Below are 144179 nucleotides of genomic sequence, written 5' to 3'. Positions count from 1 at the left end.
CGATAATTTCGACATTTTTTTTACCGTGCTACTGGCAGATAAGCTACCAAATAGGAGTCGTTACTTTCGTAGAAAAACATGTCCTTATTCTGTCTCCACTCCTCACTCGGATCTATTCTGATCTCTGAAACCCATCTCTGCATCGACTTACTAATATCATATCCTTTTTGGAAATGCATTTCCTCTTTCTTTCAATTTCTAATTTATGTTGGTCATACTTTCCCATGCAGTATCTTTCATAATCTTGCTTTTCGGAAGAGCAACCAAGCACGTCCATACAATTGTTGTTCAACATCTCTAATTCATTCATTGTTTCCCCCCTCTCTCTCTCTTTGCTTGTCTCTTGTCCTACATCGTCTTCATTGTCTTAATTACGTAATAATAACCATGATGATTTGATGGATATTGCAGATTACCAATCGTACAAGGCGGAACGTTCACATTTCTCCTCCCGACTTTTGCTATATTGGGCATCAGGGGCGATTGTCCAACCAAAGCTGGTAGGAAAGTCATCCAATAATAATCAATCAATCAATAATGTTCTCCAATACTATGAATACCGATTTTATTTTGAGAGAGAATCGTTTTCGTTGCTTGGCTAAGAGCTCATTAGAAGTCCGTTTGGAAAACATTGATTTGATAATATCATTATATTGCTTTTGATTTTTTAAAATCATAATTCTTCAACAAAACCGCTGCCAAATGATTCGAAATATTTCAATATAATAGATGATTATTAATAATTGCTTATTAATGAAATACACTTTCATATGCATTTAAACACCCAAGTACTTAAACTGTAGATAACAAAAATAGATATATGTACTCTAATTCAAGATATAAAAGATGAATTCAAACAAAAGACCACACCTATCATATTCATGTCCTCGCATTCTGTGGTTAGCTCGAATTGAATTTTACTTTCAGTGGTTGTTTTGATTGATTTTTAAACATTATTCATGAATATTTTTGTCAGTATACTGCGAAACTTATCTTATCTAGATATTCGATTGTCATACCCGCTCATTTATTCCCTTGCATTTTAGCAGCTTTGTTTATATATAGTTTGGTCTATTTCGTTCTAGTATTTATGAAACCCTTATGCCTATAATGTGTAAAATCCTCTTGGATAATGGCCTAGCATTTCCCATCTGGAAGATCAGTTCTGTCATTGGGCGGACCTATAGTTGTAAAAAAATAGGGACACAGTTGTCAAACGTCATAAGTTATTTTGTTAATCATAATTTAACGCATTGGTTCAGTGGCGTAGAGATGGAGGGGCTCCCAAAAAATAAACGACCAGGAAAAAAAGAAAATAAAAGAGAGAAGGATGAAATATGATGTTATTTTTTGTATATTATGTAAAAATATACTAACAATCGGAAAAGGGGAATTTGCTTGGCTGGCTTCTGAAGCAAAACTTTTATGCGTATAATATAAATGAATAGTAGAGTATAAGAACTTGTTTTTGATTAACTTATTTGTTTTTCTTTCTACCAGCTAATGCAACTGATGAGGAAATACATGCGGAATTCCGTAGCAGGATGCAAGAGGTAAGGGTCACCTATCCAAATCTGTTTTCAGATTCCTCTTTTACATTGACATATAGTTTAAAAACTATTTGATTTACCGTCAAATTGTTAGAAAATTGTATGCTTGGAAGAAAGATATTGAATACGAGGAGGATACTGGTTAGTTCCTATCGATCCCTGTTTATTTATCTTTTACATCCTTCCGGTAATATTAATTCAGATGACTCAATGAATCTTGGTCTGATAACCCTAATCTCTTCAGAGATTTTCCATATACACTGCAGTGGAAAATTAAGTTGAAGAGGTTAATAGAAGAGTCATTCCCATTGAAAAGGAAAAGTCAATGTAAAAAAATCTGGAACGGGTTTCGATAAGATGTTTACGCTTTTTAAGATTAGTTATTGATCTCGATTAAGAGGGGGTCATGCAAGAAACCCTCGAAATAACGTGACACTTCCAGTGTATAAAGGTGCCGTTTAACAACGTTTACACTAAAGTTGTAGTGGTTTGGAATAGTTTGGAATAGTCTTTCAATTGAAATTCGGTCTTGTAAAACACTTAACGTATTCAAAAGGAAACTTAAGAAATACTTGCTGACATCTTAAATATTTTAGATATGCTGCTTTGTATAGGGTTGTGTGGTATTTGTCCTATTCTTCTATTCTTAATTTAATTTCAATATAGTTTTCTATCTAAGCACTTTGGGCCTAATGGGATAAGTGCAGTACGAATAATAAGTAATAATAATATCTGGTTTTATTTTAATATTGACAATAATTTATTCCCCCTACTAGGGTAGCCTGCTCGTCAAGCCATCTGGCTTTTTGTGGCTTTCCCCTAATTTCTGTTATAAGTACAATATGTTGACATTATTTGTATATACCATGTATACCAAATTATTTTTTAATCTTTGCTTTCCTATTGTGTATAGATATATGTAATTTTCTTTTTATGTTATTTTTATATGGAATTTGAAATAAATGAACTGAATAATGAAATTCAACCCCTCTCCCCTAGATTCAAGGTGCCGTGATGGTTGCATCGGTTGTCCAGGTAGTGATAGGATTTACTGGAATAATGGGATTTCTACTGCAGTTCATTGGTCCGTTAGCTATCGCTCCTACCATCGGTCTTATTGGACTGTCTCTCTTCAAGGAAGCTGCTAGACAGGCTTCAGTCCACTGGGGTATCGCATGGATGTAAGTCAGTAGGAGATGGAATAATGGTCATAGGATACAAAATTATGAAAAGTATTGTGGAAAATGCCTCCACTGATATAGGTTTATATTTAAACTTACTAGTACCCAAAATTATCTGAGAAACTAGAAAGGCTATATACCCGGGGGCCAGTCAAATGTATTGCTGTACACATGCGTGGCCAAATTATTTCGAATCACTCCCTAAACGACCATTTTCTCTGTGTGCAAAATAGCCCCTAAACAAGTTTTTCGGGCTTCTTTTACACATTTGGCCCCTAAACAAGTTGTTGCCAGAATATGACCCTTAACAGGTTTTGTCTACTTGCTAACTATAAGCTTACGATCATTCTACCAACACTGAGTTTTATCCAAATAATCTCAAAATATGTTGGTCCGTTGTAGTAAATGGATTTATCTTTATAGATAATGATGATTTAATGGGATATGATTGTTTGAAATTTCTTATTTAGGGTGATTATCATCATAATTGTATTCTCACAATATTTGGAGCGTTTCCCGATTCCGTGCCTAGCTTTCAACAAAACCAAAAAGTGTCATGTCACCAAGTTTCCAATCTTCAAGTTATTTCCAGTAAGTACTCACTAGGCCTATAATCAATCATTAAAAATTAAATGATGATGAGACCGGGCCGGGGGGGCTACACATTCGTAATTATAAGTGTATGACATTAATAAGTTAAATCAGATATATTTTGAATTTTTGTCACCATGTCACATGCCTAATTTTCCTGTTTATATTTGTTTCTTTAATATTATCTTTAACATACTTTTTGTGTCAATCTTTTAAAAGGTTTGTCAAATATGGGTCTACATTATGAATATGTTTTGGATAATTTGATAACAAATACATGTCTAATCCCCTACTCGAATTTTTTTCTTGGTTATATGAACTTTGCGCATTCTCAGGGTCTAAGTCGTTCATAAAGTGGCGTTAGATTTTAGAAAAAAAAGTTGTAAAACTTAAAAAAAAAGAATGACTGCTTCATGGAATAATATAGCTTGACTTTGAAGTGTTATGATTTATTTTGATAGTCGGATGAATACCCCATTACTTTTGGTTCTTGTCTTTTTTGTAGATCATTTTAGCCATTTTGATTGGTTGGTTGTTCAGTTACATCTTCACGGTAACGAATGTATTTCCCACTGACCCCGAAGCTTATGGTTATGGGGCTCGTACTGATCTAACTCAGGGGGTCTTAGCTGAGTCACCGTGGTTTGATTTCCCATATCCAGGTAAGTCATCAAAATTAATGAACATTATGATCTTTGCAAACAATAAGAGGTATTTCATAATAATCAATAATATAGATCTAATGATAATAATGACTGGCTGAGGGGGACATTGAACCCCCCCCCAAAAAAAAAGAGTCACTCAGAAAAGAAGGGAAAAAAAGATGGGTAGGAAAGGAAAAAGTCAAATTAAATCATTTTCTGAATATTAGTCAATATCCATCACATAATTAGATTTTTCATCATTAAAAGGTCAAAGATTTTTGCTCACTCGTGACTTTTTAGAAAATTTGCCCCATGTGCTGTGTTGTGCCACCGGAAATCTTTTGACTAATTAGACCACTGGTAATTCTGAAGTAAACGTTTTCATTTGGAATAGTGAGATCCTTATCATTCACTGCTTAGAAGTCTCAATCTTTAAAAAAGAAGAAACGTTTTGATTAATTGATGAAGCAATTCTGTAATCATGAATAGACACCACAAACACACAAAATTTACTTTTATGATAAACTGAATTATTATTTCTATATATTAAATGTAACAAGACCGGGTGTGTGTTTCATAAAGCTTAAGAACGACTGGTGATCCCTTCTTGCGGTAAGTGGTATATTGAATTGGCGATGGTTTAGCGCGTAAGAAAGGATCACCAGTCGTTCTTAAAGTCGCTCTTAACTTATGAACGGCTTTATAACACGGCCCCCTGGTCTTTTCTTGGAAACTTGTGTAATTGGAAACCATGTATCCCTAAAGACGCGCATGGTATTGTGTTGGTCCCCTTCAGATGTTCTATCTTGATCTTTCACTTTTTAAAATCAGGTCAGTGGGGTGTTCCAAGCGTGACTACCGCTGGAACTCTGGGTATGCTGGCTGGTGTACTTGCCTCTATGGTGGAATCTGTGGGTGACTATTACGCCTGCGCCAGACTGTCGGGTGCCCCTCCCCCACCTGCTCATGCAATCAATCGTGGTATCGGAATGGAGGGTATCGGGTGCATTTTGGCGGGAGCCTGGGGCACAGCGAACGGCACTACGTCATACAGTGAAAATATCGGTGCTATAGGTATTACCAAGGTATGATCGAGTCAAGTCAATATTTTCACATCTACCTCTGATTGCAATATTTTCATATACACATACACTGCATTGGCCGCAGATCCAGGGGGGGGATGGTGGGATTTCAGCTTCCCCCACTTATTTCATAAAAGCATATAAATATGTGAAAATGACCTTCTGATTTGGATTTATTGTTTGGTCGGCCGTCTTGGTTTGGCTTAGTCGCCCTCTACACTTTCAATACAAAATAGTCTTCAATAATAAGGGTTAGACTTCAGACCTCTTTAGTAGTTCCTAACAAAGTTTCTTTGGATTTGTTATGACTGTATAATGAATACTTAGTTCAAACATTATGAGTAGGTGTGAACTTCACCCTTACTCAACACATTTTCTATTTGAATGGAATTTTTTTTTTCATTCAGGTGGGAAGCCGTCTTGTCATTCAAGTCGCTGCATGTATTCTAATGATCGTGGGAATCTTTGGCAAGTTTGGTGCCTTTTTCTCCACTATTCCAGACCCAGTCATTGGTGGTGTTCTTTCTACAACATTCGGTAAATTAATCTTCTCTCTCCTATACTTTTGAATTGATTGTATTGGTTGTTCAAAATGATTAAGGAATTTCTACTCAAATTGATATGGTTACCCATATTAACTATAGAAATCTATTGTTCACATTCAGAAATATCTTATAATTTTTGTATTTTTTCCCCTGTAAATCATATCTCTCTTTACTTTTCTTATCTAATTGCTGAATATTCTAGGTATGGTAATGGCAGTTGGAATCTCTAACCTTCAGTTTGTGGACCTCAACTCACCACGGAACCTCTTCATTGTTGGTTTCTCATTCTATGTTGGTATTGTGATTCCTGATTACATCCTAGAAAATCCAGAGTCTATCAACACAGGTACACATCTAGGGATACTATGAGCAGCATATTCAAGAAATCACACAATTCTCTTCTCTTAAATTGGCAATATTTCCCTTATGTATAAAATGTCCATTGTAAAAAGAGGTTTGCACGGGAGGAAAATAATGCTTGAATTAAATGAATCACTACACTTGAGTGCTTTTTTTGTATTTGATTGAAAGAAAAACATTGCAAATTTGATACTTTATACTAATGTTTCTAAGGGCCCATTGCAAAATTAATTGTATTTCATCACCAACAACAAAATCAAGGGTAATTCTCAAATGTGCACTTCTGATTGGTTAAAAAGAATAAATGTTGTGATTGATCACAATTGTTTCTACAAACGGCCCTAACCATTCTTAAGGTATTAATGTATATCAAACACAAATAAGTACTATGTATCTCATAAGTTGAACATCAAATCTCCTATATATTTCTGGGCCATGTTGCATGAAAGTGATTATTACCTTTATCCTCTGTTATCCAGTGGTCAGTAATGTTTAACAGCCAATCACAAAAAAGGCTTCTATCAAATTACCATTGAAGATACCATAATCATAATAGTATTTTTTGCAATGGAGCCTGATTGGATTGTTATTTATTGTTTATGGACAGGCTATCCATCAAATACCTTCCAGTACAGACTCTTATTTTTTTCGATAAAAATCTCTTTTAGGAAATGCAACATTTGACCAAGTTGTATTGGTTCTGCTAGAGACTAGTATGTTTGTTGGTGGAGCTGTTGGATTCTTCCTAGACAATACAGTACCAGGTAAGTAAGCACTGAAAATATTCAGTAATCTCTATGTACAATGTATGTGTTTTTCATCAATGATATTTGTTCCACACATGTATATAGCATTTTGGAAAAAAAGTGGTCGGTGTTCAGTAGTGATCTTCTGAACAGTGATGGAAAATGATTCATGTCAGCTCATTGGTGTTCAATTTTTTTACATACTTCTTAGAGGCTTCTTTAAATTTTGGAAGCAATTTATAACAACTCAGTAAATATTTCAATATTTTTAAGAAGAAATACATGCTTTTCATTTCCATTTTGTGTTTTTATGTAAGAAACAAATTAACATCACACATGCAGCACTCTGATAGCAATGTTAATATTTTTGGTGCAAAAAACTTTTTTCATGTTTCTTGTTGATAAAAACACATGCCAGGTGTCGACTGTCAACATCCGTATAATGTTGATTTATTAAACATATTTTTCCTGCATGCTACCTTACGCAGGTACTCGTGAGGAGCGAGGCCTCACAAAATGGAGAGACATGTATGGAATGGCTGATGATGAGGAAGATGAAGACTTTGTTGATGCCTCAGAAGAAGTGATGGAACTCACCCTCAGGTCATATGAGATGCCATTTGGGATGGGCTATATCAGGAAATGGAAGTGGGCAAGATATCTTCCCTTCAGCCCCACATTTAAAGGGATAAATCTAAAAAAATACTTTAGGAGATGCAGACCAAGGAAATCAAAGAAAGAACATGGTGAGTATCTTTATTCTGTGAGACCATATTATTTAAATAAACTTTTAAAAATGTTCCTTTTATTAAAACTGTACTGTACCACCCCACTCATAAACAATAACATGGCAAAATGTGTCACAGTAGTGATATTGCTAATGATACAGTAAACAATATTGTCTATTATCATTATATAGAGTGTTTTAGCGATACATTAAAAACGTGTAATTTTTGGTCCGTTTTAATTGTGTGTTCATTACCAGAGCATATCCCTAAAATGACTGAAATGTGACAAATATCCCACAGGCTCCTGCACAAAGCTTACCATTGAAAATGAGATCGTAATCAACAGTATAGTACGCATGCCCAAATGCATGAAATATACAACACATACAATTAAAGCAATGTGATGTGCAGTATAGAGCACAGTGATACTCAATGACGTCGTAATGAACTACATGTAAGACCAAATTTTATCTTACAAAGTTGTGATTTTATGACTTGTCCAATCAAATTTCTCCCTTTTTTGGGGACAGGGGGGTGGGGGTTGGAAAGATGATCATGATATTGGATGGCTTTATTTCATGGAATACAGAAATATTCCCCCTGTTAGGGCAAATATTCCACTCATCTGTGATACATGGTGTTTACTGTAAAAAACTTTCGTCATCTGCGATTCCATGAATATTTTCCCAACTCTTGTAATATTGTCAGATAACAGAGAAAATAATTCAGAGATATTAGAGCCCATGAAAATTTATGAATAAAATGGTTTATTATTTTTCCACACATTCACAAAACTATACTTTGTATTTAACTAGCAAGTCCACCACAACAAAAAGTTGAATTGAACAAGAAGAAAACAATCAACTTAGCACAGCACTAAAAATCCATCAAATCGGATCTAAAATAATATTTCTGGGATATTTCTGGTATTCCATTCTGAGCCATCCAATATCATATATTTATTTCACTAACATGAAAATATTCTTCTGATTGTAAAACTAGTTAAGGTTAATCATTTAGAACACAATAACATTTGAGCTCCACCTTAGTTTAGCAGTTTCTAGTACTAGTATTTTACATACTAGTATACCAAGTTTATCTAAACCTCTATATCACATAATTGTAAGAATAACACTGTTGTCATTTTTTTCTCCAGACATTCCAATGTCTGACAATGAAGGAAATGTTGCATGAGATCTACATCCTTTCTATCCTACTGTCTTCCATACCACCGATGTGACAACTCACGGGTGCATTGCTCAGTCCTTCCTAACTGTATCATTGTCCTAGACAACATCTACTAAGACTCAAGAGGGCATATTTTTATCATTTCATGGTGATTAAGTGACTTATTAAGGTGATGATTATTCAAGGATGCATCAAGAATGAACTCGAATATACAACTTGAGTGCTGCCAGATATTCTCCAAATTAATGACTTGTTCTCTTTCAATGCATTGAACTTTGGGTGAGGCTAAACATGAAGAGAGTGTCATGAACCAAAAATATTGACAGAGCAGGACATGGTTAAATATTTACCTCTTTTAAATGAAAATCTAATTTTGTGATACATTTTGGCTAATGAAATTTTATTCCTTTACTTTTTTTTTTTTTTGGGGGGGGGGGGCAAGTGTCCCTAAGCCCTCCCCTAAACACAAGTGAAAGTCACAAAGAAATTGAAGTTTGTTACATATCATTTGTTTTTTTATGTTTGTTGACTAAGATTATGTAAATAAAAATTGGTATATAAGATAATAGTGTTTATTTGATCAATATAGAACCTTTTAGACATATGCTGATTTGTAGAAGTATTGCACTATTTGTTGAAGAGTGTGAAAAGGTGAAGAGGTAGATCCATTTTGATTTTCAAATTTTAAATTTATTTTAATTTGAATAGAATGATCATTCTTCTGAAGATATGTCTTCAATAATCTGACAGAATTTGGCAAAATGAACAAGACTTAATGTTTTACATTAATTTGTATGGCTGCACAGTATTTTGTAGGATTAGTATTTTTTTTTTAAACAGTTCAATTACACATGTGTTTTCTTTGTTAAGGTAATATGGTGGTATCATATATATATATATATATATATATATATATATATATATATATATATATATATATATATATATATATATATATATATATATACATATCATAGTAGGGATATTTGTATTATACATTTTTTTGTAGAGTATCTTCATCATTAAGCTCCAAGAAAGGTCACTGGTGCTTTTAATTTTACGAGTTATATTATTTATATTTAATATTTACCTGACGGCATTCACTGCCATGTACAATACAATATGTATACATGAATTATAAACATTAATTAAAACATACTTCTCAGTCGTTAATGTAAAATAGAATTAATCATTTTAAATGTTTATTACAAAAAACTGCCAGATTCATGCAATATATCTTAATGCATGTAGTCATCCATATAATGTGTCAAATTATGATCCTGGAAATCCTATAACAGAACACAAAAAGAGAGGCTTATAAAATATTATATATATCATACCGGTATATGAAATTCAATAATGAATAAAAAGCCAAGGAAGAAATTATTGGGTTTCCCCTAAAATTAGGATAGGGGGAAATAGGAAAATTCATGTAATAAGAATATTAGACAAGTGGTTTACAAATGGAAACAAGGTGAACCACAAGTCTTGCCTGATATCGCGATGTATAAAATATGCAGCAAGATCTTTTGACCTTATTATCCTCATCGACATATGTGTGGTATTACCGAATGGTTATTTGTACCAAGTGTAAAAATAAAGAAATTAGAGCAGTTTGAATGAGAACTTGACATTTTGACCTTTGACCCCATCACTCTCATGGACATTACCCAAGGATCATATGAACGAAGTGTCAACATAACTGATGCAGAAAGAAATAAAAGCAAGATGAACAAAAAAATTAACATTATCATTTGACCTTTTGACCCCATCACCCTCATGGACGTGCAGGATCATATGAACGAAGTGTCAACATAACTGATGCAGAAAGAAAGAAATAAAAGCAAGATGAACAAAAAATTTAACATTATCATTTGACCTTTTGACCCCATCACCCTCATGGACGTGCAGGATCATATGAACGAAGTGTCAACATAACTGATGCAGAAAGAAATAAAAGCAAGTTGAACAAAACATTTATCATTTGACCTTTTGACCCCATCATCCTCATGGACGTGCATATGGTAATACCCAAGGATCATATGAACCAAGTGTCAACATAATTGATGCAGAAATAAAGCAGTGAGAGCATTTTGAACAAAAACTTGACCTTTTGACCCCTAGATGACCTTTGCCCCCATCACCCTTATGGAGACACATGTGGTACATGTATTATCCAAGGATCCTATTAGCCAAGCATGAACATAATTGATGCAGAAATAAGAGCAAGTCGAACAAAAGCTTGAACTTTTTACCTTATGTAACCTTTGACCCCATCACCCTCATGGACACATATGTGGTAGTACCCTATGATCATAATGTACCAAGTCTCAACATATTTGATGCAGAAATAAAGAAATGAGAGCAAACTGAAAATAATTTTTAACATTTTTGGAACAGACATGGCCTCATATTATTTGACCTTTTGACCCCTAGATGAATTTTGACCCCATCACCCTCCCGGACACACATGTGATATTTACCAAGGATCATATGTACAAAGTATGAACTAAATTGGTGTAGAAATAAAGTAATGAGAGCAAATTGAACAATAACTATCTCTTTTCCTGTTAGTCTGTTCGAAAATGTTTAACATTTTCGAACAGACTAACAGGAAAGGTGATTACTACTATGTCTCTACCGAACTTCAGTCAGGCGAGACACAAAACTAAGTACTATGTGTGTATCATGTTGGATTATAACTAGTAATTGCTTCATAATTGATATATATACTTCCATCAATATTTGTTTACAGTACTACTTTTGAGATTGTCTGGTCATTTCTTTTACTTCCTAGAGGATATGGGAGAGGGGGAGAAAGAGAAAAGAAAAAAAAAGAGATGGGGGGGGGGGGAGAGAGAGAGATGGAGAAGGAAAGAAACACAAAAAGATGTCTTCTAAGAAAACCATGAATAAACAGATTACACTGTGAAACTCTACAAAATAAAATATGAATTAGCCAGAATCTTCTGTCTTTAATAATTCAATATATATTCATTACAAGGCAAACATCACCTTTTTTCTTGGTCAACAAGCAAAATACCATGTCTATTAATGCACAACTACACTCCAAATGAATAATTCAATTTATATAACTACTATGGCATAGGCACAATATCTACATATGCAGAAGAATACAGATAATTGACTTATTCAGTCATGATTCACATTTGGCTGGTATTAGAACAAAACTTGAAAAAAAACTTCAGACTCATATTCAAAGAAATCAAAAGATTGTGATGAGAAATGAAATAATCTTAATCTTCCCTTTTTATTAGACTATTTGAGTATTATTCAGGAACACTAAAAAAAGTTTAGGCACATAAAAAGTACATTGTAAGACACTTGTACAAGGGATGATACTGATACCAATAGGATTTCTACCTCTACCACAGGTGTGTTCTATACAACATAGGCAGGATATGCCAATAATGAGTGTTCGAACGCTATCTAAAATGTATACATGCCAGAAGGATTACATATTAACACCATTCATAAGAGTGAATCACAGCATACCATACCTTGAGTGGTGCCTGAACGACCAACTGTACAGTTCTTAAGACCAGGGGCTCGTAACACAAAGCTTAGCAATGATTGTAGAACATTTTTCTACACTTGATTGCATTGACTACAATGTACAATCAATCATAAAAATCAAGCCTTTGTGTAATGGACCCAGATAATTAGGTTGAGTAATTCTATCATGCACATATACTTTCAGCCTACACTTTGGTATAAAGTTTTAATCAGTACCTATAGGTAATACATGTACACCTGGAATGTTTGGGGAGTGTATTTCAACTTGTATGTTCATTGTTGCATTAAAACTAAATCAAAAACATTACAAAGATTCTTGGGAGATTAATTACAATTTTGAAGCATTTCCATGAATAAACATATTGTCAAAAGGGGTCATAGCAGCCTGCTGCAATTTATAACATTAAGTAGTACAGTATAGTGGGTAAATAAATTTTCACATCATATCCAAGATTTTGTAACTGATGCAGCATTAAAAAAAAATTGTGTTTGATGGAGCACTCATGGAATTTGCAGTGCTGAAAAGTATCGGAGAAACAACTCATTATTTGCTTCATATCGGTTGGAATTCATCTTGACAATTTTTATATTAAAAAGCAAAATTTACAGTTGTAAGACACTGACAAATTACCTTTATGTACCTAATTCTAGTTTACAATGTACATGTATTTTTAACACTTTTATTTCGTGTTTGACAATGTACATGTATTTTTAACACTTTTATTTCGTGTTGGACAAATTCAATTTGAAAGGAGAAATAGATAAAAATTGTAACATAATCCATTACATTTTATTTCACCGGAAGGAAGGAAATGAAAACACAAAATAACAAATGTCAATTGATTTCTAGTATAAACAGAACACAATGACGATACAGCATTAACAGCATGGTTTAAAGCTCTCAGTAAAGCCTAACTTTTCTAGTATGTTATACTATACATGCCACTGCTTCTCCTCCACTTTCTTGCATTTAGTACTGAGTAAATATTAGAAAATCACAATGGTTTTGAAAATAGAATATAGATAAAAGAAAACGGTTCACTTAACAAGAAAACAAACATGATAGCCAGGATTATTCTAGCACAAACTTTTTGAATACAAACACTTCCTCTGAAAATTTCTTAACCACAAAGTTTTCCATGTTTGGTTAAGGAAGAGATGTATGATAAATGTATTTTAAATCCTGATTATGAAAATGAAATGATAACATCAACAGCTTTTACTTGTTTCATTTTGTAATGAGACCTATAAAATCAATTCAATTCATTTTTAAACTCACAACTTTGTCAAATTTGTACCCACATGGACGGAAAATAAACACACATTTCTCTATCACTATATCCTTCTATTTTTATATCTCATTTCACATATCTACAATTTACAGAATCCATATATAAATAACAGATTAGGAGTAATATATTAAATATAATAATCAAATGAAAATTGGTGGTTTGAATCGTTTACAGGTGCATAATACAATAGGTATTGTATTCTGTTGTCTGTCATATCACTACAATCTGATGATAAATCTTGATATCTATACTTAACTATATAGGTTTTACAGAAAACAAATAACAGTAAAAAGTTTCAAGTTGTTGGTCCACATTTGCAGATTACAGCAAGAAATATTTTACAAAGTAGCATTTCTTTTCTTCTTTATGTGGACATCATCTCACATAAACACAGGTACTCTACCGCACCAAGTCGGTATAACATATCTGTATTTGTTTATGCCACACTCACCTTCTTTTCCAATACTACACACACTGATGAAGATATGAATTCATAAGATCTTTCCTTTTTATCTTGACTTAAAGGTATTTCATCCAAATACAGTCTCTTCACAGAATTTCAACTGCCATATTTTGCCTCCATAGATGTCAAACTTCTGTTTTCCCATTAATTGCATTAACTGGGTCTGAAAAGAAACAATACAAAGAATATTGAAGACACAGAAGACAAAGATTAAGTCAATTTTATTGATGTTAAAAATTAAAAAGAGAAACAGGACTTCTTTCTATGGCATCTTTAAAAAATTGAAACTTGAATACAAGGTGCAGTCAAACTGAACCTTTGGAAACAGCCTTTGAATTATTAGCTGTACTTTTTTTCTAAGCTGCAAAGAGGTTCTAATGTAAGAAGTCTTGGGGTGCTGAATCACAAGAATGATTTAATCAGGCTGGAATAATGAAGATAAATCCTTTATTTCAAGAATCTGTGTAATGCACAAAGCCTGAGGAAAATTTATTGGCTCTACCACTGTTGAGCTACACATACCTATACAAGAGCCATGAGATGCTTTATACTTTACCATATTCCTTCTTCCAATACTCTATCCACAATAATTAAAAAAAAAAACTCTTTAACATACCACCAATGGCTAAACTCACTAAATCAACCCCCCCCCCATAACTGGAAAAAAAAATCAGGGGTCCCTATATATTGACAATATCAAACTTCAAGCAACCAAATTCAACTAAGACTCGATCAAACATGAAATATAAAATAAGCATCCTTTACTTCATCATTTGGTCATCAAAGAATATCCTCCAGAAGAAAGCATAGCTCGATGCAACTCAACAAAAAGGACCCTGAATGTGTCAGTATGACCTTAAATTTATCATTATTGAAGAGCTTCTCTTAGCACGTTAAAATTTCAAGCATGTATCCATGGCAACAATCCAAACCCTCCTGCAGTAGATCACACAAAAACAGTACTTTAACTTATGATGTAAATCAACCAGAGATATATTATGAGAGGCATTTCTTTATCTGCTTATCCTCCACATTGGCCTATTCAGTCATATTCCCATCAAGGAATCATATAGAATAGTGACTCCAATGGCAACTTCCCTACACCTATATACATCTGCCCTCTTGACTCTCTTCAGTCAACAGAAGTACCTAGGTTTGCTGTTCCAAAGAACCAATACATGGGTTCATTTATCGTATCGCTATCCATACTAGTCAAGAACCTCCCTTGCCACTGCTCTTTCTGAGTTGTGACAGTGTTTATTTTTGTTCTTACACGGTAGTCATACAAATATGGCAGAAAGCTTTCATATGAGGTACAGTTAAAATAACTCGGTATGGAAAATTACCAAACCTTGTGAGCAAACTATCCAGATAAATCAGATAACATCATATCAAACCTGATACTGCAAACAGATTCAACAGAAGTAACAATTGTATAAACCTCGAAGATAAAGCCTAATAGAAAAAAATTAGACTAGAGATGAGGTTTTGAAGAAAGCAACAAAATCTAAATGTATTTGAAAGAAGACAGTAAACTGTGAAGTAAATCATTAAATGCCATCATCCAACTGAATGATTCACACTCCTCATATAATATCTTTAGGTCCTACAACGAATAAACACAGCAAAAATGAGTACCCACAAGAAATTACCACACAAACAAAAATTCTCCACTTTTCAATACTGGGATCACAAAAACAGAAATCCTGTGATAGACTATGATAGTGGCAAAGAAGAATCCCAAATGAAAAGAGGCGAAATAAGAATAAAAATCTGGTAATGGTGTCAGTCAGTAGGGTGCTAACCAGGCATAAGTTCTATTGAGAGAAGAGAGAGAGCAATCCCTGACAGTAAAAATATTTAAAACCCTCAAATACTCTCAAATAGTATGATAAAACTAACCTCTCGATACTCTTTATCCATCTGATTAAGAATATAAATCACAACGGAGAGTACACAAATTTAATCAATTTTTTTCTCTTTTGTACACATTTACCAGTTATTCTTTTGTATTCTCTAATCTATATTTTACACCTAATAGACCAATTTATGTTCATATCTAAAGTATATGAAGTGACTTGAAAGCAATGAACTCATTCTTGATCTCATTAAATGTTTATTCTCTTTCAATATTGAGAATACCCAATTACATATAGTTACTGCAACATTTGATGAATGTAATGGTCGTCCAAAGTAGAAACAACTGATGCAGACAATTGATGTTCTATTGTAATAAATACACTATATCCTAAAGATAAATACCAGTTGTGGTAACGATATCAAAACAAGTGGAATTCCTCTGGCCGTCTCACCTGCATCACGCGATTCAACATAGCAGCAGTGCTGACTTTGAAAACTACTACTAGTATAACTCACACAAGATGTTCAGTGATACTTGGTTACTCTTATTTCCACATTTTATGAACTAGACCAATACACTTTACTGAGATTAATTGACCCTAAATGACCTTTGACCTTGGTCATGTGACATGAAACTCATGCAGGATGTTTGGTGATATTTGATTAACCTTATGTCCAAGTTTCATGAACTAGGTCCATATATTTTCTAAGTTATGATGAAATTTCAAAAATTGAACCTCAGGTTAAGATTTTGATGTTGATTCCCCAACATGGTCTAAGTTCATTGACCCTAAATGACCTTTGACCTTGGTCATGTGACATGAAACTCTGGCAGGATGTTTAGTAATACTTGATTAATCTTATGGCCAAGTTTCATTAACTAGGTCCATATAATTTCTAAGTTATGCTGTCATTTCAAAAACTTAACCTTAGGTTAAGATTTGGTGTTGATGCCGCCGCCGTCGTCGCAAAAGTGGCGCCTATAGTCTCACTCTGCTATGCAGGTGAGACAATGAGTTTGCACAGAATCCAATAAATTTGCCACCCAAGTGCTTGTATAAATAAAAAATCTGCTAAATAGGTCTGGAAGAAAAATATGTAATTGCTGAGAAATGAGCAAATTAAGTATGGAATTCCATCAAAAGTCTGGTATTTTTCAAAGCAATATTAACACACTGTCCAACATATGCTTTTCTGCGGTAGTGATCATCAGAATTATCGATATCATGCTTAGATTTCATGATTTTAGTAAAGTTTACATTAATGTACCAGATTTAGATGTATGATAATATTTTGACAATCAACCTTGATTTAAAACTTCTCATGAAATAATAATCTGCTGCTACTACTGCTTTTTACCTTTAACAAGGCTAGTGCTCTTGAATGAGCAATGAATACATTTTGAAAACAGCATATTGCATTTTTTTAAAAGCTGTTAGTAAGCAAAAAGGCATGAAAATGATTGGACAAAAGGACGGTATTTTCCATAATTATCTAATTATATTCCTTTCTGATTGCTTTCATAATATGAGAAATATATACTTTAATTCTTTTCAGATTTAAAACATGATGGGCAGGGTTCACATTCATAAAACTGCTATCTGTAAACTATATTAAATTAGGCATACTACACAGCTAAGTGATTAAACAGTCTTATTAAGCTGTAATGAATATCAGAGTTACTTGGAATAAATTGCTAAATTTGAAAAAATGAATGGTTTTAGCATCATTCGATTTCATGATTTAACAACATCAAAACTTCAGAAGAATCTTGATATTTAACCTACCTCTGTATCTTCATCATCATCTTTCTCTAAGATCTCATAGGCCTGTGTTAATAGCTCAATACCAATGCCTTGCATGATGTCTTTCCTTAGCATAGCAATACGGTCCATCAGACGACCAGATGTTGTCATTGTTGCATTACCTGAACGAAAGCAATGACATTAAAAAATTTTCATATCAAATTCAGACTATTTTGTTCCTTTCTTTTTTAAATCAAATCCAAGTGAAGGCTTTTGAAATGACTTCAGACTGCTTGAAAAGGAGGATAGACAGAAAATGATACACAAAAAAAATGAATGAAATGAAGTGATGAATTGAAAATTAAAATCTGTTTAATTTCATAAGACATCTAATGTGAGATAAAAACTATGACTATGATTCAACATTTTCTTAAATGATAATACTTAGCAGCAACTACTGTACAATGTAGAGTGGATATGAACAATGAATAAATTGCATTATCATTGTTATAATTAAAAAAATTATGTGGAAACAAACTTCAAAGACAAGTAAATATTTAATACTAGTTCCATCACTCAAACATTTTAAGGTAAGTTGTAAAAAAATACCCTAAACCAGTAACTCAAATGAAAAGGGTAAAAAGTATAGAAATCAAGAAACATATATAACTTTATTGTAATACAATAACACATTATTGAAATAATAACCTAGTCCTTTTGGTGCTCTAGGAGCTGCTGCTTCTATGGCTATATCCTGAGTTCCATTAAGATTAGAACCAGATCCTGGTCTAGCTGAGGGTGGTGGACTAGGTTCCTCTGGAGTGTCTGGGGAGTCTCGACCAAAGTCTCCACCTTCACCTACAACTTTCTTCTTCTTTTCAATCCTTAGAGTTGTTGCAAGAAGATTGGAGAACTCTTCCATTTCATCACCATCACTGATTACAAAAGGAAGACAAAAAACTTTGAAATGCTAAGCTATGCAAAAATATGCATTTCATTAAATACAGAAAAAAGTTAGATGAAAAGGCTACAAGTTGAAAATCATGATTGTGCTAGTACAGAATGTTTTTTCATTGCATGTCCAAGAAGCAATCCTTTTTTGAAAAAAATATATAAATGACTTTATTTTATTTACTGTGCCATGCCCCCTGCAATGGATTAGTTGAGTCAAAAGGGAATAATCATACTAGATATCTTCATAAATCATCATCTGACATCATCAAAAATTACCACCCTTCTTTGCTGAAGAACATCAACTCAAACCTTGTTGCCTGAATTTTTGCTTTTTTGAGAGCCAGAAGTCAATATTCATACACTTCAGATCTATAAATCCCATATCTATCATTTGAACATCAACTCACCCCTTCTTCTTTCCTGAACTCTTGTTGTCATCCTCTTCCTCCTCCTCATCTGATATCGTTGAGTCTGTATCTCTACTTTCTGAGCGGGTATGTCGGTTTGTTCTTTCATCCCTAGAGTGTGATGTTGAGGATGATGCTGGTGACTCCTACATATAGATATAGGAAGAAAGGAATACAAAGTCACTTGTTAACAGTATTTATCCTACCCAGAGGGCATGCTTGATACTGATGGTCATTTTTTCACAGCATTTTTTTGGAAAGCATTTTGAACTTTCATCGAATCAAAGTTAGCATTACATTTATTTCGTCAAATCTACTAGAATTGTTCTTGGGCATAAAATTTAGGAAACAAGAAAACAAACTTGATTAACAATTAATATTGTATGGACAATACACACATAAACGGTCGGTAATAGGGCACCAGTACCTAATCTGACTTCACCACCAAACTGAGTCTATGTGTATTGAAAATGAAAACTGATGATCAATAAGTTTTGAGTTATACAATGTATGACTAACAAACCTTTGAGCCAGGATCTGACTTGGTATGACTGACTGGTCTCCTTGAATGATTACTATCTGTTTCATCATGGCTTCGATGAACAGCATCAGAACTTCTTCTTACTACAACAACATAGAAGAAATAAAATGCCAGATAAATTGTTTACAGATGTACTCATGTATCATCATGTGAAAAAACACACAAGATGACAGGGTAGCAAGCTGCAGGTTTCACTCATTCTTATAGATCATCCATTGTCATCATCTCAACAGTTTGGTTCTTGTCAAATTAAAGAAAATGAAAACTTTAATTTTTCAAAAATATTTAGAAATTTTCTCATTAGGGTACTGAACTCAATTTTAGCTCCATTCTCTTTGTATGATAATCCACAAGGAAACATTACTATTTTCTAATATTGAAAAATGGAATAACCCATTTCATCAAACCAATGATCCAATGGAAAGGAAAGTTGGCATCAACGGTCACTCCTTACATCTACACCTGATAATATTAAGAATAAAAAAGGAAAGTTTTTATGGTTTAATGTCATCTAATTACCTTGTGATAATGGTGACTGATGTTCCTGTGATTCTCTCAACTTCTCTCTCCTTCGAGCTCTTGCAGAAGAACCTCTCTGTAATGAAAAAAATACAAATAAACTGATGTCTGTCATGCTGCTTTGCTTTAATAGAATCACACACTCTTCTTTTATCTTACATTCAATCAAAGCTTATCTAGCTTCTTTTAAAGATCATGTTTGTTTCTTCTGTACATTAAAATATTATTGCCCCACATCCTATCAAAGTTTGTATGGAGTGTTCCATCGCAAAGAAGATGCAATAGTCCCGAAACATACTAGAATGCAGAAAAGGCTAATAATGAAAAACATTGCTTGACCTACATCTGTTCTTGGTGTACTTGCATCATCTCTAGAGTTGCTCACTGAACTTGTAGATGAAGTTCTTGAAGAACTTGCTGAGTTTGTTGACCTCTTGGCACCTTTACTTGTTTCTGGAGTCCCACCTTTTGGAGGAACTGGTAGAGGCCTTGATTTTTTGGGTGGAAGCTTGGGCTGAAATAAAGATAGTTAACAAATCTTCTAAAAAAGGTTTAAAAACTGATGAAGTAGTTTGAACTACAAGATTTTTGCCTGATTTTTTACATATAATATATTGTTACCATGGCAACATGATTTCTGACACATGCAAAAATATGTCCTGAATATTTTTATCTCAGGACGAACGTGTGAGCCAAAGTTCATGAGAATAGGTTGAAAACTGATCAAGAAGTTTGAACCAGAAGATTTTTCCCCAACTTGGGGCTTATATTATGTTGTTACCATGGCAACATGATTTCCAACACACACAAAATATATGCTGTGCACATCTTCACCTCAAAACCAACTTGTGGTCCAAATTTCAAGAGAATTTGTTAAAAATTGAGAAAGCAGTTTGAAGCGCAAGATCTGGACCTTATTTTGGCATTTTATGCTGTTTTCATGGCAATGCAATTTTCAACATGTACAAAAAATGTGTTTTCCACATCTATACCCCAAGATTAATGTTTGGTCCAAATTTCAACAGAATTGGTTAAAAATTGAAAAAGTAGTTAGATGCACAAGATTTGCACCTAATTTTTTGCATTTTATGCCGTTACCATGGTAGTACAATTTTAAACACCTATGAAAAATGTGTTTTGCACATCATTACCCCAAGACCAATGTGTGGTCCAAATTTCAAGATAATTGGTTAAAAATTGAGGAAGAAGTTCAACGTGCAAGATTTGCAATGGACCGACAGACCATACACTGATTCCTATAAACCCCCTCCAAACTTCAGTTGGCAGGGGTATGAAAAACTACTTCATATTTTTTTTTTCAATGCTTGCAGCAGACAAGATGAATTTTCCTGTCACATATAGATTATACATAAAAATGATCAGATTTGTTATAAGAGGTTGACAAATGAATCTCAAGATCTTACCTCTGAAGGTGTTTTGACATTACTTCTTGACTTTCCTTCTTTGCTTGCCGATGGTTGTGATTTCCTAACACCTTGTGCACTCTTTCTTTCCTTCCCGGCTGAAATGGGTCTTGGAGTGGAAGATTTACTCTGGTTATCTTTTACCTGCTTTGTAAAAGAATGATATACATATGTTCATTGAATGATCTCCCAGCAAGTCAAGCATTCAAAGCTACTGTCTTATGATTAATGTTCTGATTCAAGAAAAAGTGCAATTCTGGTTGTGAAATTTAAATGTGAAGAAACTGTCTCAAAACAACTGGAAAAAAAATCATTACAACATACCTGGTATTGATTGTAAGCTGTAAGCTTTTTTAATCACTAAAATGATAATAAAAATAATCATACTGAGAGAGCACTGTGCACAGAAATGCATGTATTGAATTAAATGCAAATCTAATTAGCTGGGTGTAAACCAAAACATCAATTATAATTTGGTCATTGCTGCTCTAAATTCTATGTTTTTGTCTGTAAAGAAGAATCGTTCTTTTAGGTCATGTATTTGAATTTATTAAAAACTTTTGTAATGTAGGTAAAACTTTTGATCTCAAACATGCTGAAAAATAATTATTTTCACCTCATCATGTTTTACACTTTATATTTGTTTAAGCCCAAATGATTTCTAGATCATGATAAAGCTGAAGATCTGCGCTCTAAAATGATATAGGATTTAATAGATGTGATTTATTCGGTTCAAGACCACACTTTTCATAGGCCAAGTACATGTACATTTAGCAGCTTGAAAACAAGAATACGGCACTATGATTGGTCAGAGGCCAAACACCCATCCAAATTCCAACGGTTTCCATGCTAGGGCTTCCCTAAGGTCAAACTCAACATGTGCTTGTGATAATCTCTTCAAATTATCCACACCAGCCAATAAGAACTCTGGATTTCTTGTTACTCAGAAATATCAGAAATCTTGTCTTGTATCTTGGTGGAAAAAGTGTAATCTTGACACGATTAAAAGGTGCCATATATCAGGAATGACATTGTGAGAAAGTACAGACTTTCAGCTTTATGTTAATATGGATATCATTGAGGCTCAAAATAAAAAGTTTGGTACAATTTACAAGAGAAAATAGAGGAAGAAATTTCAGTTTTGAGGCACCTTTTCAAGCATGAAATTCACTTACTTACCAAATTAGTTTATACAAAATAAATAGCCAATATAAAAGAGTAACATTTACTCTTTCCAACAATGCAATAATATTTTATTTGACTTGAGGAAAGAGGTTAAATTTGTAGAGAAAGGAAATCTCACAATTCACAAGATTTTGCAGGGAGGATTCTGCCATGAGAAGATTTGGATGAATCTGGCCTAGTTGAGGTCTGAATGTATAATTTTAGCTATATTTTCAACATATATACATCAACAAGTTTTACCTTTTTGGAAGGAACCTCAGAGATAGCAGGAAGATCTTTTCCACCTGTCTCGCTGTCTGGTGTGGACTGTTCTTCAATTTCCTGGATGTCAGCTTTAGACCCTCTCCTACTACTTTCAGAAGATGTGCTTGGTCTCCTGTAAGAAAGATAAATGAATCCATGGTATAGTTTCTGGAATGGTATCTACTCCTTTCTTGAGATATATAAATTTTTTTTAATTCTGTAAGATTAAAAAAATTAAAATCAGAGAAAAAAACAGCATTATAACACGGCATGCTTTCAGCAATTATTTCATTCTGTATAATCTCAATCATCATTAATTTCATGCTAAAAATAATAATTGCGAGTCTGCATGTGCATAAAGTGGAGGAGCTGGAAATAGTCTAAGGAATATGAAGTTCAGTTTGATATCAAGACTGCACATACATCTAGATATACTATTTCATATAACATTATAGTATTATAACATTACCATCAATCCATTTGCAATGCATACTATTCAATGACTGAATTAAGGTTTTGTAGAATTGAAGGATTCAGCAGTAAAAAGAGTAAAATGAATAGTCTAATCCTACCTGGCTCTCGTTCCCTCAAGGAAGATAGCTATGTGTTTCTTAATATATGGGTTGCGTAGAAGTCTGGATACACTAGGTCTCTTCTCTGGACTCTGATTCAATGTTGCCTTGATGAGTTCAACCAGTTCTGTGCTGTACTGTTGAGGCATAGCAGGCATCTGAAATCAAGGTCAAAGCACAATCACTCAACTATTCCCTTTATCAAATACTTTTAATTGTGTATATCTAGATTTATATCTAGAAGGTTAAGAAGTGTATATGTGTCCAGTAAGATATTTTGTTAATATAAATTTCTTAAAGGAAAATACTCGTATCATTTCATTCATATGTGAATGAAATGCAATTGAAATATAAACTCCATGTGTGTGTATGAATGTTATTCAAACAAATATAATCAGAATTCATTACTAGATAATTTCTAAACGAATCAATAAAAAAAATAATTTTGATAACATTATTGTAAGAAATATGGTACTTTAATCACTATATTTACTGAGATAATTCAATGAATGTTCAAAAAGGGGGTCAGTTTAATATAATTAATCAATACAATTTCTAAACAAGATGAAACTATCAACTTACCTTTCCTCTTAGTATCTTGTAAACTAAAGAATTCATATCCTTTGCATTGAAGGCATGTTTGAGTGTGGTCATCTCATATACACAGCAACCTAAGGCCCATACATCAGACTTTGCAAACGATAAGACAGAAACTGGATTAATCATATGATAATTGAATAACACTGAAGTAATAACAAACTGACTTTCTAAGCTTACAATACACATACTCTAATGACATTACAACAAAAATCATTTTCTTCATTGTGCTGAAAATTATACAGTCTGTGAAATTATCCTACTTCCTATATCCTAATATGTAATGTGTAATATACCGATTTCTGGCAAAACAACGCCACATTACTGCTACATATATGTACCTCATAATATCTCTTCCCAAATTTTGATATGTTTTACATTAAACTTGATTAGAAAATCACTTTCTTTTATCTGCAATAATCACAATAATATATATTTTAACCATCTAAAATTTACAACAAGGTTGTCCTGTATTTGAAAGTATTTTCACATTTTGACATACATTTCTTATAACAGAACACATGTATGCATTTGCTTTTGGCAATGCATTTCTTAACTACAGGTTACATGAATCATAATGTAAATGCTACATTAAGAAATCTCTGTCCATGAATAATCGAAATTTATATCTTTCTCTACATCTGCATAGTTACACAATACACCAAGACAGTAAGAAAATAAACAATGTAATTATACAAATTAGCAAATTTATACATGGTGATGATGATTTACCTTATGATTGTAAGGCCTATTGCTGAATAGCTCAGGACTCATGTAATAGGGTGTTCCAATTAAGGTTGTAGCCATGTCATTGTTGCCTTCCAAAACCCTAGCGATACCTAGGTCACCAACCTTGATGATCTTGCTCTTAGTCAGGAAAATATTCTGTGTTTTCAGGTCCCGATGGAGTATGTTTCGCTCATGCATATACTAAATAATTTTAATAAAGAAATTGTACAAGCTAAATATTCACTATGTAAATAACCATGCTTTGTATTTTCAAACAATAGAGGTGATTTAGCATATTTTCCTTCCATTTCAATCAATAGCATTTATCTTTTAAAATAAAGTATTGCTTTACTTTTAAAAGCTTGAAAGGCAATTAAATAGCAATTAAATAAAATTGCAAGTTGGTTACAATATCATGACCAGCCAAGAATTTGAGTGTATAAGAAAAACAAGTGGAATGCCTCTGGCCGTCTCACCTGCATCACGCAGTTCAATATAGCAGCAGTGCTGACTTTGAATACTACTCTAACTTGCACAAGATGTTCAGTGATACATGGTTACTCTTATGTCCACTTTTTATGAACTAGACCAATAAACTTACAGAGATATGATGGTTATTCAACAGATACACCCAATTCGGCCAAAGTTCATTGACCTTTGACCTTGGTCATGTGACCTGAAACACGCACAGGATGTTCAGTGATACTTGATTACTCTAATGTCCAAGTTTAACGAACTAGACCAATAAACTTTCAAAGTTATGATGGTAATTCAACAGATACCCCGATTCGGCCAAAGTTCATTGACCCTAAATGACCTTTGACCTTGATCACGTGACCTGAAACTCAAACAGGATGTTCAGTGATACTTGATTACTCTTATGTACAAGTTTCATGAATCAGATCCATAAACTTTCAAAGTTATGATGGTAATTCAACAGATACACCCAATTCGGCCAAAGTTCATTGACCTTTGACCTTGGTCATGTGACCTGAAACGCGCACAGGATGTTCAGTGATACTTGATTACTCTAATGTCCAAGTTTAACGAACTAGACCAATAAACTTTCAAAGTTATGATGGTAATTCAACAGATACCCCGATTCGGCCAAAGTTCATTGACCCTAAATGACCTTTGACCTTAATCGTGAGACCTGAAACTTGCACAAAATTTTCAGTGATGCTTGATTACTATTATGTCTAAGTTTCATGAATCAGATCCATAAACTTTCAAAGTTATGATTGGAATTCACCAGATATCCCGAAATCGGCCAAAGTTCATTGACCCTAAATGACCTTTGACCTTGGTCATGTGACGTGAAACTCAGGCAGGATGTTCAGTGATACTTGATTAACCTTATGTCCACGTTTCATGAACTAGGTCCATATATTTTCTAAGTTATGATGACATTTCAAAAACTTAACCTCAGGTTAAGATTTCGATGTTGAATCCTCCAACATGGTCTAAGTTCATTGACCCTAAATGACCTTTGACCTTGGTCATGTGACATGAAACTCTAATGGATGTTCAGTAATACTTGATTAACCTTATGGCCAAGTTTTATTAACTAGGTCCATATACTTTCTAAGTTATGACGTCATTTCAAAAACTTAACCTCAGGTTAAGATTTGATGTTGACGCCGCCGCCGTTGCCGTCGGAAAAGCGGCGCCTATAGTCTCACTTTGCTTCGCAGGTGAGACAAAAATTGTTAAATATCAAGTAGGCCTAATTATGGTAGAAGTGTAGAGATTATGACCATGAATCACTTATTCAAAATTATTCTTATTAATCAACATAATCATGGGTGGTGTACTCACTTGTTAGATTTTTAAAACTGAAAATACATGTAAATCAAATTTACGTGGTAATAAAATATATCCAAAGGAGTTGAAGATATACAGACACATTCCTATAAAAATATATCTTATTTGCCTTGTGAAATTAGACAGGTTATAAATTTCTCACCTGTAAAGCCATGGCAATCTGGACAAACCATTCAACAACCTGACGTTCCTCTAAGGCTACAGCCTTCTGTTGCTTTAGTCTAGTATATAGATCTCCACCATCACAGAATCCCATTACTATGTATAAGAAACCCTCCTCACTCTCAAATGAATCCTTGTAGGATACAATGTTCGGGTGACGTAGCTTGGATAGTAACTTTGCTTCTTGTTCTGCAGCTTTCTTCTCCCTCTTGGACGCTCGGAGCAGTTCCATTTTCTTAATAACAAACTGAAATTGAAACGAAGCAAGTAACATGTACAATGTAGGATAAATTGTATACAAATACTGAAAAAGATGCCTTCCTTGTTAGAATTGGATTATGGAAAATAAGATTTTTCATATGTGCTTGTAAAACAGCCCAACCTTCCAATTGCTTTTGACAAGGAATCTTTTTAACAATTCATATAAAATGATTACTTTATATCTGTGAATTTGTATGTACATGAAGTACATCAATTTAAAATAAACAATGAATCTTACCTGTTTTTTGTCTTTTTTATGTTTGACTAGCCACACTTCTCCATAGCTTCCTTTCCCTACCACCTTGAGATGTTCATACATATCAAGTGACATCTTGGTTTCTCCTAAGAAATTGATAACAACAAATATCAATATTTAGTATGTATGTGTTACCCATTTGAACCTGATAATTGACAATGTCACCACATACATGTATCTTCATACATGTATGGCCTTGCATTTTGAACTCTGCCTGGCACTAATAGGTGGTTTTGTTACCCCTTTTCAATTCAATTTGGTTTAACACAAAATTATTGTCATTTAAAATCTAAATATATTCTATCATGTCTGTAAATATGAGCGCATTAGCACATGATATTGTTAATTGTGACGCATAATAAAAAGTATGTAACATACTACATTTATATATTGTTCTGCTCGTTTGGTCGCTTCTACGCAGCAATGTGTTGATGCTTCTACGTTCATTGGTCACAAACAGAAAAATATGGTTGCCCACACATACCGGGATGACAACATTAAGGAAAGATAAATTCAAGCTAGAAAATTGAGAAATCCAGCTTCATAATATTATTGAATAACTATAACTTGTTGACAAATGTTTGGAAATAATAGTACCATGTGAAAAAAGATTAAGGAAACATAGGCCTAAATTAATTCATTGTCTTTGGCAATACTGATTTCTGATGCATTTCTTTATTTTAGTGGTACACACACTGGTCTGACCCTGGCCTGGGTTTAACTCCCCCACAGTCCTATCACAACACATGTGCCAAGTAAAAGCACATACAGACTAATGTCAAGACACAATACTCCACATGCAATGTATGCACACGCAATAGAAAAGTGTGTAACATGTGTTCTTGACCTTTTGGAGTACTTTTTTTGAACCCATAAGAGCACTTGTAGCTTCATCCATGCCCTGACTCAAATCATTACCTGCATTGGCCTAAAAAAAATGCACAAGACTCCGAAGTCAAATGGCAAGGACTATATACAGTGCGTATCAAAAAAAGTTTATACTAAGAAAAAATCCTGTAAAATTATATAACTGTCAAAAAATATTTCTGCTCAAGTGAACACCACTTACTTTTGAAAAGTTCCTGAAAAAATGATTTGCGCAGAACTTTGAAATAGTTATGTGAATAAAAGTAGACCTTAATCATGAAGAACAAGTGGAGTTTAGCTAAATAAAATTGATTTGAAGATATCTTTTACCCTTTTAAACTTGTTTCCTTGCCCAAAGAGTGCATTGCGCCCCACCCCACACCCCCACACACCAAGGCCATCTTAACGATATTTGCTTTATATTGAGCTGTCATTTACATGAAATTGCTTAGGCTTGATTTTCAATTTGTTAATCATTGTCAAATGATTAAATGATAAAAACTTAGTGAAACCATGCTGGAGATGTCTGATACATGTATAAACTTTTATTCAGATTTAGTTATGTCCTCAGATCCAGCTGGTACAAAAAGGGTAAAGGTTGTGCTTATTAAGTGTTTAAATTTGAATTTGGGTGGTAAAATTGTTACAAAATGCTTGAATGTATACATTTTATTTCTATTGACTAAAAGTGGAAGGGGGATCTATGAGAAATGTATCGCAGGGTAAGTTTGATTTCGCCCTAGGGGCCCCCTTCCCCCTTGACACAGCTTGAAAATGAGTATTTCTGCAAGTTTTACAAAAATGGACAGTGCTCACTCAAATGTAACACTCTGTCAAAACTTTTACTTTTATTGGATAGATGAGACTCAAACCCAACATAATATGTGAAAAATTACCCACATCTTGCATAATTTTTAATTCCTTGGGCTTTCTCAAAGTGTAAACTTTTTTTGATACACACTGTAGAATGATGGCGTGGGCTAGATCATAGGTCCAGTGGTCCACGCCATGGCACTCATTCAGTAAACAAGGTTATGATATAAAGTGTTAGGTCTTGGGACTGCCTGTGTGGTGAAATAAGGTTGGCAATGTTTTGTTTATTTCCCGGGGGGGCCACTTCCATTCACAAGTGGATACCATGCGCGACCATGGGGTCTCGAAAAGCACCCTAAACACGTAATTTCCATATTCAGAAATTGCACCCCTAAACAAGTATTGGCGTGTGAAACCCCACCCTTAACAAGTATTGGAAACAACACGATATACTCTTGGCAAATATTCCCAGAAATGAACCCCTAAACAAGTACAGGAATGTTTTATTGTTACGGGTCCTTCGGTCGTCGGCTTTACCTTATTTGGTTTAGTACGACCCCATCTTCTACACCTTGCGCAAATCGGACTCTAAACACGAAGTGTTGGGGCAAATAGGACATCCTTTATAAAACATTTGAATTTTGTTTTATCATCCCCGCAAATTCGACCCTAAACACGTAATTTTCCTAGCGAAATAGATACCCTTTTTTCATTATTTTTGTGTTTTTGACACCCTTATCACGTTACGTACGTAACGTGCCCTATCGTGAAAAAGACATCCTTTTTACGTGTTTTTTTGGTCGCGCATGGTATCCACTCGTCAATGTAAGTGGCCCCTCCGGGGTTTATTTTCTCTTGTTCTATCTTAGAGACAAATTATGCTTTATATTTGAATACATGATTATACAAATTATTTATAATCATGTAATAAATGTTATTATTTGTGAAATAATTTTTATCTATAAATTGTTCTTCAAAACGGTATCGCCAACCGGATGTATGTCATACATAAGCGGTTCAAGGGTCGACCCTTCCATAAAAGGAAAACACAAGCACGAGTACTAACTGTTAAATCTAATAAACAATGTTTAAACAAAATACTGAATAAGATTTTAATACTCCACAATGCCTTTCCTCTGTGAATCTACATTTATATCTCACACACAGTGCAATTAATAGCAAAATCGAATGAGAGCTGTACAGGGGAGGCCGGGGGGGGGGGGGGGGGGGGGCCACTTCCATTCACGAGTGGATACCATGCGCGACCATGGGGTCTCGAAAAACACCCAAAACACGTAATTTCCATATTCTGAAAATGCACCCCTTAACAAGTATTGGCGTGTGAAACCGTACCCTTAACAAGTATTGGGACCAAAACGATACTCAAGATTGGCAAATATTCCCTGAAATGAACCCCTAAACAGGTACAGGAATGTTTTATTGTTACGGGTTCTTCGGCTTTACCTTATTTGGTTTAGTACGACCCCACCTTCTACACCTCGCACAAATCGGACTCTAAACACGAAGTGATGGGGCAAAAAAGGACATCCTTTATAAACCATTTTAATTTTGCTTTATCATCCCCACAAATTCGACCCGAAACAGGTAATTTTCCTAGCGAAATACATACCCTTTTTTCATTATTTTTGTGTTTTTGACACCCTTATCACGTTACGTACGTAACGTGCCCTATCGTGAAAAAGACATCCTTTTTATGTGTTTTTTTGGTCGCACATGGTATCCACTCATCAATGTAAGTGCCCCCCCCCCCCGGAGGGGAGGGTGGAATCCCTCTCGCTTAGCCTGGCGGAAATCATCGGATATCGCCACTTCCACACTAAACACAACCAACCAACAACAACCCTATTGTATTTGCATTGTGTACATTTGGATCGAGGGATTTACGTGACATCGATCTCGTAAGAAACCTTTATTTTTTAACATTTTAATTGACTATCTTTTTAAAACCTTCCTACGCATTAGGAAGATGTAGAGATTAATAAAATCACGACCATTTACGTGATTTTTAATATAAAAGATTGCTTTCCTAGGGAATTCCATCTTTGTTTACATGTGTTTCTAATGCATATATATGAGAGGGGATAGTCAAGACTCCAGTTCAAAAAAGACATCATTATAAAGAGTCCTCAAATGGCTCAAGCAAGAGTCAGACAAGACAATGTCACTAATCTGACAATGCAAAATAGCAATAGACCTTCATCCAACGGATAAGTGCATAATTTATTTTTCCCCTTTTATTTGACAATGTTTGAGGTGGTATTGCGACCCAATTATTCTACCTCATTTTGGAGAGTATCCCCTGCCTCATATTACACGGACGAGTCCTAAGTTTCGGCCCGTGGGCCGGAGCTCCCTGGATTAGATTACCGGTAACCTTAAGGCTTAATAATCAGACAGAGGCAGCTAGCCTCTCAATCCCGGACGCACATCCCGGACTAACCCTACAGGGCTCCGCCGCGGCGGAGCCTGTAGGGTTAATCCCGGACCAACGATCCAGAGGCAGAGCTTGGTTTGGTTATCGATTTGGTATGGTAGTGGCATAATTAAATAATAAATGTTGCTGAAAATCATTTGGTGACATCTAAAAGCAATTATAAATTGTCAAATATCTTACCCCTTGCAATATTCCACGGAATAAAGAGAACAATCTATTGTAAATTCCTTAACTTACAGGATAAATTAGAAAGAAATGTAATCGTTCCTCTAGCAACGAAACGCCACAGTTCGTGCAATGGTAAAATTTGGAGGATGAGAGAGAGACTGGTAACATTTCTTTGGCCTTTAGTCTTCCCATAGAGATACATCTCTATGAGTCTTCCCCGTACACATCATAGAGATGTAGTATGGTACACATCAAACATTAAGGAAACTTTATCTTTCTTCAAGAAAATTTTCGGTCATGTGACTTGGAAAAAACTTGTGAGAAATGAATGGCAGGGTCCATGTTTCTTTTCGCATGGAACAAACCATTCACGTAGTTTGCTATTCAGCATGGGTTAGAATATGTTCAGTTGATATATATGGAAGAATATTTGCAAGTTAAAATACAAAATACTGTTTCAATGTGAGGTAATAAGCACCAACCCTAAGAAAATTTAGAGAGATATTATTTTTTTTCATTTAATTTTGCATAAGATTGTAGAAGTGTCCTAGAGATAATTGAAATCATTCACCACCCGAATTAATTGATTAAAATTGTGTTCTTGTTAAAAATGACATGCATTTTGTGTGCGAAAATTAATTATTACGAAAATTATTTTAACAAAACTATTGCAAAATATAAAAATAATAGACATTTGGAGAAAGATCAATAAAAACGTTAAGCAGTTTACATGGAGCTAAGAACATTACGCTTAAAGGAGACTCAAGATTAGGATTTTGGTTGATCGAATCTCACTGATTCCCACAAAATTTTATCATGTGATATCGGACCTGCAATACGGGCTGATCATAATGCGATTTCGCTAAAAGTTAGATTTAGTAATATTAAGATATAGGACCTGGATATAGGAAAATTAATATATCTATACTAAAAGATAAAGACTATCAGAACAACAATTGAATTAACTCATGGTGCATTTTTTTTAGATTGTTCATTGGGCCTGATGTTGCCATCATAAAATGATGAAAAGTGGCCCATGACTGCCACGTAAAAACCGTTATTGCCTATGGGGTTATTAAAAAGTTCTCACAGAAATATTGTCAACAAAAATCAATGGTTATGAGATATAACAAAATGTAAACTAGAAGCATTGTTTTGTTCACTTCAAAAGAAATGAGGCCGCCATCATTTTCAAGCTTAACCGCTCACGATGGCGGTCTCCTGCATTCATTTTCTTTCGATTGAATATTGCTTCTTGTTGATATTTATTTTTCATTGCTTTATTATGATTATTGCTTTATTACTTTGTAAAACTTAAATGTATCACCTTGATGTTATGTTGCATATATCTTGAATGCAGAAATAAATAAAATCAAAATCAAATGTAACATCGAACAGTTATACAAAATGAATTAATTGATGTATTGACATAAAATAGAAGAAAAAAACAAGACAGGGGCGAAAAGTGAGGGAATAAGAGTCAGTGTAAATGAATGAATGAAGGAAAAATAAAATAAAAAGAGGGAGAAAAAAACACAGTTAAAATCTGAAAATGGAAAATATACTTTTTGTGAAAATAAAGCAATTATTAATGAAGTGCTATCATATTACACAAATTTGTATGAAAAATTAGAAATAGAAATAAATGAAACTAAGGAATACTCTTTGAAATAAAATTTCATATAAGTAGAAAAAAACATGTGTGAAGGCCTTTTGACAGCTAGAAGATGTTCCGCTTTTTTTCGATTAGTAAAAATAAAACCACCGGCTCCGACGGAATCCTGAAATTATTTTACCAAACGTTCTGGTCTCACAAAAAGATATGGTAATAAATGCTTTAAACGAATGTTGATTTGTTTATCCCTTCAATGACAATATCTCCCCTAAAGAAATTTGACATTTTTGCTTTGGGCAATTAGGTGCTTTAAAGGTTTTATTGAATGATACAGATATAGATCGTTGAAAACAAAATACCAAATTATTATGGAGGAGTTTCATGTGTATTTTGATAAAATTACTATTTTACAATGATTGGTTCAAAGTCGGTTATTTGTTCCTTATGATATTTTTGAAAATGGATCATTCAAGAGTGTATAAATTATTTAAAATATATTAACCAATAAAAGGTAAATCGAATGTTGTTAATTACACAATGCAATACCAAATGCATGGTTACAAAACGTTATAGACCTAAAATATTTGTAGCGAAAATCTTACTTTACCATTTATGATTTTCATAAAAAGATTTTTAAAATGTATATGATTTAAGCAGTAAACAATATACAGAGTAATTTTGTTGTGTAATACAGTGCGTATCAAAAAAAAGTTTACACTTAGAAAAAATCCTGTAAAATTATATATTTGTAATATCCTGACGATTTTTCCACATTTTAGCATTGGTACAGATCCATTTAAGCAAATGACGATATAACTGTCGAAAAATATTTCCGCTTGAGTGAGCACCACTTACTTTTGAAAAGTTGGTGAAAAATGATTTGCGCAGAACTTTGAAATAGTTATGCGAATAAAAGTAGACCTTAATAATGAAGAACACATGGAAATTAGCAAGTAAAATTGATAGGAAATATCTTTTACCTTTTTAAACTTGTTTCCTTGCCCCAAACACTTCGAAGAGTGCATTGCGCCCCATCCCACTCCCCCACACACCGAGTCCATCGTGACGATATTTGCTTTACACTGAGCTGTGATTTACATGAAATGGCTTAGGCTTGATTTTCATTTTGTTAATCATTGCCAAGCTTGGGAAAAGTGTGGAGAAACAAGTATTAAATGAAAATGAAATGTAAACCAACTTTAAATGATAAGAACTTAGTGAAAAATGCTGGAGATATCTGATATAAACTTTTGTTCAGATTCAGTTATGTCCTCAGATCCAGCTGGCACAAAAAGGGTAAAGGTTGTATACTAAGTGTTGAAATTTCAAATTTGGGCGGCAAAATTGTTACAAAATGCTTGAATGTATCCGTTTTATTTCAATTGGCTAAAAGTGCTAGGGAAATTTATGAGAAATGCTTCGTAGGGTAAGTTTGATTTCGCCCTTTCCCCTTGACACAGCGTAAAAACAAGCATTTCTGCGCAAACAGATTTCTGCGAGCTTTACAAAAATGGACAGTGCTCACTCAGGTGTAACATTCTGTCAAAACTTTTACTTTCATTGGATAGATGAGACCAAAACCCATAATTATATGTGAAAAAATTACCCACATGTTGTATATTTTTTAATTCCCAGGGCTTTTTCAAAGTGTAAACTTTTTTTGATACGCACTGTATAGTACCATCAATTTAACAACTTAGTGTTGATATTGATTGGTTACATGTTTTAAGATATTTTTATTCATTTATTTATTTATTTATTTTTGTAATTCACTTTCCACTCGAAAAAAACTTCACAAGTGGAAAATAATAGTAACTTATGTTTAAATTGTGATATTGAGGAAGACTGTCGTGCTTTTTTGACTGCGATAAAAAATCACTTTTTATTTGGCGTTGAAAATTTGATTTAAAAAGTCTTCCTGACTGAAATATGAGGTATTAATTAACACTGGAAAACATATAGATTTGATAATATTCATTGCATTATGGAGTATTTATAAATTGATTTTGGAGACAAATTCAGTTGGTTTAAATAAAGAAAGTAGGCCTACAGTCTTGTTTTCTTAGAAGAGAGGTTGAAAAAGATAAAATTAAATCACAAAGAGAAGGTAAATAAGACAACGAGAAGATAAATATTTACCGAATTAACTGTTTGTTTTATTATATTCAATTTTATAATTTTCATTGTCAAAAGTTCATGATGGTAATTAGTTTTCATCATTTGTTTGTGTAACGCTTTGACTTTTAAAAATAAAATCCTTGGTTAGGAGGGGGAAAAATATCACATTAGCAGCAGCCGCATACATGTAGGTCCATTACAGTAAACTGAAAAAATGATCACCATTCTTCTACCAATGAGCGATCGCATGCAATGGGTACCGTACACAGAAATACAATTCGTTGGTACCGTACCGTATATTCCCAGTATACTACTGTACTGTTTACATTTTGAGACGGTGTATGCGCTAGCGTCGGAATGGATCCAGGGGTGGCCTGATAAAGAAGTGGCAGGAAGTTGGAGTTGGAGGTGGCCGTGGCAAAACTGCAAGGAAAACAAAAATAACAGTTGAAGTTGATCGCTTCCACGAGGAAAATCTAAGATCTTTTGCTGAGTACCGGTGCTGACATACGACAAAATCAGTTTATAAATCATAGCTTTCTAAGTTCTATCTTTGAAGGAGGGAAGTCAAAATCGATCCCCCATCTCTTGCTGGATCGCACCATACCTGCATCGGGAGGTACTCGGAGCCAGCCAGCTAGATCTGCGATTGATTCTGCGTACCGGTAATAGTAATACTAATAGTAAATACCGGTAATAGTAATACTAATAGTAAATACCGGTAATAGTAATACTAATAGTAAATACCGGTATATGTATGGTCAATGGAAGGGTGCATCATGATTTTCTAACATTTAGGCAGCTGGCATTCGTCTGTTTTGAGGAGTATTCAAACATTTTTTAAAATTTCTCCTCGGGAGCCAACAACAGCGTAACAACCAATGTACCTAACAGGGACTGAACCCAGGGGGGCCACTTACATTGACGAGTGGATACCATGTGCGACCCCAAAAACACGTAAGAAGGATGTAACGTGATAAGGGTCTCAAAAACACAAAAATAATGAAAAAAGGGTATTTATTTCGCTAGGAAAATTACGTGTTTAGGGTCGAATTTGCGTGGATGATAAAACAATAAAAATCAAAATGTTTTGTAAAGGATGTCCTTTTTGCCCCAACACTTCGTGTCAGAGTCCGATTTTCGCGAGGTGTAGATGGTGGGGTAGTACTAAACCAAATAAGGTAAAGCCGACGACCGAAGTACCCATAACAACAAAACATTCCTGTACTTGTTTAGGGGTTCATTTAAGGGAATATTTACCAAGAGTATCGTTTTGTTTCCAATACTTGTTAAGGGTGGGGTTTCACACGCCAATACTTGTTAAGGGGTGCATTTTCAGAATATGGAAATTACGTGTTTAGGGTGCTTTTCGAGACCCCATGGTCGCGCATGGTATCCACTCGTGAATGGAAGTGGCCCCCCCCCGGGACTGAACTCTCAGACTCAGCGCACCCAAAGAATCAGACTGATAAATATGCTCTTTTGGAGGAGTTTTTCAACTTTTTAAATACATACATGGTGTATGTTTGTCCTATACACAGACGGACCATCATCATCATCATCCGTTAAAGTACAGTCCACAAGGTTGGTGTATCATCATACTTGTAGAATTTTGCAGGATTATATACAGTGCTGTGGAATTCAGATCTTTTCTATGTACGTGCGGTTAAAGAAAAAATAAATAAAAAATAAAGATAAATAAATAAATATATAAATAAAATAAAAAAAAAAAAAAGAATCAGCGCAGTCTTAGCGCAATTGGATTTCTGCACCTCAGCCTTGAAGCTGGCTACTGAAGTGTAGTTAACTGTAATTGTAATGGTAGGGAGAATATTCTACAGTCTAATGGCATCAGGCATAAAAGTTTTCTGATAAATAACAGTGGGACGTGTAACCTCGTCTGATGACCACGAAGCGAAGTGGAAGTAGCAGCCTGGTACGGTGGTTGAAGTACTGTACCTTTGGTACATCAACAATTGTGTTTACCAAGCGATAAACTATCACCACCTTCAACTGGGCTCTTCTCTCTTCAAGGGTGGGCCACTGTAGCTGTTGTAGCATATCGGTGACATTAGTGCGATGATGGTCTCCCATGGTGAATCTAGCATATCGTCGCTGCACCATCTCCAGCTTCCGGTTGTTGTCTTTGGTGAAGGGGTCCCACACTTCACATCCATATTCCAGGACAGGTCTGAGGAGAGATTTGTAACATAGAACCTTGACGCTTCTTGGGCATGAGTGCAGGTTACGTTGCAAGAAGGCACGTGTGGATGACAGCCATTGGGCTCGTAATGGTGGAGCAAACAACCGCCGCTTAATGATAATAATAATAATCCGCTTTGTATATAGTGCTTAATACGGAACAACGTGTCTACGCATTATTACCCTGGTCATCAGATTCAATCTGTCATTCCCGCACACAATGTGTGCACATCCTACGGGGTACCCATTTAGCACCTGGGTCAAGAGTGGCAAAGTGTGGATTAACACCTTGCTAAAGGACTCCAGACCGCGTTGGGATTCGAACACAGCTTAACTACAGAGTCTATGGAGAAAGGCATGAAAGGATGTGCTTTTGCACCCTCCTCGATTACTCCTAAATTTTGCTTTATGTCGGAAGAAATAATAAAGAAATTTATATATCAAATACAATTCAGATTACCACCTTTCCGAAATAATTGGAAAATTGCAAATGTTGATGACAAACAGATTGGGATCAGCCATGTTCATCTTCGATCGCCATCAGCTAGTTGAGTGTACAGACGAGGACATGCCAGCGGATTGGCTGGCACGTCTGTACGCTCAGCTGTAGCTGTACCAGTATAAAATAGCCAGAACCAGAGAATACTTTTCAGAGCAGTGGCACAGCTGGCTTTCTTTGCCAGAGTTGATATCAACAATGAGTAGGCCTACTATGTGCAATTTCAATAATAATGATTTGTTTTGGTAGCGAGGCGTAAATGAATGAAACCTAAACAAATTGGTGCGCCTTCTATTGAATTTTAATGATGAATCATACCGCGCATACCACTGCATTGTTTTTCTCCCCTTAAATGACGCATCTTTAATAAATTATGTAATCACCAAGTTGTAATCCCGGGGTTGTAATATGTCCTAAAAGATAATTGCATTATTTGAGATCCTGAATTCTTCACAATATTTATGATAATGTTAATTGATGTACTCATTCAGCATTAAAGGTCAAGTTCAATCCACAAAAATTTTGATTTGAATAAATAGAGAAAAATCAAACAATCATGCTGAAAATTTCATCAAAATCTGATGTAAAATAAGAAAGTTATGACATTTTAAAGTTTCGCTTATTTTTCACAAAACAGTGATATGCACAACTCGGTGACATGCAAATTAGACAGTCAATGATGTCTATCACTCATTATTTCTTTTGTTTTTTATTGTTTGAATTATCAAATATTTTATTTTTTTTTACAGATTTGACAATAAGGACCAACTTAATTGAACCATATAGTAGTATACAATGCTAATTGCACATGTTCAGGGAGGAATTAGTCGTTGTTTCACATGAAAAGAGGGAGAATATTTCATATAATAAAATACAAAAGAAATAGTGAGTGAGTGATGTCATCTGTCTCCTCATTTGCATCCCGACAAAGATGTGAATATAACTGTTTTGTGAAATTAAGTGAAATTTTAAAATGTCATAACTTTCTTATTTTACATCTGATTTTGATGAAATTTTCAGTGTTATGCTTAGTGGATTTTTCTGTTTTTATTCGATTCAACTTTTTGTTGGGGTGGACTTGTCCTTCAAAGAGAGTGATAGGCAGAATCAGTACTGTCTGTCCTCTGCAAATCTTTATATTTTTCTGTAACAGAATTATGTTGAAATGTGTGAGTTTGTTATACAAATTTATATCATTTATGACTGTAAAATGAAAAGTAATTGGATTGGAAAGTAATTGAACAGTTTGGAATTGTAATTGAAGAAAGTAAATAGCACAAACTGCCCAATCCTGATATTTAGTCAAACTTCAATCTCCATCATCCTTAAGTGTCTCGGTTAAGCTTTACGTGTCAATTTGTGGTATCATGTCAAAGATCATTATACAATATTCAAATGTATAATTACCATCCTCTATCACAAATTGTTTCTTACTTTTTTTGTGCCCTGTTCTCAGTATATTTCCTTCTCTTTTATTTGTAGGTTTATTACCTCAGCAGAAAGTATGTACTATTGATGTAAAGACCTTGTCCACAATGTCTGGTCCACTTCTCACAAGACACACAGGTAAGCCAATTGATAGCTATACGGTAGATGTATATCGGATATCAATATTTCACATAATTTCTGAGTTAAGTCCAGTGATCAGTGAAATAAAGTTAAAGCATAAATGTAATTGTAATAATTAGAGTTAAAATCAAGGGACTATTTTCACAAAGAGGATAAACCAGGGGAGCGTTTCATGAAAGGACTTTTCAGACGTTTTATCTGACAAGTCTTGGTTTATCAGACAGTTACTATAGTAACAGTGCTTCTCAACCAATCAGAATCCAGGAAAGTTGTCAGATCTGACAACCTGTCGGACGAAAATATTGATGAAACGCCCCTCTGATAAGTGCTTATCATTTTGTTACCACCCACTGTTTTTCGATATGCAGAGTTGTACTTTTTATGACTGTGAAACTCGATAAATAAAAAGGTGTGTTAAATTGACCCATGGGCTAAGTGATATAAATGATTGCACTTTGCCTCGTGAAGCAGGGCCCGGGGTTAAAAATGAAGTCAAATAACGTCAATTAATCAATGGGATGATGTTTTCCCACCCTTGCGAATCTGGCTGAAGTATTTAACCCTCCCCCAATATTTAGGCAACTTAGTTTTTTCTTATAATTGCATTACTGGCACCATTAATTATCAGTGTTCACACATCATTTTTGGATGGAGAAACATTTGGTTTGGGTTTGACACTTTTGTGACGTATTCCCTTGCTTGCACTCTAGTGAGTTTGATTACTGTTGTCTGTGTTTATGGATTAATCTATCAATGTTGAACACGATTCAACACCCTCTTATTGTGAGAGGTTATACTGTATATTGTGTACTTCAGATTTATTGAATTTGCCTGTTACAATTTTTCAATATTTTCATCATATCTTGTAGCCTTTTTTCCTGAGCTTACCAGTTCCCTTGATAGAATCAGAGTGCATATGTTTGAATTATCTAAATATTACAAACTCTGAATTATATTTCTCTGAGGAGATGCATTCCTTGGTCAAGACCGTACTGACCTTCATGCTGCAGCATTCCAAGGACAGTTAATGACCATGCATGGTCTGATCCTACGAGGAGCTGATGTCAACAAACGCACGTCTGATGGTGTCACTCCACTTCATGAAGCTTGTTCTCGTGGGTTCCTCTACTGTGCAGAGATGCTTGTAAAACATGGTGCTGATGTAAGTAGATATGTTGCAAGATCTTAAGAGAAATGTACACTGTAGCTGTTAGAGAGAAATGTTTTGAACCAGAAATAAAAATTGCTCTTTGTAGTCTTGAAATAAAATCTACAGCTCACCCAAAATATAGGTAATGAAATCATGGTACTCTATATCAGCTCTACAGATTTATTGTATATATATTGGAATATTTTCTTTCCTGAAGAAGAATTCTGGAAAATATCAACACAGCGATGTCTAATGAGCCATATGTCATCATTTACAAGGCTCATGATGTTATTAGCCTGTAATATTCAGAGAGATGTTTTCCGATTCAAATTATTTATTAGTACAGATATTTATGACGTGAAGTTGTCAGGTGTATAAACAGTAAACAACAGGACAAAATAAAGAAAATTATACTAATAATATTAATTACATTTTGTAGCATATATTTATAGGGCACATTGTATGCTTTAGTATCTCTCTCTTTGTAGATTCATTATACTACTTGAGTTATTGTTAAAAACTTTTTTTCTAATTCCTTAGATAAATGCATGTAACATTGATGGTGCAACTCCTCTCTGTGAAGCCTGTTGCCATGGCAACACAGAAATTGTCAAGTTGTTGCTTAGTAAAGGTGCAATACCAAATCCACCATTGGCCAGGACATCACCCCTTCATGAAGCAGCGTTTAGAGGTAAGCAAATCGAAAAAGACACACATTTAAATGAGAGAAGGGCTTTTTGAAAATATGGATTATCGAAATGGAACATGAAGAGATGTATATAAATATTTGCAATCAGTTTTAGTTTTGTTAGTCATGAAATTCTTTTGAAATAAATTCCAAAGATCAATTGCATCTGTTATATTAAAGTGTCCATAATACCTTGGTCACATTTGCTCTACGGCAGCCGTACGGCGAATCGAAAACAGCTGTTTTAACATTTATTACAACTGGTGTATATAAATGGTTTCAATTAAAATCAATAAAATGGCTGTTTTTGTCTCGCCGTACGGCGGCTGTAGAGCAAATGTGACCAAGGTATAAGCAGTTTAACTCTTATTGTGCAATTTACTGTAAATCAGCGAGTTCCACTTTTTTTTCAAGGAGTCTATATTTAAATGTTTTATTATAAAAAATGAGAATCACTCATGAGACAATAATGTTAAACATCTTGACCATGGGCTGAACTGAACAATGGAATCACTCATACATGCAATACACACAGGAGCCCCCCTGTTTGACAAATGTGGAGAAAAGGAGAGAAAATACTTGCAATCATGGTATAAAGTTTTTTTGACATATTCTATATTTTATTGTACTTTTAATTCAAGGACATACCAAATGTGTTGAAGAGTTAATCAAAGCAGGAAGTAATTTAGAAGCTTCTGACTTGCATTATGGGACACCACTACATGCTGCTTGTAATATGGGCAAGACAGAAACAATAAAGGTCATTCTTAAGGCAGGTCAGTGAAACTTATTTTGATGAAATAAACCACATCAACTAATTTTATGCAAATTTCCTTTGTTTTGAGGTGCATCTTTTTTATGTTTTGCTTGAAATATAAAGCATACAGTTGTTTTCAAAAGAAAAGTTCACTTCTATACATTTCTTAAACCTTATTAATTCTAAAATTTTACAAATCATGGCTACAGATGAGAAAGCAAGCCTTTAACATTCCATTTCATTGTCCATGGCGGACTAATATAAGAATGCATGTCAGATCAATTGAGGGAACTGAGGGCTTTGTTCTTATTTCATTGTGAGATGGACCAGTGATGGCTCGGTGGTACAGTCGCTGACCAGCAATCAGTAGATGAAGGTTGAAATCCTGCTGTTCCTAGATTTTTTTCTGACTGATCAGATAGATCGATCAATGCAATCTTATTTACTGGATGTACATTGTTCTTGAGAGGGTTATTGATTAGTGTCAACTATCAGTAGAAGAAAATGGATTATATTCATTGTACTGGTAATCATGGAAGGCCATTTTGGACTATACTTGTTCACAAGAACGTGCATTTCGATCATGGAATTTTTAAAAAAGCCAACACAGCAAATTTAGTGATCTTAGTTCTACAGAAGCTGCTTTATCCACTGGTGTAATATAGAAAGAAAAATCCCACTTATGGAGGACGAAGTACTTGAAAGACACCCAGTGTAATAATATATTGTTATTGACATTTGTATTGTATTCTGTATCTTTGTATCAGGAGGGAATGTGAATGCTATAATGAACCATACTCGCCCTCTACATGTTGCAGCAGGTATAAAGAATCCAGACCTTGTAGATGTTCTTTTGGAGTATGGTGCTAATGTGTATGCCCTCAACAACCAATCCAGAACCCCTAGGGATCTTATCCATCACACAGACAATGCCACAAGATACATCATTGATTATGAAATGGGTGAGCTTCTACATATCATTGAAACAGAGACTACATGATTTGCCATTAATAGTGATAATCAGGAGTGGGTTTCATGAAGCAATTAGTCACAGATTTTCACTTGTAAATGATATAAGCTACTAGAAATGGTTGCATCTGATTGGCTCTGACCAAATATTCAGTGAAAATCATTGCCAAAACTGTTCAAGAGATGCTACCCATCATGCAGTTATAGTTTTACCACTTTTCAGCTCACTAGAATACTGAATCTATTAGAGCTTGATGTTATGTGTAGCAATTAGGGTTTATTAGGAGTTTGTGTTTAGACATAGCAGACAAGATTTCAACACAAAGATCAATAATCTATATTAATTTTAGTTTGTGATTAAACCCTAGTCTGTGTCAACTTTCATAAATAAGTAGGTCTATGGACAAGTCTAGTTCAATATTTTTTTCAATTCAATTCAATTCTTTTATTTAATTCCATTCAAAACATAATACAATGTAATATAAAGTAATACAAATCAAGTACAATTCTACAGAAGGGCATTCTTACTTCATAACCCCCCCCCCCAAAAAAAAACCCAGTATAATATAGAGCATAAAAGGAAATGAGGGGGATCCACTAAAAAGCAAAGCTTGTTGTAATTGTAATGTCAATAAAGGTTTGGACAGCTACAGTACTCAATCCTAAAATCTTTCTTGTAATCTATAAAATTCTGCCTGCAGTTGCATGTTTGTACAAGATAGTTTTTATGATCAGGTTCTTTTCAATTGAAATTAAATATTGAGGAGCTTGTAAATGCCATTTTTCTTTAGAGATTACTATTTGAGTTAATCTGTATAAATTATATTTTCCAGCCAATCCAAGGATGCTTGCTGAATTATGCAGGTGGAGAATCCGTCGACTCCTTGGTCCTCAGAAACTTTCCCAGGTCATCAAACTTGGTCTTCCTAAAATCATTGTGAACTATGTACTCTTTAGATAACACCTGCCCAAATGAGCCATGATCAATCAAATTTGTTGTGTGAAGTGTATTGTTGTAACAAGAATTTAGTGCTTTCTAGTTCTTTTTTAGTGGGTGCTCAGGTAAAAGTACAAATATATTTATTTAACAGAGAATCCAGATTACTATGCTATTTTAATATTTTGACAAAATACAAGTAAAATTTTTATTTGTATTCAAATTTTGCCATGAAAGTTCTGAGTATTTGTACTCCATCAGAAATTTCTGTGTAATAATAGCAAGCAGGACAAACATATATGTGTATGTACCTGTACGAGGAAATATTTTTGAATTCATTGACAGTATTTTGGGTTTGGGGTATGAGATTGCTTGAATGTGTTGGTGAAATACAGATAAGAGATATATTTTCATATTCGCTAGTGAGATGGAAAATGATGAATGGTTATGAAAAAAAGAGCATGTAATTATACTTATTAATTTTATTAGAAATTTCAGATATGATAACTTTGTATCCGGTAAGGAAAATGAGATCTTTGTAGGTGTAGGTGATATCTACTTTGAGTACATCAGTTATCCAATGTATAACAGTTTCTGCTAATGCATATATTATGTACACGTAAAAAAAAACTAGTGGGTATTTGTTTTGGCATTATAAAATTATTTATGACTGTATATACCGGTAATCAAACTTGAAATAGAGGTTATTTGCGATAACCATTGTTAATATTTGGTGTGCAATACTACTGGGAGAGTTTTAATTTCAAATTGTATATGTATATAGTTATATATATTCATCTTTTACATTTATTGCTGTGACTTAAAAATATAATTCTGATGTAAAGTTCTTTTTATGCCTCCACTCACCGAAGTTAATTTTTTTTTGGGGGGGCAATGTGTTTTTTTTAATGTCCGTCTGAGGACACGGGTCATTTTGCACCAATTCTTGCGATAACTATATGATGAACCAACTTCATTTTTTAATCATGTATATGATTTGATTAGTTTTTGTCTCACCAGCATTAAATAGCAGTGAGACTATAGGCGCTGCTTTTTACGATCAAAATCAGACTTCGACATTTTTACCTTCCCTTAGATTTGCTGCTAAAACTAAAACAGACTATGCAGGACCCCATCCACCCACTCTATGATAATTTTACTTTTAACTGTTCAGGCTTTCGTCTATGTACACCATGCACACTAAAAACCCATTTCAAACAATCATTTGTTCATGAAACTTGGCCATAAGGGTAATCAAATATTAATTAACATCCTGCCTGAGTTTAAAGTCACATGACCAAGGTCAAAGGTCATTTAGGGTCAATGAACTTTGGCCAAGTTTGGGGTATTTGTTGAATTACCATCATAACTTTGAAAGTTTATGAATCTGATTCATAAAACTTGGACATAAGAGTAATCAAGTATCACCAAACATCCTGTGCTAGTTTCAGGTCATAAAGATCAAATGTCATGAAGGTCAATGAACTTTGGCCATGTTAGAGGTACTTATTAAATTGCTGTCATAACTTTCAAAGTTTATGGATATAGTTTATGAATTGTGGACATAGGGGTAATCAAGTATCACTGGCAAGTCTTGGGTCACATGATCATGGCCAAATCTCATTTAGGGTCAATGAATGTCGTGTTGTATCATTATTTGGATGATGTTTTTTGTGAATAATTATTTTATAGTAGTTTCCAAAGTCAGCACTGCTGCTATATTGAATCGTGTAATGCAGATGAGACTGCCAGAGGCGCTCCACTTGTTTGGGTATTGGGTCAAGGTTGAAGGTGACAGAGGTCATATACTTTATATGCCATGTTCTTGCAATTACTCCTGAACTGTTTGACATATCAACTTTAAACTTGGGTCATGTATGCATATTGGAGTGATGGTGATCTGTTAAGTTTTGCTGGTAATATGGTCAAAAATTCAAGGTCACACAGATCATTACATACCTTAAAATCCCTTGTACTTGTGAAAGCTCATTAATTATTTGAAGTATCAACTTCAAAATTGGAAGATGCATGCTTACTAGAGTGACAATTATCTGATTAGTTTAGGGAAGAGATATCAAATGTTACAGAGGTCATACATTATTTTTGTGATAAAATTAAAACAATTATAAAATTTCCATGATGCCATTGGCTTTCTAGCTGAATAGCAAACTAAATTGGAATATAAACTGGCTTTTTCCTCTGATCAAGCTAAATGTGCATCAAAACAATGGACTTGAAAACAACTCCATTCTAAATAAGCCTATACTATCAATCACAAGTTGTCTAAGCCTCTCTTCAGACCTCTTATAAAGCATCAAGTTTCAATCTGTAATGGTGAATACGTTTTCATCATGTTCCTTTTCATTCTTGTCTTACTCTGAATTGCTAGCTCTTCTTACTTAATGTTAAGTTCCAATAAGTTGGATCATTAAAAAAAAAAACAAGGCAAAAGCAATTTTGTGTCTCGCCCACTTATGAAAATAACCAGAAATATCGTGATTTGCGAGGGCACGCAAGAGAATTATATCGAAACTTCATTTTGAAATGACTGGGATGGAATAACACTTGTCATAAGAGCCTTGCACGTAAACTTTAATGTTGACCTGAAAATGACCTTTGACCTTACCATATGACCTCCGACTGCAGCATAAAATGCAGGTCCCCCAAGTCCATCTATCATCCAAGTTTGGTTGAAAAGCAACTTACGGTTGTGGAGTTATGTGTCATTACAGGTTTGTGACGGACGCCGGACGACATTTGGACCCCTAAGTCTCGCCTTCACCTCTGGTGGGCGAGACAAAAAAGAATACTAATATTTGAATGCAGTCTGTAAAGCTTTAACTTTAATAATTATCTCATTAGTTTGTAATGTCAAGGTTAAAGATCAAGCACACAGATCTTGTTGAATCTGTGAAAGACCTCCTTTTTAATGAATAAGAATATATTTGGAATACATTTAGAAATCATTTTCTTTAATTACTGAGATTAACAATGTTTAGATTGTGAGATGTTTAGATTAATTTTCACAATATCAGAATAAAGTATGTAATATGATTCAGATCTGGAAAAATGGCGGAGGAATAAATTTTGACTGCTTGCAGTCGAGAATCCATTTGTCATTGAATATTTTTACACCCTTTCAAACTTATTCAAATTATGATATTTACATCAATGAAAAATTTTAAGATTAATTAAAATGGTTAAAAAGAACAGTAGAGAGTCTCCATTGGAGATCATTCTCAATGCTTTAGTGAATTGCAAATCAATTGTGCCATTCTATCAATAGGCATATGATTAACCAGTTGACATGTACTTTTCTTTAGAAAACAATTATAGCTTCCTAAGTACATAAAGAGTACAGATTTATTGGGACATTGGTTGTGCAGGGTAACTTGACATTTATACATTGTATTTGTTGGAGCACATGGATATTTATAAAATGTTATAAAGTAAATGCATGAAATATTTTGTTCTGATGCATCTTTGGAAATCATGACTCCATGAATGATGAAATCAATGTGTGATATGAAGGGGATAGATGGGAAAGACTTAAAGACTTGACAACTTGATGCAGACATGATGGGGAGAGGCAGTAAAATTAGTTGGCAAAGGTAAACGGTGTACAAACATGTATGTTGTATGTAAGGGTTTGTCTTCATAGACGACAAGCACATGGTAAGAAGGTCATTTGAGTGTGAGTGGTAGAGGATAGTTTGGTTAGATGGAGGGTGCAATAAACTGGATAAAGTGATGGAAATGTTTGCATTCAATGTAACAAATATAAATTAAAAAAAAATGGATCTACCAGAAAAGTCACAAAAGTTAAAGAGAACTGTGAATGTTTAGTGATGGTGCTTTTACCTTTCTATACTAGGACAGATGGGCAATTTTGAAAAACTGCCTATACATGTTCTCTTGTATTTTACTGTAATATTGATTAAACCTTTAGAGTAAACTCATTTCTCAACAGCTCTAATTTCATTTAGTAATCTTTACAAAAGCAGAAATATTAAAGCTTTGGAACTCATGAAATACGATTGTGTTTCTGTTGAAGTAAATTCCTGTAGTATCTCAACAATGCAGCTTTCCGCCATATCAAAGCCAAGTTGGAATATAACTTATTACATAGGAAACATTTTAGGTCTTAAGTTAATCAGTCATAGTGGCTGACTGTTAATAGTCAACAGAATGGCTAGGTCAATTGTTGTATACTAACTGATTAAGAGTGAAATAAGCCATTACAAAGTGCCCTTATACAGTGCGTATCAATAAAAAGTTTACACTTTGAAAAGCCCTGGGAATTAAAAATATACAACATGTGGGTATATTCTTCACTTATAATTTTGGGTTTGGGTCTCATCTATCCAATGAAAGTAAAAGTTTTGACAGAATGTTACACTTAAGTGAGCACTGTCCATTTTTGTAAAGCTCACAGAAATCTGTTTGTGTAGAAATGCTCGTTTTCACGCTGTGTCAAGGGGGAAGAGCGAAATCAAACTTACCCTGCGAAACATTTCTCATACATTTCCCCTGCACTTTTAGTTGATTGAAATAAAACAGATACATTCAATCATTTTGTAACAATTATGTCACCCAAATTGAAATTTTAACATTTAGTAAGCACAATCATTACCTATCTATTCAATGAAAGTAAAAGTTTTGACAGAATGTTACACTTGAGTGAGCACTGTCCATTTTTGTAAAGCTTGCAGAAATCTGTTTGTGCAGAAATACTCGTTTTCATGCCGTGTCAAGAGGGATGGGCGAAATCAAACTTACCCTGCAAAACATTTCTCATACATTTCCCCTGCACTTTTAGTCAATTGAAATAAAACAGATACATTCAAGCATTTTGTAACAATTACGTCACCCAAATTGAAATTTTAACATTTAGTAAGCACAATCATTACCCTTTTTGTGCCAGCTGGATCTGACGACTTAACTGAATCTGAACAAAAGTTTATATCACACATCTCCAGCATTTTTTACTAAGTTTAAAGTGGTTTACATTTCATTTTTCATTTAATACTTGTTTCTCCACACTTTTTGTAAGCTTGAAAATGATTAACTAAATGAAAATCAAGCCTAAGCCTTTTCATGTAAATCACAGCTCAGTGTAAAGGAGGAATTAATAATTTCCCTGACAAAGAGAAAATTATATTTAAAGGTCAAGTCCACCTCAGAAAGATGATGATTTGAATCAATAGAGAAAAATCAGACGAGCACAATGCTGAAAATTTCATCAAAATCGGATGTAAAATAAGAAAGTTATGACATTTCAAATTTTCGCTTATTTTTAACAAAATAGTTAAATGAACGAGCCAGTTACATCCAAATGAAAGAGTCGATGTCACTCACTATTTCTTTTTTTATTGTTTGAATTATACAATATTTCAATTTTTACGAATTTGACGATTAGGACCTCCTTGCCTGAAGAACAAAATTTTAAAATAATGGAATTCCACGTGTTCAGGGAGGAATGAAACTTTATTTCACATGACAATGATGAGAAAATAAAAATGTTTCATATTTCATTTAATAAAGTACAAAAGAAATAGTAATGTCATCAGTTCCCTCATTTGCATACCGACCGAGATTTGCATATAACTGTTTTGTGAAATGAAGTGAAACTTCAAAATGTCATAACTCTTTATTTTACATCCAATTTTGATGAAATTTTCAGTGTTATGCTTGTTGAATTTTTCTCTTTTTATTCAAATCAAGTTTATGTTGGGGTGGACTTGTCCTTTAAAGGGGAATCCAGCCTTGGCCATAAAATGTTGTGTCGGGAAGGAGAAAAATAAATTAAACAGAATGGTGAAAGTTTGACAGAAATTGGACAAGAAATAAGAAAATTAAAGCTGCTTTAAAATCGAGATCACTATTACTATGTAGATTTCAAATTGGCAACTCAGTAAGTAAACTATGACAAGGGGCAAGGACAACTTTCTCATAGGCCATGTACTTTATTATCAGGGATTTGTGGTTTTCTCCAAAGTACCTATTCCCCTGGGGCAGTAATCTAAATGTAACCCTGGTAGTATATTGTTTTATGTCCTGATGAAAGAAAAATATAATTTGAAATAAAACTTTTTGGGAAAAATGACATTTTAGCCAAAATATGTATTGGAGTACATGGAGGAATAGTCCTTGCCATACATCACTATGACATCCCATATGCAGCCAATTTAAAGTCTCCATGGGTATAGTGATTACCAATATTTACAACTTTTAAAAATTCATAACTTTCTTGTTGTTTGTCCTAAATTGTTCAAACTTTCACCTATCAACTTGTCTGATTTTTCCTTTCCTTATAAAAACAAGTTTTTATTTGGGTTGGATTCCCCTTTAATATTTCATGTACCAGTAATACAATACAACAGAAATAGTGAGTGATGTCATCAGTCCCCTGATTTGCATACCGACCGGGATGTGCATATAAATATTTTTTGTGAAATTAATCAAAAATTAAAAATGTCACAACTTATTTTAAATCCAATTTTGATGAAATTTTCTGTGGTATGCTCAGATATTTATGTTTTCATTAAAATCAACATATTGTTGGGGTGGACTTGTCCTTTAAGTATTACTGGAACAAAATCCAGGATTCCATAAAGGTTAGCATTAGATGACAAAGTTACCACCATTGATAATAACTTATATACAGGCCCCTGATGGTTGGTAATCACGCAAGAATATATATTCATCTAATTTGAAGAAGAAATATATCGATCACAAGAGCAAGAATCATAAAATACAGATTATATTTTATTGATTTCTACATACATATAGTAATAATTTCAGTTGTCCCATTTCAGACTTTATCATGCATAGCTTAGACATGATCAAGAAATTATATGAAAAGTACAGAAACAGACATCTGAACATAAAACAGATAAAATCCTTTCAAATATTGCAGTATAAAATTACCCCTACCCTAAATTAATCTATCTACAAAGTAAGATTAAACTTTTTAGGACGATGCTTTGATCAAGACTTCCAAGGCTAGAACATTTTAACAAAAAGATTTATACTTACACAGCTGCACTTAGGAAGTACTTAAACTTGTGCATATTGTAAACATGTATATCATGTATAAAATAAACAGGAAAACATTTATATAATGTTGCTTCAACGGGTGATTTTCAAGTAGAAGTTTATGTTAGTGGTGGTATTGAGAAAACAATTATCAGGTCACTAAACCTAGCTCCAAAGCAGAATTTGAATTATGAACAAATCATTAACATTGATAGATCAACACCAAGTTACATCTATCATAGCATCAACCTTATATCAGGTTTGTTATATGATGGATGTTGTGTTTGGTGTGAGTTTTGCATTAACCAAAACATCAGTGTCCAACACCAAATTAGAAATCATTCATTGATCCCATTATAATGATAATTACCTGGTTATTAACAACACATCTGGGCACTTATATTACTATTTATTCCAATCATGTGAAGCAATCACAATGCCAGGGAAAATACATTTTCACATTCTACCATTCAACACCTGTTTAGACAGTTGCAAAGTAATAAGGGTATGAAGTAGGTCTATTTGTAATAGTATACCAAGACTGACATGAAGTGTACTTATGTTGCATCAAACTTCTTTTCATTGTAACTACCATGGTAACAGCAATGGCTAATCAAACTCAAGCATTTCATGGAGAATAGTGGCAAGTTACAATAATATATATCAGGCAATGACTGTTCATCTTTGCAATAATTTATTTTGAAGAACAAGTCATAGAAACTGTCATTTGCAATATGGAATACCCACTTGGACCATAAACAGACAATTGGAGTTCAAGGTATTATCAATTGAATAGACCTAGTTTAATAATTTCTCAGGCAAAAATGTGAAGTACTGAATCATGTGCGGACACTAGCGACTCGTACCCTGTGATACATGCCCTCTTAAAACAGAGACAAATCATTGTTACTAAAATAAGGCATTTATTGATATACCCTGTTCTAACAAAATATTCATGTTGTAACAAAAATGAACACTTACAGATGTATCCTACGGATATTTTACTAATGAATTCACAAAATTCATTAATAACAATGTCACATATATATATCTGTTGCCATTTTTCAAGAATGGAAGAGTAAAATCAGAAGCAAACCATGATAAATCATCATTTCAGGACTTTTCTTCTTCAAAATGTCATGTTTCATAGATAAGACAATCATCTCACATATTTGTGTTATATACAGTACGACTTTGCACATTGTAATATACTATGAAAGCAACTGAACCTTAATTTAGTTCATTTTTTTTCTTTAAATTTAGATTTTATTGCTTGCTCCATGGACTGAGTTGTGCTTGTTTCCATATATTTCAGGAATGAAAGTTGTATATGATACCACCATTCATTCTTATTAATTCTTTTGTCATTACAAATTAAAAAGAGAGTATTCAGCTCTACTCAATTAACATCTATCTGCTAAGTCCTGAAAAATAATTTGTCAAGTTAGGATGAAATAAAGACTTAAGAGACAAATGTAGCATGAGATGAAACTACTACGGCATAAATGTTTTATCAAGAAATAAAAAACTTCATCTTAGGCAATTAATCATACTAAACATAACACAAAATGCTAGAATATCCTGGTAGAAGTATTACTGCAGGTGGTAAGTTCTGTGTAAAATTGGAATTCATATGTCCAGTCATGCATGAGTGAGCACATATGAAAGATAAACCTGTCGCTTTTCAAGGATTGCAGGTCAGAATTTTTATACCACATTACAAGTGAATTTTAGCATTTTGCGCTATTTATTCCAGAAGTGCTCACTCAGCCATGATATCAAACTACCTCTTGTTTACACAATCAATTAACACTCTTCTGTGGTAGAATCTGATTTTGTTCTTAATAAGAGAGATGGGTTTAGATTCCAAATTAAGGAAAGCTGAGCATTTGAACCCCCCCCCCTTAAAAAAAGCAGATTTGATTACCCATTGAAAGAAGTCTGTGACTCAAGTCATGGCAACAAGGATTGTGATTACAGTATTTTCTGTTCTCAGTCAAGATATAAAGCATACTTGAGTACCATCAATGGGAAAGTTAAAGCATGCAACATATTTGATATTTACTTCACAGGTCATCCTGCACTGAATTATGAATGAGCATGAAAAGTAATGAATCATAATATATCAGTAATATAAACATTGAAGAATTTCAAAGTACCTAAGGCTAAACAGAATATTTACAGTTTCTATTCTACTTTCTTAATTAACATTGCAAGATAACTTTTTTTGTATAAGAAAGATAATGTGTTATTTTGTGCGTAGAGTATATACCGGTACTTCTCATTTGTACGATAATGAATATAGAAAAACATGTGAAAGGCAAAGAAAGGGCATAATTTTCCCATTATTGTTATGAATAAGACACGTTCTGTATTATTAAATTGAACTGGCAGCTCCTCTGATATAGCTTTCATTCTTGCCTGCACAACACAGGCATGCTTCCTTGTATGTATCAGGAGAATCACTGACATTAACATTATCAGTAAATTAGTAATTACAACCTTCATAACTGAGGAGTAACATTGCTTGTCATTTAACAGATGTTGCCTCCTCCTCCCCTTCAGATGCTGTAAAAGAGACACATATGCACCGCCTGCACCAAGCACACTATTTAGCTTACATAGAAGAACATTACCACATGATCACCACATCACCTGAAGCACTGACACAGCAGAACCCTCTCCCTTTTTGGGTGAGTACTTCTTCAAGGTTTATGGAGTCTAGAGGATTTTCACTTTTACAATATATTTCCCTTTTATTAGTACCCAAATATTCGTGTTCTATACAATATGACTGATGAGGGAGGGAACATATGGATGTGATATAAATATTTACAATAATATGTCACTTTGGCATTTGGCTTTATTTTGGAGGGAAATGAAATAAAATTCCAAGTATCAAAGATTAATCTTGGTGTCCATTAAGCAGTAAAAAAAAATCATTTATATATATTGGTATACCAAACTCCTGAAATCTTTCCAAGCAGCTATCACTTATTTTACTATAATTATTGCACTTACTAAAGTTGGAAGTTGATCGTTTACTACCATAATTCATATGAATGGCATGATTATTTCTTCTTTGCTTTCTAATATTAATCACAAACAAAATGCATATCTCTTTAATTAAATTAAACATTTGCTAAATTGTTTTAAAAATATTATCATATAAAGTAAATTAACCAGCAGAAATTATTTATTACAGTGAGCATTTCTTATATGACCCTCTTGTCATACATATACCCTGTCAGTAAAAAGTTATGTAATCACGAATCATCTACCATTATTGCTGATTAGATTTAAGATATTGATCCCCCACAAACCCAAAACTATGTATATTTAGAAAGTTTAAAGTGTTGAATATATTCGTATCTTTATGGAGACTACAATTTTGTGCAAGATTAGTTAATACAGTTTGTTAATTGTCCTGAAAAATATAAATCCTCAAACCTGCACTTAATAAGATGTAAAAGTTCAAATAATGAACCATGCACATTTAATCTCATAAAAAGAAACTACATATAGGGACCTATGTATGTACCACAACTCAGAAAGCTGTACCCTTGTTCCCCCCACCCTTGACCCACAGCCCATGCTCAAGGAGAGTTCCTACTATAATACATGTTTAACATTTTTAATACTGAATTTGGAAAACCATGCAAGAAAATTTGGTCAAATTTAGACAATATGTCTCAATCTATTTGGAATTGTAGTCAGTGAAACACATGAAATAAGAGATCCATTAGGTCATTTTTCACAATACATACATTGTACAAAAAGTGTTTATGTCTTTAAATCCATTATCAGGGCATGACTTTCAGCAAAATTTGTAGGAAAAGTTTCATACAAAAATAAAGGAGAGGGATAAAGGAGTTATCAAGAGGGGCGGATCCAGGATTTCATTTTCCCAAGGTGGCGGGGGTATTTTGGTAGAGTAAAAATTAACACCCCCCCAAAAAAAAAAAAAATTCTCCACACTCCAAATCAATGCTTATTTGACAAGCAAAAAAAAAAAAAAGGTTTTGCTTGCATGACTTATTCCCATAATATTTTTTATATAAGACCTGGATCAGCCACTGGGAGATATACATACAGTTCACAAGTTAATTTCTCTCTACAATGTCATCTCTTGAGTGTGTCTTTGTATCTCCAACTCTTTCCCTTCTCTTCCTCACTCTCTCTCTCTCTTTCTCATTATCCTCTCTTATCTATTTATCAGTATAAGTCTGTTCTTTTCAGTCTTCAAATGAAAATAAAAGCAACATGATTTTTAATGTTTTGATTTAAAATTTGAAATGTGATTTCCAGATCTCTCTCAAAATGAACTTAATTCTTTTTTTCAAAATAAAAATTATAAGTTGCACAGAAAAGAGGTGAGTTGCATGGCGATCATATAATGTAACAATCAAGAATGGTAGATACATAAGAGTATAATGTCCAAAAGAATTGATTTGATTCTTCAGCTGCTTCATTTAACATTGAGTTTTTCCATACCTAACTATATGGCCTTCTGATTAGTCTGATTCCAGAAAGTCACGAGTTCAAAAAGAAGAGCCAATGTCTGTCACGCTGCTAATGACATTAGATTTGATTGATTCTAGATCCTCAGATAATATCTAGAATGAAGATGGCTTCTCTGTGTAAGTGATGTATTCTTTGAGAGGCTGAGGGAGGTTCAAATCCTTGACTTGATTCTGTGGGGCAGTCGGGCCAAGAGAAGTGCGAATCTGATTTCTGCATAGACTTATTAGGCTTTCTGGGTTTGCTATGAAAAATAAGGAGAAAAACAGAAAAATGATTTTATGGGGCACTAATAATTGCAATTATTTACTCTTAATGCAAACAACATCTTTTTAAATCTAGTTAATTTCTTTCGCACTTCAGTTTAATGTGTTAAAGTAAGCCATATTGTACACAAAACTGGTATACATTTAGAATTGATTGATATTGATAATGAATGATGAATTAAAATCACATTCAACACTTTGTAAAACAGCCTTTCATATGGACTAGGTAACAAAAAGCTTTAATAATTAGCATTTAATCATAGGATTAGTGAAAACAATTAATTGCATTGACTAATGTGTACAATCAACCATGAAAATCAATTGTAAAAGTTAAGTCGCTATTAAAGCTTTGAGTTACCGAACCCTAATCTATGTTTTGGTACCTAACAAGAGCGGAAAAGGGTACCCTTTGTTTGATGCTTCATTATATTGTGTTATAACTTATAGTGAAAATAAATTGAAATTGAAACATTGACATACTCATGAATGTCTGTAATAATGTATGTGCACTGGACTCTTTGTCTACAAGGTCAATAGGCTTCTTAGATTGCTTGTCTCTTGCATGGATGTCAGCTCCATTACATACTAATAAATGCACTAGTTGATCACAATTGACTGTAGCGGCAACATGGAGAGGAGTCTGAAGGTCTCTCTTTCTCAATGCATTTACATTCGCACCTGTGAATCAATCAAAAGGAATATTCAGTAATCGGATAACCCCAATATGATACATGGATTGACCTTAGACCTTTTGACCTGAAAACCAATAGGCTTCCTGGGATCCTTGCTAGTATCATACACACCAACTTATATGAGCCTAGGTTAAGTTAAACTGAAGTTATCACATTTACAAGGACTAAGAAGGGTAAGATGAAAACATGTCACTGTGACCTAAAAATCAATAGGCTTTCTGGGATCCATGATAATATCATTCACCCAAATTATATGAGCCTAGGTTAAAGGGAAATCCTGCCTTGAAAAATTACATTTTAGCCATGTTATGTATTGGAGTACATGGAATAATAATAATGATAATAGCTGGATTTATAAAGTGCTTTTGCCTTAGGATACAAAGCGCTTCTATTATTACCCCGGCTCAAGCTCGAGCTACTGTCACCAGCGCTAAGTGCATGCAAGGAAATACTCCTGCTGGGGACCCATTCACCTCAAGTGCAGCACAGTGTGGAAGAGTAGTCCTTGCCTTACATCACTATGACATCACATAAGTAGTCAATTTGAAGTCTCCTATTTTAAAGTGATTACCAATATTTACAACTTTTAAAAATTCATAACTTTCTTATTATTTGTCCAATATTGTTTACACTTTCACCTATCAACTTGTCTGATATTTCTTTTTCCTATAAAAGAAGTTTTTATTTGGCCTGGATTCCCCTTTAAGTTAAACTGAAGTTATCGCGTTTAAAAAAAAAGTTAATGGACGGACACCAAGTGATAACCCATACATCCCGTAGGACAGGCGTATTAAAATGATGACTTACGAGACAAAGAATTTCCTGATTTAAGGGAGAATACAAAGGTGTACGCATAATTGCTCAGTACTACAAAGTCAGAAAACATCATTAAAGATGGACATACTATTAAAGCTTTTAGACATGCACTCAGAGTAAAATCGTATAATAATAGATATCAGTATGTCCCTTATACATACCATTTTCAGGAAATAGTGTATGTCAAAAAATAGATCCATCCAAGCATGCAGATTTGTATTACTGGAGGAAGAAAGGTTTGGAAGCTAAATAAACATCTTTCTAAACAAGGATTAGTTGGTTTTAGCAAAAGCTGTCCTGAATGGTTGAAAACACTTTCTGCAGAAAGCTTTTTGTGTATCCCTGTAAAATCCTTTGAAACCACCTAAAATCCCTTTTTTTTATTGAATTCGTATTAACAAGGGCCTAAAACTCTCTTCCCTCTGCATATCTATGGGTGTTGTGGGTTGAGCTAAGGAGCTCCTCTGATAAACATACCTGATGATATTAAAGAAGAAGAACATTCTTTGCTTGACTTTCCACATGCTGCATGAAGAGGTGTCCCATAGTAAGGATTTTCACCATTTACATTCCCCCCTTCATCAACTAGTAAATCCACACATTCATGATGACCTGTTAACAGTAAGATATACAATCAAACTTTTTAACATTTCAAATCAAATCCCAGCAAAAAATTGTAAATCTTTCAAGTTCTTTTCAGGATATAGAATGAATCAGAATTAGGCTTTGTAAGAATATTAAGGCATGGTCACACCGCCCGAGCGTTGTTGGAGCGGTAGGGAAGATGGCCGAATTTCGCTCACAAAATTGGGGAAAAAAATCGAAAAAAAAACAAAAAAACAATCAAAATCGAAAATGGTAAACGGTAGCGAGCAGTGATGATTTTTTTCTCTCCGCTCCACAACCACTCAAACAACGCTCGGGTGGTGTGACCATGCCTTTACATTGAAAAGGTCTACTGCCAAGGGGCTCTATTTAGATGCCATATATTATCAATGAAAATATTAATGACAACCTCCCCCCAAAATAAATTAAAAAAAAAAACACCTGAAATGTTCAGACTGAACAAACTTTGTGTTGTGAATGTGACTAAAAACCAAACCTAATATTTTTGTTACCACATAATCAACATTTCTTAAGTAGTTTCTTCCAGATGCCCCAAACTTCCCTTTTATATTTGTCTTATCATATCACAACAGCTCTCAACTCATTCCGAGGTAATATAAAAACAGCAGTAAAGATAGATTTTCACAATAATAGACATGACTTCTGATCTTTCCTTCCTTTTTTCAAACACCAACAGTGATACAGGAAAACAGTTTCATACATGTTAAGAGTATGATGTACCATAACTTTAATCAAGTATAGGAAGAATTTTTCATGAATATTTTTTTGTTATTTCATTTTTCATCGATTGATAAGCCTTGATTTGTGAATTTTAAGAATTTTTTTTCAGACACATTAAATACCAGTGATTATTTGCTAGTATAGGCCTACTTTACGGTAACAAATTCTATCATAGGCTTACTTTATTGTAACAAATTCTATCATTCAATCAATCATGATCTGCATTTTTATTTCATTTTACAGCAATGATTATTACTAGGTTATTGGATATTACACATTCCACAGTATATTTATTTCTGAAGAGTAAAATTCAGGTTTAAAATGAATGGCAAATTTCAAATTTTAAAGCAATATTATCAGAATGAAAAAAAGAAAGAAAAACCATTATTCTTCATGTTTTTTATTCAACAAATGATGCAGAGTATTGCCTTTTTTTCTTGCTATGAATACTACCTGATTTGATACAGACTGATTACATCATACCTGCTACTGCAGCTGCATGCAATGGTGAAGGACAAGATTCATCTTCAACATTGACTTTTGCCTTCCAATCCATGAGTAATTTAACACAATCTTTGCTTCCGACACTACTTGCTAATGACAAGGGAGTCTTCCCATCTGAACTCATTGCATCAACCTGAAAAGAAAATTCAAGTTTCCATCTCTTTCACCATATGACAAAACATTTCTTTTATGTACCATAGACATCTCTAGCAAAATAAATAATTCATCTTGGCGAATGAAGACGTCTCAGTACAATCTTACTGGAAGAGATATAAGTTCATTCATTAATTCAAGAAGATTGCATCACTTTCACAAGAGTAAAAAATTTCAGTAACAATTTTGCGAAGTATCCAGACAAAGTGACAAACCAATCACCCTGAAACTAGGGGATGTTGCAGTAATCTCTTTTCGGCTGCAGAGACATCTCTGACAACATCTCCTTAGGTGGTGATGCTGCAACCACTCACGGTTACAATGACATACATGTATGTACAACAACATATCGCAAGTCTGCAACTGAAATGCAGTTGCAGAAAAATGTCTCAAAATGACTCAATCCTTGACTTCAGAGACATATCTTTGAAAAATTTTCTCTACAGCTGATGAGAAAGTTGTAGATACCTTCTAGAAAGTTATTTTAACTCTAAAAGAGCCAGGTTATTTGGACCCCTCTCCGCCCCCCCCCTGAGATCTCAGCCTTCAATTGCGCGAGCGCCGCAAAATTCGCACAGTGGCAATGTGTGATAAAATCTACAAGGCTGTATGGATAATTTTTTAAATAAGATTTTTCATTTAATGAATTATGCTAATTTATGCATGAAATTAAACATTTGTTTGTATTAACTATCATATGGCCCCAAAACTGCTAATTTTTTTATTCATAGTCTCTTTGTAGGATCCCAATCGAATGCACTTCATATTTGGAACCAAAATTTTTCAAAAATGTATTTTATTGTTTTTTTTATTTCTTATGTATTTTTTTTTCGACTTTTCAACTTCTATAGTTTTTTCAATGGAAATTGTTGCAGACTTAATTCTGATCATAAACAAGACAAAAATAATCAAGTTCTTGAGCAGTTTTGGGTCTGACATGCATACACAATGTTGCATAATTTCATAACTGCGTACTTGGGCATCGCAAATTTTGTTTCAAACATTGTGTGAGATTTGAAAGTAAAAAGTCAGCGAGTGGCGCAGTTGAAAAATTTTGCTCGGCGGATTTATTTTGAAAAATGTAGAGGGGATGAAATCTGCCCCCTGGGCCTTTTAGGGTTAAAGAAGATGTTGCAGAGAATGTATCTGCAAATAGTTGATACTCAAGCTCAGTCAACTTTTGACAAAGTGGTTTCAAAACAAATGCAAAACCATTTTAAAAGTTTGATGGTCAAATAAAAAAGAATTTCTTCAAAAAAATATATACTGTATTGAGAATGTGATAGCACTAAATATGCTTAGAATATGTAACAAAAGTCATTTTATAAGCCAGTTTGTACATGTAGTTAGCCCCCATGTCCCAAATGACAAAAATTTCTCAAGTGTTGCCATGTCAGGCAATTCTCAGGAAGTTTCATGTCAGGTTTTCGATTTTGGTACAAATTACCTTTTTTGCACAAGCTTAGTTTTTATCTACAATTTGGCTTATCAGTGGGGCCAAAGTTCATTCAGATTTTCTATATTGCTCATCATAGAATAATCTATTTTGGGTTAATTTAATAACAAATATAAATAATTTTTTATTCATACTTTGACTGATCTGTATTTTGCAAACAGTATTAAAGAAGACCTAGAGGTACTTACACTGGAAGCACATCTGCAAATAATGCTCATCCTATTAAAGAGGGTAGGTCTTATCTGTTTATTTAACAGATTACAAATAAAAGGGTCACTAGAAATTCATGAGAATTTTAATTCTAAGACTAACACCGGTATTATAAGTGCAGGAATCGCTAACTGCTAATTTGTACTGGTATTGATATTAACGCATAATGCTCTTTAATCAATGGTGGACCAATGTACTTGTAATGGTACTAATTCTTTTCATGGCAATTTTTAAGAGTATCTTATTTCAAATTTGTTACCATCAAGCCCAAACACCCACTGAATTGAAACATTCAAAAGAATTTGAATAACAGATTCACAAAACAAAGAAAATACAATGTTCTATGTTTAATCACGCATAAAACAAAAGGGTAGTTGAGAGTAAAGAAGAAAAGACACCAAAGAGAAACATATGTATCCATTATAAATGTGAATTCACCTTCATTAATCAAACAGTACAATGTTTTTGTGTAAAATCCCTGACTTTCAAAAACTAAGTCTGTGTCCAACTTCATTCAGGCAAGACAAAAAGGAAAGAGATACATGTATTGCCACACTGTGACTGAGACTTTGAAATATGTTTAGGGTGGGATATAAAAATCTAAAAAAAAAAATGAAAAAACTTGGCATCCACCTTCCCCAAATTTACACACAAAAAAATAAAACAAAAACAAATACATATGTACAGGAAATTAACATAACAGGAGTTCAATTGACATTTAAGAAAAAAAAACAATGGCCCCCAGCCTATATTAAAGGTCAAGTCCACCTCAGAAATATGTTGATTTGAATCAATAGTGAAAAATCAGACAAGCAAATACTGAAAATTTCATCAAAATCGGATGTAAAAAATAAGTTATGACATTTCAAAGTTCCGCTTATTTTAAACAAAATAGTTAAATGAACGAGCCAGTTACGTTCAAATGAGAGAGTTGATGATGTCACTCACTCACTATTTCTTTTGCTTTTTATTGTTTGAATTAATACAATATTTCAATTTTTACGAATTTGATGATTAAGACCTCCTTGCCTGAAGCACAAATAATGGAATTCCACATGTTCAGGGAGGAATGAAACTTCATTTCACTTGACAATGATGAGAAAATAAAAATTTTCATATAATGAAATACAAAAGAAATAGTGAGTGATGTCATCAGTTCCTCATTTGCATACCGACCGAGATGTGCATATAACTATTTTGTGAAATGAAGTGAAACTTTAAAATGCCATAACTTTCTTATTTTACATCCGATTTTGATGAAATTTTCAGTGTTATGCTTGTTGAATTTTTCTCTTTTTATTCAAATCAAGTTCTTGTTGGGGTGGACTTGTCCTTTAAGTAATGTTCACCTCTGCTCCAGCCTTTAGTAGATGAGTGGCACAATATGAATGGTTGGTCCAACATGCATCATGGAGAGGGGTGTATCCCATACTAGTCTTCTTGTTCACACTGGCTCCTTCTTTTATCAGACTATGAAGTACCATCAGCTGACCCTGACTTGCTGCAAAGTGCATCTGAGATCTCTCCTTTGCCATTTGACGATCTGAAGTTGAACAAAATCAGTATAGAGCATATATCATAAAAGCCAAGTGTAAATAAAGTTAAGAAGTAGTGGAAATAGCAGTAGTACCTTGAATACGTAGGACAGACGATTGTGATCCTCTCTCCAAGACAACTTCTCTAACTATATGATTGCTTCACGGTCCATGATTAATTTATTATGTGAGCACAAGATGTACATATTATTAATGTATGCTCCAATGAACACACATTTGAATAGCAAGGGTATTTAAGATAGTCAGACTGCAAGGCTTTTTTTTTAAAGAAAGCAGTCTGCCCAAAGAAAAACATCACTACTAAAGCATAGATAAAAGCACTTACCTCTGACTATATACTGTACACTAGTTAAAAAAAAGGCATTCAATTTTATCAGACTATTATCAACATGCAACATGCACCTGGCCTTTCAATATTTTTTGCTACATTACACAAATAGAGTATACCTTGCATGGCCAAACAAAAACAAATGCATTCAACATTCTTCACAGGTGAATGGACTTACATGTATCAAAGAATTTCAAATAGTTGTCTCATTTATACTTTGATAAAGAAGTGAGTCTTTGGCGAAGTCTAACCAAGGAGATTTAAAACGTGGAGAACTATCCCAGAGGGGCCACTTCAATTGACGAGCGGATACCATGCGCGACCACAGGGTCTTGAAAAGCACCCTAAATACGTATTTTCCATATTCTGAAAATGCACCCCTTAACAAGTATTGGCGTGTGAAACCCTACCCTTAGCAAGTATTTTATACAAATACTAAATTGGCAAGTATTCCCAGAATTGAGCCCCTAAACAAGCACAGCGATGTATTTTACATATTCTTAAAAATGCATCCCTTAACAAGTATTCAAAACAAAACGATACTCTTGGGAAGTATTCCCTGAAATGAACCCCTAAACAGGTACAGCGATATTTCATTATGTCATGGGTTCGTCGGTCATCAGTTTTACCTTTACACACCATTATTTTGGTTTAGTACGACCTTACCTTCCACACCTCGCGCAAATCAGACTCTAAACACGTAGTGTTGGGGGCAAAAAGGACATCCTTTTGTTTTATCATCCCCGCATATTTGACCCTAAACACGTAGCTTTCTGAGCGAAATAGATACCCTTTTTCTAAATTTTTGTGTTTTTGACACCCTTATACCTTGAAAAAGACATCCTTTTTACTTTTGGTCGTGCATGGAATCCACTTGTCAATGTAAGTGGCCCCCCGGAGGAACTATCCAACACTTTCCCTTTAGAGCCACTTTGATGCCGCAATGATAAAATAGTTAGACATGTGTTTCATTGCATATTTCTTGCAGATTGTAGACAAACGATTCCTGCCTAAGTATAAACTTACAGGAAAATATAAGGAGACACATTGCTCATTTTTATAGGTGACAGCAGAAATGAATGTTGCAATATTTCTTAAAATGTGATTTGAAATTACTTGACTGGCTGCATTTGGCCATGGTTCTGACACATAACATCATAAATTGACACATTCCAACAAACTGATCATAATATTTTTATAGTGTGGAAGTGTGTGGGATTTTGTAAAATGTTAATTTCAAAGATGTCAAATTATTTGCTTTTATCACATTTAAAATCTGTTATAATTCAATATTTCACCCAATACCAGGACATAATCCGCCTTTGATATATATTTTGTGATGCGTTCAAAATCTATGTATGTTCTAAAATAAAAATGGAAATATCCCAGTTATCCTTTTTTCACCATTAATATTTTTCAGTTTTCCCATGAAATTGGCGGCATCACAAGACATCACCAAAGGCTACATTGCACCTGTGTAGTTCTTTTGTACTTCTTTAGAAATCGGAAGCTATTTACATATTGTTGTCACTCCATTCTTGTTACCTCCATGGTCTAACACATATTCACAGTGCTACATTTTGAGAAGACACACTACTATTGAAAATTGAGACTACCTTATCACATTTTGACAAACCAGGGGATTATGTCTAATTACAAAGCCAGATAATATTGGAATCATTATGAATCTGGTATGTCTGGCACTCCTTTCATATTTGGGTATGAAAGAGGTAAGTTGAATGAAAACATTCATTTTGAATTATACAGTATTACAATGTCACAATGCACCTCACAATATTATTTGGTGACATAGGTCCATATTCTGAAGTCGGGTTTAACTTAAACTCAGGTTTAAAGTTGTGGTTTAAGTAAGGAAGGCCAAAAGTATCAACATTTCATTAATTTGTATGTTTCTTATGTTTACTGTGCTATTTCCTGATTCATCGATGGTGAAAACAATCATCTATTTATACTTCCTACACAATAATGAATGATTTGAGAGCTGACTGAGCTGAAAGTATGATATCTCTACTGTTAGTAATTATGTGACAATTGGCTGTCCATACTTAAACCACAACTTTAAACCTGAGTTTAAGTTACACCCGACTTCAGAATACGGGCCATAGTAGCAAAATATAAACTGAGTACCTGCCATTCTTGGGTCGACCACCCTTCATAACCCCCTTTCCTTTCTATTTCTTTCTGTGAATAATTTGCTTTCTTATGCAAGCACAGAATTATAACTTGGGGATAATTAATTATTCTTGATATGTGTCGGTCAAATGCTTTTCACACTGTACTTTTTGTCCTAAATTGGTGGGGCTAAGGGGGATCTTAGCCCCACCAATTTCCCGGGGTTAAGCTTAGCCCACTTCATTTTCACACTACGTTTTAGCAAAGTGGGCTAGCACGGTAAATAGTACAGTACTATCTGGCCCTGCAAAAAAGCAGGGTTAGCCAGCTTATTGTGGTGCTAGCACCACAATTGCGGTGCTAAGAGATGCAGTGTGAAAACGAAACAGGGCTAAGGAAAGTGGGGCTAAGCATTAACCAATCAAAGAAGTCGAATTGCACGTTAATCACGCTCTGTATGGTAAAATCATCAGTATTCATGAGCTGAGGGATAGTCCGGGGTTAAGGCATTAACCACGGTTGAGCAGATAGTATGGGGTTAAGAAAGACAGTGTGAATCGAAAAAAGATAGTATGGGGTTAAGGATAGTCCGGGGTTAAGGATAGTATGGGGTTAAGGAAATGCAATGTGAAAAGCATATTAGACCTATAGCCTTGCACTAATATTCAGCAAAGGTGTCAAGTTATTCAGAACAACCTCATTGGAAAAAGTGCAAGACAAGATTCTTGAACTTGTAGAATTTATACTCACCACTTAATTTATCATCTAAACCACCATATGACACAGTGAACATAGCCATGTTTTTCTGAGAATCTGTAAAATGAAGATAGAAGGATTACGGAAAGATTATGAAAGTTGCATACAACAAAAGCATTAATTCTACTATTAATCATATAACATAACTTGAGACAAGATAAAAAATCAGTCTCTGAAATAAAAAATATTAAGTTTATTAAACAGAAGGCCTATTTGTTAAAAACTACATGCAATATTAACCTTAAAAGACCGGGGGAGGGGGGGAGCAGATTCTGCCCCCCCTCTACATGAGAGCGGTCCAAATAATCTGGCTCTTTTAGGGTTAAACTGAAATTAATCAACATCTTGAAACACTCTACGTCAATATACATATAATGAATGTTTATAAGTGCAATGGACAGAATACTTCATGAGGTGAAAGATGAAAAGATCCATTCAACGAGGCGTTGCCGAGTTGAATGGATCAATCATTTCATCTTTCACTGAATAAAGTATTCTGTCCATTGCACGAATGAAGGAACATTCATTATTTGGTTTATATGACACTTAAAACTAGATTAGTTTTCATAGGTTTATCAGTTTCTATGCAAAATATGATCATGCAGTGCGAGCTCGGTCTGTTGATTGTCATATATAATAACCGCATCGTGTGCAATGGACAAATTTGTCGCGTGCAAGGGACAAATTTGTATGGATCCAACATTGCACGATGAATGGATCCTATATTGCACGGTCGATGACGTCATTGTAAAATTGTCTGAATGATCAATATCAAACAACCAATCAAATGCCAAGGATCTAACCAAGTGGCATATAATACTTTATATCTATTTTCTCCAAGCCAGATACTGGTAATACATGTATGTACACCTAAATTGCCTCCCCCGATTTCCTTTCAAATCAGCAGGAATAAAACTGTGACCCTTTCTGGCCTTCGATCTCTGTATATTTATTCTTTCCATAAAAGAGCTGGATACATATCCAGGGTCAGCTTTGCTATTGTTTTGAAATTTAACTCATATCAGCTCAGTGAGTACTACAAGTACAAAGTTTACAAACACTTTGATTGAGACCCCATTCTTATTCCGGTCCTAAAACTAGTTTAGTGGAAACTAGGACACCGTTCTCACTACCTTCCTGAAACTTATTTAGTGGCAACTATAGCTTAATGTGTAATGAGAACAGTCGAAGCGATCTTCCAAACCGGTTCAGAAAACCACCTCGCGATGTAGTTTTCGAGATCACTTTGCCTTGTTAAAACTGGATTTAGTGTGAGGACACAACCGTTCTTCGAGAAGTGATCTTTGCACATTTTGAGTGCGATACTCCACACGACAGTTGTAGAATGGCTACGCTGCGGTTTTGAATTCTGTGCGAAACATGTCACCCCACTGAGAGTGTTTCCATAGCAACATGATCGCTTTACTTGAAGTGATTTTGAAAACAACTTTCCTGTGATCAAATGGGAATGCTAGCAAAGCAATTTTCCAAACTGGTTTCGGTTTCCAGTAAACTAGTTTTAGAAAGAGTAATGAGAACGCTATCTAGTTTAACGTGTGATGAGAATGGTGAAAGCAGTCTTGAAAGCGATCTTCCAAACTGGTTCAGAAAACCACCTCGCGATAGAGTTTTCACGATCTCTTTGCCTCATTAAACTGGTTTTAGCGTGAGTGAGGACACAACCATTCTTCGGGAAGCAATCTTCGCAACACGGTGTGCGGAGAATACCTACGCCGTGGTTCCAAATTTTGCGCAAAACCGAGAGCATACCCATAGCAACAAGATCGCTTTCCATGAAGTTTTAAAAACCACTTTGGCATTTTCGGGTGATCAAATGGGAAAGCTAGCAAAGCAATCTTTCAATCTGGTTTCCAGTAAAATAGTTTTTAGGGTTGTAATGAGAACGATGTCTTAGACTTAAAGTTACCATAAAATCCAAGTCCATCTAAACAAAAAGTCAATTTGAATTTAGAGGACTTAAAAAGGGCTTCAATTCAATTCAATTCAATTTATTAATAATTCATAAAATGCAAAGCAGTTATATACAATAAAATGTGTATGGGAATCACAACAAAAGCCTATGGCTTGATAATAAATAGTGATCCACTTCCAAAGTATACATTATGACATGGTAAATCAAAAACCTAAAGGAACAATCAAATCTACAATATGTCACTTACAACCAGACTAACAACAGACACAAAAAACACACACACATACATAAAAAGAAATGTTTGTGTAGGTTTTGTAGAATCATTATGCAGATAAAATAACTTTTCTATATTAAGAAATAAAGCATATTGTGAATGTATATTTTTTATTTTAGATGTATTAGCATTCCATAACTTAAGATAACTTAACATAGGATGATGGAGTTACGCTGATTGAGATATATACGACAATGTGGCAAGACAGCGTTACGTGTATTAGATGAGTGCTTGAATTTAATGTTAGAAAGTAAATCATCTAAAATAGGAGGTAGTAAACTGTTAAAATATGAAAACATAAAAATTGCCAATTTCAAGTTTATCAAATAAGAGAGCTTTAATGTGTTAAATTTTTTAACGGACAAGTCCACCCCAACAAAAACTTGATTGGAATAAAAAGAGAAAAATTCAACAAGCATAACAATGAAAATTTCATCAAAATCGGATGTGAAATACGAAAGTTATGACATTTTAAAGTTTCGCTTCATTTCACAAAACAGTTATATAGGCCTAGGCCTACACATCTCGGTCGGTATGCAAATGAGGGAACTGATGACATCACTCTTTTTTTTGCAAAGCAAATACCCGATTAATGTTTTTTGAAGTAGTACAATGTACCTGACCAAACTACTCCACAATAATTTAAATATGGCAAGATGAAGGCATTGTATAACATGAATAAGGTTTTTAAATGTACATGTATAAAATGAAAAATTTTGTGCATAATACCTATGTACATACTTATTTTCCCATGAGTATTAAATATTGCTCTGTCCAATTTAGTCTTTCGTCGATTATAACACCTTAAAAGTTTATGCTGGGAAAATTTTCAATTTCATCTAATATATTATCTATATATCATCTCACATACATTCGTAATTCCGAAGCTTCGTAATTCCGAAGGTTCGTCAATCCGAAAATGTAATAAGGTTCGTAATTCCGAAGGTTTGTCAATCAGAAAACGAAATAAGGTTCGTAATTCCGAAAAAGAAATATGGTTCGTAATTCCGAAGGTTCGTTAATCCGAAAACGAAATGAGGTTCATAATTCCGAAGGTTCGTCAATCCGAAAATGAAATGAGGTTCGTTAATCCTAAAATTAAATAAAGTTCGTATTTCCAAAAATGAAAATAATTCATTTTGGTAACAAAAACAGTGTTGTCATTACAAGATTACACGATATTATGCAATGATAGTAATAACAATCGATGATACATGCGTGTGTTGTGGCAAAAAGCATTTTTTTTCATTAAAAATAGGCGCCCTGATCAAGCATACCTAATTTCGATTTTATCTGAGCAATTGCTGCCTAAGCAAAATGGTTTAAGTTTGTTGGTCGCGTGCGAGTAACCTCTAGATAATAGGATTTGTATTGGAGGGGATGTCATTTTTAATAACAGCTTCTGCTGGTAATAAAAATAAAAATCATACTAATAATGATCCTTGTGAGATGTTGAAAGCGCGAATCGCAAGCTCAAACTAGTAGACATTTCATGTAACAAGACGTGAACTTAAACATTCTGAGCATTTTTTGTAATCGTGAGAAAGATGTGTATCTTTCTAAAGAATTAAGGCGAGGGCGAGCTGTAATTTGTTTATATACTTGCACAAAACTTTTTACCTGAGAAAACTCAGGTTGTTTTAACCGGAGTTTTTGCCCTGTGCTGGCAGAAATCAGACTAACCTTAGTTTTCAGTTTTTACCAGTTTTCCCAGGTAAAAAAGTTTTATGCAACAGGCTTCAGAAAGTGACCTTTTAAGGACTGCATTTAGTGACTCATTAATAGAATGTATATCTCACAAACTAAATAATGAGAGCGCGAACCGCAAGCTTAAAATTTGTGATATTCCAACCTTACAACTGGACATTTTATACTTTTTTTGTAACCAGGAATATCATGAGTTCCTCAATAAACAATACTTGATGCGAGCGAGAAACGTGAGCCAAATTTTTCAGATTTTCCAACCTGAAAACTGGACATTCTAAGCATTCTTGTAAAAAAAAATAATAATAGCTGGGAGAACAGTTTTCAGAACTGAAGTGGCTTCCCTGGGTAAATAATATCTATATCATTATTATCATTCTAGGCCTACATGAAATTTCCAAAAGTTTGAGCACGTGATTCGCTCGCAACATCTCACAAGGATGCCCTTTTAACAGTAATTGACCAAAAAGGCGAATTTTACATCTTCAAATTTGATTTTTTTTCCCCACAAACCGCTTGCTCGCTATGCTCGCAGAAATGAAACGTAAATATATAACTTATCAATCAGTGATCACTTAAAAAATTTTGCTCAATTTAATTGCTACAAAACACACAACCTCTTTACACAGATGATAATCTCATGGTGAAAATATCCGTTTGCACCAAATTGCCCCCATTGGCCCCTTTTTTGCTTTGCCCCCCCCAAAGGAAAATACGTTCCGTCGCCACTGGTTGGAACAAGCATTGTCTTCATGGCTAACTGCAAAAAGTTCTTAAAATGTCCCCTTTAGATCAGGTCAGAGCTTATATATTTAAAATTTCTGTTCGCGCTTCTTGCTCGCAGTTATTATCTAAATTTAGTTACATAGGCATCTCGTTTTGAAGATCACAAACATATTGCCCATCATATTAAAAAAAATATAGCTCGTGCTCGCATTATTTAAAAAGGGTTTATAATGTTATTACATATTTACTTTACTTTATAAGTATAAAGCTAATTATTGACTATTAGGACTACCCTTTCAAAGAAACAAACAAAAATCAACTTTAAGCTGCCGATCGAGGAAAATATGGCTGAAAAAAATTTGCCCCCCCCCCCTATTTGACGAAAGTTGGATCCGCCGGGAGGGAGGCAGGGGGCACTTGCACCCCAAAAATGAAATAAAAAACAGGGAAATTAATATTTTCCAAAATGAGAAAGTTCCTTTTTTCAAAAATAAATATGCCGTTTTTCATGTTTTTTTCGAAATAAAATACTCTTTTTAAAGTATACAAGTTAAGTTTTCAGGCTGGAATATTGCAAATTTTCAGCTTGCGCTTCGCACTCTCATTCGATTGGTGAAATATGCATCCTAAAGAGGTCACTAAATGCTTTCTTTAACAGGTTCCTTTTCTGGTCAGTATGTTTAATCTCGCGTTTTGCGCTCGTGTTAATTCTTTAGTTAGATGCACATCTTTTTAATAACAGCAGAAATCTGCTCGGGGTTTTAAAAACTTATTTTCATTTTTTATTGAAATACCCAAAATATTTAGCTTGTGATTCACGCTCGCAAAACCTCGGAATAATGCCATTTTAAGAATAATTGACCCAAAAAAAACGTTTTACAACTTCACCTTTGAATTTGTTTTACCAAGCCGCTCGCTCATTATTCTCTCTCCCGAAAAATAAAGCCTAAATATACATCTTGCCATAATAAGAAGTCACTTCAAAAAAGTTTTCTCTACTTAATCACTATCAAACACACAATGACTTCAAGCAGATGATAATCTTAAGGTGAAAATATCACCAAAGTGCCCATTTTGAAGTATGAGTTTCATTTTTTGGCTTTACCCCCCAAACGAAAATTTGTTCGGCCGCCCTTGCATTCCCATCCTCATAACAATTGAACGGCAACAGTGTCCCCCGCCCCCCCCCCCTTGCCTCTGCTTTCCCGGTTTTCATTTTTCAGATTAACAAACCTTATTTTTTCGGATGAACGAAACTTATTTCGTTTTCGGATTAACGAACTTTCGGAACAATGAACCTTATTTCGTTTTCGGATTAACGTACCTTCGGAACAACGAACCTTATTTCGTTTTCGGATTAACGAACCTTCGGAACAACGAACCTTATTTCGTTTTCGGATTAACGAACCTTCGGAACCACGAACCTTATTTCGTTTTCGGATTATCGAACCTTCGGAACAACGAACCTTATTTCGTTTTCGGATTATCAAACCTTCGGAATAACGAACCGTCGGAATAATGCCACAAATGTTCGGATTAACGAACCCTTTTTCATTTTCGGATTAACGATTATCGAGGTATAGGCAATTTACGTGTTTCGGAATAAAGAACCTTCGGAATTACGAAGTGTAACCATATCATCTAGATATATATTATCTAGAATTCTAGATATTATCTATTTTAACTGTGAAGTTGGAGACAGAATGTTTTTTGAATGAACGGAATATTATGTACTTGGTCTTATTTATATTTAATCATCAATTTTATTTACAAAACTTTTTCACCCCCAATGAATTCAATACATTTACTGCTAGACAAAATCTTGAAAACTCATTTTCGAATATTCATGTAAATTGCAGAAGCATTAAGAAAAATATTCTGCACCTTGAAACCTTTTTAAATATGATCGATTATAAACTTTGTGCAATAGCAACAACAGAAACTTGGATGAAAATTAATGACCCAGTGTATAATATCAATGGCTACGAATTTATTGGTAACTGTCGTAATACCCGTTCTGGAGGCGGGGTAGGCATTTATATACGAGATAATTTTATTCTCATAGATTCAATCTTGATATAAATACTGCTGAATTTATTTACATAAAATGTGCAAAAAGAAATATCGTTTACAGTGGCGTAGACAGGTCCTTAGACCTGGGGGGGGGGATGATATATATATATATATATATATATATATATATATAGGGCATCCAGTAATAAACAAACTTCCTTGCACATGTTTCATGGCAGTAATCTTTTGCTTGATTAATGACAATGAGTAAAGATGATCATAAGAGAAATGTCATTTGTCGGATGTCTAGTTATCATCTTGGTCATGACAGTCCTGCTAAACATGATCTAGAATAACTAGTATTCCTTATTTTACTAGTATAGTAGTATACTCTTTTAAAAGTAGCGATATTGTTAATGATCAAACGAATGAATCAACAACTAAAGGAATAAACAAATAAACAGCCAAATAACTAAAAAAATATCAATTACAATTATAGTAATAGGGGTAAAATAAAAAAAGCTCAACATTATATTTCTTATCCACGTGCAGATATGCGGACACTAAAATGATAAGCACACTCTGTTTAAAATTACCATGATTACAAAGCCTTGATTGAATTAAGTATGGAAATGAAAAAAACCTCACCGGGTTGTCGGAAGTAAACTGTATAGATAATTTTTATCGCGTAAATGCGCGAGATGATTATGTTTTTTGTCAAAGGTCCGACAATGAACACGCTGAGGGTCGAGTTAGGCTTGTTCTGTGATCTTAGACCATAAATTAATCTTATCCATGGATTGATTCAATCTGCCTTCGTGAATTAAGGCATGTCTATATATTGGATGATTCTACCTTCTTTGAAAACCGCAAAGTACTTGGAAAAAATTAGTGAAATAGTTCACTCTTTAAGGAGTGAATATATGAAAGAGTGAATATTGAGTGAAAAAAACCTCGGATATCACTGAGGCCATCCAAAATTTGCACTTTCATTCCAAAATCATTCATTTACTAATTCGCTCCTTAGAGACTGAAAATTTTCACCTTTCCTTTGCAAAGTAGGGGTTGAGGACATGGCCAGCAGGGAAAAGGGTCAGTGTATGTGTATAGGTAATTTCTTATTAATTCGTTTGAACAGTGTTAATGTGTTATGAAAGCAATTGCTCTGAAAGGGAGTGATTAAGCGACACTTTCTTAAATCTGTAATGAAATATTTTGAACTTATCTCCTTTGCAAATACATAATTATTATAAGGAAATGTACTTGGTGAAACTCTGAGTAACGATCCTTAAATGTATATGACGACGCAAGACAGTTGTTATTACTTAAAACTTGCAAGTTGTAAATGCATATAAGATGATTGACTCTGAATAAAAGTCCAATTTTGATCATGTTTGTCATTGCTGTACGTTATGATTATTACTGCTATTATTGATTGATTTTAACTAGCATTCATTGCTTTATTACTGTATAGTTTTGCTTCTTCCCCCACAGAAACCTGGGGGGGATGATTGTACACACCATCCCCCCCACCTAAAATTCTGGGGGGATGCATCCCCCCATCCCCCCGCTATCTATGCCCCTGATCGTTTATATAAAAAATACATGAAATCTCCAACTACTAAAAATCATCATTCTTGTAAAATATATAGAAATGAATGTAATAATAAAATCAAAAGAATTCAAAATGAGTATTATCACAACAAATTTTTACAAGTTCAATTTGATATGAAAGAAACATGGAAATTAATTAACAAATCCATGGGTAATTTTTCTAAAAACACCTTCATTGATGAACTGATTGTAGGTGATCGATCATTTAAAGAAAATAATGAAATCACTAATGAATTCAACAAATATTTTATCAATATTGGACCTTCTTTACAGCAAAATATTACTTCTGATTTCACATGTAATTTTGTGCAATATTTAGAAAGAAATGATCAATCTGCCTTTTTTATGCCCATTACTCCAAAAGAAATACCGGTAATCAATATTGTTTGTAACCTTAAAAATCGATCAAGTACTGGCTTTGATGATATTGATATTTCTATCGTTAAAAGAGTAATTCATATTATTTGTTTTCTGTTAAGCGATATTTTCAATTGTTCGATGTTGACAGGAATTTTTCCTGATAACTTAAAAATTGCCAAAGTTATACCCTTATTTAAAGGCGGTTCTCATGCAAGTTCTAATAATTATCGACCAATTTCTGTGTTACCTGTATTTTCCAAAATATTTAAAAAGTGTATTTATAATTGATTGTTTAACTTCCTTGTTCAATACAATATTTTATCTAATAGTCAATACAGTTTTCGTCCTGGGTACTCCACATCTTCTGCTTTTGTTGATTTTGTTTGTGAAGTTTTTAATTCACTAGATAACAAGAAAATACTTATTGGATTATTTCTTGATTTAAGCAAAGCTTTTGATACTTTAGATCATTCAATTCTTTTATATAAATTAAATAATTATGGTGTACGAGGTGTTCTTTTACATCTTTTTAAAAGCTATTTGTCAAATCGTATGCAATATGTCTTAGTTAACAATCGCAAGTCTGATTTACAGGTCATTGGATGTGGAGCACCCCAGGGATCCATACTTGACCCGCTTTTGTTTTTAATTTATATGAATGATATTTGTAATTCATCTCGCATTCTTCAATATATACTATTTGCAGATGACACCAGTGTGTTCTTGAGTGATTATAATATCGCAAATCTAATTCTCAATTTTAATAACGAAATCAATAAAATAAATTCATGGCTGATCTCCACTAGATTGATTTTAAACACTAATAAAACTCATTACATGATTTTTTCTAACAAGAAAATTGATTATAATGATATAGTTGTTTTTATGAATGATAACATTATTAATAGATGTACTTCTTTAAAATTTCTGGGTGTGACTATTGATAGTAGTTTATCATTTAATGAACATATTGATGTCATCTGCATGAAAATTTAGAAAAGTATAGGTATCCTTAACAAGTTAAAGTTTTTTCCAAAAAAGATTCTCAAAATGATTTATAATTCCATTATTTCACCATATTTCGATATTGTAATATCGCCTGGAGTTCTTGTACTTCATACTCGATGCAACGTTTATACCGGCTACAAAAAAGAGCAGTGAGAATCATAACACATGCCAATTTTCTTGCCCATACCAAGCCGCTGTTTAGTCACTTAAATTTGTTGAATGTTTATGATTTCTCTGATTATGAAATTGCAATTTTTATGTTTCAAAAGCTATATTCCAAACAATATCTCAGAAATATTTTGTTACAATGCTGATGTTAATTCTTATCATACGCGAGGATCTGCAGACTTCCATATACCCAAAATACGCACCTCTTTAGCAAAGAATTGTATATTTTACAAAGGACCCGTTAGCTGAAACAAATTACCATTTTCTGTAAAATCTAGCCCATCATTAAATGTTTTTAAAAGGAGATATAAAACCCAAATTCTCAATAAATATTCAAAATAATGTATGATCAGTTTTTTTTTTTTAATTATCGTTGATATATTATTTATATATATTTTCATTGTGTTTGTGTTTTCCCCTTTTATGTCCAATGTTTATATCTGGTATTCAGTATTTATTACATCTTGCATTTTACAATATCATATATATATTCAGTTTCCAGATTTTGTTAAGGTTGCAGCGCTAATAAGGCTATCCCTTTCTAGTTGCTTCTTCATTCATTTATAAATCATGCACACTCTTTTCTTTTCAACTGTTTCTCAGATTTTATCATTGTAATATCTGAAATTTTCTCATGTAATTTATGTAAACTTTGTATGTGCCTTGTATTTGTTTTTTATGATGAATGGAATAAATGCTATCAATATCATTAAAAAAAATCATTTGCTTTAAGCCCATTTTGCAACGGACAAAAGTTCACTATTAGCTAATAAGGCGGTGCTGCACCATCCCGAGTTTGCTCAATCTCGAGATTTTAGCCCGATCAGCCCTCTTCGCGATTAATCTTGAGATTCAAGAAACCCCGTCTCCACCATCGCAAGAAGAGCGATTCTTGCTCGAGCGAGGCAACAAGCCCGATATTCTGAGCATGCGCACTTTCGATCTTGGAGTTTCAACGGCCCGCGCTTTTGAATAACTTCCCGCAAGTACAAGAACTCTTTCGTCACTAGCACTTTCGCTGAATTCGACCGTTGTTATGCAACAATCCTCTCAGTTCAGCCGCGCTATAATTATAAGCGAGTGAAGAATTCTTCGTTTAATATGATGGCGGAGGAGGCAACGACAGAGGGGGAGAGAGAGAGGAGGAAAGAAATGCTATTTGCTCACATTTTGCGAAGGAATAAGACGACACTGCTGTCAGTATTGTTATTGACTATGACCATCGTCGATAATGAGCGCCTCCCCCATCGGTCTGGTCTCTACCAAAATCCATTCACTGGGGGGCTTGGGGGGGGGGCACCATCGTTGCTGATTGGGGAATTGATGAACGCTATTCGCGATACAGTTGACTTTCGCATACGTTCGGTACATAAGTGTTTATGTTTTGACCAAGGCGGAAATGGAACGCGAATTGCATTATGGACTGAAGGTTATGAATAAATTAACCCAAGTCCAATCCCGAGTGCGTCTGCACCTACGAATTAGCGCGATAATTCGTAAATAGCGCGCTATTTTGCAAATAAACCCGAGTTGACTTGGGATTGCAATCTCGAGATTAATCCTACAAACTAGCGCGATAATTGCGTCTGCATTACAAACAATCTCAAGATTTTTCAGATCGGGATAATTTGCCAGATCAGAAATAGCGCGCTAATTTGAAAACTCGGGATGGTGCAGACGGCCCTATTCAATCAATTTCACTTCATTTTTATTTGACAATATAATATTAGTATCATCTGCATACAGTACAAATTTTAATATTTGAGAGGAATAGATAATATCATTTTAAACATACATTAAAAACAACCTAGTATACTTCCTTGCAGGATGTTTGCGATCAGAAAGGTAGTTTTGAAACCAGTTATATGCAACATCTCTGACGCCATAATGCCTAAGCTTGTATAGTAGTATATACTGTGGTTGAGTGAGTCAAAGGCTTTGCTGAGGTCAACAAAGATAGCCATGGGAATTTCTTTTGTGTCTTGAGAATGTATGATATGTTGTATAGTGTACACTGTAAATGCCTTTTCTGTAGAGTAGGACATGAAACCAAATTGTTCATGTATTAGAATGTTATTGTGCATTAAGTGGTTGTAAAGTCTTTTATAAATGACATGCTTAAGGATCTTGGAGAATGTACAGTAGGCAATAGGGATTTTGGGCGGTAATTATCAACGAGGTACTTGTTGTCCTTTTTTATATACAGGGATAAATTTTGCTGTTTTAATATCATCGAATACAGTACCTGTTGAAATTGAAAGATTGAAAATGACAATTAAAGGATAAGCTATACCATGAATTATTTTCTTTGAAAGTTTAGCATTTATATCATCATGAGCACATTCTTCATATCATGAAAAGTTGAAAAATTATCAGACAAAAACTTAAAATACAAATTCTTTTAGATTTTATCAAATGAAACTCAAATAATTTAAACAATCTCTCGACCAGAGAAGTAATGTAAACCATGGGTTTATTCTACCTTAAAGTGTAAACAATGTATTCTTGATATCATGAAAAGTTGAAAAATTATCAGACGAAAACTTCAAATACAAATTCTTTTAGATTTTATCAAATGAAACTCAAATATTTTAAGCAATCTCTCTACCAGAGAAGTAATGTAAACCATGGGTTTATTCTACCTTAAAGTGTGGAATCAGCATTTAATACTTTATTTAATCAATATATTTGTTGGTGTTATCAGATCAACAAAGAAATAGATATTTCAAATGTCATGATAAAATACATAGGAAATAGTGCATGTTTGACATTGGCTCTCTCATTTGCATACTGTACCACCCATGTTGAGCATACATGTATACAGTGTACATTTACAAATGTTTGAAAAAGTTAAAAGTGAACCTTTACTTACTTCACATCTAATTTATTCAATGCTGTGTTTATTTGATTTCCTCTATATTCATTCAAATCAGCTGGTTGCTGAGGTAGCCTTGATATATAACCTTTAAGAATCTTTTATGTCTGAATATCGATGTGTTCAAACTCACTTTACTTGTATACAGTGTTCAATTAATTGACTTACAACTATCCCAACACAGCCCCCTGTCATAAATAAATGAAAAAAAAGAGGTTCTACAATTTGCATTATAATGACTTACACTGACTCATCTATTCCTTCTTTATAGCATCAGGAAATAAATTGCATAACTCTTTAAGGGAAATAACACAAATCCATTGTCAACTTGTGCTCATGGAGTAAAGTGAAACATAATCAATTTTCATGCATAAAACTACATAGATGATTACCAATATTTAGGCCTACCCAAGGCAGCCTTGTGATATTTTACAGTATGATTTTATGATAAAGTGTTATTAATCAAGTTGAATTCATAGCATAATTAACTTGCCAGCCCAAAACCCAAAATAAATCACCCAAAATGAATTTTAGGGAAATGTTTTCCTGGTATTGCTCCACATTTTTTAAATCTGCTATGCAAAACTTTTCTTTGTTTAGTTTTCTTTATATCTGGGACTGTACAGAACATAGTTGGAATCTTTTCTCCAACAACTAGAAATGCTTAACAAATTTGAAAAGGAAAATGAATCAAATTATTCTTGAATTCTAAGATTTTTATAGAGCTTGAAAACATAAATTCTAGACGTTAGAATGACAAACAACTTGTTAAAGGTAAATGCTAGTTTTGGTAGCGATATCAAAATGAGTTCGTACAGAATCCAATGAAATGACCACCAAAGTGTCTGTTTGTATAAATAAAACGCATGTGCCAAAGGATTCTGGAAGAAATTGTGTAATTGCTGAGAAATAAGCACAGGATTATGGTAGAGCGTCGGGCCTGACGCTCTAAGCAATAATTATACATTGTCCCACGTGCGCTTATCTGTGTTGGGGATCTTCGGTGTGAACATTTTTCAGCGTAGATTTCAAGATTTCACAAAGTTCAGTTAATGTAACTGTACCAGATCTAGATCCTTGATGAGATACTGACAATTAAGCCTTTTTTTACAGACTTTCTCATGAAATCAGTGTTTACTGCAACTACTGGAATTTCTCTTTAAAATGAATCAACCATGACCCACACAAGATCAGTTGAATATTGAAGAAATTACCTCAAATACTGTACACAATGAAAGAAATTCAGTGAGATCTTCAAAGAATGAAAAAACAGGAACTTAAGTTTGGGGCCACTCAAGAATAAAACCCCATTCTCATACTTTCTTAAACGACTTTCATGGAAATCAGTTGAATGGAAACTATTTATAGGAACACTCAGAGCAGTATTGGAAGCAATGGTCTTATAAACTACACGTGTAGTTTGGAAATCTACCTTCCGTAAAGGCCATTTACATTGGTTTTGAATCATTGCAATAATTCAATCATGTTTTGTGCCGTTTTTCTGAATGAGAACAGAAAACCGCACAAAACATCGCAAGTCATCTTGCAATTTTTCTCTCATCGCGAGTGATTCACTCACGATGATTAAATATTGAACATAAACAACAGGCTCTTCGCGATGAAATTATGCAAACGCGCATGATTCTTATTCTTTATTTTAGACAATTTGATAATTAGACCAAATCGGTATTAGCCTTATGGGTAAAATACTATTAGACAAAATGACTATAATTGACTACTTCACTATAACAAATAAATAAATAAATTTAAAAAAAACTGACACACCCTTATGGCAAAACTAGGGGGCGGCGGTTTTAGACAAAAGGGTGCTATCCCCATAACGCGATGCAACGCACCAGCACCCACCCATTCGATACAAGCCCTCAGTGTGAAGACCAAAATAACTATTTTGGTTATTTTGTGACTTTATTGTTGTTGGTTTGGGTTGGCAGGTCACTTTGTCATAGATCTAGGATCTGCATGCTGGAATTGATTCACTGGACCATGAGAACAAGAGCATGGAATTTAAAAGAATTTTTATTTACATGTACAAGAAATTTAGTGGTCATTGATAACAATAATGATACATAGCATTTATGAGGCACTGATTACCTTGTTTCCTATTCCATGGTGCACTCTATATTATCCTAGCATTTCGTCAGATCATTTACCACAAATAGAATCTTTAAATCAAATAGAGAAAAAAGCTATTGTACACCTGAACAGTGGCAGCACCAATATCTTAAAAGTAGGGGGGGGGGCAAGCGGAAGGCAAAAGAAAAATGTTTGGCGGCAAAGGCCCCCCCCAAAAAAAAAAATGTATGCAAAAGGGAAGCTTTATTATATGTCTTACATCAGCTAAATACTATGCAATCAAGTGAGACAATTTTCAAGTTCTGAAGAGCAAAAAATATATATTTCAGAGCAATTTAAAACTTTATTCTTCTTCAGCACTTACTTTTACAAAAGCCAACATAAAGCAATACTCACTAATTCCCCACCCTCCCAAAGCATGCCTTTGAAATTGGCAAAAAGATCCATTATATTTATAAAGCTTATATTTGATAAAACCCAAGTTCAAATAACATATAAATAACCTCTGCTTTTATCATTTACTATATTGGTAAATGATGTTAACTGCATCAAACTTTAACTGAAAAAAAAACTATGAAAACAATTTCAAAATCTTGATAATTTGAATCTTAAACTTTGGTTAAAGATAAATTCCAGTTTTGGTAACGATCTCAAAATGACTTTTGACAGAATCTGATATAATGACCACCCAAGTGTCTGTTTGTATAAATAAAAGATATGTGCCAAAGGATTCTGGAAGAAATTGTGTAATTGCTGAGAAATAAGCAAAATAAGGTCACTTTCCAGCAATATTAATACACTGTCCCACGTGTGCCTATCTGTGTTGGTGATCTTCAGTGTGAACATTTTTCAGCGTAGATTTCAAGATTTCACAAAGTTCACTTTGTGTAACTGTACCAAATCTAGATCGTCGATAATATTCTGACAATTAAGCCTGGTTTTACAGACTTTCTCATGAAATCAGTGTTTAGTGCAACTACTTGCATTTCTCTTTAAGTTCTAAATTAGTTGAAACCAGTTAATTGACCCCAAAGTGTCCTAAAATTACAGTCACCTATTTGTCCATGATAAGCATGTAATTTTTTTGGAATAGGGACATAAAAAGTTCAAAATTTTATGTTATTATTTTGATACATAATACTCAAAGTTCACTGATCTTGTACAACCTCTGACCTTGATCACATGTGATCTGAAACTTTATCGATACTTTTAGTGACACTTGATGAGCCTTATACGATTGCATGAAATAACATATTTTCAAAGAAATTATATCATTCAAAACACTAAACCTTGGTAAGGATTTGATGTTGATGATGCTATCACTGCACTGTCACCATAAGTGCTGCCTACATTATGCTACAGTCTTGCTCTGCTATGCAGGAAAGTAACAATATAATAATGATAAATAATAATAATAATGTTTTATTTACCCAGGGTAGCCACTTCAGTTAGGAAACTGCTCTACCAGCGGGCCCTGCATAACATGTTATTATTACCCTTCTCCAATCTAAATGCTGAGTGCCTAGCAAGAAGGCAGAAGGTCCCATTTTTATAAGTCTTTGGTATGACTCGGCTGAGGATCGAACCCACGACCTCCCGTTCATGAGGCGGACGCTCTACCGCTGAGCCACCATGCCCGGTGGAGAAACAAACACTTTTATCAGACAAATCTACTAACACTTAAACACAAATGGTTCAATTATTTTTTTAAAGAAAATCTTCTTTTTGAATTATGAATTGTTCTCACTTTGTATGTTTTTTCAGACACATTTATTACAGATTATCATTCTGATAACAACTGGTTTAGTTCAGCATCCTAAAAGTATTCACTGATTAGGTCTCTAAAAACTTGAGATAATAGAAATGTTTGATTAAAGACTTGAGTGATTATCAGTATGTGTATAGTCAACACAGAGCATTAATTACCTGGGTTCATTAAACAAACCTTAGTATCAAACAAACAATAGAAAATGACTGGACCTTTCATAGTTTCTTGAACATAAATTTACAGTGAAGGCTACTTGCAATGGGGTGGATTTCTCCACTGGTTATACTATAGCTCTGATGACTGGTCAGGATACATGTATTGAACTCTTCAGCTCATACAGGTTCAAATTTGAGAGGAAGATTAGCACTTCAAAACACAAAATTGATGGTCTACATTGTGTCCTACATGTGTAAAGCTTTGATTCAGTGCAAACCAACTACAGCCATAGTATTTCCATTTTCACTGTTTCAAAGGAATATTGACTGACTTTGAGGAATATATTAATAGCATTTTATTTCACAATATAGTCTCATATTGTCCCCAGTACACATATAAACATAAGATGATTTAAGGATCAAATGAGCCAATGAGGTAGGCTACATACAGAATTATCTCTCAGAACGACTTGAATTAAAGTGCTCATAAACAGTAGGCCCAACCAAGAGATCATGTTACTCCTCTTGAAACAGAGCCAAAAAAGTAATACGATTTTTAAAAAATAATGTCATTTTTCCCAAAATTGTTGTGAAGTTGTTCAAGTTCTTGGTTGTTTTGCCCCAATTCCATCACTTTTTTGCTTTACATGCATGCATGTCTGAATGGAATTAGAGAACCTATTGATTGGAAACAATTTCAATTACTAATCTCTGGCCACTGGAAAGAGGTATTTTCAATATCCTTGGTACCATTACTTGTAAATAATTACAATTTTAGTAGGTGACGATTTCCATGATGAACTGCATTAAGATTGTAACATAATGTTCAAGGAATAATTTTGCTCACTAAATTTGATAAGCATTTTGAAAAAGTTCTGTATGGTAAAATAGAGCACATTCACAGATACCAGGGCCACATGGCATTAGGGTCTACAGCGATTTCGTTCCGAAGGGCCTGCTACAGCCAGAGCTACTCTTTCTTATATCACAGCTGCTATAACTGTTTAAACCTCGTACTAGTGTGAGTGGGCCTGGCTCAACACTCAGGCTTGCCTTTAATAGATGAAGAGTAGAGGGATTACCACTTTTGATTGTGCTTGAAATGAAATATCTTGGATCCTCTATTCTAACTAGGTTTTCGGGACAGGTACAAATTAAAACTGCAGTTCAAAATATGAGGGTTTGATCCAAGGGGGCCACTTCCATTGACGAGTGGATACCATGCATGACCATGGGGTCTCGAAAAGCACCCTAAACACATATTTTCCATATTCTGAAAATGCACCCCTTAACAATTATTGGCATGTGAAACCCTACCCTTAACAAGTATTAAAAACAAAACGATACTCTTGATTCCCTGAAATGAACCCCTAAACAAGTACAGCGATATGTCACTTTACTTTTAAACATCATTTGGTTTGGTACGGCCCCACCTTTCACACGTCGAGCAAATTGGACTCTAAACACGTATGTTGGGGCAAAAAGGACATCCTTTATAAAACATTTTAATTTTGTTTTATCATCCCCGCAAATTTGACCCTAAACACGTAGCTTTCCCAATGAAATAGATACCCTTTCTTCATTTTTGGGGTGTTTTTGACACCCTTATCACGTTACGTACGCAACGTGCCCTATCTCGAAAAAGACATCCTTTTTACGTGTTTTTTTGGTCGTGCATGGTATCCACTCGTCAATGTCAGTGCCCCCCCCCCCCCCCCCGGTGGTTTGATGTAGATCTATAAATGGTTTGTTTAATTTGTACCTCCAATATGGCACTCAGTCTACTTCCAGGGGGGGGGGGGTTCCATTGATGAGTGGATACTATGCGCGACCACAGGGTCTTGAAAAGCACCCTGAACACATATTTTCAATATTCTAAAAATGCAGCCATATATTTTCCATATTCTGAAAATGCACCCCTTAACAAGTATTGGAAACAAATCGATACTCTTTAATAGCTTAACAAGTATTCCCTGAAATGAACCCCTAAACAAGTACAGAGATATTTTATCATTTCACGCGTCCGTCGGTCGCCGGTTTAACGTTTACCTTTAGACTCCATTATTTTGATTTAGTACAGCCCCACCTTCCACACCTCGCGCAAATTGGACTCTAAACACGTAGTGTTGGGGCAAAAAGGACATCCTTTATAAAACATTTTGATTTTGTCTTATCATCCCCGCATATTTGACCCTTCATTTTCCGAGCGAAATAGATACTTTTTTCAATATTTTTGTGTTTTTGACACCCTTATCACATTACGTACGTAATGTGCCCTATCTTGAAAAGACATCCTTTTTTCAGAGATGCCAAGTTCAAAAAAATGTTATGCGTGAGATTTTCATGATTCGGCGTCTCTGCGCGCACGCGGCCAGTACTTACACTCGTACGTTGCGAAAAGGCACACACATGAGATATGGGCTTCGTCATATCGATCCACTACCAAACCATGGGATGCACGCACATGATTCATCGTATCACGTACTAGCTGTGCGCTGACTGCACTCTCGATTCGTCTCGCATGCCGGGCTAGACGCGAAGGCGGTCGGCCAGTCGTATAATCTAGCGAATAATGCTACTTTTTCTATTTTTTTTCTGTTGGGTCCCGATGCGTGAGAAAAATGGGTGCCATGCGTGAGATCGTGAGACGGACCCTGAATGCGTGAGTCTCACGCACAATGCGTGAGACTTGGTAGCTCTGTTTTTTTTGGTCGCGCATGGTATCCACTCGTCAATGTAAGTGCCCCCCCCCCCCCCGGAGTCTACTCCACTCGCTGAAATGTGAAGAACAGTAGAAGTTAGAACCTATTAATTTAAAGAAAATTATAATTTCTGTTGTATTTTGACAAGTGATACTTACCGTTGCAGTAGTCTACAATCAAACTTTTAATTTCCAATTTTGCAGACTTAAACCTTATTCTCCAATGTCTCGCCTTATTTAATTCACATTCATGTAGAATTTTTTAGGCCTAGAAAAAATAGAATGCTTGATCGACAACGTAGTAGACCACCCAGCACCGTAGTATTAGTAGGTGTCGCCGCTTTCCTCTGAAAACAATGGCAACTTGAATTTGAAATTGATGATGTTATGTCAGTTTGTGTAGGCCTCCTACAGCAGACAGGCAGCAAATTTCTGCAAGTTACAAGGAGCTCGAGAGACAGTAATCCCAGGACTGGAGCGCTCGGGCGGCCGGCCGGGAGTGGGGTTGCGAGACTGCTATGCGTTAATTCACTGCCCAACTAACTGCAAGCAGACCACTAGTTACCGGTACCGTATATCCCTATGATGATGCAGACCAAAGATGCAACCATACCGTACCGCTACTTGACTGAGACCGACATTTTTTACGAGGTCAGTGCAGCGCAGCGTGAGCCATCGCCAGCGGCTAGCGGGGTCCAAGGTGCTGTCGTAAGCAGAGAGTACCGCACCATGCGGTTGATCGTATTTTTAGATCGTTATACTAGTAAACAAAAACACACATGGAGGGAGGCGTGGCCTGATGCATGCAGAACAAGATATGATTTTCAATACCTTCCAGATCCCCCCGATCTCATTAAAAAAAGAAATTATTTGTCCTGTATGTTGATAAAAAAATGTCATCAGATACATCATTTTATACAGGCCATTAAAAAGTTCATCTTTCTTGAAAGACCAAACTATTAAATACATTCTTGAGTAGACTGACGTTATATGTACTTTTTGTCTGGTAAAGGTAGACGGCCGGGGTATACGGTATAGGGTTTTTGTCATTTAATCATGAAAAAAAAGCATGTGATTTTTCAAATCATAAAACAGGCTCTTCAAATGTATAAAGGATAAATTGATGGTGAAATCAAATGGACAATCCTGCCGTTTGTTGTCAGAATCCTCAACTTCAACAACAAAAATAAAAACTTTGAAATATCAGCCAATCCTAAGTCCACCTTATATGTTTCTGTTAATATAGAATAAGCCTGACATGGAAATTTTTGTCAAAATATCCAACAAAATAAGCTACAAAAAGTTTTGCATAGTTTCACACTGACAGGTATAAGCGTGCGTATAACATGATTGGTTGATGATCGATGCATATTTATTTGTATCGTGAAATATATTTTATATTGATTCTGCTGTAATCATACAAATACTTGCACTTCAGTATTTCTAATTATTTTGATTCAACAAAGAGTTTCTTTATCACTGAAATATGTAAAAATTGAATGTTTGAACTTTGATAATTCTGTTTTTTACATAACTTGTAAAATTGTCAAATTTATTGAATTGTTCAACACGATTTTTTTTTGTACTGCACAAATAGAAAGAGAATGAACAGTTACCTAACTCTTCAGCTCTATCTCTTTACATCCAATTTTTATACAAAAATTCAGTTAATATCATAATTTGCTTCCAATAACTATTATGAAGGTATCAACTACTTAATACCCATTAATCAAGTACTAACAAGTCGTATGTCCTGAATGCTGATCATCCACAAAATTACAGTTGGACAGCTACAAAGGAATAAAGCACTATACCATATACATGTATGCATTCATTTGTTTTCATTAATATTTAATTAATATCAATGCCCCTATGCTTGAACTTTACTGCATTTGAGATGACTCACCTTAATCAGGGACGTGAGCATGTCCCTGCCTTAATTTAGGACCCTAAATTCTTATAGATGGGATTTCCCTTTGTATTAAGTGAAATGGAGATTAACAAAGTATGATGGTGGTAAAAAAAGTCTACACATCTAACGATTTAAAAATTGAAATATACAATTTTCTTGAAAAAAACATTGGCCGGCTATTTTTAGATTGAACAAAAAGATGGTGCCCCATGTCTGCGAACCCATTCACTTTACACACAGGGATTTTGATGAGAAACGCTGTATTTTGAAGTCGTCTTATGAAATGCCCAAAATTAATTATTTTCCATCATTTTGAGTCAGATTTTTAAAATGAATATCTTTATATGTATTACATGTGTGAAGTTTGTGTTCGTTGCGTACATTATGTTACTAGATTTTCGCAGACTTTGGGGAATTTACCATTGTCATGTTAGAGGAGATAAATGTCTTGACAGAATTCATGTTCAGGCAAGTGCAAAACTAGGAAAAGACTGTGATCCCAAACTCCTGCAAATGTTCCCATGCATTAAAATTTGTTTTGTTTACCGGTATATTTGCAATGTTGAAATTTTGATATTGTATTTGATATTTTGGCTGGCATGGACAGCTATAATGGTGAACTCTCTTTAAAATTTACAAAATGATTAGAATAAAACTAAATGGAATTTTTCTGATTGTTCTATTATGATGAAGTGATATGATTCCCTATCACTTTACCTTATTCTCCCCCCTCTCTCTCTCTCTTTCTTTCTCTCTCTCTCGCTATCTATCTTACATCAATTTGTTCACAGGGAAGATGCATAAAATATATGCAACATGTTACAAGCATAATTATCATTATAATACATCTATAGAAGAAAGTAAAGACAATTCACAGATATAATGTAAATATACAATATATTTTGTAGCATTTATTATGAATGATTTCATGGTAACGTCCAACAACTTTACATCAATTATAGAAATGATTAGATTACTGCATTATTCCAAGATGTCTAATTTCATTCATAACTACTGTACATATATTGGGCTTTCTTTAGTAGACTGCCCATTACCCTTGAACCATTTGCAAATGTAAATGATAACCATTAGAAGCCCCAAGAAATAATGTCAAATGAAATTAAACAGAATTTAATAAAATATTTTAAACAAGGGGATATTACAATGCAGATAATAGCAAAGAAAATATAAATATATGAAATAAAACCTTCTCTGGATATTTTGATGAAATAAAAATATACAACTACATTTACGTAGTTTGGAAAATAAACAATTTCAATACAAATTCTGCACAAATCTTTAGATTTCATGCCTGTCCAATATTAACAAAATAATTCATAGATATAAAGTAAATAAATACAAACCTGTTTGAAATCTAAGATCTCTTCATAAAGGCTTATAGAATGTAGCTGTTTTACAAAGTTTTATGGTGAATGGGGGATTATGCACGCATCAATGGAATTCTGGAATAGTAAGTATCCCACACAATTTAATACAAGTTGATAAAATTGGGTTTTTCAACTTTGCATTGATAATATCACCAGAGCATTACCAGCAGCTTTCCCCTCATCTTTTCTTCTTTCATTTTCCTAACTTGCATTGAGACTTTTAAAAAGTACAATGCCTATATAAGAACTGTTCTGTTGTTATTATTATTATCATCACTAATTCTCAGTTATTTATTTTTTAAAATTATGATTTGCAATCATCGCTAAAAACTAAGACAAATATAAATTCTTTGGTTTTCATAGAGCATTTTCAACAAAATACTTATAGTATATTACACCATCAGAGGGCAATTAGTTCTGAATGATAATTATATCGATTTGTCAACTCATATTTTCGTTCTTGATTAAGGCCCTGTGAAACCTGAAAATGGCTTTAAAGGGATGGTCCAGGCTGAAAGTATTTGTAGTTTAATAAATAGAGTAGAGTTCACTGAGCAAAATGCCAAAAATTTCATCAAAATCGGATAACAAATAATAAAGTTATTGAAATTTTAAGTTTAGCAATATTTTGTGAAAACAGTCATCATGTCACATCTCCACTTTTTCTTTTGTATTTTACTATATGAAAATAGGCTTATTCAAATGTTTTCCTCCACGAACTAGAAAAATTGGATTGACATCTGATTTAGTGCATTAGATATTTATTGCTGCAACTTATTTCATTATAAGGGAGACATATAATTCACACAAGTATGAAATAGTGAAGAAAATGTGATTTTATGTAATAAGATAACAAAATGGAAAGTGGAGATGTGACATCACCAGCTCACCTAATGAATATTCATGATGACTGTTAAAAAAAAAATATTGCTAAACTTTAAACTTCAATAACATTATTTGTTATCTGATTTTGATGAAATTTTCTGCATTTTGCTCAGTGAACTCTCCTCTATGTATTAAGATATAAATATTTTCAGCCCAGACCATCCCTTTAACAAAGCAGAAAATGATCATGAGTCCATTTAAAAAACTTATTTATATCCATGTTTCATGGCAACACCAGAATGTGAAATACAACATATGCTTCAGTCTAATCATTTGTTTACTTTATGATCACAACAGTCAGATTATGATATATAATGCCTTCTTACTCATCAAAATAGCACACTGAGAAAATAGTTATTCATCAGGAAATGATGAATTCTGCAATACATTTGGTTGTTTCTTGTTTAAACCTGTTCACTACTCATCCTTAATTTCAACAAACAAGTAATTCCTTGATAATCATTTGAATTTCCTTTTACAAACATAAATTGAAAATCGATTTAAAATAATACTTCAGAGGTTTATGAAATAGTAATGATTAGTAGGACTCTTGTTACTCACAATGCACACAATTCACTCCACTTTTTTCAATACATGATTAAATGATAATCTGCAACAATGAATAAGAAACTAGTAACAGAAAAATTGCAGCATATATAAAGTAAACTTTAAACATATAAGGCAAAATATTTCAGTAAATCTTTCAGGTATACATGTATTTAATGTATATTTAAGCACCATATAAAGCACTCAACTGAGATTGATATCCAAGGAATATAGGGCATAATATATCCAGTTGAGAGAGCAATATTTACTGTTTTAGTCATTTCCATGTCTGTGGCGTATATACAATGTGACTATCTCAGTGTCAATACTATAATGTACATATGATGCACATTTATCAGTACACTATGGCGATGCAGCACACTCAACGGTATCCGCATGTCATTGCAAAAACCCAAGATGCCTGCATTTGCTACTAACTCCACAAGTTTGAAAAATGTGCATTATTTGTCTTATAAAACGGAAAGCAGTGTGAATTCATAAAGAAAAGGTTGCTCGAATCTTTCTAATTTTTCTTAGAATTGCATAGATTCGTGGGTCATACCTGCCTTCTATTATATCACAGGTGTATCTAGTATGTATGTGGCACCAGCAGCATGCCTTTACTTTGAAAGAATGCATATTTCAGATGGTGTCTCAGTTTAAACGATATGATGAAAATGATGCACCCAAAATGCACAGTGCTGCAAGAAAAATGGCTTGGAGGTTACATAAAATTTAAGCATAATCATTTGACTTGCATACACACTAATAGCTACATCTCTGAACCCGTTTTATAAAACAAATTATTAATACTGAACAAATTTAATGAATTTGTAAAAACATTATGCTCATCATGCTATCTGTTAGTTAGGCAGAAGTTAATTACTAAACAGCTTCATGATATTGACAGACACACTTTACACAATTAAATTATCCACCTTATTGACTAAGAGAAATACATCTTATCCTTACATTGAAAAATAGATCAGAAAAAATTCTTAAGCATCAAGGATATGCATTTCATACATATGATAATTGATGTATAAAATAATGGAAAATAAACAGACTCTTATTTTCATACACACAAAAATGGTGGAATATAATTATGTATGATAACCAATCATATCAAGTTATACCAATAAAACAAAAAGTTCTACAAACGATCACAAACATACTTGATCAAGATTTCATTAAATGCGGAATTCGTGAAATTATTGTGAGGCAAAATTATAAATGTGAATATAAGACAAAGTTTCTGTCCTATAACTTCTCTCATACATTTACAAATGATTTTTTAACAAATTGGGAGGTTTCATAATGCATTTTTTCCTCAATATTTCATTCTGTCAACACATTAATTCAAGTTCACTATAGCAAGATTCAATTTGAAATTGATGTCTAGTTTGCAACCATTATATCTGAATACTTAGCTTAGATGAAATTTGTTGTAGTAAGAAATCTTGATTGCCAGCTCAGAATTGGACATTACCTGCTATGATAGGTGTTTGAGATAAGGTGTTCTTGTTTATGGTAATAAGGAATCTTAGCAGGTGACTTAGAATCTAGGTCGACTAGGTGACATGCTACATGGAATCTCTGTTCCTTCAAGGATACAATATCATCATCCATGGTACTGAGGGTGGAAGAGACAGAAAAGAAAGGATTGAGAAAGAGAAAGAGAGAGGGAAAGGCGGGCAGCATGATACAAAAAGACAAAATATAGGAAAAAATTTGGGGATTTTGGGCAACAAAAATAGTTTAAAGTAAAATTAGATTATAAGAAGGCACTACGGATATCATTTCATAGTTGTGATAAACTTAAAACATTTGACAATATCTATCAAAATCAATGAAATTTTGATGTCCAAGATGATTTGCAAGAGCAAAAAAAATCAAAATCTTTTCATGCATAAACAGATTGAAAGGAAAATAAATAACTTTGTTTAATAAACTTAGAATATATTCCGCTTGCAAATAGCCTACTTAATAGCTTGCCGTTGACAAGCTTGTTGAATTATTGACAAGCTTATGCAAGTCTCTGAAAGTTAAAATGTGCAACATTTATACACTTGCATGATCACATCCATTACAAAAAAAAATGCTGCACATTTACCTTTCCACAAGGGAACTGTGCCTCAAAAAGCAAGAAATAACATGGTCCTAAGCATACCTTGAAATGGCTGCTGGTTTGAATGTAATCAAAATAGAGCAATCCCTAGCTGTCCTTGACATCATGTAGGTTTTGAGAAGATTTACACACTCTTGGATTGGTAGATCTAGTACCTCATCATCACTCAATCTCTGCTTTAGAATTGTTGATGAGCTAACTGTAAAAGACTGGTCGGTGATGCCTAATCCCTCCCTGAAAAGAATTCAAGACAAATCTGAATCTTTATCTGCAATACAAGATAAAACTTACAATATTTGCATTCATAAAAAAAATTATTAAAGACTCTAAAACAGTTTTAAACAAGAATTGTTGAAGTACAAAAGTCAAAATTTGTGACTTTGCCTTTTCATTTATTAAAACAGTAATTTTGGGGAAATGCTTGTTTTGTATAATTTGTTATAGATGACAACCACACCTTACTCTTTCAAAGAAATATGGAACTTGAAGAACGTTTGAGACATGAATACCTTAGTCAGTTTTGATAGCATCAAGGTCTTTGGAAGGATTTTGTCCTTCAATTTACTTAAATTGTTAGGCAGAGCTGTCCATAACAACTCAGCCAATTATGACTTAAGGTGACTGCACACCTTACGATCAGTCTGCGACCCATTTTCAGAATAAAATGTAAAAGGACTTGATGCTAATATTGAGACTTGGAATATCTAACTGAGTAATGTTCTAAATCATTGTACGAATACCTGTGTTCAAATCTGTGCTATCATCCTTATGGAATAGAAGCAAATTTAATATCTAGTCGTAATGACGTCATAGCAGTCGTACAATTGCCTAAGATTTGAAATTAATTTGGTCTTTACTCTAAAATAAAGGCTTGGAATCTTCCAAAACGGTTATATTAGTATTATTTCAATTAATCTTAACTTCAAATAAAATGATATGTTCCATTCACTATTTCAGAAAATGAGCAAAATGCGATTTGTTCCCAAATCGGATCGCGAACAGTCGTAAGGTGTGCAGTGGCCTTAAGATACAGTTTTATATTCATTCACAAAATTGAAAAGCTTGTGTAGAGTAATCCATGCAAAAAATATTAATTTGGACGTACTTACTTCTGCTCAGGATATTGATAAAGATGATTCATGTATCTCTGGTATATCTTATGTATCACATCAATACCAAGAGTGTCCATATGTTGCATAGTTAAGATACGACCAAGGACACAACCATTCGCAAGTCTATAGGAACTAGCATCCTTCTTATGATCTGAAAAAATTAGAACAAAATACACTCATTCATTTCAAAATGCATTCTATCTTTCCATGTTGAAATTTGTGAAGAATATGATAGGTGGATTAAGGTAACAAGTGGAATGCCTCTGCATCTCACAATTCAATATAGCAGTAGTGCTAACTTTGAAAACTACTGTAACTCGCACAAGATGTTCAGTGATACTTGGTTACTCTTATGTCCAAATTTTATGAGCTAGACCAATACACTTACAGATATATGATGGTAATTCAACAAATACCCCCAAGATGGCCAAAGTTTATTGACCTTACATGACCTATGACCTTGATCTTGTGACTTGAAACTCGCATAGGATGTTCAGTGATACTTGATTACTCATATGTCCAAGTTTCATGAGTCAGATCCATAAACTTTCAAAGTTATGATGGTAATTCAACAGATACCCTCATTATAGCCAAAGTTCATTGACCTTTGACCTTGGTCATGTGACCTGAAATGCGCACAGGATGTTCAGAGATACCTGATTACTATTATGTCCAACTTTCATGAATCAGATCCATAAAGTTTCAAAGTTATGATGGTAATTCAACACATACCCCCAATTCGGATAAAGTTAATTGACCCTAAATGACCTTTGACCTTAATCATGTGATGTGAAACTCGTGCAGGATATTCAGTGATACTTGATTAATCTTATATCCAAGTTTCATGAACTAGGTCCATACATTTTCTAAGTTATGATGACATTTCAAAAACTTAACCTTAGGTTAAGATTTTGATGTTGATTCCCCAAACATGGTCTAAGTTCATTGACCCTAAATGACCTTTGACCTTGGTCATGTGACATGAAACTCAGGCAGGATGTTTACTAATACTTGATTAATCTTATGGCCAAGTTTCATTAACTAGGTCCATATAATTTCTAAGTTATGCTGTCATTTCAAAAACTTAACCTTCCGTTAAGATTTGGTGTTGACGCCGCAGCTGCCATTGGAAAAGCGGCGCCTATAGTCTCACTCTGCTATGCAGGTGAGACAATAAACCATATTTCATCTGATAGCATGTTGGGTATTTGAATAAATAAAGTAAACTTACTTGATCCATGTTGCTGACCTTCAAAACATGGTATCCATGGTGATGACCTCTTGTTTATCTCTGGTAATGTTGATGTTTTATCTGATCGACATAGGGTCTGTATTAGAAGACTTATGATATCTTGAATACAGTCACTGTAAGAAACAAAATTGAAAAGTTTGATTCTTCTGGTTACTCAGTCTGGATCAATTACCCTCTCTTTCTTCTCCCTGACATAATGGCATCATTGGGCACGGGCCCAGTCTCACTAAGATTTGTGATTGATCTGATCGACCACAACTATGGAATGCCAACATTTAAAATACATGTTTTGTTTTCAAAATATTTTCTAGATATAATCTGTATCACACATTCAACTTTGCTTTGACAATTCAATATGCTTCCTCTTCACTCACAAAAAATAAATCATTGCGCAAAGTTCCTGTAGAATATTTTTTTACAATGATGGATTTCCTTATAGTAAGATGGGACTGTCTTTTGAGCATTGCTCAAAATTGTTTTGCCATTTGATAAGCTGCTTGATTAATTTCTCATTGTGCAAACTTTGAAATACTGTAGCACTTTGTATGATTATCCTTGTATGGAACTCAAGCCAAGCAAATTCTGAAATATGCCTATATCCCCAGATTGATTGGTCAACTGCCACTTTAATGACCACAGGAATTGTCTCTAATTCTTTAACAGAAAGAGAAATAAGTGTGAAGCTATGACAAAATTTGCACAAGGTGTAATAATTCATAAATATTATATGCCCAGCAGAGCAACAAAGCAATCATTATATAGTAAGGTGATTGACCTTTTAGTGAAAGACGGAGGGATACAAAACTCCTCTGATGACAGAGATTCATTGTGGCATCCAAACCAACTCTTTATCGCCATGGTGATATTTTCATGATCATCTTCTGTTGGTAGTGTCCTTTTTTCTCTTGGATAAATCAGTTCACCATCCTATATCAATAAATGATAAAGAGTATAAAGTGATAAATATTTTGAAAGAGGAACTTCCAGAGAGCATCATTTCTCATGGGGCAAATGAATTTACATAGATATGTTTATCTTTTTACTGGAGAAGAGACCATGTGAAGAGAAATTTAATTAATATTTCATCCAATCTCTGATTCAGCATATGCACTTTTGATATTCATTTTATAAAGAACATGCACTATTTATATAAGAGAGCAAATAACCACTTGACTGAAAAAAAAGAGTAATTACTTGTACTTCAAACAAAGAATTTGACTATAAAGAGGTAGGTGCGTGCTCAATTGGTGGAGTGTCCGTCTCAAAACCAGGAGGTCAGGAGCTCAAACTCTGCCCACGTCAGACCAAAAGACATAAAAAGATGGGAGCATCACGCGATTAAAAAAAACAGCAGTGCTGACTTTGAAAACTACTATAAGTCACACAAGATGTTTATTGATACTTGGTTACTCTTATGTCCACGTTTTATTAACTAGACAAATACACTTACAGAGATATGATGGTAATTCAACAAATACCCCCAACATGGCCAAAGTTCATTGACCTTACATGACCTTTGACCTTGGTCATGTGACCTGAAACTCGCACAGGATGTTCAGTGATACTTGATTACTCTTATGTCCAAGTTTCATGAATTAGATCCATAAACTTTCAAAGTTATGATGGTAATTCAACAGATACCCCCAATTTGGCCAAAGTTCATTGACCTTTGACCTTGGTCATGTGACCTGAAATGCGCACAGGATGTTCAGTGATACTTGATTATGTCCAAGTTTTATGAATTAGATCCATAAACTTTCAAAGTTATGATGGTAATTCAACAAATAACCCCATCATGGCCAAAGTTCATTGACCCTATATGACCTTTGACCTTGGTCATGTGACCTGAAACTCCTGCAGGATATTTAGTGATACTTGATTAACCTTATGTCCACGTTTCATGAACTAGGTCCATACATTTTCTAAGTTATGATGACATTTCAAAAACTTAACCTTAGGTTAAGATTTTGATGTTGATTCCCCAAACATGGTCTAAGTTCATTGACCCTAAATGACCTTTGACCTTGGTCATGTGACATGAAACTCAGGCAGGATGTTTACTAATACTTGATTAATCTTATGGCCAAGTTTCATTAACTAGGTCCATATACTTTCTAAGTTATACTGTCATTTCAAAAACTTAACCTTTGGCAAAGATTTGGTGTTGATGCCGCTGCCGCCGTCGGAAAGCGGCGCCTATAGTCTCACTCTGCTATGCAGGTGAGACAAAAACAGGATTTTCATTTTTTTATGAAGGGAGCGGGACAGATAAACCTCTATAAACAAGCTATAATGGTAAATGGGATACTTGTATATCAACAACAGAAAAAACCTACTATGTTATGTTCAATGCCCTTGTGCTTAAACTCATTTGTGACAACTAGTTATTTGAAATTTCATTTAAGCACATTTTTATTCCTAAAATTGATAGCATAAGTCTTTTTCTATTTCATTGAAACACTTTTCCTTTCAATGTTCATTTCAGGAATGAACTAAGATTGATAAAGGATACCTTAGAAGTATTCAAAATATTACAACAAACACAATTATTGAGCAGTATGTGCATATGTTTAACTCTTTCTTCTGATGTGTTGTAAATGATTTAGAGGGTTCTCCATCAAAATGGCTTCAGCTAAACCACAAAATACAATTCCTTCATTAGAAACTAGTTTTATAAAGAAGGAAACATATAAGCAACAATTCACCTTAAAGATGCTAAGGTTGTTTTGTGGTGTTTTGAACAATCCTTCAATGGCCTGTCTCATTCTCTCTGGATCTCTGAAAAATATTTTCAAAAAAAGGTTCAATGAACATACATGTACATATATGTACTAGTAGTTTACACACGATCAGATAAGAAATAACAATATAGGGGAAGGCAGGGTAAGTTGAGCATAGGGGCAAGTTGAGCCACAAGTCCCAGGCCAATAATGAATGAGTCAGACATTATGGTGGTGTCATGTATTGATGACCCATAGCATAACACCTAACCCCACCACATTGTTTTTAACTTTGAAACAAAAAGTAGTTTTTTAGAGGGAAAATATGAATTTCAGCCAAAAAAGTAAAAAAGAGTGTGAAATAGATAAGTGCTTTATAAACACACATGTCTTTAAATATAATAGAGACATGATAACAACATTATTAGTCCAGGTATGGATCTTCATTCTTGTCATAGTATTTTATATGATGGATGCATAATAAATGTGTGGATACAAAATTATCGCACTAAGTTCGGACTGGGGTAAGTTGAGCCAAACAGCATGGGGCAAGTTGAGCCATGGTAATTCCTATGGTAATGTATCTTAAAAAACAAACAAACCATAAAAATCGATTGAAATGCTGGCTGAAAGGAGCAAATTTACATGACTGCTCTTTTCCTTTTAAATGATGTTAGTATTTATAGAGAATTAGCAAGTGAAAAGACTTTAAACAAAAAATTGACATGCTGGTTCTCCCCTCATACATTTTGTACATAGTTTTTGTGGCTCAACTTACCCCAGAAGGTGGCTCAAACTTACCCCATATATGGGGCAAGTTGAGCCATTTGACATTGTTTTTTTCAAAGGTCACGATGACTTTCAGTGTGGGGATAGAAAGTTATATATAGGTGGAAAATATTTCAGAAGAATTAAATTTCAAGGCAAGGTACTTATTTCGACAAGATTATTAATCATATCAATTCTAACATGCAAAAAGCAAGAACTGTCACAACTTACCCCGCCTTACCTTACTCTGATTGGCAATACTGTATCCAAAAGGCTTTGTTCTGTATAATAATTTACAGACTAGGCCTATGACAGATTGTTTTTCTGTATTATTTCAGTAGAGTGCATCTTGTTTTGCTCATGACATTTGGGAAATGTATTTTACAGAACATACATTGAGTTCATGAAAGCACAAGAGAAACGGTGGCGGAAAACTGTAATACAAAACATTCAAGAGTTGACCAAAAAAATCAATAAAGATTATAAAGTAATAAATGCAATTGAGAATTAAACTAGATGGATTATCAACTGCACACTGTTGGAATGTATGCCTCTGACATTGCCATGTCTGAACTATACTGCATACTTTATTTTGATATTGTGAAACCATCAAATTAATTCAATTGCATTATTAAACTGTAGAGTAAATCATAAAATGACCAAGCCATTCCCTGAAACTAAAGATCATAGTCATTCCTATATGCTTGCACATATAAACAAAGTTTGAAGGCAGTCCCTCAAACAGTTTTTGAATTATCACAAAAAGAAGATATATTTCAAGATGCATGTTCTCTGTGACCTTTGATCTATGTTCCTCTAAACTAATCAGATCATAGTCACTCCCGTATGCATTCATTATCTAAATATGTAGTCAATACATCAAACTGTTGAGATATCATGAGAACAAAAACGGGACGTACACCTCCAGCACCACCTCCGGTGGGCGTAAGCATGATAAAAATACTGATAAATCTCATTTTGGGACTTATTTGGCAAGTAATATTTTAGTTCGCAACAATAAAATTGTTTTTCCAAGTTTTTTTTTTCAAATTCAGTTTCAAATTTTATTCCACATCTCATAAAAAGTACAAAGTACAATACAAATTTAAAAAAGGTAAATGCATATTAAAGGTGCAAATGTATCTCTTCAAATGCAAAGGAGAGGGGAAGTATTTATATAGTTAAGTAACAGAAAAAAAATCTTAAACAAAAGTAATTTTACCCAGAGAAAAGATTGACAGGGCAGTATTTGCTTGTGTAGTTCCATTGACCTTCTTTCCTCTGAAAAATAATATAAACAAACACACAGAACCTCATATATCAGTATTTACTCATTCTGTGATAAATGTGAATATAATGCTCTTAATATCTTGATTGTAATGGGATTTTATTGAAATCTTTGGCAGAAAACTTGTATAAAATAAGTGCTATTTACAGAAGTACAATATAACAATTATAATCTTTTATGATAAATCTTGAAATTGAGTTATTGATCACTTTAATATAAAATAGATTTGCTGAATGTAATAAAAAGGTGTCCTGAGCTGCTCCTTTTAGCTAAAACAGACATATCATTTCAATAAAAAAATATCACTGACAACTCCCCATCCCCCCCCCAAAAAAAAAAAATACCTTTAGTCAAATATTGAAATAAAAAGACATGATGGTATAATTTACTTCCTTAAAATACAATAATGACAATTTTTAAGATATTCCTGAATAATCCTAAATTTCAAACCTTTAATATTTGTTGCATGCAGAACAAGCAAACTGGTTGATCTTCAATCTCTGGAGATGAAATATGGTGGGTGGGTATATAACCTAGTTTAGGCTGAAAATCAGAGAAAGTAATGATAACTTTTTGTACACAAACCAATGAAAATCACAAAATCAATACAGTACACATTTTTGACATATAAATAACAAATATATAATAATTACACTGTGGTTATTTAATATGTCCTTAAACTAACAGAGATAAAGTTTAATCACTAATTGACAATATCAGCAGCAGATCTGAAAAAGATGCTCCTGAAAAAAAATGATATCAGAAAAAAAAATTCATGAGCTTTGTAATAATTTTCTGTTCTAATTGCCAAGGGCAAACTTTAATACATTTTACTGAATATGTTAATTTTTAGCTAAGAAATCAGATCAACCTTATATTAATATTGATGTGTACTGTACCTTTAATTCTACAGTAAGAGTTGATGTTCCCTTTTGACCTTTGTCATCTAAGAAGCAGTAGTTTGGTGAGCAGAGAACTGATGTTTGATTGGGATCTATCATCTGATGGCATCTTTTTAAAGGTCTTTGGCTCTCAAATGCTTTGCTTACTGAATCAACAAAATCTGCACTCACTGGAACGCATTTCTGTGCAAAAAATCAGAAAAAAGTTTGTAGGATGAATAACAGCTATTAATACAAAAAAAAAATGAGATGAAAATACAGCAAAAACTTGGAAAATTGATTAAGACATATCTCAGTTATTTGTGATTATCAGCCCTCTCATGTTATGCCTTATATTAATATCAGAATCGTGTAAAGTTCAAAGCAGCATAATAAGATGTATCTACAAAGTCATAATCGCTGCATCACAAACAACAAAATAGGAATGTTAACATCTCACATATTGTACTTGAGGAAATTTACAATGATCCAAGAATAGGGCGAAGGGGTACAAAACAGAATAATTTACCAGGTACTCCAATGGTGTTAAACAAATAATAATTATAAAATAATAAATTAGAACTTGGTACGTCGGACTGACAAGGAACAAAGAAGATTTCTATTAAACCTTATGAATGTCTTTGATTCACACAAGACTTTTATAATATACCAGAATTTTTAAATAAGAAACTTCTTTATGAATATGGCAGTAGTAGCCAGATTGCATCTTCTTTATGAGCAAGGATGTACCTAGGTTGTGTCTTGCCCACAAACAGAGTGTTACTAAAGCTAAAACGTGATTTACAATATCAAAGATTTCAAAATGGAACCTCTGAAATCAGAATAACTGATGTACTTACTGGAATACTGGAATATCTCCCCAAGATAGGCAGGAGGCAGTTTTTTATGTAATTAATTTTTGCCAAACACTCCATTTTTCTAGAATTCTGTAATCAGATTGATTGAAAAAAAATTGATGATAAATATTACAATTCAAAAGTATACACATGGGTTTCTCATATGAACATTCTATGTTGAAAGATTTCTACTCTTGTATTAAGTGATTTATACAAATTTAAAGTGGGAATATAGTGTAAAAGACAAGAAGATTATCACTACCAGGGGCAGGGCATGACAAACCCGCTTGCCCGGGACAAGAGAAAATGATGTGTGGGCAAGCATTTCTCAAACTAAGTCAATTGCCCAATTAGGCAAGTGGTTGTTTTGGAAAGAAGATAATAAAATATCAGTAGACCATCTAAATTTCAATATCTTTTTGGTAATCACAACTTTCTTTCATATTATGTCAAACCAGTAAAAAAAAGCCGGGAAACTGATGTAAAATCAGCGCCAATTACCAATAATTTATCGCCAGGTACCTCGTTCCAAAAACTGTGGCCATCTATTTTCCATATAACCTTGAAATTGTTTTGATTTAATTGGAAACTACCGAAAAAATGAAGATTATTCAGCTCTTTCTTAACTCTGATTTATAGACCTTATTGCAAATAGTTTCACGCAAAGGATCATGGGATTGGAAAGGGAGCAATAGCACCGCTATTGTCCGGATGCCACCATGCAAATGCAAGCAGCCGACAATATAGTGTACAATTTCCATAGCATATCAAAATGCGATCAATGCCCGTTTCCAAACTTTTTGCTTTCTTCAAGTAAGCAGCTCGTCATATTTGTTTCAGAAATTAACATCACTTGTCTTCATTATGAGTGGCGGAGATAGATGTACTGTCTATGGCTGCAAAAATGACAGAAGATATCGTGATAGGTAAGGTAATATCGGTTCATTTTTGGCACACTGGCTGTGGAATTTTTGTCTTTTGAGCTGTCTGAGTCAAGTGACCAGCGCGTGCGCCTAGCCTGCTCTATCATTAGCTCTCTCTGTGTTTTAGCGGTAATGTGTCAGCACAGCGGCCAGCCACTTCCCGAGTGCATGTGACGTACCGGGTGGATGACTGAGCGGCGGGATCTACGCTTTGGCAGCCCGGATTGACATCAGATATTTGATTACTGTATTGCAATTGTACGTACATGTATTACTGAACTGAACACCTACAACCTGCCATGAATAGATAACTGATTAGTAAAGGTATGTATAGGTCTAGATCTACTGATTCTAATTTGGAGTTTGTGTTTTCTTTTCTTTTTTCTCACTCCTGCTAACACATTACAGGTACCTAATAAAGGACCATGTGGACAATCTACGATTTCACAGATGTACTGATCCTCCGAATTTCGCCCTCTGGACCCGGCTCATTAAAAAAGATAATTTTGCAATAAACCGTCAACACGAGTGTGCAGCAATCATTTTCGCCACGGTTGTCCATTTTCAGATGACCCAAACCCATCACTCTACATGAGAGGTTACAACATAATTTAGCCGGTTTAACACAGTAGAGCTCCTCTGAAGCAGCATTGCACCATCAACAAAGAAAATGTACCACCAACTAGACCTGCACGACCCCAAGATAAGAAACCAAAGGCAGTTGGCATCCAGGTCAGTTCCAGAGACTTCACCAACTTGGAGAAAAGTGCAACTATGCTGGTGGTACAATTGGTATGCGGTCCTTCTCACAATTTTATGTTGACGACATAGAGACAGAGCTGCAAGAAACCATGTCAAAATGCGAGTTGCTACAGCAGACCATCTATGATCTTGCAAAGAAAGAACTCCCTGGAGAGTAAGCTTAGTGCCACAACGCGCTTTGGGATTGAAGACATATCTTCCTACGATGAATTAATAAAGCTCTTCACAGAAATCCCATCATATCAATACTTTTGTTGGCCCATGGAGCAAGTTCAACCCCATGCAACTACTCTGCACTACTACAAAGGTCACACGTCTCAAGAAGAGAAAGCATTCCAGTTAAAAAAACCAACACAAACCTGGAAAAAAAGATGAACTTATGATGACTCTAAAGAAGCTGCGTCTTAATCTTCGAGAGGAGCACCAGGCATTCCGATTCATTGTAAGCCAGAGTACTGTTTCACAGGTGATCTCTACTTCGGATCCCTTTTCTTAGTAAAGAACGGGAATCCTTCATCTATTGGCCATCTAAACGGGATACTTTGAGGTACTACCCAAGCTGCTTCAAAAAGTTTGGAGTAGTTCGCTACATAACAAAATGTACTGAGATCCAGATCAATCTACCAACCCTAGATAGCTCGCAATGCCAAGTGTACAGTCAATACAAGTCTCGGCCTACGTTAAAGTGTCTTGTGGACATAACTACAGGAGGAACCATCTCGTTTGTGTCAAAACCAGCGGGAGGTAACACTTCGCAAGATGTCCAACATCATTACAAAGCTTGAAGAAGGTGATACCGTCATGGCTGATAGAGGATTTTACATCCAAGATCTGTTCCTGCATAAGAAAGTAATGGTGGTAAAACCACCATTCATGAGGGCAATGAAGGCAACCAAACAATTCACAGAGTCTAAGGATGTAGCAACAAGGACTGTGGAAGCTGCACTTGTGGTGTGTGCTGCAATAGTCAACTTGCAGCCCATGCTGGTTCCACTTAACGCATAAGAGCTTTTGGAATAACTTCTAGACAGAAAGCATCATACTAGCTCTTCTTAGTTACTTTTTACTTGCACTTGGCATAGCATGTTTTATTGTATACAAACTGCTATATCTACCCCTCACCATTTCTGTACTTAACACTCATTTATTTAATATATGACACGTGTGAGATACGTCCCTGTCGTGGCGTCGGAAATACTCTGATTCTGAGGATTGAAATCTTAGAATCGGGTAGCCAAATCTCATATTTTAAATGAAAAAAAAATGTTTTTCCTCAAACATTTGTTCTCGATTTAATGTAAAAATGTGTGAGAGTCACATAAATGTGCATAATTCAATCGGTGATGTTTTAAAATCAGACTACCGGTACACAAGAATGTTAGAAATAATTTTATGACTATGGCTGTATCCTGTATTTCATCTTCATAATTGTATATTCATGAAAAAGATATTGTACCAAACATTTGAAATTTACTGAATTTATTCATATTATCCTTTTTCTCAACATTTTTTTTTACAAAATAATTTTGTTTGTTTGATTCCACTGGATTGAAATTCATTGAACCTTGATGAATAACCTGGTTATAGCAATCCAAAAACAAGTGAAAAATTATTTTGTTAACTGAAATGTTAATAGTAACTGGTTAGTGTAAACAATGATATGAAAATTCCACCCAAGTGTATGCTCTCACTAAGAAATAATCTATTAGGATATACCTTCTGAAGGACATCTTTGGTGTCTTTCTTCCAAAGCCGATAAACAATGTGCTTCTGTAGCAAGGAAATTAAAAGAATTCAAATAATAATGAACAAACCACCATTATTGGCAAAGAACTAAAAAATATTAAACATTAAAACCTAAATAGGAAGGACATCAACAGTACATGATTAGATAAACAAAGCAGCTGTCTTCATCCTGATTTAGATCTTTTGGTAAAAAGATTTGAGGATTCTGAAGATCAATTACCGATTGGTCTAATACTCCAAAGTACCTTGGATCAAAGGGGAAACTGAACACTTTGGTCATCGTTCCTACATGGGAAAAGAGACCAGACAGTGTTTAGTAGGTAAACTTCATGAATCGGCATATGGCTTGTGTATAAACATAAAGGCGAAATGTTGAGAGGCCGATGCAGGGAAGGTGCAAGAGGATGGTCTCATCTCTCCTTTCATAATCATAATAATAATCATTATTATCTCTCCTTTCACAGAAATTGCTATCAAATACTTGTTTTTTTAATATGTTGGCATTTAAAAAAAGGTAAAATTTCAGAATTGCAAAATCCTCACCCCTCTCTCATTTCCCCCATACTTTGCAGAAAACCCCCAAATTCAAATGCAAATGTTGACCTTCCCAAGGCTAATGGGTGCTCTTTAATAGAGTTACATTACATGATCTATTAAGTGTCCAATCTTCCCCTTGAGGTACAGGTGTCTTTGTTTCGACCCAAAAACTTTCTTAGCTCAAATACTGCCTGGTTATCAATGTATCGCTAACACACTCTACATTTTGTACCCCTTTCAAACTGGCCTCTTATTTTTTTCCCAGGAGAACTTTGCCGTCGAAATCCTCCGGCATGCATTCCTCACTTAAACAGCGAAGAAAAAATGTACCCTTTCGCACTGACATCTCTTCCCTGGCGAAAGTCGACGGGTGATTTGCTCGGGCGGAAGTAAGTGCAAATGAAAGCACGTGCGTTTTTTAATTTGAATTCTAATCGTACTCTCTCCTTATTAATTGTAGATACCTAATTAATTTTATCAGTAAAATTTTGGAGATGACGGCTGGTAAACACTTCTTAGCAGCTGCTGCTGATCAGATCACTCGGCACGTCCATGAAGAATAGACCAGTTCGTAGTTACTTCATGGACAATTTTGGTCAAATGACCTATCATTTATTTCATTATGGCAGATTCAAAGCAAGATATTACATAAACTTGCCTTACATAGCAGGATGAAGAAATTGAATAGACCAAGTGACTAGAATAGCACACCAATGAACACTTTATGAAGGTATTTGTTGCATTCCTACTTCAAATGCATATCATAGCATGTTGCACAATGTACTTGGCAAGCTGTGAAATACCAGTCGTTCATGGATGCATTGTTGATTTTGGATGTAAATAAAAACCACAATTCAAAAGAATATATGAATAATTAAGACATCAAAGTTGGTGCCTATCTCATTAGATTTTTAACCATCATGTCACTTTAGTACAAATGACCTTCCTCTGATCACGCGTAGAATCTTTTGATCATGCGCAGAAAGGAACTACGAACTGGCATATAGAACAAACTAAAATAAACTTGTAAACATTGCTTCTTACCGATTACAAAAAGGTGTAAAAAAATATATAACATATTCTAGAAGTATTAGAAGCAAAAAAAGAAAGTACTTTGATATTTTTAGCATGTACAATAACGCTTTTATAATACATATCGTAAGTGAAAAAAAACAAACTGCATGTTTGAGGGTATTTAACTCTATGGAATGATCAAATTGCTCATAAAGCATGGCTTTCTACATTTAGCCATGGAAATAATAGCTCGCTTGCACGTGGAATCTCAGTTCAGGGTGTTTCGGGGAGAAAAAAATGACCTCTGACGTCATTAAGGAGGAGGAGTTCTCCGGTTTCCTTTAGTTGGCTGTTTCACCGGCGAACTTCGCCGGAAAACATTTTCACTGGCGAAGTTCTCCTGTGTACCTTTCATACTGGACACTTTCCCCTTTGCTGGCGAAGTTCGCCGGGGAAAAGCGCAATATGAAAGGGGTATAATATGATTAACCAACATTCTTATCACAGAGTAACAAGGATATGTTCATACCATCTCACCTTCTTATGTCCAATAACTAATGATGAATTTCCCTCCTTGATATACTTCCAGACTTTAATATCCTCAATATCCTCTTCTACACCATTAGAATCCATAGTCCCATCAATTCAACTTTCCAGCGTTAGCTTCTTTTAATCATATTGATGCTTTGTGTTGCTTACAGACCTATGGATGAAAAGACAATAAATATCAGATCTAATGAGGATAGCGCCATCTCGAGTCCTCAACGACTCATACCTGGCCAGTTTCCTGGCCCATAATGCTAGTGTAGTCTAGTAATGTAGATAGACTTGAATGATAACAAGCAAACTAAGTAGTCAATATATTTGTACCACAATAATTATGTTACCAAGTAGCAAACCAATAACTTTTCGTCTCAAAACATTTTGAGATCAATTTATTCTCTGGAATATAAGTAGATATCTGAAAATGTACATTTTAAAACTATGTATTATAACACACAGTCAATGAGAGATCATACACAGTTCACTCCCCCTTTAAAGGGGGAATCCAACCCACATAAAAACTTTTTTTTCTTTGAGGAAAAGGAAAATTCAGACAATTTGATAGGTGAAAGTTTGAACAATATTAGACAAACAATAAGTTTTTTAAAATTTAATTCTTAAAATTTGTGATATTGGTAATCACATTACTTACCCAGTTGCCAATTTGAAATAAACATAGTTCTACTGATCTCAATTTTAAAGCAGCCATAACTTTCTTATTGCTTCCGATTTCTATCAAACTTTTACCATTCTGTTTTATTGATTTTGCTCCTTTCCAACACAACATTTTATGACCAAAGCTGGATTTCCCTTTAAGTCAGCATTTTAAGTTTGATTGCTTTGTGAAACACGTAGGCCTAGTCATACAATTCCAGTCAACAGATTGGGGCATCCATCAAGTACTCACTTGCAGGGTAGCAATCTCTTCTATACCAAATGGGCATGACCATGTTCTTTAGAAATTGAAAAAGGCTTCCATTTTATACTTGCATACATGTATTTCTACATGAATGGTGACAGGCCTTTGAAATCAACTCATTCTTATATTCTGTATGAATTTCCATTCAAGCGTGAGGTCATATGATTAAAAATGAGAATGGAATCAGCAAAGTTTGGATGTAATATTTATTCTAGTAAGCCAGTCTGCCTAAACAAAAAAAATGATGTGTATAGAAAGCAAAATCAAACAAGCATAACATTGGAAATAAGTATCAAGGGTGGAGGGGAATTAGTCACAAGTACCTGTTGTTAGAAAGGAACTTTACTCTTGTAATTTATGCAAATGCATCGAGATGGGTTCTAAATCGTAACAATTACATACATAACATTCCACTTGGCTTTATTTTCGGAAGCCAAGTACCAGTTTTGGATTTATAAATATACTGGTTTATAAAGCACATACATAAATGCTTTATGGAATATAGGACATCAGAGAAATTCTCAAAATGAGCACTATACATATCACTCAGTTTTTGTACCAGAGTCGATTAAAGGAAAATTATATTCTTACAAAAAGTTCAATATTTGAATATGTTCCGTTCATTTGCGCACATTTTAATGTCCTGTCATTTAATCCATGAATTACAATCTTCCATGTTAGGTACTTTGCTTGCAATGCATGTTTCTGTATGTTTTATTTGCAGTTGAAATAATTAAGAATTTACAAGAGTTTACGTTCCTTCACAAAACGCATTTAATAAGAACCCATTGAAAGGGACAGTGAACAGAATACCGCCCCTGATATTTGAGTTTTCAACAACTTATTACTCATATGTTCTGTTATCTAACTACCTGGTAAGCAGATAACCTATCACTGCATGATATAAAGCATGGACTCAGAAGAAAGCAGCTTGACCCCTCTCCTTCATTATAACTCCCTTGTATTAGAGTTTCTTGGTGCATGTTTATGCTTCCACTTTTCAGACCAGAATCAGCATTTTCATTTTTGATTAGTCCAAAACATGGTTGCATCATCAGCATGCTTATTTTCACGCTTTCATGCTTACTTAAACAATGTTTCAGAACACCGATTGTAGTAAACTTACAAAAAGGTACGTTTCAAAACGTTGTTTGACCAGAATCAGGATTTCTGGGGAAGTATAAAAAGAACCACAATCGTAAACGTGTTTAAATGAGGTCATTTGGTACATGCTTCCGGTGAGATGAAAATCCATGGGCAAATACAGTCCCATGGTTCTAAAAGGGAATTACCTCACACATCCCTGGTTCTAATAATGACCAATGCATATGTGATTATCAAGTGAAGTACTGTACTACTTATCTATTTTGCCATAATCTCGATGTATGTTGAGGGATTTACAAAAAAACCCGTTTGATGAGGAGATATCGCTAAGCCAGAAGCCCCAGAAGCATGAATAAATACTTTAATAATCTTTATTTTTAGAAATTTATATCCTCACCATGGATGAAATTCTATGGCTACGTCAAGTAGCTCCATGCAATTACTAAAAGATCAGAAATTGTTCGAAGTTTGAATAATAGTCGACCATAACAACACTCGGAAAACAATAACTTTTGAAAAAAACTTTCCTGCTCAACAAAGATAACGATGCAAAGCCAGCTGCAAATCGCGATTTCGCCTCTGAAAAACAAAGCATAAACAGCACTCCCAGGACCATGTTTGCGATCTGAAACAACATTTGAAAACGCTGATTCCGTCTCAGCAATGAAAGCATAAACACACCCCTTCACAACATGCAATACAAATACAGCATGACTTGCTGCAATAAAGCAGACTTTGCTCTGTGTACAATTGAGATTGTACGAAATACTCTGTGTTGTTCAGCAATACTATACATGAAGGTAGCAGAACTAGAGCAGTGAGATACCAATTATTATTTTCCTACAACTCACTATACATAGGTCTATAATGGGGAACCCTCTTCGGCTCTTCACTATCACAGGCCTGTTTTATCTGCCCTTTTTCCTACTTGGAGTACTAAGGGGCATTCTTGTTCTTCTACTGTCCCTGGTCTTCAAAGGACCACGATGGGTGTTTCATCAGAAGACCAGGAACTCACGACCACCTTGCATGGAGGACTCACAACTTGGCTCCCATAAATTTGTTACTGTAAAGGTAGGACAACTGTAAGGCATTGCTGTGCTATTCAATGCAATTCAATACTCACTGCTTGTACTATTCAATAGAAAAATACAGTTCTCTCTCCCTCTCTCTCCTCATCCCTCTGCTTGGATTGCAGTCTGATTTGCTATACAGTATGATATTGCACATTCATCTTTGTCACTTCCACAATCATGTCTCTAGTCTTCAAACATATACTCTTTCGACAATGCACATTCGTATTGTAGAGATTACAAACAGTACCTTCTTTTTAATGGATTGAATCAAAGAAAGATGAATTAAGTATTCTTCCACTTCTTTAACATGCACACCAAGTACCTTCTCCCAGTTCAAAGAAAATATCCTAGCAAGCTCTTGCAGTTTTATCCCACTTCAGTTCTTGACTCTTACTTTTTATTCTGGGTACTCTTGGTACCTTTCCCTTGATTCTTCACTCTTAACATAGTTTACAAGGCCGGGCTGTCTGGCTTTTCTTGCCAAGTTATCCTTCTCATCCATATATATCTGATCCAAACAGTAGTAGGATAGACCATAAATAATGTAGGACTGTTGTTTCCTTTAATAGTTGAGTTATTTATAGTTCAAGCTTTGGTATAATTTAGTTCAGCTTTGTTTAAATTCTCCATGCTTCTGTTGTCATCCATTTACATTTGACTTTCAACCTGCTTCTCATGTCACTTCTGTCCTATTCAGATGTGTTAATTCATTACGTTCCCACATCTGATTCTTTTGTTCAACATTCTTATCATGTAATCATCCCAACATCTTATTCATCTCCATCCTCTATCTCTTATTGGTTATTTTTATGAATTGGACTTTTCCACTTTCAGTTGGCTTCTCCATTCTCTTTATTTTCATTGGTTGATTTTGTGTAATTTAAATATATGCTAATTTTGTATGAGTTTTATTGAGGCAAGGAAGCCCAGCAAATATAGCAGTGTACAACCAGACCCCTTCGGTTTAAGTTCTCTTTATTTGCGTCTCAGTTTCACTTATTCCCCTTCAGTTTGAAGATTTAGAACTTCATTTATTTTCAACTCCAAACTTATAATTTTCTCAACCCTACAATCATCTAATCTTTTAACCTATAAGAGGAAAGTTCACCTTCCTACTTAAGAATAAGTTTTTCAAATTTCATTGCAAGAAATACGTCTCTTGCCATTGCTATTCTACTTTCTACTTTACAATTCACCTTTTTTATCTGTTATTCCTTCTACTTTAGGATGTAAAGCTTCATATTGTAGAGTCAGGTGATCCTAACAATCCTTTGATGTTATTTCTACATGGCTTTCCAGAATGCTGGTATGCATGGAGACATCAGATTAGAGCATTCAATAAAGATTATCAGTAAGTATATGACCTAATTCATTGGAAGAATAATGAATTAACCAATTAAGGAAAGATTTCAAAAGAATATTTCAATTACATGTATCATAATAATGCAAAAGAAATCAAAGAAATATGGAGAGCCCTTGATAGTATGTAGTTACTAAAACTTCACCATGATATGAATCAAACAATACACATTTAAGTCTATCTCTGAAGGCAAGTCCATGCTATTATCACACAACCTCTTATTCAACATTCGTAACTGATGTCCCTGTTCCTTGACTTATCTTTATGCAGTTTTGTGCAAATGCTTGGTTTAAAATAAGTGATGCAGGTAATTTACATTTCTAACATTGTAAGCTTTTCTTGTAAAAGCTTTATGATGTCTTGTGCAGTCTGCTTCAAATTTGGTCATTCACTCTTGTTTTTAAAATGCAACTTTTCTTTTAGTTAAGTCATCATCAAAATTATGTGTTACACAAATGACCTCCTTTGATAAATTCATTAGCCTATCCAACATTTTTCAAAATTGGTTTGCTACTTTAGTTGTGTATCATTTGACATGAGAGGAACTGGTGAGTCAGATGCCCCACTACCCAAGAAGTTCTACAGTCTAGATCAACTCACTGGTAATTAATCATTACTATTATTAGGTATTATCTCATTGTTTCGGCTATACAGGCAGTAAAGAAAAGGGCAACATATTAAAGATGCTGTGAAGTTCTTACTGAAATAAATAATAAATGAAATAGGAGACCTACTACGAGAGACTGTCCTCAATAGCCAATATTAGTTGCAAACTCCCTTTGCCCAAAGAGATGGTATGAAACCCTGTTGGAACAGATATGATTTCCCTTGACTACATAGAGATCTTTAGACTATATTGTACCATTCAGAACTGTTGCTTCAAATTTACAATTGAGCACTAACTTATATACCGGTGTGTTGGCTCAGTTGGTAGTGTCTGTCTCACAACCGGGAGGTAGGGGTTCAAACCCCAGCCACGGCAGACCAAAAGATGGGAGTTGCTGCTACCTTGTTTGGCGTTCAACGATTAAAGGGATAGAGCCTCGTCGATCTGGTGCTGCACAGCGGCTGCCGGGCCAACAATCAATTGGGCAAAGCAAATTTTTGGAGTATTTGATTTTATGTCTATTTCGAACAATAAAATATAGATTTTCATTTTCATATGTGGAAGGACCAAGATCATCTTGAACACCTGTCATTCAATCATTTTCAATGATTAATTTTAGATCAGTATTCCTTCCACTAAAACATTGGAGGTTTAATTTAGAATATCCTCTAAATAACCAAGTGACACAAACAATGATCTCAGTATATTTCTAAATAAATTCTCAGACTAAACAAGTATTAGAGTTAAGAAGTTATAGCTGACAGTTGTTTTGAAGGCCAACACATAATGGCCCGTATTCTGAAGTCAGGTTTAACTTAAAGGGGAATGAAACTTTTGGAACAAATAGGCTTGTGTAAAAACAGAAAATCAAAGAATAAGAATAAAGAAAGTTTGAGAAAAATCGGACAATAAATGAGAAAGTTATGAGCATTTAAATATTGCAATCACTAATTCAATGGAGATCCTCCCATTGGCAATGCGACAAGGATGTGTGATGTCACTGATGAACAACTTTCCCTTTGGTGGACTATAAAATACCACCAAAATGTCTCTTTTTGCTTTTTCTTATGATGATGCAAACTCTTTATCCATGATGTATTTAAAAAAAATGTGTATTACATGCCCTCATGTAGAAAGAACACATGATCTATCGATAGATGTGATAAAAGAGGCAATTCAAGTGAAATATATACTAAAGTAATGGGGAGAGTTGTTCATCAGTGACATCACACATCCTTCTCGCATTGCCAATGGGAGGATCTCCATAGCATTAGTGATTGCAATATTTAAATGCTCATAACTTCCTCATTTATTGTCAGATTTTTCTCAAACTTTTGTTGATCTGTTTCTTTGATTTTTCTGTTTTCACACAAGCTATCTTGTTCCAATGGTTTCATTCTCCTTTAAACTCAGGTTTAAAGTTGTGGTTTAAGTATGGATAGCCAATTGTTACATAAATCACTAATGGTAGAGATATCATATTTCAGCTCATTCAGCTCTCAAATCATGCATAATTGTCTAGGAAGTAGAAATAGATGATTGTCTTCACCATCGATGAATCAGGAAAGAGCACAGTAAACATAAGAAACATACAACTTAATAAAAATTTTGACACTTTTGGCTTCCCATAATTTTAGCACAGAGTTAGACCATGGTCTAAGTTAAACCTAACTTCAGAATACGGGCCAATGTATTTAACTGATAAAATAATATATTCACTTTACTGATCAATCACCTATGTATTACTTCCTTTCTTTTCACAGAAGACATTCATAAACTGATTGGTATATTGGGTCATGATTCCTGTATCCTGGTAGGGCATGATTGGGGTGGTATGATCGCCTGGGACTTTGCTACCCGTTACCCAGAACAGCTGAACAAACTAATCATTATAAATGCAGCTCATCCCAATAGATTCAGAGAACTCTTTCAAAGCTACTACTTACCTCAGCTGTGGCGCTCATGGTAAATTTTTTTTACCATATTATTCTTTTTCACTTCTTTTCTACTGAAATGTAGGCAAGTTTTTCTGTATCCTTCACGCATTGAGTTTGAGCAGAGAAGGATGAAAAGTTTTGTAGTAAACCAATTGTTATCAGGAATTTTGGGATTCTATGACAATACCAGAAATCTCCTCAAGCTTGCATGGATTAAACAATGACAGACTCTCTCCGATCTCGCTTTCTTTTGAGCAATTTAATAGCATCAAAATGCTGAAGATGGTCCTTTTATAGTACATTTATTATATAGCTCAATTCAACTCTCTTTTTTAGCTCCCATGAAAACTTGACTTGAAATTAAAGTTCAAAAAAAATACCAAAAAAATCACAAATCAAGAAGGGAAATTTACATGTTCTTGAATTTTTTTTTTTTCAGGTATGTGTTTTTTTTTCAACTACCATATTTGCCAGAGATTTTGCTGTCAATGGGTGACTATATGATACTCCAGAAACATTGCATGAAGGGCCCAACAACTGAGGAAGATATAGAAGCCTCCAAGTACGCTCTTTCAAGACCAGGCAAGAACTATTATGTAACTTATTTGTTTCTCTCCTGTTAACTTTTTAGATATGATATTTACTGGGATGATATATGGAGAAATTTCTTTTCCATTTTCAAAGAGCTCTTGAAAGCCTGCTTTATATGTGGATCAGATTTGACTTCTTGTTCTTCTGTATTTTAAGCCCTATAATTTGAATAATCTGCATTGTACTGCACTCAGCTCAGGTGAGGTAAATTATCATCCAAAGTCTCTTTGGAAGTGCTTTAGATGTATGGTATACATCATGGACGGTCATCCAAACAGATGTATCACACATACGACGATGCAAACCATTTCAGAGAAAATCAACTTCAAAGTTCACTATAATTTTCACACTCAATCCCGAGCCTTACAACATATTCATTGCAAGAAAAATACATGGTAGGAAAGACCAGCACAATTGCTTGACATTTGTATCTTTATTTTTATACAAAACCAAGGATCAGAGAAAATATTGCAAAAGAGCTACATACTTGTAATTTGTACTACGGTTTGGATGAATGCTGATGATATGCACTAGAACTGATTATTACAATTATATGAATAAGATTGCCAAATTTAATTGTGAAACCTTTTTTTTTCACTACAGGGAGAGTGACTACATTTCTAAACTACTACAGGAATGCAGCACATGAATTTTTCCATGGAACAGGATACGTCACCACACCTACTCTTCTCATCTGGGCCACATCACACTATGCTCTTGACAACAAGCTGGTGGATAAAACAGAAAGACTTTGCCGTCAATTACTTGTAGAAAGAATAGAAAATGGTGATGTGCTGGTGCACCAGGAACAGCCGGATACTGTCAACAGACTCATGAAAAAATATCTTGCAGATTAATTTTTTCAAATATGCTTTCCTGGAAATAGCTTAAGCAAAGTTTAGTACAATTTCCTCATCAATAGTCTAGTCAATGTTTTTTTTATCAATTCTTTGAAATATTTCTCTTTAGTTTTGCATATTACCAATATACAATAATGAATAATAATATTTGTTGGTGAATCGCTACCTACTATTATCATCTATATAGAGCTTTTTAACATATTTTGGTCTGCATCAATTGCCCTTGTAGTATCAGAGCATATCCCTAAAAAGGACCGAAATCCAACGAATATTCCATAAGCTCCTGTACAAAATTTGTCATTGAATACGAGACCATATTCAACAGTCTAGTGCGCATGCGCGAATGCATGAAATATACAACGCGTACAACAATGAAACCAATGCAATGCATAGAGCACAATGACACTCACTGATGTCATAATGAAATGTACGTAAGTCAGTCACATTACAACAACAAAATTTATCCTAATGTGATGAGTGATATGACTCATTCAACCAAATTCTCCCTCTCTTTTATTTGGGGGGGGGGCGGTGGGATAGATATTGGATGGCTTATTTCATGGAATACCAGAAATATGCCGCTTATTAGGGCCAATATTCCACTCATCTATGATTCGTGGAATATTTGCCCAAACTCTTATGTCTGGTATTCCATTCTGAGCCATCCAATATAATATAAATAAATCATAGTCAAGTTATATGCCTACAAGTAAAAGCAAATTACCAAAGTTAAACTAACATCTTTTAGGGTTTACTGGTTAATTCCATAAAACAGTAGATATTTATGAATTTAAAGAATCATTAATAATCCTAGATAAAGGTAAATTTGGAAATGGAAAAGTGGGGTTTAAATGGAGGGCAGAATAAAAAGAAAATCAGTTAAGACAAGGTTATTCAAATTGATTATTTCAATGAACTAGGCCTGACAACTCTTGTACATTTGGAGAGGATTCTCGGTCATTTTAAAACTATCCTTCTTCCCCAATTAACTTAAATATATATATATTTATATATTTCTCTACATCTGTGTTTAAGGCGATTTTTTTTGTCTTCTTTCATTGTTCGTAATGTGCCTTAACACCCTCTACCTTCGTCTTTACCCCTATATGTGTATTATGACGTAATAAACCCATCAATTGACTTCGCCCTTTCGTAGGCTGTATAGGCATATGCTCTGAGGAAGAGACAGAGAAAAAAAAAACATCTGCATGTGTTTAAAAATTGCAAGATTCTAATTACTGAATAAAGATCAAACAATATTATCAGTTTAAATAAATAATAACTTGAAGAGCTAGAAGCAAAATTGAACTTTGTACAGTCCTTGTCTCTTTTAAATTGACCAGTGTTTGTTGGATATGATAGAAAAGTGCGAGAAATAATGACTGCACATATCGTATCATATCACAATTCTCTATTTAATAGATAGTTGATACAGAAATATAATCTGTTTAGTGTTTGAACTCCACAGAGTGACATTGTGATTTTACAGGCTACATTGTTTATTGCATTAATAGTCACAAGGATTCTAGGCACAGGTCAGTTTTAACATGGTTAGTTTACTTTGTTATTTATAAAAAGTACTCAACTCATTTCATCATACCTCTCATACATGAAATCATGGTGAAATCAAACTGGGCTCTCTCTAAAATACTTACAGACCCACATGGGCATATTAAAACAAAATAGAAGGAACAAAAAAAAAAACATGAAGTACTAGTCTAGAATCAAAAATAAAAATTTTGCAGAGTTTAAGAGATAATTGCATTTTTTTTCTAAACACTGTATGGAAAATTGCTAATTGTCTTCTCTTTGAAGATGGCAATTACATTTTATTTTTAAGCCTCATTTAATGCTTGTTACATGCTATCTGAAAAAAAAAGACCAAAAAGACAAGTATGCATTAAAAATGAGAAGGATCATTCATCCTTGTTTTTTTAAATAACTTAATTTTTAGTGTATTAAAGGTCAAGTCCACCCCAGAAAAATGTTTATTTGAATAAATAGAGAAATATCAATCTAGCAGAACACTGAAAATTTCATCAAAATTGGATGTAAAATAAAAAAGTTATGGCATTTTAAATTTTCGCTTATTTTTTCCACAAAACAGTGATATGCACAACTCAGTGACATGCAAATGAGAGAGTCGATGATGTCACTAACTCACTATTTCTTTTTTTTTTATTGTTTGAATGATACAATATTTCATTTTTTTACAGATTTGACAATAAGGACCTACTTGACTGAACCATATAGTATTAAACAATGCTAATTCCACATGTTCAGCAGGAATGTATCGTTGTTTCACTTGACAATGAGGAGAAAATTAGAATATTTCATATAATAAAATACAAAAGGAATAGTGAGTGGATGACGTCATCAGTCTCCTTATTTGCATACTGACCAGAATGTGCATAACTGTTTTGTGACATTAAGCAAAACTTTAAAATGTCATAACTTTCTTATTTTACATCCGATGATGAAATTTTCAGGGTTATGCTTGTTGGATTTTTATCTTATTATTCAAATCCACTTTTTGTTGGGGTGGACTTATCCTTTAACTTCTCAAAATTTTTTTTTTTTTAATTCCTTCAAAAAATATTGTCCAGCAAGTAGAAAAGTTATATTTTTTACAAAACCTGACAATGTTATCACCCAGAATGAATATTGCACTGTAATTACTATCAATGTGAGATTAATTTTAAATCACTTTTATGCAGATTTCCCTTTTGCAATCGCTATGGTTCATTATCTTTAATAATTAATGAATTTGCCATCTTTAGATAGACTCCTTAACTTTAGAGTGAGAATGAGCATTTTGAAATATAGCTGTGTGAGGACCTTGTACTATCTACCAATGTACATCTTGGTCATTCCTGTGGTAATCTTCATTGTCCTGAAAGGATTGTTACGTCATGGACCATGTTGGCTGTTTTATAAGAAAGAAAGATTAGAGAGACCAGCTTGCATGGATGATCCACAGCTTGGAAACCATAAGTTTGTCCAAGTCAAGGCAAGTGTCAAAGTCTATTTAGTTCTATATTTCAAAATTATCATCATTTTTTTGGGGGGAGGCTACTTTTCTTCTGGAACAAATGAATATGCTTTAACATAGCAGTAAATCAGGATTTTCTGGGACTTTTTTAAAGTCTTATCGAGGGCCCTTCTGAGCATTTCAGGGGCAAATGGCCCTAGCCTCCAAGTAATTATTTCCCTCTAAGCAAAGTATCGTAACCAGAAGAAATGAAGATGACGGGTGTAGGGGCAATTTTTTGTTGGTTATTAGGCCTACTTTGGTATTTCACCCAAATAATAATTCATGACTCGTGTCTTTATCACCGAAACAGTTTTAAAGAAAACTTACAATTCTCTGGTCACAGAAATACAACATTAGCATGTGATTGAATGTTTCCTAGGTCTCAAGTAATCCTAAGCTACAAATTCTACAGGTTTAAACATTTAACAAAAAACATTAAGACACCGATGCATTTGGGAGCTACAAAGTGTCTTTTTGTTTTCATTATCCTATGTGACAGCAATTACTTCACACTTCTGTGTGGCCTGCTATGTTCCTCTTGACTGAATATGATATGTCACTATAATTTGCAATTTCCCTTGCATAAAACTTAACTTCATAAGATGACTTGAATACATATGGAGTCATTAAATTATAGCATTTATTCCTATAATGTTTTATTCTTTTAATGTAGGACATAAAGCTTCATATTGTAGAGTCGGGTGATCCTAAGAATCCTTTGATGTTATTTCTACATGGCTTTCCAGAATGCTGGTATTCATGGAGACATCAGATTAGAGCATTCAATAAAGATTATCAGTAAGTATAACCATGTATCATGGTATAACTGTGCCTGAAACACAATCAGAAAGACAAAAAAGGTTCACCAAGATATCTGAATGTCAATCCAAACTCTGATCCAAAGAAATACTCAAAAAATGCCCAAGAAATCTGACATGTATAATTAATAAAATGCTGAAGGCAAAATTAATCATAAACATTAATTCTTATGAATGTTTAACATTGCAAACCCAATGATATTGACAGCCTTCTTTTTTCTTGAAAATCAATTGAAAAATATCCAGTATCTACTTTTCTGTGAACAAACAATAAGACGAGATACAAACCATTGATATACATGCTTGCAATCTCTACTTAGCTGTGTAGCCATTGATATGAGAGGTGTAGGTGAATCAGATGGTCCTCCAGGAAAGATGAGCTATACTTGTGACCTTATCACAGGTGAGCTACAACAACCATTGTTTCATATATGATATCCCCTTGTTCTGTATCACTTGTTTAACTATTTTCAAATTTACAGAGGTAACATCCTTGAAAATTCTATCTACTTCGTAGAAAACAATGTTTTTATTTATATAAGTAGAAAAAAAAATTAATGATGATAGCCAATTGAAAGAAAATGATCCATCCTCATTCATAAACTTAGAATTAGGGCCTACTCTTACAATATTCCCAATCATTAATTGATAAACGGAAGAAGATCCATTCTAAGTACGAATTTACCTCTAATACCATCTTCACACTGGTTTTAAAATTTTTCCTGGTGCTGTCGCTGGACGGCGGCACTGCTATAAATGCATTCAGAGTAGAAAAGGTATCCAGGGCCGGCAGTCCTGGGATATCTTTCATGTATCCATTCACACTGCAGCAAGTGATTTTTATAACCTCCATAACAAAACACGTGTAGGCTTATGACCCTGTGAGTGACCCAACTCTGATATACCGGAAATATTTGAGGAGGGGGAATGGAACCCAGGTCCTTCATATTGAAAGACGAGTCATGACCACTAGACCATGATGCCTCTACATTATAGAAAACATATCACAAGTGGTTTATCCTGGTGTTGTAGCGGTGTGCCTTCACACTGAAGGAAATCAATTGCAGATGCAAGGCTGTCCTGCTGCTATTACTATGGCTTGCCTAGCGATAGTTTGTTGCAGAGTTTATAGCGAGGCGAGGTTATCCCGCGGTAGTTTATTGCGGATCTGAGAATTCATGCTGAAGGCAACACCGCTACAAGTCTCAGGACAGTCCCGGTACTGTAACTGTCATTGAGGCCAGTGTGAAGACGGTATAAAAGAGCAATTTGTTTATGTAAATTCTGAAGGTTTCAAGGTGAAGAAGAAGAGTTATTGACTTTACAGTACACCATGTATCTTTTGTGGATATATATATATATAGGCCACGAAAGATACACCACTACAATTAGTTCATGACTTAACATTTTTGTGAAAACAGATGATTATCCTTTTTTTCTCAAATACAGGAGATGTGTGTGAACTGATCCATGTTCTAGGACATGAGACATGTATCTTGATAGGACATGACTGGGGTGGATTGATAGGATGGAAGTTTGCTGCACAGTATCCTGAAATGGTGGATAAATATATAGCAATGAATATACCACACCCTGATAGATTCAATGAGCTTGTATCATTATACTTACCACAAATAATCAAGTCATGGTGAGCAACAGCTATTGAAAATGGTCAATTAAAAGACTCTATATATGCAATAGGTAGCTCCCCCCTCCATCTTAGCCTAAAATTCAATTAAGTAATCTAGAACCAAGGTAATTATAATGAAGATGAAGACGATGGTGACAATCTTTAAAAGATAAAACAGCCATCAAAAATCAATTTAGGCTTTGGTGGAATGTATGTGCTTTAATGTGGTCACTGTCAAATGTTCATCTAGAGAAACATTATAACCAATCCCTATACTTCTGAAGAGGTACAACTAGCACATCAATGATGTGGAGCTCATCCGGCATCTCGCAACTTGCGAGATGCCGGATGAGCTCCACATCATTGATGTGCTAGAGTCGCAACGAAATTTAACACAATTTTAATTTCAGCCCAGTTGACACTGTAGTGAATTATATTGGTGACATAAATTGAGGATATAGAATAGAAATTGATTAAGAAATGACATAGAAGCATTTTTGTGATCTATGAATAAATGTTATATAAATTAAGCATAAATAACTTTCTAGTCAAAATTTCTGAACTCTGTGTAGAACCTTGGTGAACCTCATGTAGCTCTCAGATGGAACAAAAATAATCAAAATCAATCAACAAGTAAATAAGTAATTTTTGTGAGTTTTGAAAATATATGAATTCGCATATTTAATGAGTTTCAAAATTCTGTGTTGAAATTTTTTATCACCACCTCGAGCTATCATATAAAGCAAACAAAATTGAAATTGATCAGCAAATTAAGAATTTTTTTTGGTGTGATTTATGAATAAATTTTGCATTAAATAGCATAAATAACTTTCCAGACAAAATTTCAAAATTTTGTGTACAAGTTTGGTGAACCTCATGCAGCTCTACCAGATGGGAGAAAAAAATCAAAATATGTCAACAAATAAAGAAGAAGAGGCATTTTCTGTGATTTATGAATAAATTTCACATAAATTAGCACAAATAGTTTTCTACTGAAAATGTCAAAATTCTGTGTAGAAGTTTGGTGAACCTCATGAAGTTCTACCAGATGGAAGAAAAAAAAATCAAAATTGGTCAACAAATAATAGCATAAATAACTTTCCAGACAAAATTTCAAAATTTTGTGTACAAGATTGGTGAACCTCATGCAGCTCTACCAGATGGAAGAAAAAAAATCAATATCTGTCAACAAATAAAGAAGAAGAGGCATTTTCTGTGATTTATGAATAAATTTCACATAAATTAGCACAAATAGTTTTCTACTGAAAATGTCAAAATTCTGTGTAGAAGTTTGGTGAACCTCATGAAGCTCTACCAGATGGAAGAAAAAAATCAAAATCGGTCAACAAAGAAGAAGCATTTTATGAATATTTTAAAATTTGCATAAATTAATTTCACATAAATTAGCATAAAAATTGTTTCGGTCAAAATCTCAAAATTCTGTGTAGAAGTTTGGTGGACCTCATGAAGCTCTACCAGATGGAAGCAAAACATTCAAAATCGGTCGACAAATAAAGAAAAAGAAGCATTTTTGTGAATTTTGAAAAATGTGCATAAATTAGCATACTTAATGAATTTCAAAATTCTATGTAGAAGTTTTGAATCCCCCACCTAGTGCCATCATATGAAGCAAATAGAATTGAAATTGGACTTGAAATGGCGAAGAAGTAGTATTTTGAAATTGTGGACGGACGACAGACAACAGACGACACGCCACCGCATAAGCTGATGAGCTAATAATATAGCCAATGGTCCATATGAAATACTGTAGTGACACTTTTCACAATAATTGATCCATCATATAAATCTTTTCTGTTTGAAACTGTTTGACAGGTACATATTTTTCTTCCAAATGCCATGGTTCCCTGAAAGGGGAGTACAGATGGGAGATTACAACATGATCAATGAAGAATGTAAACATGGTGAAACTACTGATGAAGATATTGAAGCATTCAAGTATTCTATATCAAGACCAGGTAATTACATTTTTTCTTGGTGACTTGGTATTGTAAAGTAAGAATGAGCTGTTTAGATATCATGTGAGATTGATTGGTTGGTGTGGGTTTGTTTGGTGGTGTGCAGTATTTATGAGTAAATTGATACAATAGACATCGTATCTGGCTGATATTCCACATATAATTAACAAATAACAAGTATCTAGTTACTTTCTAGCACACTGATTAAATCCTGATCATATCAATTATCAATTTATTAGAGTAAAGAAATTTAAAGAACAAAGAAAGCAAAACAAAAATAAAAAAGCCATATCCTTTCATTTCCCATAAAAATAAAATATGGCAAGTACAAAATGAAGATTGCATTTTTATGATAAAAATTCAACATAGTTTTCATTTGAAAAATTCATCCACAGTAAAAGACGTACTGTACCAAAGAAACTTATAAACTTTTAAAAAGTCTATACTACAGTTGAACTGTATATTGTATGATCGTTAATGATCTGAATTTTATAGGTCGTCTGCATACCTTCATGAACTACTACCGTAATGAACTTACCCTGATCTTCACCAAAACTGGAGTGGTTAAGACACCAACTCTGCTCATCTGGGGGACAGGAGATGATTACCTTCACACCCGTCTTTCTTATAACACAGAGAAATTCTGCCTAAATCTGAAGGTGGAGCGTATACAGGGCGGCAATCACTTCATCCAACAGGAGCAGCCGGATCTTGTCAATCAGCTGATGAAAAAATATTTGGAGAAAGAAATTACTCTTGAAATATGAATTGACATTTCAGAGTTTTTAAAGTTGCTTGTATTGTAAATATTTTTTCGTTATTAGGTTATATTGACATCAAAGGCCAAAAAAAAAACAGTATAGCTGATAGTGATGAATATTTGAATTATAAAATATGCACTTACAATCAGTTACTTCAATCATTGATAATTTGAAAGTTTTTATTAATCACTGTCTTCTTTGCTATTCTCATGCTTGTAACATCTATTTCTGTTACATTCAGTTATATAGGCCTACTGTTATTTTTTTCAATATCACATAATCTGTGCTGTATTTTAAATATCCATGTACATGCTTAGCCGGGTAATATAGGAGCGCCTTGAGCACCTAACAAGGTGGATATGTGCGCAATATAAATACCCTATATTATTATTATTATTACATACTGATATGGAAATGTAAACAATAAGTCTTCCTATTTTTAATGATTGCAAGAAATAAATACAAATTAAAAAATTGATACAATTTTCATGGAGGAAAATAATGAAAAGTACCGGAGAATGCATTATAGGCTTTTTTCCCCCTTTAATCAGTCTTTTTTAATAAACCTGAGAATGTCATGTTTTAGTGTATTTTCTCCTTAAAGGTCAAGTCCACCTCAGAAAAATGTTGATTTGAATCAATAGAAAATCAGACAAGCACAATGCTGAAAATTTCATCAAAATCGGATGTAAAATAAGAACGTTATGACATTTCAAAGTTTCGCTTATTTTTAACAAAATAGTTATATGAACAAGCCAGTTAGTACATCCAAATGAGAGAGTCGATGATGTCACTCACTATTTTTTTTTTTTGAATTAAAATATATTTCATTTTTTATGAATTTGATGATTAGGACCTCCTTGCCTGAAGCACAAAATGTTAAAATAATGGAATTCCACGTGTTCAGGGAGGAATGAAAGTTCATTTCACATGACAATGATGAGAAAATCAAAATATTTCATATAATAAAATACAAAAGAAAGTGAGTGATGTCATCATCAGTTCCCTCATTTGCATACCGACCGAGATGTGCATATAAAAATGAAGCGAAACTTTAAAATGTCATGACTTTCTTATTTTACATCCGATTTTGATGAAATGTTCAGAGTTATGCTTGTTGAATTTTTCTCTTTTTATTCAAATTAAGTTTTTGTTGGGGTGGACTTGTCCTTTAATAGAAATATAAATTACAAGCTCTGCCTTTAAATAGTTTACCTTTTATGTTCTCATCTTCATGTCTATGTTGCGGCAGATTCCATTAAGTTATCAAATTTATGATGAAATGTAGATTGTTGGTTTATACTTCATGTAGCCAGTTATAAATTCTGTCGTAGTCAATGTTTTTATCTATAATTGAATGTTTCATTATATATTTTTGCTTTATATAGTTATGCACCCCTCACCCTATCTATCTCTCTCTCTATCTCTCTCTGTATACTTCCTGTCCACTTATACTTTACTGTAATGTAATATAATGTTTATGGTTAGTATGTGCAGTGGTATACCTGCTTGACCAACCCAAGCGCACTAAGTCCATGAAAATCACTTTGGTCAATAGAGAGTCCTTTGTTTCTTGTCTTTGACCATCCACCTTGGGGGATAAGCTTGGGCGTGGAGTGGGGTATGTAAAAGAAAGCCTCAATTGAATAGAAGTCAAGATCAAAGACACACATGCTGTACTGGTGTGCCTGCTTTTAAGATCTCAACATTTTTAGGAAGATTTTCAAGTCTATGTCCTGAGGAAAGTTGTCAAAATCCCAGATAGCCAAAAGTTGGTAAGTTACAAAACTTGTATAACTTTGTAGAATGCATTATTGCTGTTATGACCATATAAAGATTGTGTTGTTTAAGTATTCAAAGTTTATGTAATTTCTGTCTAAAATTCATGCCTGAAATTTGGCACAGTTAATAGCCTTCATGACTGAACTATATGCATATTGTATTATACTGTCTGTAGCAAGCACAGTGAAGTGAGAGATACTGACAAATCTATGAACCTAATTTGAGTTATACAGATGTATTCCATGTTTATTGAAAGGTTAACTATAACCGAGTAATTTATATACTTATTCATTTATTATTTCTTTTATACGCATATATTTGATGTATTGCACACGGGATTCAAATACAGTTTATAATTATTCCTTATCATATGCATTCATATTAAGTTTATACCTGAGTTAATATCATTATTTCATTCAAGATAATTAATCATATTTGAATTGTTCACTAAATATTTATATCTGTATATAGTATATATATCAACTGCAAACAAATTACAATTAATTACATTCAATAAGATTTTGAGTCAAATTCGATCAATAATTGTGATAACTGTTCTAACAATATGAACGAAACCTAATAACGTTTCTATTTCCTCTGTTTATTCATGAACTCATAAAGTGCACAAAAATAACAGATTTCTGAGAAGGCTTACATTGTCAAAACTTTAAAGAGCTAAGATACATTCTATTGAGAATCCCTGACGATAGAAGCACAGTTAGTCTTAGTTTTAGACTTTATAATGTAGATTTATTTATATATCATTTTGCACTATGTATTTTATTGATGTACTATGTTTTCGTTGCACCCTAAGCTTCATGTCATGATGTTATTGTAAATATGTATATTTTCTTGTCTGTCTCTTGCAGTAAACCACAGACACACACACACGCACGTACACACACATGTTCTCACGCTCACACGATTGACCACACCCATACACCCGCTTATGATACGTCGCACACAAGGTGCATGTATATATTGAGAATAAACATTCATTCAACTGTACAAGGCGTTGCTTGGATTTATTCTTTGTCGTCGGGTGTCGTTGCTGATGTGCGTTTGAACTTTGTCGATTCTGGGGTTTGATTCTGCAGCTACACCTCAAAGTTTACAACTATTGGACGACCTCAATGTTTACAACTCTTGGACGCCCTCAGAGTTTATAACTTCGGACGTCTTTGACTGTGTGTATCAAGGTGTGAAGAAACGCAGATCTTAAAATGGAAGTTGCTGCCGAGAAGGACGACACAAGGTCGACATCATCGAAGGCAACATCAAGGGCCAGTACAACCGCCAGCACAAGGCTGCGGGAAGCGAGAATAAAGGAGGAGCTTGCAAGGAAAAGACAAGAACAATTGCTCAAAGAACAAGAACTTAGGAAAAAGGAATTCGAACTGAAAGAGGAAATGGATAAAATGAAAGCGGAAAACGAACTGGAAAACGCCAGGGCTGAAGCGGCGTTGTGGCAAGAGGCTGAAAATGAACAATATGTATTAGGAGGTAACAGTAATTTGCCTCTTTCAGGAATGCCTGAGCCTGACATTACTGACATAGATCACAGAACGCAGGCATGGTGCAACCAACAGGCACAAACTCCTGAAGGGGGCAAGGATAATGTAATGAATGTACATGCAAATGATTTTATCCCCAATACAGACAAGGTCGTGGCAGGTGCTCGCAAGGAGCAGGCAGGCCATGATGGGGACAAGAAAGGTCCAGCAAATAAGGTGAGTGATCTAGGAATTGCAAATATGCTTGCTATGGCTATGAGTTTGCCCAAACCAGATATACAACCCTTTTCTGGCAATCCAGTCGATTACTGGAAATTCATGAATACGTTTGAGGTGAACATAGGGGATAAAGTGAATGATGACAGGATGCGCTTAAATTATCTCATACAGTTCTGCACAGGTAAGGCGCGCGATGCCATAGAAAACTGCATCCTTCTGGAACCGAGTGCAGGATATGCGCGTGCAAAGTTAATTCTTCAAGATCAATTCGGTCGCAACTACATTGTCGCCCGCGCTCATGTTGAAAGAGTATTGAAACGGTCACATATACGGTCTAGTGACAGCCAAGCCTTGTGGGATCTGGCAAGGGACATGAGAAGGTGCCAGATCACAACATCTCAATTAGGGTACACTGCTCACATGAGTACGACAGAAACCTTACTCAAGATACAGGAGCTCTTACGTGTACACTTACAAGGACAGTGGGCATCGAAGGCTCACTCACTTATGGAACAGGCCGTCATCCCAAATTTCAGTTACATGACTGATTTTGTGGAACAGGCTGCGAAGGTGGCCAGCAATGTCTTTGGTAAGCACATTGGTAGGAGTCAGTCTGGTAAACAGCAGCCAGCAAAATCCTCAACCAAACCAAAAGGTGGTGCAGTTTTTAGCACTGCAAAGGAAGCCCAAACTGCTAAGTGCCCTTGCTGCAGTATGAATGGGCATGGACTAGGTAACTGCGATGACTTCAAAAGGAAATCATCAAATGAGAGGCACTCTCTTGTGAAACAAAAGAAGCTGTGCTTCAACTGCTTGAAACCGTCCCATGCAGCAAAGGAGTGTAAAAACAAGGGCGTTTGCAGAAAAGAAGGATGCGGGAAGAAGCATCACACCCTTATCCATCTGGACTTCCAGCCAAAGGAGGATAAGAATCCTGAACAAGGAGAGCTGCAACTTGGGGCCGGGAAATCGAATGAAGGTAGCTCCCATGCCGTTGGTGGCAGAAGGGCAGTCTCCTTAAGAGTAGTTCCTGTCAGAGTTGTTAATGGAGATAAGGATGTTACGACATGGGCACTCCTTGACAACGGGAGCGACGTATCGCTTTGTGAGCATGGTCTCATACATGAGCTTGGGGTGGTCGGTAGGAACACCTCCTTCAAGCTGACAACTGTGAACACTGCTTCATCTCAAAAGGGGATGGAGGTGTCCTTGTCCATCCAGAGCCTCAATGGCGATGTAGAGTTGGAAATACCTTCGCTATGGACCATCGATAGGTTACCAACTTCACGTCAGAGTATCCCAGTTCAAGAAGACGTGGACAAATGGCCACATCTTCGGGGAATAGAACTCCCAAATGTAGCTGAGAGTGACATAAGGTTACTTATTGGCTCTGATGTCCCTGAAGCATTCTGGGTAGAGGAAGAGCGAAGAGGTAGGAGGAAGGAGCCCTATGCAATTCGGTCTCCACTTGGATGGACAGTCATGGGACCAACAAGTTCCAGGTTCACATCCAGAAAAGGCTCGGTCAATAATGTGACCATTGACAGCCACCTACAGTTTCAGCTGGAAAGGTTCTGGCAGATGGATAAGATGCCAGGAGATGAAGCAGATCAACCTGCTGAGTCCACTGAGGATCGAAGGGCAAAACAGATGATGGAAGACTCTGTTACATTGACTGATGGGCACTATCAGTTGGGGCTGCCATGGCGACGCCAACCTCCCAATCTTCCAAACAACAAATGGCTGGCAGAGTCTCGTCTCAAGTCTCTAAAGAGAAGACTTCAGCGAGACGAGAATCTCCATGTGAAGTACTCAAAGACAATGAAGGAGTATTTGTCTAAAGGCCATGCTCAGGAGGTGACAAAGAACTTTGAGCAAAATTTCCCCTTGTGGTATCTGCCACACCATCCTGTGACGCACCCTATGAAGCCCGAAAAGGTGAGGGTTGTGTTTGATTGCGCAGCAAAGTTTCAAGGAATCTCCTTGAATAATCAGTTGCTAAGTGGTCCTGACCTAACAAACAAGCTTGTAGGTGTGCTTATGAGATTCCGCCAGGAGAAGATAGCACTAGTCGCTGACATTGAGGGCATGTTCCATCAGGTCAAGGTGACACCCTCTGATGTTGATGCTCTTAGATTTCTTTGGTGGCCAGATGGTGATTTATCCAAGGAACCAAAGGAATATCAAATGCTGGTGCATTTGTTTGGTGCCACGTCCTCTCCTAGCTGTGCAACATTTGCCCTTAGGAGGACAGTTGAAGACAACAAGGATGCCTTCAATCCCGATGCTTGTCAGACAGTCAAAGACAACATTTACGTTGATGACTGTCTCAAGTCTGTTTCTTCCAAAGAAGATGGAAGAAAATTGGTATCCCAGTTGAGAGAGTTATTGCAGCGTGGCGGCTTCAGACTGACTAAATGGGTCAGCAACGACATAGACGTCTTGTCAGACTTGCCTCAATCTGAACGTGCTGCATCCATTGTAGATTTAGACTTAGATAAAGGCCACATGCCTACAGAGAGGACACTGGGGGTTCTGTGGGATATGGAGACCGATGCTTTCCAATTTAGGGTCTCGACCAAGGATGTACCTCACACAAGACGAGATATCCTTTATGCCACGAGTTCCCTTTATGACCCTCTCGGGTTTGTGGCCCCCTTCACTGTCAATGCCAAGATCCTTCTTCAGGATCTGTGTGCAAGGGGTCTTGGATGGGATGATCAGGTTGGAGATGAACAATCCAAGGAATGGAACTCGTGGCAGGCTCAATTGCCAGATTTGTCTCCAGTGAAGATTGCTAGATGCTACAAGCCAGACAACTTCGAAAGTCCAGAGTATCACCTACATGTGTTCTCTGATGCCTCAGAGAGGGCATACGCAGCATGTGCTTACTTGCGTGTCGTAGAGGGCAGCAAGGTTCATGTCACATTTGTCATGGGTAAAACAAGATTAAGCCCAATCAAGAAAATGACAATTCCAAGGCTTGAGTTATCTGCTGCTGTCCTTGCAGTCAAACTTGCCAAGACCATTGAAAGAGAGATTGGGATCCCTCTGAACAGTTTCACCTTCTGGACTGATTCCACTGCTGTTCTTCGTTATATTTCAAACGAGAGCAGACGATTTCAAACCTTTGTTGCCAACAGGGTGGCCAAGATCCAAGAATGCACCAGCAGGGATCAGTGGAGGTATGTTGATACAAGGAATAACCCGGCTGATGATGGTTCCAGAGGAGTTCCAGCAACAATGCTGTCTCGATGGGTGGATGGCCCAGCCTTCTTGAAGAAAGGTGAATCTGAGTGGCCGAGGTGCCCCATTACTCATGAATCAAGGAAGAATTCGCTTGATGACGAACTATCAGGAGAAGATCCTGAAGTCAAGAAGAATGTCTTCACAATTACTGCTGAGGACAAAGTCATTGAGCCACTGATTAACAAGTACTCCACATGGGACCGCCTGAAAAGGGCAGTTGCATGGATTTTGCGAGTCAAGGTTCATCTCTATTCCCGTGTCAAGAAAGATGACTCGCACTCATCGACTGGTGATTTGACAGTCCATGAGTTGAAGAAGGCTGAACGAGCACTCATTCAGCATGTACAACGGCAGGCCTTTCCATCTGCCTTTAATGGATTGTCGTCATCAAAGACTTCTCTCAGGAAGTTGAATCCCATTATCAAGGATGGGATGTTAAGAGTAGGAGGGAGACTTGACAGAGCTCCGATTGGAGACGAGGCCAAACACCCTCTCATCTTGCCGAATCATCACCATGTGACACGGTTGCTGATAGAGCACCACCACAAGCAAGTGGGTCATTCTGGTGCAGGGATGACATGGGCATCCCTTAGGTCCAAATATTGGGTCTTAAAGGGAGGCGCAGAAGTCCGAAGGATTCTGGGTCATTGCCTTCAGTGCAAGAGGAGGAATGTGTCTCGCGGAACCCAGTTTATGGCAGATCTACCGAAGGAAAGGGTAACACCAGGGACACCTGTATTCCATAATACAGGTGTAGACTTCTTTGGTCCCTTCTTCATCAAGCAAGGTAGATCCCAGGTGAAGAGGTATGGCTGTATCTTCACATGCATGGCTACAAGAGCTGTGCATCTTGAAGTAGCCAATTCACTTGAGACAGACACATTTATCAATGCTCTCAGGAGGTTTATTAATCGAAGAGGCCAGCCGGCAAAAATATGGAGTGACAACGGATCAAACTTCCGAGGTGCTCAACGCGAGCTAAAGGAAAACTTGGCCCAAGTCAACTCCAAGAAGGTAAACAGATACCTGGCCCAACGAGGAATTGACTGGGAATTTAACCCTCCAGGTGCCAGCCACATGGGTGGCATCTGGGAGCGAGTCATTCGATCCGTCAGAAGGATCTTAGGAATTCTTCTGAAGAATCAAATATTGACGGATGAGGGTTTTATCACTATGATGTCTGAAGTGGAGGCAATCTTGAATTCAAGACCTCTAACTCCTCTGACTTCAGATTCAAACGATCTGGAGCCCCTCACTCCCAACCATCTCCTGTTATACCACAGGAACATGACTGTGCCTCCAGGCATCTTCACAAAAGAAGACTGCCTTCTACGACGAAGATGGAGGCAGGTCCAGTACTTGGCGGACCAATTCTGGAGGAGATGGGTCAGGGAATACCTCCCCATTCTCCAACAACGCCAAAAATGGACAAAAGAAGAAATTAACTTCAAGACTGATGATCTGGTCCTCATGGTTGATGACAGTCTCCCACGAGGTCAGTGGCCACTTGGTCGGATATGTGACACCTACCCTGACAAACATGGACGCGTGCGACAAGTAGAGGTGCGCATCGGGCCTAATCAATACAAGAGGCCAATCTCAAAATTATGCTTGCTAGAAGCTGCGAAATAAATTACCATCATCTGAGCTGCAAACTTAAATGTCTCAATCAACCATCATTCAATATATCCTTTGTGTTTTTCCTATTCAAGAACTTGATATTTCAGCAATAATTTATGTTGATGTGGCGGCTCATTGGCAATAGTAAGCAATACTTCACAAGTCCTAAATCAATCACTTTACGTGCACGCAGAATTGTTGAAAAGGGGAGTTTAGTCAATGAAGATTTATTCAATAGGAATCTTATTTCCTTCTTTAGAGTCAAGTTTATATGATAATTCAATAAGGAATTTTTTATAGTTTATTAAGCTTGATCTTCATTAAAATAACTGCCGCATTTATAAGAATATCCGAAATGAGTCTTTGGTATAGAGCCTCATTTGGGGCCGGGTATGTTGCGGCAGATTCCATTAAGTTATCAAATTTATGATGAAATGTAGATTGTTGGTTTATACTTCATGTAGCCAGTTATAAATTCTGTCGTAGTCAATGTTTTTATCTATAATTGAATGTTTCATTATATATTTTTGCTTTATATAGTTATGCACCCCTCACCCTATCTATCTCTCCCTCTATCTCTCTCTGTATACTTCCTGTCCACTTATACTTTACTGTAATGTAATATAATGTTTATGGTTAGTATGTGCAGTGGTATACCTGCTTGACCAACCCAAGCGCACTAAGTCCATGAAAATCACTTTGGTCAATAGAGAGTCCTTTGTTTCTTGTCTTTGACCATCCACCTTGGGGGATAAGCTTGGGCGTGGAGTGGGGTATGTAAAAGAAAGCCTCAATTGAATAGAAGTCAAGATCAAAGACACACATGCTGTACTGGTGTGCCTGCTTTTAAGATCTCAACATTTTTAGGAAGATTTTCAAGTCTATGTCCTGAGGAAAGTTGTCAAAATCCCAGATAGCCAAAAGTTGGTAAGTTACAAAACTTGTATAACTTTGTAGAATGCATTATTGCTGTTATGACCATATAAAGATTGTGTTGTTTAAGTATTCAAAGTTTATGTAATTTCTGTCTAAAATTCATGCCTGAAATTTGGCACAGTTAATAGCCTTCATGACTGAACTATATGCATATTGTATTATACTGTCTGTAGCAAGCACAGTGAAGTGAGAGATACTGACAAATCTATGAACCTAATTTGAGTTATACAGATGTATTCCATGTTTATTGAAAGGTTAACTATAACCGAGTAATTTATATACTTATTCATTTATTATTTCTTTTATACGCATATATTTGATGTATTGCACACGGGATTCAAATACAGTTTATAATTATTCCTTATCATATGCATTCATATTAAGTTTATACCTGAGTTAATATCATTATTTCATTCAAGATAATTAATCATATTTGAATTGTTCACTAAATATTTATATCTGTATATAGTATATATATCAACTGCAAACAAATTACAATTAATTACATTCAATAAGAGTTTGAGTCAAATTCGATCAATAATTGTGATAACTGTTCTAACAATATGAACGAAACCTAATAACGTTTCTATTTCCTCTGTTTATTCATGAACTCATAAAGTGCACAAAAATAACAGATTCAGAGAAGGCTTACATTGTCAAAACTTTAAAGAGCTAAGATACATTCTATTGAGAATCCCTGACGATAGAAGCACAGTTAGTCTTAGTTTTAGACTTTATAATGTAGATTTATTTATATATCATTTTGCACTATGTATTTTATTGATGTACTATGTTTTCGTTGCACCCTAAGCTTCATGTCATGATGTTATTGTAAATATGTATATTTTCTTGTCTGTCTCTTGCAGTAAACCACACACACACACGCACGTACACACACACATGTTCTCACGCTCACACGATTGACCACACCCATACACCCGCTTATGATACGTCGCACACAAGGTGCATGTATATATTGAGAATAAACATTCATTCAACTGTACAAGGCGTTGCTTGGATTTATTCTTTGTCGTCGGGTGTCGTTGCTGATGTGCGTTTGAACTTTGTCGATTCTGGGGTTTGATTCTGCAGCTACAGTCTATATCCATTGTGCAATTCCATACAAGTATTTTATTACCAGTCTTATTTCTACTGAAATATTGTAATGCACTATTTTATCATTAACATTTTGGGCTTTTTTCTTGTTGAATGATAATACTGTAATACACTTTGTTAGATATGAAAATAAACCAAACTGAAAACTGAAATTGAGTGAATTTCTGTATCAACTACACCCCTTCAAATTAATGTCAAAAGTACCTGGATTAAATTTGCATCTAAATTTACTAGCATTTATTTCAATACGCTCTATTTATTTTCCAAGATACGTCAATACTTCATATCATAAAAAGATGAAATATTGTATAAGCTTCTGGCATTGGAGTAAAACATCCAACTTAAGAATGGGAGTTCATATTTTCTTTCTAAGTAGCTAAATAGAAGTATCCAAATACCATGCACGAACACTCTCTTGAAGATCTAATCATTTGCAGCACCTTCATCCTTAAATGCTTTTGCTTGAAATACAACAATATACTGTAGTACCAGTAGACATTGGACTTCACGAGAGGGAAAGTTTTTTTTTAAGACAGAAACATATTTATTAAACTTTGGCCAAAATCCATCAAAGAACAACCTGAATTATGTATTTTATGATTATAGTTTTTATAATGCTACATTTGAGCACCCTATAATTCCATAAATTGGTATTTTCTTAGAATATTGAAAATGATTTCATGAGCAAGCAATCGTCATACACATTACCTGCATTTAAATGATTTCATAGACAAAAATATGACAAATATCTTTTCAGTCACAAACCATTAAAGAGAAATTCCAGTAGTTGCAGTTAACACTGATTTCAGGAGAAAGTCTGTAAAACAAGGCTTAATTGCAAGTATATCATCGAGGATCTAGATCTGATACAGTTACATTGACTGGACTTTGTGAAATCTTGAAATCTACGCTGAAAAATGTTCACACCGAAAATCCCCAACACAGATAAGCGCACGTGGGACAATGTATAATTATTGCTCAGGGCGTCGGGCCCGACGCCCTACCCGAATCCCGTGCTTATTTGCTGATTTCTCAGCAATTACACAATTTCTTCCAGAATCCTTTGGCACATGCGTTTTATTTATACAAACAGACACTTTAGTGGTCATTTCATTGGATTCTGTACGAACTCATTTTGATATCGTTACCAAAACTAGCATTTACCTTTAAATATGAGATGGAATTTATGTAAAACGATACATAAATAGGGCAGCTGCTTGCATATAATCATTTTTTTTTAAATCGTAACTCATGGATTTTCATCCCAGGAGGGGGGGGGGCACTTACATTGATGAGTGGATACCATGCGCGAACAAAAAAACATGTAAAAAAGATGTCTTTTTCAAGATAGGGCACGTTATGTACGTAACATAATAAGGGTGTCAAAAACACTGAAATAAGGAAAAAGTGTATCTATTTTGCAAGGATAGCTACGTGTTTAGGGTCAAATTTGTGAGGGTATGAAAAATTAAGACTAAAATGTTTTATAAACAATGTACTTTTTGCCCCAAGTGTCAACACTACTTGTTTAGAGTACGATTTGCGTGAGGTGTGGGAGGTGGGGCCATTCTAAAGCCAATGATGTAGGTAAAGGTAAAACTGATGACCGACGTCTGTGATATAACAATTAAAATATTGCTGTACTTGTTTAGGGGCTTAATTCACGCAATACTTGCCAAGGGTATCGTTTGGTTCACTCGCCAATACTTGTTAAGGGGTGCATTTTCAGAATATGCAAAATACTTGTATTGGTGCCTTTGGAGACCCCATGGTCGTGCCCCCCCCCTTGGGTTTTCATCAAAGATTCACCAACATATTGTTGCTTTTTAAGATCAACTTATCATCTGGGTAAACTTCCTTTCACTATAAAAATAATTCAGAATCCTTATGGATCAATTGCTGCAAAAAAAAGGGTAATGGTACTTGTAAGACTGGGAAATACATGTATGCTGAATACCTAGGGAGCTCTTTGTGAAAAAAAAAACATCATTGGCGAGGTGACTTGCTATATTCAAAGAATGGACTTTAATCAAAGAAGTGTGTACAGTCCTGATACGTCTAGATCCCGCTCCCAATTATGGAGGTGGATTCTTCTGGCTGAATTATGATCTATGATATCTCTTTCAGTTTGGAGGAGATATTTTTCAGATGAGGTATGAAACTTTTTGTCTGATTTTAAATAATCATAAACTAGAGAAACATTTTACAAAATAAGAAGTTTAAAAAGAAATCTTTTGGATACTCTTTAAAGAAAGGAAATAGGAATTAGGAAAATAGAATAGAAAATTAGGAGGGGGAGGAGGAAAAGAAGATCGATTGATGAGAGAAGAGAGATGAGGGGAAGGGGAGAAGAAGGAGGAGGGACAAGAGAAAAAGAAAATAAAGAAAAGGAAGTAGAAAAAACAAGGATTTCAAAGTCCACATTTCTAAATTCTAATCTGTATTTAAAAAAAATAAACACTAGTAGGTATTGTTTAAACATATAAAGGAACTTCCATGGCATGCATATTGACACAACCTCTAACAGAAAGGTATTTCTTTGTATTGAAGATAAAGTGAATGCCATTCATAAAGCACACGTTCACTCAGGTATTCAGACACCCATTCAGAAATACATGCATTCAAGACCTCTACTTCTTGCACATCACACATAGTACTGTAGCTATATATATATGTACTGATCTTATTTTCAACTATAATATCATTCTGTAAAGCTTCAATCATGATTCTGAGGACTCTCCTGAGCTATCCCATCATCAGATATATCCTGTTGCTCCCATTGTTCATCTTGACAACGTTAATTGGTATTTTATTTCTCTTTGGTGCGCTGATCTTCAAAGGACCATCATGGGTATTCAGGAAGAAGAAAACTAGCTATGTTAGACCAGAGTGCCTTGATGAACCAAGTCTTGGCAATCACAAATTCATCTCTCTTAAGGTAAAACTAAATTACTAAAACAAGTATATTTTGCTTATATTACGACTCATAGTTATGCAGATTATGATGACAAATAGGTTTGTCAGTTTCATAATAACAGTAAGGTTTAAAAATGGTCAACACTCAACAAACATATTTTGGATAAACTACGCTCTTTATATTGTAATCAAGTGAGTGATGATAGTGGTAGAATTCTGTTATTCCTTATTGGAAACATTCATACAGAACACATAAATTATTTTTTTTGAATGAGCCTGGATAATTCACTCTTGAAACATGTTGAATTCAGATTACATAATGTTAAACAAGAAAAAAGAATGAGATTGATATGATGTAATTTGCATGGCAGCATAGTGCCATAGAGATTCTTGCAGTATCAAATCATTATCTCATATTATACCAAAGTTTAGTGGAAAGTACTGAAAGTTGGTTTGGATGATTGTATGATTGAGACAACAGTACCACCCTTTAGAGATGATGACATGTCATTCTTGTTAAACATCATACGTGTATGAAGTATGAATAAATCCCTTACAATGTAAACATATATGGTATTGTTTCAGATGTTCAGAACCAGTTACCATGGTGATGAATGGTTGTAATGTCAGGCTTCTTTGATATATTGCTTTAAAAGGTTGAGCTGCCCAAATACTATGTTAGCCTTCACCTTCCTACATCAATGCTATGCTTCACTTCACAAAAAAAATAATTTGGGAATCTAATTTGCAAAATTAATGTGGATGTAAAGTCATGAAAAATCAGATCATCTTTTATACTCCCAGCAGCTTAAGTTTCATGGTTGTGCAGTCCATTCTAGTTTCCTAAGAATCATTTGATGTTAATAGGTATGGATTCCCTGAACATGGAACATCAAATCAGAGCATTTGATAAAGGGGGTAAAGGTCATCCTGATAATTTGCTGGATTCAATACAAGCTGTAAAAATATTAAGAAATAATAATTAAGGTTTGATGAAAATCCATCAAAGAATAAGACAGTAATGAGTTTTTACATTTTGATTTTGTTCTGTCATATTTAAGCAGCTATATCCCACATACTTTGTACGTAATACAATTCTATAAATTCCCAATTTAATTGATTCATTAATTTTCAAATGTCTCTATCCCAGAAACCTCTGAAAAGATGTATCTGATGATACAAATAGAACGCACAGGTAGTATAATTTATTTGTATATGAATATGTATGATATATACACAGATTTTCATCAAACCTACAACTACACCTGTATGATATCTTTTGCTATTCTCAAAGCAAACGTCTTATCAGGGTGAACCAACTCTTCAATAATTTTCTTATATTCCTTCTACTTTAGGATGTAAAGCTTCATATTGTAGAGTCAGGTGATCCTAAGAATCCTTTGATGTTATTTCTACATGGCTTTCCAGAATGCTGGTATTCATGGAGACATCAGATCAAAAAATTCAATAAAGATTATCAGTAAGTATACCCTCATTATCAAAATGCCTAGGTATTAACAATGTGGTGATGAAATGGGTATATGCAAATGTTACATCCTTGTGTGTTGTTGAGGGGGACAGAATGCCCTGCAATGAAAATAGATACAATATACCAAACTATTTCTGTCTGTACATGTATACTAATATTAATGAAATTAACTCCCCCTAAACTTCTTTGAAAATTTCCGCAGTCTCAATGAACCTTCATTACTTTTAAACCTGAACATTGCATATGTGGAACATTAGGGCTACATACTGTATATCATGCAAATACAAAGCGATGATAAGCTGACAAATAATTCTGATACTGTATTCATGTACATGTAATAGAACGCCATGGACCAATGTGGAATGCAAATAAATATCTCAATTTTGTAATAGAAAATAAAACAACTTTGCCTGGGCTTTGTTTTTTTTTTTACTTTACAGCTGTGTTGCATTTGATATGAGAGGAGTTGGTGAGAGCGATGGCCCAGCTGGAGTGTCTAATTACACCATGGATAAACTTGTTGGTATGAAGCACACACAAAAAGTGAAACAGAAATTCTGTACATGTCACCAACTGTCAAATTATGCGAATATTACTGCAGAAGCTGTTACTTTCGGCGAGGGTTTTATTTTCGCAGATTGCCAAATGGCCTAATGCCAATTCAATGCCAATGCGAATTCAACATTGTACAAAAATATTGACAAATTTAGTAACCAGTGCCTATGTCCCCAACAGCAAAGCTTTGCTATTGAAAACATGCTGTGTCAGTGTTTCCACAGATCCAAAACAAATTTCCTGAAACTGAATCCCAAATTTCCCTTAATTCATAGACATTTCCTGGAACTTTTAAGTTTGATCTTTAACAAAATTCAGACAAAATACAGCGAGCCTAAATTTGGTCCAAGTGACCAAACTCAAGGAAATCAGCCCTTTTTGGTTCGCACCCTTTGAAAAAATATGACCAAAATTACAAAATGTGAGTCTGCACAGAAAATTTTGAGCAAACAATTCTTGAAATGTAACATGAATCCTGAAAGTTGCTAGGTTTAATTGTTGATTAACTACCATTCTCAGATTTCCAGAAATTTCCTGGAATTTGTTCATTTCTTGAAAACTACCTGAAAATGATCCAGATTTCCCAGAATTCTGGAAATTTTCTTCAAAGTGGAAACACTGTGCTGTGTAATGAAAAAAATGAGATATATGCACCTATACATGTAAAAAAAAAGTTGAAGTAGTTCAAGACTTTTGCTAGAATGTCACTTTTTTTTATTTCTGAAACAAAATCAAAGCCTAAATTACTTCATAGCATATTTTTATCCACTTACTGAAATATAACAATGTATTTTCCACAAACACTACATGTAATTTGATTTTATTGTCAAATGATTGACTATATACACAAGTAGTCAGGTACATAGGCAGCTATTTGCATGCTAATTTATAATCATAAGTCATATGACCATAGGTTTTAGAGGGTGTAAGATTCTGTTCACAAAATTCTACATTTTTTATGCTAATGCAATCCAAACAACATACATGTACAATTTATAAGCATCTGAAAGAAATATTAATGTACATATAAACATGTGGAGCGTTGTGGCCCAGTGGATTAGTCTTCTGACTCTGAAACAGAGGGTCGTGGGTTCGAATCCCAGCCATGGCATAATTTCCTTCGGCAAAAAATTTATCCACATTGTGCTGCACTTGACCCAGGTGAGGTGAATGGGTACCCGGTAGGATTTATTCCTTGAACGCTTTAGCGCCTATATGGCCGCTCACCTACAGCCGGGGTAATAATAATATACCAAAGTATATTTTCAGCGCCTTGAGCACATAATCAATGTGGATTTGGCGCTTTATAAATACTCTATATTATTATTAAACAAAACCACCAATCAGAATCTTTATTCAACTTGATATAAAAATATTTTTTTCTTTGTAGGTGATGTACATGACATGATCAAAACATTAGGACACAAGTCATGTGTCTTAGTAGGACATGACTGGGGTGGTTTAATAGGATGGGAGTTTGCAGCTCGGTATCCAGATATGGTGGATAATTACATCCCAATGAATGTACCTCATCCAGATAGATTTGCTGATTTTATCACCAGTTCTGTTGTCCAGATAATGTTGTCATGGTAAGATCAGGAGTTTTCCTCTTCCAAGATTCAATAATTATTTTTGAGGAGATAGCAGACTAAAAATGAAAAGCGTCATTTGGAAAAAGGTCACTGTCTTAAGACTTTATTTTATGATCTAAATCCAATTCTATTCAAGGGAAAGTAATTCAACAAATTAGGCGGCTTTCAGCAATGGTCAGCACTCATACTCGCTCCCAAATTTATACCGCAATGTAAAATTACACTAATATTCTAAGGCACATGTTCCTGATACGTGTTTCATGTACATGTAGTACTTATCTAGTCTTAAAAGAAACAGAAAAAGTCATTTCAAGTTTTATTCCTATTTGAAAAAATATGAGATTTGAACTGTTAAAATACAAATCTACAATATTTACTTTCAAGTTTCAACCTATTTTAATTTGTGCTTTGTATAAAATATCTTTCCTCATGGAACATAACTACTGTATGTAGTTTCAATTTGTTCACATAAATGTGGAAATTTTGGATCACTAGAAAATCAATAACAATTTCAAACTTTGCAAAGAGAGCACACAAAAACACTTTTTATATCAGATTTCAATTGAAATAAAATCATTTTATCATACATATTATCTCTAAAACAAAACACTTAATATTTCTTGGACAATTTCCTGCACTTATTGTCTTTTTCTTCATTAAATAACTCTGAAAACAATATACCGATATATATATATATATATACATATATATATATATGTATATATATATTGAGGTCATGCGTCAGTTGTGGTAGTATGAAGCAAAATACAAGGTGAATAAAAAATACATGTCATTATATATGTCATGAATTTATGTTTACCTAAGTTTTAGTTTGTCAATGAGATGACAAATTATAATTGAATATTCTATCTAACCCTAGGTACATGCTGTTTTTCCAGTTGCCTTATCTACCAGAAATCCTAATGTCAATGGGGGACTATGGCATGCTGAAAGAAGCATATAAGATTGGTCCAAATACAGACGAAGATGCTGATGCATTCAAGTATTCCATCTCTAGGCCAGGTAACATCCAATCTGATTGAATTTGGTTTCATAATTTCATTTCTATAAAAATTTCAAATCTCAGCGACTTAAATGGCTATAGCCTACCATCTGACTCTGGAGTGATAGTCTCTGGTAGTCTAAAAATACAAGATGATTTCAAATTGAATTTGGTTGATTAGAGATGTCATCCCCATGTACTCAACATGATGGTATGTAATGTGGGATATAATTGCCACTTATAAATAAGTAGTCACTTTCTGAAATTGAGTTCCTAGGTAGGCCTATGAAACTGATTATCTCGCCATGAATTTCTGATTATCTTCAACACTTTCAAATGTTGGTCTATATCTTGTTTTTCTTTAAAGGTCGGTCAACCACCTTCGTCAACTACTATCGGAACATCATCGGGGCGATCTTTAACCAGCCATGTGGGAAAGTTTCTGTGCCAACTTTGTTGATTTGGGGTACAGGAGATGCAGCATTTAATATCAAGCTTTCACATGACACTGAGAAGTACTGTCCCAAGATCATTGTTAAGAGGATAGAAGGTGGTCATCATAGCATTCAGCAAGAACAACCAGATGTAGTTAATAATTTCATGAAACAATACTTGAATAATTGAATATAAAGTTGGTACTTGTTTTTGGCAACACCAAGACATTGTTAATGACCTAATGGAAAATACTTGAATGATAAATAGTGAATAAAAAAAAACATAATCAAGATAGAAAAACTGTGCAAAAGAAAATTAAAAAAATATGGAAATGCTGTTCAGGCTTTTTCAAAAGGAGTGACTATATGAAGTCATGCTTGATTAAAAAAAAAAATATGTATACATTTACCACATAGTTTTGATGAATCTGCATGCGTTTCTTAGTTTGCAATATGATGTATGGTATACTATAAGAAACTAGAAATATGAGCAACTTTATAAGTTTGAAAGCTTCTCAGGTTAGTAGTGTTGTTTAATATTAAAGTTTAATACTGCATTGTATGGATGAGTCTGTTCTAAAACCGTTATGGTGTAATATAAAAATGTCTTTTAGTAGAGTGTATTGTACAGGAAAATTTAATATTCTTGGGAAATGGGAAGCATTTGTTAAAAAAATAACTGAGTATTTTTGTCAAAAAAAATTGTGAAATTGTTAAAATGATAAGGATTTTAAAATTACTGATTTGGTGAAGTGATTGGAGGAGAAAATTATTGAGTTTCATTTCAGCCTTTGTTTTTAGTCTTGCTGTGAACCGTACAAACTTACAGTGGGAAGAAAGGTGCATACATGTGACACAATTATTCATCTTATTTTCAAGTTTGACAATGTTTCACTTTGAAATCTTAACTAATTTCTAAAACATTTTAGTTTTTTAAAGATTATTTAAATATATCTTCAGAACATTTCATTGAAAACTAACATAATTGCCTGTGACAACGACATTTTTGTCTGTATGTTAAAATTTGTTCCTTCTTTCTGTCCTTAAATTGTTTCCTTTCTTTCTTTCTATCTTTTTCTTTCTTTCATTCTTTCTTCCGCCCTTCTTTCCTTAAATTTGTTCCTTCTCTCTTTCCTTAAATTCTTTTCTTTCTTTCTTCCTTCCTTCCTTAACTCCTTTCTTCCTTCCTTCCTTTCTTTCTTCCTCCCTTTCTTCTTCCTTCTTTCCTTAAATTTGTTCCTTCTCTCTTTTTTCTTTCTTTCTTTCTCCTTCCTTCCTTAATTCCTTTCTTTCTTTTCGTTCTTTCTTTCTTTCTTCGTTTGTTATTATCAGTGATTTCCCTTTTATGTTGTGTGCCTTGGTCAACTACAAAGTACATGAAAATATATGAGAGGAAATTAATCAAACAGCATATTGATCCTTAGGCCCCATGTTAGTTCCAATCTGCAACCTATCTACTTAGTAAATTTTAGCAAAAAATGTTAAATAATTAATTTGTAAGCTTCATTCATATCGTTTTAATGCCTGGAACTTGCATCATTGCAACGCTCGAGCTCGGAGTCGGAGCCTGCCGCGATCGCGGTAGTTGAGCTGAGGCTGAGCTCCCACTCCAGTTTAAATTTCAACTGAATACAATGCCTGTTACTTTCAAAACGATATACATAAATCTTCTTACCGAATTAAAGGTAAGAACAGTCTCTCAAAGTCACGTCAGAGCGAGATAAATTTCAAACGCCAATGCCATGGAGAGACACGTTGGTCGTTGTTCAGCTCAGCGAGGTCCAATACATGGCCATGGCCATTATATTATGGAAAGCTAGTTTGTGATCCGAAAAACCCCGCCCCACGCGCACGGCACGGTGTTAAATATTAGCAGTAAATCTATTTATCCTTCAAATTGATTTCATACGAAAATAATGTCTTTTTTAAGTATTTCAATTTTTAAGGTTTTTTCAACTAACTTCTGGATAAACAATGCATATTTAATTCCATACTGACACAGTAAACATATAGATTTGAAATTGTTATGCTACATCACATTCGGCTTTTCATAAGAAGGATTGACGCTTAAATTTTGTTCATGTGTTATTGAATCAATATGATAAAAACATAAACAAAAGAATATCAATGATTTTAGTACTGATAAAAATGATAATCAACAACAACAAAAATCAAACATGACATTAATCTAATGCATACAAATGCAAAAAAAAAACAGCTTATAAAATTTATATCCATGTAAAGATATACGAATAATATTATGATGACCTCGGGATGGGGGATGGTGACACGGTCATCTTGAACTCTTGTAAACTTATTATACGCTAAAACGTATAAACCCAGCTAACACATAATGTTATAATGACATTTTTCGAAAGATCTTACATATGCTTAAAAAAAAACTTTCTCAAGAACATTTGCATAACATTAACAAGGGCGCCGGAAGCGGGGGGGCAGGGGGGCACTTGCCCCCCCAAAGAAAATTTTGGGGGGGGGCAAAACGAGATTTTGCCCCCCCCCCCCCAATTTTCCCCCTAAAAGTAGAAAAATTATATTATTTAAGGACAAAAGTAAACGATGAAGGCACTTTTCTGCCTAAGAATTGTCATTTCTTTTGTCAAAAATGAAAAAAAAATTACACACCATAGTAAGCCTTG

The 144179-nt window shown here is 34.5% G+C and overlaps 9 protein-coding genes across 22 annotated transcripts in view; 6 read left to right on the top strand and 3 right to left on the bottom strand.

Annotated features, from left to right (window-relative positions):
- The window catches only part of LOC121410415 (solute carrier family 23 member 1-like), a 28892-nt gene extending 19975 nt beyond the window's left edge, over positions 1-8917 (top strand). For all 4 annotated transcript variants that reach the window (XM_041602492.1, XM_041602494.1, XM_041602493.1 and 1 more), the window contains exons 4-14: positions 412-500; positions 1501-1553; positions 2550-2731; positions 3202-3322; positions 3828-3984; positions 4798-5051; positions 5456-5585; positions 5796-5939; positions 6622-6717; positions 7188-7445; positions 8584-8917. In XM_041602492.1, coding sequence (XP_041458426.1) covers positions 412-500; positions 1501-1553; positions 2550-2731; positions 3202-3322; positions 3828-3984; positions 4798-5051; positions 5456-5585; positions 5796-5939; positions 6622-6717; positions 7188-7445; positions 8584-8621 — 1522 coding nt within the window. In that variant the 3' untranslated portion in view covers positions 8622-8917. The remainder of the gene's footprint in view (positions 1-411; positions 501-1500; positions 1554-2549; positions 2732-3201; positions 3323-3827; positions 3985-4797; positions 5052-5455; positions 5586-5795; positions 5940-6621; positions 6718-7187; positions 7446-8583) is intronic.
- Positions 8918-10153: 1236 nt separating this feature from the next.
- On the bottom strand, positions 10154-31631 carry LOC121410413 (serine/threonine-protein kinase Nek4-like). 5 transcript variants are annotated; one of them, XR_005969332.1, is made up of 17 exons: positions 31502-31631; positions 27169-27272; positions 26650-26916; positions 24687-24884; positions 23940-24047; positions 23358-23515; positions 22783-22918; positions 21358-21504; positions 20277-20447; positions 19934-20009; positions 19397-19497; positions 18874-19019; positions 18221-18447; positions 17555-17694; positions 15810-15830; positions 10605-14070; positions 10154-10494 (listed from the first exon to the last, which is right to left on the bottom strand). XR_005969332.1 is itself a non-coding variant. In XM_041602488.1 (16 exons), the coding sequence occupies exons 2-16, from the start codon at positions 27259-27261 to the stop codon at positions 13975-13977; spliced, it is 2085 nt and encodes a 694-aa protein (XP_041458422.1). In that variant the 5' UTR covers positions 27262-27272; positions 31502-31631; the 3' UTR covers positions 10154-13974. The 5 variants fall into 5 exon arrangements, 4 of the variants coding, with proteins under 4 accessions (XP_041458422.1, XP_041458424.1, XP_041458423.1 ...); XM_041602488.1 differs by having other exon boundaries at positions 10154-14070; XM_041602490.1 differs by having other exon boundaries at positions 10154-14070; positions 21358-21501.
- A 4167-nt stretch (positions 31632-35798) lies between these two features.
- LOC121410412 (ankyrin repeat and SOCS box protein 13-like) lies at positions 35799-44110 on the top strand. 2 transcript variants are annotated; one of them, XM_041602486.1, is made up of 7 exons: positions 35799-35887; positions 39406-39489; positions 40458-40654; positions 41183-41333; positions 41972-42106; positions 42855-43049; positions 43890-44110. In XM_041602486.1, the coding sequence occupies exons 2-7, from the start codon at positions 39459-39461 to the stop codon at positions 44015-44017; spliced, it is 837 nt and encodes a 278-aa protein (XP_041458420.1). In that variant the 5' UTR covers positions 35799-35887; positions 39406-39458; the 3' UTR covers positions 44018-44110. The 2 variants fall into 2 exon arrangements, with proteins under 2 accessions (XP_041458420.1, XP_041458421.1); XM_041602487.1 differs by lacking the exon at positions 35799-35887 and adding an exon at positions 36788-36806.
- Positions 44111-50748: 6638 nt separating this feature from the next.
- On the bottom strand, positions 50749-85835 carry LOC121410411 (ankyrin repeat and SOCS box protein 13-like). The gene is made up of 7 exons (XM_041602485.1): positions 85322-85835; positions 65764-65826; positions 62346-62539; positions 59157-59310; positions 57804-57938; positions 56299-56496; positions 50749-55796 (listed from the first exon to the last, which is right to left on the bottom strand). The coding sequence occupies exons 2-7, from the start codon at positions 65810-65812 to the stop codon at positions 55648-55650; spliced, it is 879 nt and encodes a 292-aa protein (XP_041458419.1). The 5' UTR covers positions 65813-65826; positions 85322-85835; the 3' UTR covers positions 50749-55647.
- Positions 85836-89450: 3615 nt separating this feature from the next.
- Positions 89451-122963, bottom strand: LOC121410407 (inositol-pentakisphosphate 2-kinase-like). Of its 3 annotated transcripts, XM_041602478.1 has the most exons (13): positions 122875-122963; positions 106419-106584; positions 104301-104354; positions 100903-100989; positions 100061-100246; positions 99612-99704; positions 99096-99154; positions 97091-97163; positions 95161-95312; positions 94365-94498; positions 93131-93284; positions 92064-92255; positions 89451-91526 (listed from the first exon to the last, which is right to left on the bottom strand). In XM_041602478.1, exons 2-13 carry the CDS (start codon positions 106512-106514, stop codon positions 91379-91381), a joined length of 1428 nt encoding a protein of 475 aa, XP_041458412.1. In that variant the 5' UTR covers positions 106515-106584; positions 122875-122963; the 3' UTR covers positions 89451-91378. The 3 variants fall into 3 exon arrangements, with proteins under 3 accessions (XP_041458412.1, XP_041458413.1, XP_041458414.1); XM_041602479.1 differs by lacking the exon at positions 104301-104354; XM_041602480.1 differs by lacking the exon at positions 122875-122963 and having other exon boundaries at positions 106411-106497.
- LOC121410410 (epoxide hydrolase 4-like) lies at positions 107107-116625 on the top strand. 2 transcript variants are annotated; one of them, XM_041602484.1, is made up of 7 exons: positions 107107-109521; positions 110750-110874; positions 111403-111485; positions 113254-113455; positions 113867-114009; positions 114622-114907; positions 114953-116625. In XM_041602484.1, exons 1-6 carry the CDS (start codon positions 109315-109317, stop codon positions 114873-114875), a joined length of 1014 nt encoding a protein of 337 aa, XP_041458418.1. In that variant the 5' UTR covers positions 107107-109314; the 3' UTR covers positions 114876-114907; positions 114953-116625. The 2 variants fall into 2 exon arrangements, with proteins under 2 accessions (XP_041458418.1, XP_041458417.1); XM_041602483.1 differs by having other exon boundaries at positions 114622-116625.
- Positions 117456-123103, top strand: LOC121411979 (epoxide hydrolase 4-like). Its single transcript, XM_041604891.1, has 5 exons — positions 117456-118710; positions 119051-119133; positions 120180-120378; positions 122194-122336; positions 122832-123103. Exons 1-5 carry the CDS (start codon positions 118634-118636, stop codon positions 123101-123103), a joined length of 774 nt encoding a protein of 257 aa, XP_041460825.1. The 5' UTR covers positions 117456-118633.
- Positions 123104-125463: 2360 nt separating this feature from the next.
- Positions 125464-133420, top strand: LOC121410406. Of its 3 annotated transcripts, XR_005969331.1 has the most exons (3): positions 125464-128331; positions 131263-132408; positions 133284-133420. XR_005969331.1 is itself a non-coding variant. In XM_041602476.1 (2 exons), the coding sequence occupies exons 1-2, from the start codon at positions 126103-126105 to the stop codon at positions 131491-131493; spliced, it is 2460 nt and encodes an 819-aa protein (XP_041458410.1). In that variant the 5' UTR covers positions 125464-126102; the 3' UTR covers positions 131494-133420. The 3 variants fall into 3 exon arrangements, 2 of the variants coding, with proteins under 2 accessions (XP_041458410.1, XP_041458411.1); XM_041602476.1 differs by having other exon boundaries at positions 131263-133420; XM_041602477.1 differs by having other exon boundaries at positions 125464-128335; positions 131267-133420.
- A 2521-nt stretch (positions 133421-135941) lies between these two features.
- LOC121410409 (epoxide hydrolase 1-like) lies at positions 135942-142475 on the top strand. The gene is made up of 6 exons (XM_041602481.1): positions 135942-136471; positions 137805-137929; positions 138379-138461; positions 139884-140082; positions 140966-141108; positions 141456-142475. The coding sequence occupies exons 1-6, from the start codon at positions 136256-136258 to the stop codon at positions 141710-141712; spliced, it is 1023 nt and encodes a 340-aa protein (XP_041458415.1). The 5' UTR covers positions 135942-136255; the 3' UTR covers positions 141713-142475.
- The last annotated feature ends 1704 nt before the right edge of the window (positions 142476-144179 follow it).

This window comes from Lytechinus variegatus, chromosome 3 (genome assembly GCF_018143015.1).
Source record: "Lytechinus variegatus isolate NC3 chromosome 3, Lvar_3.0, whole genome shotgun sequence".
NCBI lineage: Eukaryota > Metazoa > Echinodermata > Echinoidea > Temnopleuroida > Toxopneustidae > Lytechinus > Lytechinus variegatus.
This window is presented reverse-complemented; position numbering and strand designations above follow the sequence as displayed.

Excerpts from the sequence above, each read along its gene's own strand:
- LOC121410410 (XM_041602484.1), top strand. The coding sequence starts at position 109,315 with ATGGGGAACCCTCTTCGGCTCTTCACTATCACAGGCCTGTTTTATCTG. Across the intron at positions 109,522-110,749 it reads ATAAATTTGTTACTGTAAAG|GATGTAAAGCTTCATATTGT; the intron begins GTAGGACAACTG and ends CTTCTACTTTAG. Across the intron at positions 113,456-113,866 it reads CCTCAGCTGTGGCGCTCATG|GTATGTGTTTTTTTTTCAAC; the intron begins GTAAATTTTTTT and ends TTTTTTTTTCAG.
- LOC121410412 (XM_041602486.1), top strand. The coding sequence starts at position 39,459 with ATGTCTGGTCCACTTCTCACAAGACACACAG. Across the intron at positions 39,490-40,457 it reads ACTTCTCACAAGACACACAG|GAGATGCATTCCTTGGTCAA; the intron begins GTAAGCCAATTG and ends TATTTCTCTGAG. Across the intron at positions 41,334-41,971 it reads TCATGAAGCAGCGTTTAGAG|GACATACCAAATGTGTTGAA; the intron begins GTAAGCAAATCG and ends TTTTAATTCAAG.
- LOC121410406 (XM_041602476.1), top strand. The coding sequence starts at position 126,103 with ATGGAAGTTGCTGCCGAGAAGGACGACACAAGGTCGACATCATCGAAG. Across the intron at positions 128,332-131,262 it reads TGCCATGGCGACGCCAACCT|CCCATTCTCCAACAACGCCA; the intron begins CCCAATCTTCCA and ends AGGGAATACCTC.
- LOC121410407 (XM_041602478.1), bottom strand. The coding sequence starts at position 106,514 with ATGGATTCTAATGGTGTAGAAGAGGATATTGAGGATATTAAAGTCTGG. Across the intron at positions 99,155-99,611 it reads GCATGCAACAAATATTAAAG|AGGAAAGAAGGTCAATGGAA; the intron begins GTTTGAAATTTA and ends ATTATTTTTCAG. Across the intron at positions 93,285-94,364 it reads AGGTCAGCAACATGGATCAA|ATCATAAGAAGGATGCTAGT; the intron begins GTAAGTTTACTT and ends TAATTTTTTCAG.
- LOC121410411 (XM_041602485.1), bottom strand. The coding sequence starts at position 65,812 with ATGGCTATGTTCACTGTGTCATATGGTGGTTTAGATGATAAATTAAGT. Across the intron at positions 62,540-65,763 it reads TTTAGATGATAAATTAAGTG|ATCGTCAAATGGCAAAGGAG; the intron begins GTGAGTATAAAT and ends GTTCAACTTCAG. Across the intron at positions 57,939-59,156 it reads GCATGCAGCTGCAGTAGCAG|GTCATCATGAATGTGTGGAT; the intron begins GTATGATGTAAT and ends TACTGTTAACAG.
- LOC121410409 (XM_041602481.1), top strand. The coding sequence starts at position 136,256 with ATGATTCTGAGGACTCTCCTGAGCTATCCCATCATCAGATATATCCTG. Across the intron at positions 138,462-139,883 it reads CACCATGGATAAACTTGTTG|GTGATGTACATGACATGATC; the intron begins GTATGAAGCACA and ends TTTTCTTTGTAG. Across the intron at positions 140,083-140,965 it reads GTCCAGATAATGTTGTCATG|GTACATGCTGTTTTTCCAGT; the intron begins GTAAGATCAGGA and ends ATCTAACCCTAG.
- LOC121410413 (XM_041602488.1), bottom strand. The coding sequence starts at position 27,261 with ATGTCACTTGATATGTATGAACATCTCAAGGTGGTAGGGAAAGGAAGC. Across the intron at positions 24,048-24,686 it reads ATAGGCCTTACAATCATAAG|TCTGATGTATGGGCCTTAGG; the intron begins GTAAATCATCAT and ends TCGTTTGCAAAG. Across the intron at positions 22,919-23,357 it reads CTTGAGGGAACGAGAGCCAG|GAGACCAAGCACATCTTCTG; the intron begins GTAGGATTAGAC and ends TCTTTCTTACAG.
- LOC121411979 (XM_041604891.1), top strand. The coding sequence starts at position 118,634 with ATGTTATTTCTACATGGCTTTCCAGAATGCTGGTATTCATGGAGACAT. Across the intron at positions 118,711-119,050 it reads GCATTCAATAAAGATTATCA|CTGTGTAGCCATTGATATGA; the intron begins GTAAGTATAACC and ends ATCTCTACTTAG. Across the intron at positions 120,379-122,193 it reads CCACAAATAATCAAGTCATG|GTACATATTTTTCTTCCAAA; the intron begins GTGAGCAACAGC and ends ACTGTTTGACAG.